The sequence below is a fragment of the Crocuta crocuta genome, unplaced genomic scaffold, assembly GCF_008692635.1.
Source record: "Crocuta crocuta isolate KB4526 unplaced genomic scaffold, BGI_CrCroc_1.0 scaffold433, whole genome shotgun sequence".
Classification (NCBI taxonomy): domain Eukaryota; kingdom Metazoa; phylum Chordata; class Mammalia; order Carnivora; family Hyaenidae; genus Crocuta; species Crocuta crocuta.
In genome coordinates this window covers 674436-818255 of record NW_027530001.1, presented here as the reverse complement: position 1 = coordinate 818255, position 143820 = coordinate 674436, and the positions used below count along the sequence as shown (strand labels likewise).

Here is a 143820-nt window from a genome sequence, read left to right as displayed (position 1 = left end):
TAATCAATACTTGAAACTCCTCACTCCTTGTTTTTACCTAATTATTTTACTATTAATTATTATCTCTGCCCCTGAGGTCATTTATGTCCATCCATATGGTGAACATACTCTAAAAGGGGGCACTTCTAGGCGTGTGTCCCCAACTCTGAACTCAGGAACATGACATTAGGCGTTTGTCAGCCATCGTGGGAGTATTTACACTACAGAAATTAACAAATGCTACAAATCAGGGTTCATTTTGTTTTTTAAAGAGAACTAGTTGTTAAACATTCACTAGCGCATCACTGCTTTGTCCTTCCCAGCCATAGCTAAGAATGGGTACCACTGCCCCACCCAAAGCTCTCAGGTTCCCTCGCTTCTATCATGTCCCCACCACAGAGGGGCAAAGCTTAATAAAGAGGTTAAATGGGTACTGTGCATATTACGATAGGAGGAAAGTAACATATTTCTCTTAAGCCTCATATCATTAATACATATTTAGTTATGAGAACTCACCGTACCTGCGACTGAATCTTTAGTGCTGGCCCTAGTTTTAATCCCAGAGTACTTCGAAGATGCTCCTCTGTGAGTAATGGCAAGGTTTCTCCATCAATTGCGTGATCTTTAAACACCTTATTAAAAACAAAAGGTGTTAACTTTGTCTACATGTCTTTAAAAAAAATTTCTGTGTGAGGCAGCTGAGTGGCTCAGTCAGCTGAGCATCCGACTCTTGATTTCAGCTCAGGTCATGATCTCACAGTGGTGGGATTAAGCCCCGTGTCAGGCTCCATGCTGAGCAAGGAACCTGCTTAAGATTCTCTTTCTCTACCTTTGCTCCTCTCCCTGCCCCCCTTTTCTTTCATAAATAAATAAGTAAATAAAATTAAAAATTCTTCTTTTCTTTTTAAAAAGTAATCTCTATACCCAATGTGGGGCTCAGACTCATGACTCTCAGATCAAGAGTTGCATGCTCTTTCCACTGAGTCAGCCCGGCGCCCCCCAAATTCTTTTTTTAGGTTTGTTTATTTATTTTGAGAGAGAGAGAGAGAGAATGAATGCAAGCAGAGGAGGGACAGAAAGAGAGAATCCCAAGCCGGATCTGCACAGAGAGTGTGCAGCTCTTCACGGGGCTCAAATTCACTAATGTGAGGTCATGACCTGAACCAAAATCAAGACTCAGTCACTTGGGCACCTGGGTGGCTCAGTCAGTTAAGCATCTGACTCCTGATTTCGGCTCAGGTCATGATCTCACGGCATGTGGATTAGAGCCGTGCATTTGGCTCTGTGCTGACAGGGCAGATACTGCTTAGAATTCTCTCTCTCCCTCTCTCTGCCCCTTCCCTGCTCACACACACACTCTGAATCGGTCACTTAACTGACTGAGGCACCCCCAAAATTCTTGTTTTATACATAGGTATTTTAGTTTGGGAGGAACCATTAAGACTGCTTGAGGATGACACAAAATGTGATAAAGTTTCTTCTTTTAGTTACTTTCTCTTCTGCGCTCCAGAAGCACATCTGTGCTCTTTAACTACTCTTGGAGTACATTGTAATTCTGTTTGTGGAACTCAGTTCCAACNTGGGGCATGTCTTGTTTACCAGTATCCCAGTGCTGTGGCTGGGACATAGTAGATGTGCAATAAATGTTGCTGGGCTAGCCAATGAATGGACAAATGGACTGAGTAAAGTGTTGTGGGTGGAAACCAGGGGAGACAAATTTTCCCTCTCACACTGACAGGCGCAGTGCGTCTGTCCACTTGCATGAATGGCAAGGGGAGGAGAGGAAATGCAGGTGAGGGCTATCATGCTTGGCCTTTCCAGGGGCCCTATCTGTTCTGACTGTATAGTGGGTGCCACCTTTCTTCTGGAAACTAGGAAGGCCGCTGGTGGACAAAGATTCCAGGCAGATAAGGAGATGAATCAAAAATCTGGGCAGATTCGGTAGTACTGTGATTTTATGATCTCCAGCTTCAGTCTGCCCGGCGATCCTCTATTTACTGATGAGCTTTCTCTTTTTTCTATTTTCAAGCTTTCTTCACACTCTTCAAACTTAAAACCTTACAGAATCCTCCCTCATTTTCAGCAGATCACATAACTTCCTAATAAGAAAAGAAAAGAGAAAAGAAAAAAAGAAAAGGGAAGGAAAGAAAGGGAAGGGAAGGGAAGAAACCAATAGATAAGAACTTCCTCTAATTCTTCCCAGCGACCTAAAAACTTATATTTTCTCCCTTGGTCCTGATATGGTGGAAGAGGGTCTCTCACTGTTTGCAGACAACCTCTCCATGGGTAGTGTGTGTCCTTACCCCACCTCAGCTTCACTCAGTAGCTAATCCACTCTCTCAGCGTCAGTCTCCCCTGTTGGGCTGGCTCCTTTCCGTTGGCACTTACCCAAGTCTCCGTCACTAAGCAAACAATAATAAGGCACCTACACAAATGCCTTCTCACTCCGTCTCTAGATACAGCCCCATACCTCTCATCGCCTTCACACGCCAGTTTCTCAAGAGTTTTGAACCTCCCTGCCTCAATACTCTTACTGCCCCATCATTCCGCAGTCTTGAGGACTCTGACTTCTACCCTCACTAGTCCACTACACCTGCTTGCCTCTGGGTCCCCGGTGACTCTGCTGTTGCCAAGTGCATGGATGTTTCTGGTGTTCCTGGCTGCATTTGACATTGTTGACCACTTTTTCATAAAAAAGGCTCTTTCCTGGCCTTTGCGAGACTCTCCCTCCTGGGTACTCTGTGCCTTTCCTTCTCAGTCACTTCCGGGGCTATCATTTCTTTATCCATTTTTATGTGTTAGGGTGCCTTACGCTTCTGCCTCAGGTCCTTTTTGGTCTTCATCTCAGTCTCTCTCTCCCTGCTTCAGTGAGTATCTCTTTCCGCTGAAGGCTCCCTAATGTATATATTAAACTTAGAAGCGAATCACGCCAATTCTGACTTTTCGATAGTGTTCTTATCTACCCGCTCCACTGGTGCTTCCCCACCAGTCTTGCGGCCTTCAACCTGTTTTCACACGAACCACCTGAGTGACTTTTCTGAAATGTAAAGCTCAGCATGCCACTCAGGCTTAAAGCCTTCACTGCCTACGGGATAAAGCCACAGTCCCTCCCTGGGTCTCCACAGCTCTTTTGACCTGGCCCCTTCCCCTCCTCCAGCCTCCTGTCTTGCCATTCTCCCCTGTCCCACTTGGTTCTGGTCTTCTCTGTGCCACTGCAACTACTTTCAAAATCCCAACTGTGCTAAATTCTTTCTGGTTCCTGGTCTTCACTTGGGAATTTCTCCTTTGCCTCGCTTCCACCTCCCCTCCCCCCTCAGCTAGTAAACTCACTGACAGATGCCTTTCCCTTCAGGAAGCCGCGTGGCCCTCCTGTGTGTTCCCACCAAGCTGTGTACCTGCTCTCTCCTAACATCTCCACAGTGATGTGGAGTTCCTTACTAGTGTCCCTCTTCGAGACTTTGAGCTCAGAGACAAGGGGAACCATATTTGTTTGTTTCCACTATTTTGGAGGCCATGCCTCAGGACGAGTGAAAAGTCAAGTCTTTTGAAGAAGCTTCTGTACTAGGAAATTTGTGTTCTAATAGATTTTAGTTATTTATAAACTGTGTTTACTAAGTAATTATTTTGTTTCCTACTTTAATTAAGGAAATTATAGAATGGCTACTATGAATTAACTTATCTTTTTTTAAAATGTTTATTTGAGAGAGAGAGAGAGAGAGAGAGAGAGACAGAGCATGAGCAGGGGAGGAGGAGAGAGAGAGGGAGACACAGAATCTGATGCAGGCTCCAGGCTCTGAGCTGTCAGCACAGAGCTGGATGAGGGGCTCAAACTCACGAACCTGGAGATCATGACCTGAGTCAAAGTCAGACGCTTAACCGACTGAGCCACCCAGATGCCCCTGAATTAACTTATCTTAGGCCAAAGTGAAAAAGTTGACACTTTGGGTTAGGCTTGTAGCCTTATCTTGGGGAAACATATGATTTCTCTTCAAGTTTCTTGAAGTATCAGGAATAACTTAAAGATCCCTTTTACCACCTTTCACAGCACATAAGGGCCCGGGTAGCCTTGACTGTAAACCATATGGCCCAATATCTTCAGTGCACAGTAATTATGGTGGAAAGAGCTAGACTTGTAGTCACATACACATTTATCAAGCACTCACTCTCTTAGCTGCTGTGATGCTAAGTTTTACTCAGCTGCAACATAGGGTTAATATATTCTTCATAGAATTTATATACATTAAATTTAAAAGATAATTTAAATGATGTGCCTGGTACAGTGCCTGGTATATAGTCCATGCTCAGCAAAAAGTAGGTATTGTTATAATAATGAGACAACCCTTGTATAAAAGGTTAAGTGAGTTGCCAAGAAGCTGAGGCTGCCAGGTAGAGAACTTATAAAATAAAAGGTGTCTCACTCTGATCCAGGATTTTCTCTGCTTAATCCTGCTGCCATTCAGAAAAAGGGGTGCTGGTGAAAATGGTTAGATATATTAATGGTGGGAAGTTTGGGCCCATTTCTCTTTCCTTTGTAGTGACTATTCCAGTGAGCAATGAAGGGATGTATTTTCTTTTCTTTTTTTTTGAAATTTTTAGATGTTTACTTATTTTTGAGAGAGAGAGACAGAGACAGAGTACAAGCAAGGGCAGAGAGAGAGATGGAGACACAGAATCTGAAGCAGGCTCCAGGCTCTGAGCTGTCAGCACAGAGCCCCATGTGGGCCTGGAACTCACAAACTGTGAGATCATGACCTGAGCCGAAGTTGGGTGCTTACCCGAATGAGCCACCCAGGCGCCCCAGGATACATTTTCAAACAGAGGCCGGTTGACAGCCAGGGCCTGACTTGCATGAAGACCCAACCCTCAGCCCTGGCGGATGAACCTGGGCCCGAGGAAAAGTTGCAGGATATGCGGGTGTCGCTCACATGTCCCTCCCACCTCATTGTCAAGACAGCAGTTTAAGCCAGGCACCATATAAACATACACTTAATTGTAGTAATTTCAGTTCTTTTTAGACAGACAATATTTTATCTGGTGAGTTCTTTGAATGAGACATTTACTTAGAACAAACAAGTTGTGTCACAGGGTCTCCAGGATGTCCCTGAACAACTAAGTGACCAACTCTCTCTCTCTCTCTCTCTTTCAAAGAATTCATTTGCATTTGAGTTTTAGTTGTGCTTCTTTTTTTTCTGGGTTTCTTTTTATACCTACAGGAGACAGGTGGTAGGAGGTTGCTGAGCGGCCACCAAAGGCAGAGATGAGAAAGAAGAGGACAGGGTGGGGGTGGGGAACACGGTCAGTGTGACCCTGACTGGTCCCAGGCTGTGACATACTAGACAGGGTGCCAGTGACAGCTGAGCCCAAGTCGAGCTGTGCTGCTTCTGGGCTAGTTGCACTCAGTTGCACCCAGGGTGATTCTCTCCGTTTCTGTACAAGAATACTGTCCGTGAGCTTGGCTGCGGCGTGCCCAGCAGGGTAGTGCTCTTCTTGCGGTTGATTTCACCAGCAATCGCTGGGAGGGAATAGACTAATGAGGACACAAGAGCAGAACTTGATCCTAACCACATTTGAGAAACACCTAGAAATAACTGTTCCATTTCTTGGGGTGGGGAAAGGAGCGCCGACATCCTGTTGGTGAGAGATAATGAGTCAGCAAGGTGTGGGGCATTCCTGTTTATGTGACTTCTGTGTACCCCCGAGAGGCCATTTGGGATGATAAAGTATGAAATGCATGTAGCATCATTTATTACAAGAGCGGTTATCATCAGTGGCCCTTCCATGCCTGGAGATCTCTGGCTGATGAAGACTAATGAGAGTCAAACAGATTCGGTCCACCAGAAGCCAGCAATCACATGTTCATTGCTTATTTGACTGTTGCTTATTTCGGACAGTTATCAAAGTTTGGTAACTGCTGTACCGGTGGTTGATGGCAGCACTTGATAGGTGGAATACATAAATTTAAAAAGGGATATCCCCATGGTTAATGACTAATAATAAAATAATAAGGTTAGACTCATTGAATGGGAGAGAATAGGACACAAATTTTTTATCATGTAAAAAGACAAAGTGGATTTGCCACCCACCCCACCATACAATTTGCCCGATAAGTAACCTGAGTTTCTGTGGTCTTGAGAAGCCTCAGATAGCATGGGGAAATTAACGCTCATCGAGGACTTATAAGGTGCTAAGCCCTCTTTACTGCTTACAACAATCCATCGAGAATGTATTATATAATTATCCCCATTTTACAGATGAAAAACTGCGCACTAAGAAGACAAGCCATTTAGTCCTAGGTCACATGTCCAGAAAACGGAAAAGCCAGGATTTGAATTTGTACTTTCTGGTTTCATAAGCCATCCTCTTAACTACTACTCTATCCACCTTTCTGTGAGTCCCATAAACAGAACAAAAAAATAAAAAGAAGAATTAACAGCATTACACTGAAGGAAAAAAATGATCACAAAACCAAGATCTGAAAAAGCTATTTCTAACATCAGTTAATTATGTTAAATTATAATGTCCTTTCTTTGCATTTTTTCCCTTTAACATATAAACCAAAGACAATGACACCAGATTTAGTAAGCAAATTGCAGCTTAAAGTTATGTTATTAAAATCACTTGAAGAAATAAACTTTCAGTATGAAAATGTAGCACTGACATAAACTTCAAAAACTGGCCAACCCATCATTTTTGTCACCAGTTTTCCCATATGAGTAAAACTAGTCTTCTTTCCAACTGTCCTGATGGTTCATTGTGATTCAAAAAATAGTACTTTATCCGCCAGATTGAGTTATATGTGTGTATTCACTTTTGTATATTACCTCTATATTATATAGAATTTAAAAATAGTTAATTCCTTATTTTTCAGATCGATAGGCTTGTTATTCTTTTTAGAATAAAGAATATATTTCTATTACCTATTATGAGTAGCCTAAAACTTCTGGTACAGAAGTATGTGCCCCCCACTGTCTGCTATATGCAAGAGTAGGGAATGTACTCATCATTTCTCACTACTTTTGGATGTTTGGCCTCTGAGTCTCCTAATTTTGGGTAAATTTGCCAATCTCCCACGAGTCTCGATGGAACAGAAACTAATGCCAGACATTGGCTTTCCCAGCCTCCCCTGCAGATGGGGTGTGGGGACATGACCCAAGATTTAGCAATCAGAGGCGCCTGTCCCAGGTCAGCTGATGACATACCAAAGGGTAGATTATTAGCAGTCTTCTCTGAGAAAAAAATGCAATTTGGCAGGACTGTTTTGAAGGAAATATATTTCAAAATGCCTTATTTTTATGAAAACACTGGAATGTTCACTTACCTGAGCATAATCTGAGCAACCTGGAAGGCCACTTATGAAGTTGTGCACATCATTCACGGTCCACTTCTGAATATCTTCATCCAAAGACAGATTTCCCCGAATTGTAACCAGTGGGTATGCTCCTTTAAAAATGGAAAGGAAGTTATTTTGTGTTATATAATTTCCAGGGAAAAGGGGGAAACTCAGAGCATGGTTTTATGTATACAGCTACATTGATTTCCGTATATTCTATTACCACAGAGGTCCCTTTATATATATACATCTATGTGTAAGGCATTTTCGGAAAAGTTTAGCAGTCTCCTTTCTTTCCTTCCTCTAAAGGATCTTCAATGACAGCATTACTGTAAATACACAAAGAAGTTCCAGACTGCTCCATTTTCTCTCAGATTCTAATAGGCATGCACTGCGGATTTCATTCTCCAGATGAACACTGTCACACTCTCTGACGTTACATGACTTCTCATGCTCTCTAGGTGACACGAGAATGGAGGCACGTACTCATCAGAATGGCAAATAAACACGTCGTGAGGGAAACAGTTGGTTTGGTGACTAGATTACAACCGTCTCCCCCAAATCTCTGTGTTTTAAAATATGTTTAATCAAAAAAAAGTTCTAGAAACTATTCAGTGTGTGTTTGGGAGGATAGTGTGTTAATGTTTTTAGGTCATAAGGTATCCTAACAGTAATGGGCACTGAAAGTTAATGCTTTTGTTTAACTGTTCTATTGTTTCCTGCACTTAAATACAGGGGAGATAGAATTCATACTTTTAAGCAAGAAGTCCCTCTGATTTGTACTGAAGGAGTGAACAGCAAAGTGAATCAAAATTTTAATTTAAAATTCTGGTAGGTTTCCCCATCCTTCCTCATCCTTGCCTTCCTAGCTTTGGCTGAGAATTCTCTATACAACAATATATAAATAGGGACAAGTTTCACCAATATGGCTTATTGGAACGAACATAATAAAGGGACTTCATGAAGACATAGCCCTACATAGGATTAAGAAAAAGAAGAGTCAGGGGCGCCTGGGTGGTTCGGTCATTTAAGCGAACGACTTCGGCTCAGGTCATGATCCCTCGGTTAGTGGGTTTGAGCCCTGTGTTGGGTTCTGTTCTGACAGCTCAGAGCCTGGAGCCTGCTTCTGATTCTGTGTTTCCTTCTCCCTCTGCCCCTCCTCCACTCGTGCTCTGTCTCTCTCTGTCTCAAAACTAAATAAACTATTAAAAAAAAGAAAAAGAAGAATAAAAGGAAACAGGATGGGAATAGTATATTACGTAATAACTTAAGGACGGGGTGACCTGTGGCCCATTAGAATCTACCATTGGCCCCGGACACCCACCTGGCAGAGACGGTTGAGGAATTGGAGGGCAAACGCCATTCTTTTCACCACAGGCTGCAAAGCCTTGCTCTGAAGTCTTCTCCTTTGCACCATCCCAGGCCTTTGCTTCTAGGGGAGCACTATGAGCTCCCCGAGGTTTCTTATGGGTGGACTCGAGCTCCCCACAGGTGTTGCCAAGAGCTGGCTTTTCACTGGTTTCGCTTGACTTCTGATTGTTGAGAGCTTCGGTTTCTGGTTCTTTTGCAAATTCATCCTCTTCGTAGGGAATCACACGAGACTGGCCTAAGATTTTTTCTTCTACTTGACTTTTAGAGCTCTCCGTATCACTGTCTAGAACTTTCTGATTCCCAGTACCTCTCCTGAGACGACGACATTTCTGGCCCCAGCTCTCTAGAAGATGTGGACCAGTTGCCACTAGCGTGGGGTTTCCCTGAAGGTTTCTCGGGGTGCTCCTGTGGAAATGCAGGTCACTGGCAGGGAGCATCCTGCCATGGTAGCTGGCTGGGCCAGGTGGGATACTGGAGCCACAGAGGAACGGTATCCCTCGCCCTGCTAGTCCCTTGGGATTCACTTTTTCTACTCTCCTTTGCTGGTAAATGGCATGCATTTCCATGTCCATCCTAAAACCAACACAATATATTGTATACATTCCAAGGAAACTGATAGAAATATAATCTTAATGGTTCTCTGCATTCCCTGAGATGAAACCTGTGCCTTTCCTGAGACTTCACACTACTTATCGGAAGGTTGTTGGGTGGAAACACAAATTCCCCTAAAAATTCACTGGGAAGGAAAGTTTAGAAAAAGACCTGAGGATGAAAGGTTTGGTCAAATCCCACAGTGGAAGCCCAAATCTCGTCTTTAAAGCATTACCTCTAATATATCTGGCAAATTTTGCAGGAATGGGAATAACATAGCACAGGATAGTTTCTTGCCGGGAATTAATCCTCAAAGAAACAAAAGTTCTGGGAAGAGGTTTCTAAACCCCAAAGTGTAATCTTAGTGGGACTCAAGGAAGGCAAGAGATCAATGCAAGTCTCAACTGTTACAAATGAATGCAACTTGCTGGTGGTTTTGCTACTTTATTTTTATTATTGGTTATTACCTGGACCCATTAGGGTTCAGTGATGAGAAAACTGAGTCTGAAGCCTTCTTGTACCCCAGGGCCATGCCCTAGTCATTACTGCTGTCTTTTCCTTCTCCTAGTTGGTACAGCTGAAGGCCACTTTGGGGGCCACTGACTTGGGGCTTGTCTGGGTTTTGCTCATAGAGTCTGAAATGGGGTTGGTAAGCTTGGCTCCTATATTTGGGCAGAATCAAAGTCTTTTAAAACAAAAGTGCCAATATGAATTTCAGAGGAATCACAACTAGGCATTTTAATTGTGAGACATTGTTAAACTACTACGATCCACAGACGTAGCTTCACTACGTAATTTCTAATCTTACTTTTATCTTTAACTAAAATACATGTTTGTATATATTTATTTTTGTAATATTCCTAAAATGCTTTTTGTATGTAATCATATATATATAAACATATATATAATATAATATGAATATAATTAGAGCTTGTATATGTATATAACACAATAAACAAATATAATGAATGAATATATATAAAAAGTATCTCTATATCTATCTATTTATCTCTCTATCTATCTCCTATCTACCTATCTATCTATCTATCCATCTAAAACCAATGAACAGAAGAGTGAATAGAAAATAAATAAAACAACATTATTATGTTACCTGGCAGTATGCTGCCTTTGAATCATTTCATTCCTTCTGGCCATTGCCTTTATGGATTCAGGTGGTAAAATGCCCCAACCTTAAAAAAGAAAACCACCATCCCATCCCAGAAACAAATTAACAATGTCCATTTAAAGATAATAAAAATAAAATACATGATTTAAAACAGCATCCACAAAAACCCACCAGTAGAGCACAATGTTAGAAACAGTATCAGATAATTGCTGTTCAGCATTTTGGAGCCACTTTGGTGATGGAGTGATAAACACTAGATACTTTTATTTTTCTTTAAGTATGGATCTCATGATTGGTGGCATTTTCCTGCCATACTTCAAAAGCAAAAAAAAAAAAAATGAACTGTGGATCTCTTGATTTCTAGTTTTTAAAGCAAAAATTGATAACTTTTTTCCTTTCCCTTCTTTTTTTTCTGCTACAAGAGAAATCAGCTGACCTTTTAAAATAAAGTAACTAAGTGCCTCTTGTGCACCAAAATCCCTGGACATAAATGCAATGATTTCATGAATAAAATAGAAAGGTTTCTATATGGACTTTTTGGTATCTGAGGAAGACACTTTTTCCAAAATATTTTCAATGAAGTTGGGTAGAAATTACATTCTTTGTGTCAGTCTTCTTTTTTAAAAAATTTTTTATGTTTTTATTTATTATTGAGACAGAGAGAAACAGAGCATGACTGGGAGAGGAGCAGAAAGAGAGAGGGAGACACAGAATCCAAGCAAGCTCCAGGCTCTGAGCTGTCAGCACGGAACCCGAAGCAGGGCTCGAACCCATGAACTGCAAGATCATGACCTGAGCCAAAGTTGGATGCTTAACCGACTGAGCCACCCAGGCGCCCCTTTTTGTGTCAGTCTTCTAACGTGCCTTGAAATAACAGCAGCATTAGAGAATTCAAGGCTCTATTCTTGCCTGGTAACTTTATGCTGTATTGATTTCTTTTCTTTCTCTGTTTTCCTAATGCACTTAGAATCTATACCAATACTTTTAAACCATCTATGGTAAAGGACCATTTTTTTTCTTTTAAAATTTCCACCCATCATGGACCAATACGTTTTTAAGAATACAATAAAACACACTTTTATAAAATTGAAATGAAAACAAGGACAAATACAAGTATAATGTAAAAAATGATCAGATTAATGGACATAGAATTACCCTGTCATATGGCTGCAAAAGTTTCTCTATTTACGCATTTATTTGCACAGCTTCTTCACAGACCAGCACAGGTCTACAGAACATACTTTAACAACAAGAGACACTCAAGTTGTACTTATTTTATGTCATTTTGTTCACTGATAGTTTTCCATGTGAAAATCCGTTTCCCTAAAATGGGGGCCAGTAGCATGAGAGCTAGAACTGCTTCTTGTAAACGCTTTGTATTAAGCTAGAAGAGCTCATTTAACTCCTATTAATAACTCATCTTAAAATAAATAATGCTCTATCTTTTTTTAGGGAGATTATCATTTGTAAAATTCAGAGATTGATGAGGTGACATCTAAAATCCTCCTAACACTAAAGCTTCAGATATTTTTTATAATTCAGTGGCTTCAAAATATTCTTCTCTAGAGAGCCAGCATGCATGGAACTATCAACCCACGAGGTACTGACTGTAAAAGGATGCAGAGAAAGTTCTCATGAGAGGTCCAGTATAGAAAGCACAATTTTAATTACCTGGATTTTAGGAGCCTCTGAAATCTGGAGTCCCCACAAACCTATTCCAAGTTTCTTTCTCTTTCCCAAATAGATGACATCAAACTTAATGCTAGTCCAGCTGTAATAGCCCACTCTCTACCTAATATCCAGATTTTGAAATGGATTTGTGTCTTTGTTTCTATTTTGCTAACTTACTTAGTAGCTCAGTTTCTGTAGGCCTGAGCCCCTACTTTGCCCTTGTTTACTCTCCTACATATCAGTCTTGAGGCAGGAGACCAGATCTATGCCCCTGAGACAGGTGGTTAACTTGCTTGCTTGTATCCAAATATTGGCAGCTTCCAGATTCTTTATCACTAAGACGGGTTCTCTGAGTCAGCAATGCAACTATTAACTGGTCTATTTATGTGTTGCCTGTAACCATGGGCTATAGATTTGTTGGGTTCTTGATGCCAGATGGGGTTTTCATCCAGGATTAGCCTTTGGGACAGTCTTCCTGCTCCTTGGAACACTCTAGTGGGTGTGTCCAGTTTCATATCTGGCCCTGACTTCTATGCCCGATCCCTTTGCACTGGATCCAGGCACAACATGCTCAAATCCAGGCAGGCTGGTGTCTCCACTGGCCCTGGCACAATCATATTTCTTCTTGTGCCAAGCTTTTCACTCCTATTTGTTCTTATCTATTGAGAGCTGTTGGAATTAGAGAGCAGAGACAAACAGAAACTCACGAATACAGTTTTGGGCAGAGAAGATACATCAATTTGATCTTCTATATCATGAGGAAAGTCTCTCTTCTTAATCTCTCTTGAGCTTCCACCAGTCATGTTTTCACTGATAACCTTCTACTGAAACTGCTCTTATCAAGATCGCCGATGAGCTCCACTCTGCTAAATCTGATCATATATTCTTAGATTTCATCTACTTCATCTATGAGTGGCGTACTTGACACAGATGTTCCCTCTTGTCTTTAAAACTTCTTCCCTCGCCCTCAAGGCCACCAGGCCCTCCTGGCTCTCCTCCTACTTTACTGTTTTCTCCTCCTGTTTCTCCCTTTTTGTTCCTTTTCATCTTCTGGACCTTGTTGATGTGTCCTAGATATCATCCTTTTAACCTCTATCAACACACATTCCATAGATGATTTCATTTAGTCTCATCTATGCTGATGATTTTCAAAATTATATGTCCAAGCTGTCTCCAGAAGTCCTCTCTGCACTTTAGCTGCCTTCCTGACATCTCCCACTGATCATCTGTTAGGTACCTCAAACATAACAGGAGCAAAACTGAGCCCATGACATCTCTCCTGCCCCAAGAACTCTGTTCCTCTCACACTCCTCTGCAACAGTGAACAGCAACTTTATCTCTCCTTTGCTCGGACCAAAATTTTGCTGTCCTCCTTAAGATCACTCTCTCACACAGCTCATATCTAAACAGTGAAAAAATCTGTTATTTCTATCTTCAAAAAAATTACAGAATCCAACCACATGTTACTATGGAACCGTCACCACCCAGGACCAACCCATCATTATCTTTTGGCTATTCTAATAGCCCATTAACTCCCATCAGTTTATCCTCAGAGCTTTGATTCTACCAATTTGTCTCGAACGCAGAAGTCAGAGTGATCCTAGTAAAATGTAAGTCAGACCACATCACTCCTTTGCTCAAATTCCTGAAAATCTTCCCCTCCTACTCAGAATAAGAGGCAAGCCTCCACTCTGACCTATCAGGCCATAGATAAACAGCCCCAAACCTCTTTAACTCTCAAATCTCATCTCCTCATGACCCCATTAGTTTCTCACGTGTAAGATAAGACAGACTGCAATACTGCAACTTTTCATGGTATTCCTCAGTAAATTGACGGTTGGAGGCATTAAGCAACTTACACTTGGTCACAGAGTGGTGGAATCATGACTGAAACCTAGGTAGCAAGTGCAGAACTTATAAGCACACCTGCCATACAGCTCTGCCAAAACTTAGCAGTAAATTTGATGGCATGATGGTGAATTAATGCAGCCATCCAGTTCACAGTGGCTCCACAGACCAGAGCCATTTATCGCTCATACCTGAGTAGACGCGATTGGATAGCATGTTCGGCATATTTGCGTTTGGTAGAACAGAGGATCCAAATTGAGAAGGAACGCAAAACTGTCTTGGGTCAGCAGAAGCTAGAGTGGAAGACAATAAATCTCTAGGGGGAGAAAGATATAAAATAGATAAAATGAGGATGGAACTGTACAAATTTTCCATTGCATAGGCAGTGAGATTTTCTAATTGCCAGATGAAATTCTATCATCTCTCCCCAAAATAAGGTGCAAAAATCCTGCAACCTCTGTTGGTTTCAGTAGAAATGTTGTAAGAAAGACCTACTAAGGAAGGATTGACCTAGCTGACAACACAACAGAAACATCAAGAAAAAAATGTTTTAGAAATGTTTGGAAAAAAATCTAATCAAATCAATACTGCTCTCTGATTTCGCATGACCAACATACTGTTCTGACCACAGCATTCTTTTCTCGTGTAATGGACATACTTTGCCTTGGGTTTTGCCATCTGGGATCAGTGTTTGACTATGTAAGTGGACAGTTTATCAACTTCAATGGTCTTAAGAAGTCAAAATTTATTGTTCGCACTCCACAAGCAACAATAAATAAGGGATATTACTTTCTACTCAGAATCTCAAAATATTCTAATGAGGGGAAAATAAGAAACTGCCAGAATGTACAACCTAAGTCCTGATAATGTCATTTTTATTAAAAGAAAGAATTGTTCTATCATGGGAAAACCAGGGTACTTTACTGTTACTGAGTGTGTTGTGTTCCTCCCAAATTCATGGGTTGAAGCCTGAACCCCCACTGTGACTATATTTGGAGATAATGCTTTTCAGGGGGTATGTAAGGTTAAATGTGGCCATAACAGGGGAGCCCTAATCTGATAGGACTGGTGTCCTTGTGAGAGGAAGAGAAAGAGGAAGCAGGATTGCATGCACAGAGAAAAAAGCCAGGTGAGGGCACAGCGAGAAGGCAACTGTCTGCAAGCCAAGGAGAGGAAGCCTCATCACAAATCACTCCTGCTGACACCATGATCTGTGGCTTTTCAGCCTCCAGAACTAAGAGAAATGAAATTCCCTTGTTTAATCCATGCAGTCTGTGGTATTTTGCTAGGGTAGCCCTTGCAGAATACATCAGTGTCTATGTCTGCATGATGCCTGTCCCATAGTAAGTGCTTGTTAGCTATGTGTTGAGGGTGTCAAGCAGGTCTCAGATGGGAAATGATGGGCAATGTGTTGAAGGTGTGGCCAGCAGAGCATCTTGGTGTGAATTAGTGCACCACAGTTCACGGAAGAGACATTAGACAAGAAAACAACACTGAAGACACCATCATTTGAAAAGTTAATGATCATCCATTTTCCCCTTCAACCAGAATGGTATATTGGAAAGAAATACCTATCCACCGTTGGAGGTTCAAATGGTGACGGGACCAGTGGCATTCTCTGCTGTCCTGGTGCTGTCAATAAAGGGTGCATGGCCATCATTGGATTTATCATCAATATCTCTCGCCACTGATGGAGTTCTAAAAAGAATCAGATAAATATGTAAACATATAAGGCTACCCTTTTAGTGAACTATTTGAATTTTTCTTGAACACAATGAATACCTTTTGTATTTTCCCGGCACCTGGGGAGACTAATTATACCAAGCTTTCAGTTACACAAAAACCCCTTCATTGCAGGCACCTAGATACAACTGCAGAACTTAGTGATTTATCAGTTTGTCCTTGGAATTCGTTGATGAGTTCACAGAAAATACCATACCATATTACAAGTAATAATAAAATTAAACCAGCCTTGCAAGATTCCAGAAATACCAGCCTCCTTTCTTACAACTTATTTTGATTTTTATATTTCCAGAGGTACAAATGTATATATTTCCCATACGTTCAATCTTTAGAAAAATCTTCCTTTTTAATTCTTAAGATTAAAACAGAAAAGGGGGAAATCTTAATGGCTAAAAACATATCTAGCTAGAGTAGATACAGTCTAGGACTGTGTTTAATTAGAACAAGTGAGCAAGTTATATCCAAATGTACATAAACATAGGACTCATAACTTTATCTGAAGAACCTAGTGACCAGTAAAAGGGACCATTGTTAAAAGGATAATGTTTTGTTTTACATCTTCTTATTAATTATTAATGTCCTTTGAATAATCTTAAATATTAAACAAGTACTAGTCAAACAGATTATTTTAGCTTCTCCTTCATCCTCAATTGTCACTTAAAAAATTCACAATACTTACAGGATTTTTAAAAATATTTTATTTTATTTCATTTATTTTGAGAGAAAGAGAGAGAGAGAGAATCCCAAGCAGGGATGAAGTGGGGCTACGTCCCACAAACTGTGAGATCATTACCTGAGCCAAAATCAAGAGTCAGATACTTAACTGCCAGAACCACCCAGGCACCCAGATACCTACAACTGTGTTTTTTAAAAAAGGAAACTAGGAGGGACACTGGTGGCTCAGTCGGTTAAGCATCTGACTTCAATTCAGGTCATGATCTTGGGGCTTCCCCCATCAGGCTCTGCATTGCCCGTGCCGAGCCTGCTTGGGATTCTCTCTCTCTTCCTCTCTCTCTACCCCTCCACTACTTGTGTGAGCTCTCTCTCAAAATAAATAAACTTGAAAAATAAGGAAATTAGGAAGAAAGTATTCTTCTTTTCAAAGTAATGATCTTTCTTTTTTCCTTTCTTGTATGTATATATGATTTAATTGTTAAAAGTTAGTACATTCATATGGATCAAAAACTAAAAATACGATGGTATTTAAATAAGCAATCACTTCTTTAGCTTCTTTTTCTGACTGAAACTTAATAATCAAGTCCACAGCTCACCTAACATTGGCTTTGCCATTCGTATATGTAAAACATGTCTTTATGTTGATTTATTTTCACTGTATTTCTGTGAGGTCAGTATAGCCTCCTCTCGGATAGTGGCCTCAGAGACTCTAGTGACCGACCAGTCAGGATTAAAATAAAAATATCTGCCAGGTGCCTGCCAGCCGCGGTAAGAATGCCAACAAAGAGGGGCGCCTGGGTGGCTTAGTCGGTTAAGCGTCCGACTTTCGCTTAGGTCATGATCTCACGGTTCGTGGGTTCGAGCCCCGCGTCGGGCTCTGTGCTGACTGCCAGCTCAGAGCCTGGAGCCTGTTTCAGTCTGTGACTCCCTCTCTCTCTGACCCTTCCCTGCTCACGCTGTTTCTCTCTCTCTCTCTCCTAGAAATAAATAAAAAAAATATTAAAAAAAAAAAAAAAAGAATGCCAACAAAGAACACAGGCTGAGTATATGTCAGACATGGGCTTGCAATTCTGCAAGGACACTGTGGTGCCTTGACATCTCGGGCCCTCCGCGTGAGATCGGCTGCACAACCCCTTCCTCCCCCTAGTCCATTACACAACCGAACAAACAATGTGGGGCACAACTGAGTGTTACTGAACCTTCATTTGTGTCATAAAATGACCATCTCTGGCAGAAGTCTGAACTTACCCACGAATGAGATAGGACCTTTAAAATCACAAACTACAGTGTGTATCTTGCGTTTTATGTGATGCTGGAGACGAACAGGAGGAAGGAGGAGGAAAAAGAAGGAGGAAAGGGAGAGGTGTGGCGTCCCTCCAGAGCAAGGATTGCCTGCATGTTGGACCACCCCTCTTCCTCACACATGTCACCTGAGGGAAATGCCATACAAATGAGTCACCAAAAACAGATGAGACTGTCTTAGTTTGACATTCCCCCTACGAAGGCCTAAGACAAGACCTTGCGGGCAGCTAGTGGTCCCTAGAGCTCACATGAGGGAGGGGGAGTGACATCAGGAAGGGAAAAGCCGATAAAGGGAGAGTTAATGTGTGGATTACTACTGTGGGCACCGGGGGCTCACCCCTGCTGGGGACCCTGTAAGACACCTCGTGGAACACACCCCAGGATTTGTTGCAATGAAAGCCAGAGAGCTGGGTAAATAGCCACTGGATTGTGCCTGATCTAGATGTGATGAGCTCCTGTCCTATGATGTGGGAGGGAGACTTCAGACTGAGAAGCTGAGAGGGACCGGTGCTTGAGATGGGGAAGGATCCCCACAGTTGAAGGTGAACTCGGAAGGGGGCCACGGGGATATGGAGCAGAGCAGCATGGTGTCTAGTGCTGTTGAGGCAATGTGATTACCTTCTAATGTCATTCCAGGAGACAGCTCGCACAAATGCCTGTCTTCTGGAGTACCAGGTTCACCAGGCAGAGGAATACTTCTACGAGCTTCTGTAGGGTCCATCGTCTGCAACAACACAGAAGGATTTTTTTTTTTCACTGTTAGTCATGCATTTAGTGAAGTAAGCAGGGAACTCAAGGCTATCAGGTTAACAGAGATGAAGAAATGAGGCATCAAAGACAAGTCTCATCTAATTCAAATCTGATTTAAAGCCCTTCTTGGTAACAAAACTATTCTGGACCCTACGGTTCCTGGGTCTTGCTTTTTTTCCTTTTTGCAATACCAAGGAGATTGAATGTGACCTATAAAATTTTGTTACACATCTGATATAGTAGTTTATTAGTTTTTAATCAACCCTCCAAGTTTGTCCCTAAAATGAAAGCTTATTTCCAAGGTCTAGAGAAGTATCTCTATGTATGCCATGAAGGTCCCCAGGAAGGAGGAGTCCATGACATCTGCCGCATCTCAGTGTTATGGTCTGGGCTCCACTTGGCTTCCCTAGTTTCTTTCCATCCTCATACTTGTATGCAAGTGCTTTTTAACTTACCACCATCATATCGATTGGTGCCCACATTTTCTTTTAAAAATATGATTGCCTAGTGCTATAGACTGAATTTTTATGCCATCTCCTATTCATATGTTGAAACCTAATCCCCCATGGGATGGTATTAGGATGGAAATCTTTGGGAGGTGATTATATTATGAGGTAGACCCCTCATGAATGGGATTAGTGCCCACAGAAAAGAGACACTAGAGAGGGGCACCTGGTTTAGGCTCAGGTCATGAACTCATGGTTCACGGGTTCGAGCCCCATGTTGGGCTCTGTGCTAATGGTGCAGAGCCTGCTTGGGATTCTCTTTCTCTCCCTCTCTCTGCCCCTCCCCTGCTCTCTCTCTCAAAATAAATAAATAAACTTTAGAAAAATAAAAAAAGAAAGAAAAGAGATACCAAAGAGCCCCCTAGCCCCTTCTGCCTTGTGAGGGCAGAGCAAGAAAGTGGTCATTTGTGAACCAGGAAGCAGGTCTTCACTGGACCGCATCTCTTGAAGCTGCTGGGGCTTTCACCTCGGACTCTGCCTCCAGAATTATAAGAAATACATGTCTGCATTTATAAGCCACCCAGACTACCGTGTTCTGTTATAGGAACCTGAATGGACCAAGACATCTTTTTTATGTTCCGTTGTTTTATTTTGAATGCCCCAAATTTTTATATAGTCTATTTTTTAATAGACTTTATTTTTAGTGCAGTTTTAGGTTCACAGCAAAATTGAGTAGACAGTACAGAGAGTTCCCATATAACTCCCCCGCCCCCACATGTGGAGCTTCCTCACTGTTAATATCTGGCACCAGAGTGGTACATTTGTGAATGTGGTACACCAGGGAACCTATACTGACACATCACTATCACCCAAAGTGCACAGTTTACCTTCGTGCTCACTCTTAGTGTGGTACATTCCATGCGTTTTGAGAAACATAAAATGCCATGCATCTACCACTATAGTCACACAGAACAGTTTCATGGCTCTAAATCAAATTATATTTCAAAGCAAAGACTATCAGGAGACTTCCAAGGAAGCATTCTGAGGTTAGCCAGATCTTTACCTTCATCAGCAAGGTAGATCCCTGAGCTCCAAATCTAGGTTTCTATAAACTCATCATTTGGGGAAACATAGGATCAACGCGTGAGTCTTTAAATACCAATATTCACATTTTCAGGGCATCCTCTTTTATTTTAGAAACACCTAGACAAATGAAGTGAACCAAGGGCACTTTGGCATGGCGAATGAAATGCTCTTGAGTCGAAATGCAGGCTGGGATATCCATTTTAGACACAGGGAGTCTGGTAATCCCAAGTGCGGAGTGTACCGGTGCTTCGGTTTGCATTCAGGGTGGATTTCTCTGACCCAGAGCTCTAATCCTGGATGCCCAGCACTTTAGGAGGATGAGGATTCCTTAATCTCTATCTTCAGACTCTTACCCTCAACAAACCCCTCCAGGCAGCACACAGACGATTTAGCTAGTGCTAATTCTGTCTCAACTGATTAGGGCAGTAGTAGTAAGACATGAACTTCATGAACTAAAGCCCTTGCCAAATCAGCAGATTTTTACTGAATGGTTGCCTGGTGCATAGTAGACAGGTGTCAGTTTGATCCCATTTCAGTCTCTCATTGGCTATACTGTGACCAGTTATTAAAGTCGGTGCAATTTGAGTTTGGCCAAGCCTGAATTTGAGCAATTACTTATAGAATATTTGTTGCATGTATGATGCATGAATTCTTGGATTGTACTCATTGAAATAAATGAGTTTTCAAAGAACCTCTGTATTTGAAAGTTTTTACATCCTAAGTGTAGGTCAGTAGAATTAAATATTTCTACAATCTTGAAAAAAAATAAATATAATTTCTTAAAACTAGTGGGATATATTTACAGAGATATTTTGTGTAAGGTATAAACAATCCTTAGTAGCTTCACACATTCACTATTCTAGGTGTCTTACATTAATCTGGATTTTGAAAAGCATGTTAGTGTTAAAGCATAATTCACACTTCTCTAAGTATATTTTTGGTTTTTAAAAATAATAAATGTCCTTTAAAAAAATAGGCAGTTAAGCGGCCAACTCTAGCTCAGGTCATGAGCTCATGGTTGGTGAGTTTGAGCCCCACATTTGGCTGTCTGCTCTCAGCACAGTGCCTGCTCTGGATTCTCTGTCTGCCCCCCTCCCCCCTCCCCTGCTTGCACTCTTTCTCTCTCTCCCTCTCTTCCTCTCTCTCTCTCTCTCAAAAATAAATAAAAACATTAAAAAGATACAAAGGCCAATATGTTGTCCAATAGCATTTCCTTATCAACACCCCTAGCAGAAAAATGATGGCTTCACTCATATGAGGCCTTTAAGATACAAAACAGATGAATATAACGGAAGGGAAGTAAAAATTATATAAAAACAGGGAGGGGGACAATAAATAAGAGACTCTTAAATATGGAGAACAAACAGAGGGTTACTGGAGGGGTTGTGGGAGGGGGGAGGGACTGAATGGGTAAGGGGCATTAAGGAATCTACTCCTGAAATCATTGTTGCACTATATGCTAACTAACTTGGATATAAATTTTAAAAAAATAAATTAAATTAAAAAGAAAAAATTCACGGTGAGACGAGAGATCGTGCTAATTTCTCACAGTTATAGTTAGAAATGTGAAAAGTCTACTTTTGTATCCAATAATAAAAAAGTTTAAAAAGTAATTACATAAAATAATGTGTAAAATGTAAATAATTGTACCAATATTCAAAATACATAGTTTCCTGAGATTACAAGGTGATTCTAAAATTATCCAGGCCCTTATTTCAAGTGGAAGAAACAATTACACTTAAAGTATCTTTACCCCAATGGCATCAAGGCCATTTATGACAGAATGAAAGACATTGTTTCTTAAAATCCGAGCGGCTCATGTCTCCTTCAGCCCCATCCCACCTCTTCCGCGAGGCTTCTGCCCATTCCTGAGGATTTCATCCTTGCAGGTGGTCAGGCTCCGACTTTTTGCTCTTGCCATTCCCGGTCTGCCCGACAGCCCACCTCCTATAGCGGTTCCCTCCTCACTGCTCGACATGGACTCCACACGCTCATCCATTTCCCTAGGTATCCACAAAAAAGCACTGGCACAAGGTAACGTGTGTGAAGCCAACTTGGCTGAGAACTGGCCAATCAGACGTTGGGGGTAGGGGAGAGGGGAAAATGTCAAAAAACAATGTAAAATTGAACATTAAACTTCTCCATTGTGAAACATCCCTATGGGGAATTTTGACATTTCAAGTCCAGCCTTCTTGTTCTTTTCCTTGACCTTCTCTCCCAACAACTGCAAAACATTCCTCCCACCTCGTTTTTGCAGAGAGCCTCTGCACCCCTTTCCCAACTCTGCTCTGAGCCTCTCCTCAGTGGGCCTTTGACTCTGGGTCTCTGCATATTCCCTCCCTTCCCAAGCCTTGCCAAGGATAGGGAAGAAACTTAGAGGGTTCTTTTCTCCTGGGTTGAATTATGTCACTAACAGCCCACTTTGGAGGTCAGCTAGACTTAATTTTTGTTTTAAATAACAGCAAGCATATACAGGCACAGTAGAAATGAAATGAGAGATCACTGTAGGAGTGAGCATTACTGTCCACAAAGGCAGTTAGCTCTGAAGCACTCGGCAGTGGCCCTACAACACATTTCCCTTTTACTAAAGGCATACACTTTAGCTCTGTTCTACATGCATTGTGTCACAATGCGTACCCTGGGAAGTGTCGGTGAAGACAGATGGTGCGTTCTTCCCTTGCCTCTCATTTCTTTTCATTCTGGAAGCTCATTGTCATTACAGCCACACCCATGCTTCCTCGAGATGTAAAGTTCTAGACACGTTTGCAAATACTGTAATGAAAATGACTGAACCTTTTTATCACTAAGCAAGTAGAAATTATGTAATATCTTCACTACTTGAATTCAATGTAACTTATGCGCTACTATAATTTGAATAAATTACATTCACTGTCTCCAGATTGTGAAGCAAAACCTATTATATATAAATTTGTATGTAGACCAAAGTGAAATCTAGCGCTACCCGTATCACTGAACTGAATTTTATTTTATTTCATTATTTTTAAAATTTTTAATATTTATTTATTTTTTGAGAGACACAGAGACAGAGTGTGAGTGGAGGAGGGGCAGAGAGAGAGAGAGAGAGAGAGGGAAACACAGAATCTGAAGCAGGCTCCAGGCTCTGAGCTGTTGGAGCAGAGCCCGATGATGTGGGGCTTGAACCCATGAAATGGGAGATCATGACCTGAGCTGAAGTTGGATGCTTACCTGACTGAGCCACCCTAGTGCCCCTGAATTTTAGATATTTTAGTTAGATTGTTATAAAGAATGAGTTAAGAAATAATTAACATAGTTCTTTTTTTATGATTATCATTGATTATTCCTCAATGTTTTTTTCTGAAAGTTTCTACTCTGACATTTCATAGTCCATACATCATAATACTTTTGAGAATATAGTTATCTGCAGCGGTAAAAGGCCATTAGAAGAATAATGCATACTAAATGTATAGGAGCACCATACAGGCACATACTTAATCTATTTGAAGATGATAAAACACTTGATAAATTTATATACAGCTTTGAGCTGACTTTATTTTAAATAAACTTCCTGTTGCTTTTACTTAAAATAAAACTAAGGTGTAACAGATAGTATTTATTTATTTGACATGAGCAGTATATCATTAAGTAACTCTTCAATAGTTTCGGCCAAATAAGAATTTATTAGCTAACATATTGTTAGCAATAAGGGAGCCAATAAAATGTATAGGTAAACCTAAGGCTTTTCTTTATAAAAATTCAGTTTCCAAAGTCTAATGTGTTTTATTTTTGTAATGTACCCAGTGACTTTGGCAAGAATGCTGTTGATGTTATTTGTACAAGATGATTTCCATACTTCCACATTGTGCACTCGATCCATATAGAACTGCATCCCTTTTAAGAAAAAAGCATCCATTTATTTTACATGTGCAAACATTCTACCAAAAGTAACTAGCCTGAGTTTGGACTCATTAAGGTGTAAATATATATACTTACATCCTCTCTGAAGTCTTCCTGGTTTTGACATTGCTCGTGGAAGAACCATCCACAGAGTTTCTTTCAATTGTGGAAGCTTCTCCAGCCGCAGATTTAAAAGCACATCTGACAACTGTTTCAGAAACCGTCTTAATTAATTCACCTTGCCTTAAATACGAATTCAACTAAGTTGATTAGTCCTATTTCATGGCAGAAACGTTGCCCTCTGATATCCTCTACAGATAGGCGAAAAGACGCTAAGCCCCTGGAAAGTGCACTGCAGTGTACGTAAACCTGTCTCAGAGTTTAGCCTTTAGTTTAATCCTTCCTTAGCCTCTAAGATGCTTTGTGGGCATTCACTTAATGCTGCTCTTCAAGTTGACACAAAAGGAAAATACTAGGAGAATAAGTAATAAGCTTTCTTTGGTGGGAATATGACCTATTTCATATTTCCAACAGGTTTTGAGTGGGAAAATTCCTTTGCAAGTAGGAAAAAAAACTAAGTTCTTCTTCACAGAACTGCAACATTAAACAAAAGATGGCAGTCTATTTAAAGAAGAAGCTTCTAGAATTGACAGGGGAAAGCCTTTCATAGTCTGTGTGAGAGCTGCAATCTATATGAAAGAGAAAATACGGAATTTTGAAAATGTGATCTGTTTTATTTACTAGTGAAACATTTGTAGCCTTGAAAAACAGCCTCAATAATTTGTATTCCCAATAATTTGCTAGTGGAAAGTACAAAATAAAAATTCAATACAACAAATTAAAGTTGAGTTACAAGTAATTCTTTAGGCTTCCTGTTTGAAGATAACTTCTTTCTCGACACACGTTTTTATCATTGGCTATTGAGGTCATTAAAAAACATACCATATGGGATGTATTGATTTCACTCTGGGGTTATTTTTCATGAAACAGTGGTCAGCAGCAGGGATTTAATGGCTACAGACCCAATCACGCCCCAGGCCCACTATGTGTGACCTCTACAACCTGGCCAAGTTCTTGAACTTCTCTGAGCCTCAGTTACCTGTCGCATGGTCTCATAGAGATTTTCTGAGACATGAAGGCAACATGTAGACAAAGTATTTGAACAGTTTCCACCCAGTGCTAGGTATTTTGTTAGATAACTACATCATGTAGAGTCCTCTGTTCAAAAGCTATGGGCAAAATTTTTCTCAGCAAAATTGGGCTTTTCCCTGAGAAATCCACCCAAAACAAAATCTTATTTAGTTAGTGAATTTCTTTCCTTGCATTGGCTAGTAGGAAGCTCAGGGCCAAATTTGTGGCTTGCCTCTAGGCATGCATTTTTAAACTAGAAATATGGGGCACCTGGGTGGCTCAGTTGGTTAAGCATCTGACTTCAGCTCAGGTCATGATCTCAGAGTTTGTGGGTTCGAGCCCCACATCAGGCTCTGTGCTGAACGCTTGCTCAGAGCCTGGAGACTGCTTCAGGTTCTGGGTCTCCTTCTCTCTTTGCCTCTCCTCCGCTCGTCCCCTGTCTCTCAAAAATAAATAAATGTAAAAAATTAAATTAAATTTAAAAAATAAATTTACATTTAAAAAATAAATAAAACTAGAAATATTCTATGGCTTCATCTCAGTTTTCCTAATGCTATTTTCCTTTTGTCTTGATTACTTAACTGTCTCTTTGTATTGTATATGTATTGAAGTCTCTGCCAATAAATAATAGATGCGTATGGATTTTCATCACTCTGTTAGGCCTCAAATTAGAAGAGCCTGTGTCTCAAAGGCTTGCTGAAATATAGCTGCACACTGCTTTCATCAAGCCACATCCTAAAGGAGAAAATTCAGTTTCTGGCCAGCCCATAAGCATCCATCTGACAGTGTAACAGCAGTACTCATTCCAATATAGAGCTACCATTTATAGTCCCGTTCTCTGGAAATACGATCAGCGTCCCGGGAGGGTTCCGGAATGACACGGTTTCCCCTGGATGCATGCCTGTACCGCACTAGCAGCTGTTACTCTGTTTACTCCTAACACCAGCTCCTGCTACGTTGAGGAAGGAAGGAAGATGAGGAGCTCTGACAGGTGGAATGTGGGGAGGAGGAGAAACAGCGGCTTCTGGAGAGTCTGGGGCCCTCATGGGAAGCAGGAGAGAGGAGGTAGAAGCGTCTGGCATCCAGGCAGCGCACACCAGGGGCAGGCCCTCTGCGAGCACTGACCACAGAGGAGAGGAAGAAGGAGCGCTGGCGGGGCCCCAGGGTTTGGGGAACGGCTGGAAGGAGTTCCACAGGCAGAGGAACAGGTGAGGAGGAGGCCAGTAATGGTCTTGCAGGTTCTCTGCCAAGCAGTCACGACTATGGTAAATTCGCACTTCCCGCACGAAGAAAAGCCTCTTTATTTTCTTGCAGTTGGTCTAGTCTCTTTCAAAAGTCCTGCTCTCTCAATAAGAGGTGAGGCACTATGTCTAGTCCAATCTGGTAAATTCAAAGCCACCCAACAATGTAAACAGACAGTGTTTCTCGGGTAATTTAGTCCCTTCCAAGACTAAATTGCCTCCTTTGGGTCATTGTCCTATCTCCTTTTCCTCCTGGAGACGTTGCACGAGCTGGGAGCGGGCAGTGTCCTAGCGGGGGAAGGGATCCCAGAGAGTGTCAAGGGACCAACCAGGTCGTGGCCTCTGTCTCTCCCGCTGGCCTCCCGTGCGGACGTCTTGGTGTGGTCTGCTGGCCAGGAGGCCCTACCTGCGCACTCAGCACCTGACCCAGCAGAGCCTCTGAGCTTTGGCTGTCCATCCTCTGGCTTAGGTGATCCTCCCTGGAAGCCCTTGACCACAGAGTTATCTTTGCCCTGGGACTGGTGACCTACTCCAGCAAGCTTCCCGGAGTCTCTGCTACTTTATATCACCCAGGGGGAGGCAGGAACTTCTAGGTCCACTCTTCCACACTGCTCAGGGTGACTCAGGAAAGCTAACTCTGGTCGCTGGCATCATAGTGTAGGCCACCTTCTTCCTTACTGGCTCATGTGCAACTGTGAATGGGGTCCCCAGTGCTCGCTCTTGATATGCTAACCAACGGGGATGCTCTGGAATTAGGCTATCCGTTCTCTCTCCACAAACTCTAGTTTTAAGGACAAATGTCTCGGGGCGCCTGGGTGGCTTAGTCGGTTAAGCGTCCGACTTTCGCTCAGGTCATGATCTCGCGGTTCGTGGGTTCGAGCCCCGCGTCGGGCTCTGTGCTGACTGCCAGCTCAGAGCCTGGAGCCTGTTTCAGAGTCTGAGACTCTCTCTCTCTCTGACCCTCCCCTGCTCACGCTGTCTCTCTCTCTCTCCTAGAAATAAATAAAACATTAAAAAAAAAAAAGGACAAATGTCTCAACTAAGCAGGGAATAAAAGACTGTGTGGGTCTCAAAACCAGTCGCCCCAGGTTCCCATGGCTCTGTTTCTGAGCCATCTTAAGAAGTGGCTGCTACCTTTCTATCATCACATCTTTGCATGATCTCCATCTATTAAAAACAAAGATGTTAGCTTTCAAACTTTGTTGATTCCTAAAGTTCTTACTGACTTACCATCTAAATGTAGAAAGGATACACTAAAATATAAAGATTGCTTTAGAACTATTTTTTTATCATTTGTTTTGATACTGACGCACTTCTGACCCACCATGCACACAAAATTATTTTCTTCTACAGCAATGACAGCTCTTGCTCTGGGAGATAAGAAAGGTGTATGTAATTGTATATGAAAGTATAGAAATGGAGTGTAATGGACTTTTATTCTAAAGACATGTTTTCCATGTAAACAAAAGACTTCCAGAGAAAGAATAGGAAAGATTCCTTCTTCAACTGTCCTTCCCTTTCCTTGCCCAGAATGTAGATGGTGATTATTGCATGATCTAAGGAAATTGTGAAAATTGAGATCTCTAGCTTAATGAGATTGTGATTCATTTCTTAAAAATATAGTAGCACAGGGGCGCCTGGGTGGCTTAGTAGGTTAAGCATCCGACTTTTGCTTGGGTCATGATCTCGCGGTTCGTGGGTTCGAGCCCCGCGTCGGGCTCTGTGCTGACTGCCAGCTCGGAGCCTGGAGCCTGTTTCAGTCTGTGACTCCCTCTCTCTCTGACCCTCCCCTGCTCACGCTGTCTCTCTCTCTCTCTCTCCTAGAAATAAATAAAAAATATTAAAAAAAAAAATATGGTAGCACAGGGGCGCCTGGGTGGCTCAGTCGCTTAATCATACAACTCTTTATCTCCGCTTAGGTTATGGTCTCACAGCTCATGAGTTCCAGTCCTGTGTCGGGCTCAGTGCTGTCAGCACATAGCCTGCTTGGGATTTTGTTTTTCCCTCTCTCGCTGCCCCTCCTCTCCTCATGTGTTCTGTCTCTCTGTCTCTCTCAAAGTAAATAAATAAACTTTAAAAAATACAGTAGCATTAAATAAATTCTTCTGAAATTATGTGCTATTTTTCAATGCTTCATAATTTAGTTGCTTAAAAATTAACAGAAGACTGTATTTGGTTAAGCCTTGTATGAATAAAAATATTTGCTTCTGTAGATAAGTGAGCTGAAAACAGCAAACATACTTTACACCAACTTGCACATATTGAAGACTATGAAATGTATTACTAATATAATGGCAATTCCATTCTTGCTCGTGTATTTTTATAAATGGACAACAATTTGGAAATTGTAAGATAAGATAATCAACAGAGCTTTTCATTTCTTCAGATACTGGTTTTAATTCCATTTTCCTTCATTTTTATCAATTTTTAAATTTCCTTAATAACCCCATTCAAAAATAATTATTAAGATTTAGAAGGCCATGAACCCTGAAAAGAAAAAATGATATTAAAATTATTTTCTGCATGGCAGTGTGCTTTAAAAAAGATAATTTGATCTTAAATAATGCTCTTTAAAAATTGTTCTATTTATTTCTGAGAGACAGAGAGAGAGAGAGAGGGACAGTGTGAGCAGGGGAGAGTCAGAGACAGAGGGAGACAGAATCTGAAACAGGTTCCAGGCTCTGAGCTAGCTGTCAGCACAGAGCCCAATGCAGGGCTCAAACCCACAATCCACGAGATCATGACCTGAGCTGAAGTCGGATGCCCAACCAACTGAGCCACCCAGGCGCCCCAAATAATGCTTTTTTAATGGCCATTAAAAGTCAAGCACCAGGAGAACTATATGCCAAAGACACAATTCTTGCTTCTAGCATGTGTGTGCCCCTCCCCTCTTTTTGTAAAAGACTCTTGTTTCTGTTGCATGATTCCTGGCTCCTCCCTGTTCACTACAGATATAGCATAAGAACTAAGTTCAAAAAATAATTGGCAAGGCGTAGAAAAAAAGAGTAGACTAGCAAACAGAAAGAGATGACATTTTATCTTCAAGTAGGAAAATTAATTTGAAAGGGTCATTAAAACAATTGTACTTATAAACTGGTTTTTGGTAGCCGTATGTTTTCCTTTAGTACCACGATTATAGGATTAAAAACTCTTCTAGGGAATTTGGATCTAGACTACTTGGCCATGTCCCAAAACTTCTGGAACTGAACACTGTTGTTACATGGGTATTAGTTATCATGGAATTTGATCTCAGAGCAATTGTTTGTATTTCTCTAAATAATAAAAATATTCCCCACAAAAGATGATCATGGAAAATGGCCCTACAGCTGCCATGCTCTATGGCTTTATAAAATACTGAGCTCCTTTGCTGAGTGTCATTATGATTCATGAGTAACACGTTTTTACTGCCATTAGAACACTTGCAGAATTAAGCTAGAATTACCTCAGTTGACTGCTGTTAGCCAAAGCTCCAGTGTTCAGTGCCAAGAATAAATCCTTGTAATAATAGACCTCAACAGTCGTACAAAGCAGGCTTTTAAAGATTGGTTTCTGGAAACTAAATATTATTTGCTGTGACAAAGAGCCTATCATTCGTAGTTATTTAGCCCTGACTAGTTAAATGGACAGATTTCTTTTTAACAATGTAAAAATGTTTACAGAAGTAGCATAATAACACCGGTGATATATTTTTTCTTTACTTAAGGTCTTCTTTTTGGTAAAGCATCTCTGTAGTTTTATAAATATTATCCTGTGCGCACCTAACACACATAGTTTTTTAAGAATGCAATAATAGCATTCGATCCAATCCTCAAAAGGTACAATAATGCAAAAACTGCATTTCACACGCATTGATGAAATCAGAAGTGGCCCCTCATTCCTCCAGCTTGGTGCTCTGACCACTGGAATGAGCCACATCGTATTGCAAAGCAATCTTGGGCATCCATATTTTGTATCTAAACAATGAGTCGCTCTTATATGAGTGCCACAGGGCATGACATATCTTTTTTTTGTGTGTGTGGTAAAATACATATAATGTAAAGTTTATCATCTTAACCATTTTTTAATTAAAAATTAGTTTAATGTTTTAAACTAATTTAAACTAAGAGAGAGTGTGTGTGTGTGCATGAGCAAGGGAGAGTCAGAGAGAGAGAGAGAGAGAGAGAGAATCCCAAGCAGGCTCTGTCCGTCAGTGCCAGGCTTGAACTCACAAACCACAAAATCATGACCTGAGCCAATGAACCACGCAGTTGCCCTTCATCTTAACCATTTTTAAGCATACAGTTCAGTAGCAAATTCATTCACATTGTAGTACAAACCAATTGCCGGAACTCTTTCCATCTTGCAAAACTGAAGCTCTGTACCCATTAAATAACTGCCCCTTCTCCCCAGGTCCTCGCAACCTCCTCTCTAATTTTTGTTTCCATGATTTTGACTATTCTGGGGACCACATATAAGTGGAATCATTACAGTATTTGTTTTGTGACAGGATTATTTCGCTTAGTATAATGTCGTCAAGTTTAATTTCCTCCCTTTTTAAGACTGAATAAAATCCCATTGTATGTGTATACCATCTTTTAAAAATTCATTTAGGGGTGCCTGGGTGGCTCAGTCGATTGGGCCTCCAACTTTGGCTCAGGTCATGATCTTACCGATTGATCCTGAGAGCTCCACCTCAGGCCGGCTGCTGTCAGCTTGTTGGCACAGAGCCCACTTTGGACCCTCTCTGCCTGTCCCCTGCTTATGCTCTCTCTCAAAAACTAAATAAAATATTTTTAAAAATTCATGTGTCCATTTGGATTGCTTCTACCCCTTGTCTATTATGAATAATGCTACCATGAAAATGGGTGTGCAAATATCTCTTTAAGACCCTGCTTTCAATTGAGTATATCCACGGAAATGGAATGTCTGGATCATACATAATTCTATTTTTAAATTTTTGAGGGACTACTCTATAGTTTTCCACAGCAGCTACACTATTTTAGATTCCCACCAGCAATACACAAGGATTCCGATTTCTCCACGTCCTTGCCAGTACTTGTTATTTCTGTTTTGTGTGTGGAGGGAGGTGTGAGTGTTTTACAATAGTGATCCTACTGGATGTGAAGTGGTATCTGATTGTAGTTTGATTGCATTTCTCTTGTGATTAGTGGTGTTGAACATTTTTTTCATGTGCTTGTTGGCCATTTGTTCGTTTTCTTGGGAGAAATGTCTGTTCAAGACCCTCGCCCATATTTTTAATTGTTTATTTTTACAATGTTCTCACCACCACCTCCAAAAAAGGTAAGTATGCGGATGATGGATAGTTAATTAACATGATGGGGAGAATACCTGCATAGCAGGTGTGAATATCAAATCATCGCATCGTACACTTAAAGATATCATTTTGTCCATTCTACCTCTATAAAAATTTATAAATATTAGAAGAATAATTCCTCAATTTTTTTGTGCTGTTCTTGAACTAATGGCTTAGAGACAGGACATCTGGATTATTAACCTTTTCTCTACCACCTTCTTAAGTCTACAATCAACAAAACAATATATCAATCTCCAATTCATCATGGCAGATCTCAAGCCACCCCCATCTCTCAAGAGACACACAGCAGGACATGGTTGTATGTTGTTTCCATCATTCTGGTAAGTAGATGTCAATAACCTCAGAAACATAGAAAATAGTAAAACATGTTAAAATGATTAGGAAGTGATAAGCTTTGTATTATGTTTATTTTTAAGATAATGGATTCAATGGTTAGTCTACATACTTCAACATTTAATAATGGCTATGTTTAACAATCAACTTGCAAAATTCTTAAAAATTTTGTAATCAGCTCTTGTGAGTTGTTCTAAGCTGGCCCAGCGCAACACTGCTTAGACTATTTCTGCCCTGAAATGTCTACACTTCCTTCCACCACCACCCCCAAATTTTGCTTGGGTTCCCCAAATAGTGTATAACTTTGGCCTTTCCTTGATACCTTTTATTTTTTTATTTAAAAACTTTTTTTTACATTTATTTATTTTTGAAAGACAGAGACAGAAGATGAATGGGGACGGGGCAGAGAGAGGGAGACATAGAATCGGAAGCAGGCCCCAGGCTCTGAGCTGTCAGCACAGAGCCCAATGCAGGGCTCAAACCCAGTAAGTGTGAGATCATGACCTGGGACCGAAGTCGGACGCTTAACCGACTGAGCCACCCAGGCACCCCACCTTGAAACCTTTAAGACTCCACCGATTGCTATTCAAAGTCCTTCTAAATCTGGCCCCTGTACACTTCATCATAATGTTTCCACACCTCGTAGATGGGCCCTGCTCCCTCTCCATTTTTCTGGAAATTCTTCCTTTCTCATCCAAGTTCAGCCCTTCAGGGACCAGCTCTGATTCCATAGACTGTACAAAACCCTCCCTGGGTACCTTGGTAATTTCTCTTATTGCTTTATTACACTGACAGCTTCTACCATATTTAGAACTATTATTGAACTATTAATGAACTATTATTATTAATGAACTTAATGAACTATTATTTCGCACTGACATTATTTTGCTTCACATGTCGTTCTTCATTTTCCAACTAGATGTATTACAAATGTCTAACATTTCCAATTAGAATGTCAGGGAAAGACTAGTGTTTCATACTGCTTGAGTACCCTCCGCATATGTATTTATACATTCAAAACTATTTGTTGAGCTTCCACTATGTATCAAGGGCTGTGGCAGACATTAGGGATAAATTTGCAAATGTCTTTGTAAAGGAACAAGAGATAAATTTATCTTTGCTAACCTCAATGAAAAAGCACACACTAGGGGCGCCTGGGTACCCCAGTCAGTTAGATGGCCGACTTTGGCTCAGGTCATGATCTCACAGTCCATGAGTTTGAAGCCTGTATCAGGCTCTGTGCTGACAGCTTAGAGCCTCAAGCCTGCTTTGGATTCTGTGTCTTCCTTTCTCTCTGCACCTCCCCCACTCTCTCTCTCAAAAATAAATAAACATTAAAAATTTTAAAAGAAAGCACACACTAAACATTAAAAACAATTAAATTAAGTTCTGGGTAAAGTATATAAACAGAACCACGAAATTTTAGAGCTAGCAGGGATCTCAGACCAGGCATGCACACGGGGGACAATGATATCTCCACAGAGACTTTGTGGGACCATGTTGAAAGTTTTGGGTTGTTCAGTTGTTTTGAGCATTTATGGGTTTTATGGGTGCTTCTGGGGATAGGGGACATCCTGAAGTGTGTGGACAGTTCCATTCAACAAGGAACTATATTACCTCACACATAATTTTTAAGTGTTTCACTGGGAATTCATGAAGATAAATTACAATGAACAAACCTTAGAAACAAAACTCCACTTTACATGAAACAAAGCTTTCTCTTGTGTGGTTTTTGAAATACACTGAGTTTTCCAGGTGTTCAACTAAGTTGAGAAAAAATTGTTCTCTTCTGTACCAAATTTTACTGAGAGTTGTTCATAATTACCAAAAGAAAAAAGAAAAACACTTCATGAACAACAATGCCATTTATGCTGTTCAAGTCACCAAAGCAATACTTCATATCATTCTGCAGTCTTCGTCCTTATATATCTATCTGTATAAAATCTCATAATATACTAATATGTACAGTATACTAATTTAGTCCTGATTTCATAACAGCAGAATTTTTTTAAAAAATATTTTATTTTGAGGAATACCTACACACAAGGTGAGGCTCGAACTCACAACTTAGAGTCACATGCTCTACCCACCGGGCCAGTCAGATGCCCCCAAAATGTCAGGTATTTTTCAAAGTTAAAAATATTCCATTGAATACAAATAACAACATATTATTATATTAAATACAATTTAAATATATTTATGTATAATCAATTAAAGTATTAAGTAAAGTAATATAACACATAAAAATTAAACATTTTTAGTATAAGCAGATTCAAGCAGCTGACTTTTCATAAGTCTTACAGATTAGTTGTGCTGGAGTATTTACATATTAAAATACATATGACTTTTAAAACATTTTTAATGTTTATTTTTGAGGAAGAAAGAGAGAGTGTGAGCTGGGGAGTGGCAGAGAGAGAGGGAGACACAGAATCTGAAGCAGGCTCTAGGCACTGAGCTGTCAGCACAGAGCTCGATGCAGGGCTCAAACTGAGTAACCGTGAGATCACAACCTGAGCTGAAGCTGGACACTAACCAACTGAACCACCCAGGCACCCAGGAAGACTTTTTTTAGGATTACATTCCTTGCTTTTTTCCTTCATATTACGGTTACGACATTTTATTGATTTTTGGCAGTGTGTGAGCAGGTTATATTATCTATAAATTCTGCAAATTCTGCTTCAGGATGTTATGGGGGTGTTCCAGAATGTTTGTTATGAGAAGGGGGTTTTGGGTCTGATGAGGGCAAGGACTAGGCTGACCTGAAATCACCATGAATATTTTTCTCTTTGCTACGAACCTTGCTTCATTGTTGGGGGGGTTTGCTTGCCCCCTTGCTTCCTCAAGCACGTTTGTGTGTTTGGGGCGGGTCGATGTTCTCATGACTCTGGGAGCATTAGCACACCTGAGGGCCAGTAGTAACATGTGTGATGCAAAAGAGGCTGGAATCATGGTGACTGCCAAGTACAATGCAAATATTCGGCAACTGAAGGGAGAACTTGCCTTACGTGTTTCCTACAGTGTAATTTTATTTTATTTTACTCTATCTTTTTAGTATTTATTTATTTATTTTTGAGAGAGAGAGAAAGAGTGTGAGCAGAGGAGGAGAGAGGAGAGACACAGAATCTGAAGCAGGCTCCAGGCTCTGAGCTGAAGACACAGAGCCTGATGTGGGGCTTAAACTCATGAGCCCTGAGATCATGCCCTGAGCCAAAGTCGGAAACTTAACCAACTGACCCTCCCAGGTGCCTCCCTACAGTGTAATTTTAAAGATGCGCATAAGGACGGTATCTGGAAAAGCTAATAATGACAAAATGAAATAATGTGACTGGTGTTGGGTGTAGTTCTCAAAACTGGGGTTCAAACCCCAGGGGAATCAAGCTAAACTGGAGGTTTTATTCTTTAATAAATGTTTATTTATTTTGAATGAGAGAGCAGGAGCCAGGGATGGGCGGGGGGAGCGGGGAAGGAAGAATCCTAAGCAGGCTTCGTACAGTCAGCACAGAGCCCTACCAGAGTCTCCATCTCATGATCCTGGGATCGTGAGCTAAACCAAGAGTCACTTAGCTGAGTGAGCGGCCACACACCCCCAGATAGGACGTTTAAAAACTCATCACCTGGGGCGCCTGGGTGGCTCAGTGGGTTGAGCGTCCCACTTCGGCTCAGGTCATGATCTCACTGCTTGTGGGTTCGAGCCCCGCGTCCGGCTCTGTGCTGACAACTCAGAGCTTGGAACCTGCTTTGGATTCTGTGTCTCCCCTGCTCTCTGCCCCTCGCATGCTCATGCTCTGTCTCTCTCTGGTTCTCAATAATAAATAAACGTTAACAACAGCAAATTAAAAACCCATCACCTAAAGGAAAGGCCTAAAGAACCTTGTAGTTTTAAGTCAAGGTGTAGAAAACTTCAAAGGAAGATGAAATGCTTGGAGAATGTATCTGGAAGTGCTGAGGAGAAACAGCCTGGCGCTTGCTATTCCCCCATACTTCCCCGCCCTCCCCCCAACTCACGCTTAGTCCCCATTTCACCAAAGTACTGTTTTGTTTTCATTTATTTGACTGTGTCCCTCTCTTAGATCTCCGGTCAAAAGTGCAGCAGAGATTCACACAAAAAAATGGATAATCAGATGTCCCCAATTTTTACCTAAACAAAATCACCCTTAATGTAACAGGGATGGATCCTGACCAGATGCACGTGTGCCTCGGCACCATAAACAAGCTGCGCCTGGTCACTCTGCTGATTCCCCATGAGGCATGATTCCCAGAGAGGTCACTGAGGCAGTCCGGAACCTGCCAGGCGGCCAGGACCAGTCGGTCAAGAAGAGAAGTCAACTGCAAATATGAGCAGCTGTCGGTATGTCAAGTCATTTTCTAGATAAATTATGTTTTTAAAAACATAATTTAGAAAAAATAATTTTTCCCTTTTGTTTCTAAAGGTTAATGCATCACTTTTTCCTGTTGTTAGTTTTTCTTTCTGTTCATCTACTGATGCCCTTCTAAAGACCCATTAAGAGAAACAAGGGTGAGATCTTATCTTTTCCACCTATTAGTGTAAACATTGAGTTGATGTCCCTACCCCTGTCTGAAACCATGGCAACAGCCTTCCCACCGCACCTACAGCTGAAGTTTCCCCCTCCTCACTCAAGAGAAGGCTGCCTTTTAGAGAGAACTTCAGATTCATGCCTTTTGGGACACAGTTCCTATTTTGTGCATGTTTATTTTCTTTGGTGAGATTGATGAGCTAGCCGCATTCTACTGAGTTGTCAAAGGCGTGGAGAGAGGGAGATTATGAAATACAGCATTGGAAGATGCCCCTCTCCCTTACAAAATACAAAAGAAGCCGGGCGGTTGTGCCCTGGCCTTTGGGAGAAACGTGCCAGCTGACCTCGAGGTACTGACTAGAGTTTACAGAGAGGAAATACTTTATCCATAAATGCAGGTGGCCCAGGCTACGATGAGCTATTTTGGGGTGATAGTAGGGTTTGTGGGGTCCAGAGCCGACAGCCAGGAAAGAATCCTTGAAGACGTCTTTGGCACAAAAAGGTGATTTACTGAAGTGCGAGGATAGGACCCGTGGGCAGAAAGAGCTGCCCTCGGACCATGAGGAGAGGCTGGTTTTACACTATGGAGTTGGGGGAGGTAAAGTCCGGGGAAGTTTCCAGTGAGATTTTCCTATGCTAAAGAAGTCCCAGGATACTGGGGGCCTCGCCATTGTCAAGCTAAGGTTTTTCCCTCCAGCAAAGCATTAGCGTTGAGACGGTGGGAGTTCCTGGAGAAACATTTCACTCTGCCAGCCTCAAGTATTTGTCAATGGGCTGCGGGTTATGAGGAAATTTATTCTATCTGCTATTTCCTTCTGCCTTTGTTTCCCACACCACTATGGAGGGGGTGATGGAGACTTAGGTCCTGCAGGACTATGATCTCCATCTGTTAACCATTTGTTTCCCCCTTTCCTTTGTTCTTGGGCAGCCACGCCTACCCCACCTGGGGGTGGGGGTGGGGGTGGGGGCGTGTTTGCAGCCAGTCAGCTTGACTTACACTCCCTCATCAGCTATAAGGAGTCATGCCTGTTCCTTCAGCAGAAGAGAGCCTTCAACACAGAGAACATCTTGGACTTCACACAACAATAATGCTGACAGCAAACATTTATGGAGTCCTTACTCTGTATCAAGCCCTATGCCATGCACTTCTCACACATTGTCTCACGTTTTCATCACAACAAACCTATGAGACAGGTACTATTGTGACTTTCATTTTGTAAACGAGAATGCTGAGGCACAGATATAGGTAGGTTCCCACTGCCAGAGACAATTGGGATTTGAACCCACATTTGTCTGGCTCCACAGGCTTCTCACCCTCACACACNCCCCCCGCCCCCCGCTCCCCCCAGGGCTGTGTCATTGAACTCTCTGGGCCTTTTCTTGGTTTCCCGCTCCTGGGCCTGTCTCCCCAGGCTATTAACTTTTTGTTTTTCTTGCAGTTGAGGGTTCTGCATACAATGATTATTATTGTCTGTGCCCTGGAGTATAGCTGTCCACTCTCAGAAAACACAAGGGAAGTACATGTTTCTTAAAGTTCTGTGCTAATGATGCTTGGCACTCTTTAACTAAGGGAACGTGAGTCCACAGCTGTCATCTTTCTAGCTCTAATTTTGGAAGCTCTGTAGTTAAGAATGCAGCCAATCTCATTGAAAGTCTACATATATAAAAGGATAAGGCTTTCCTTTGCTTGCTTGCTCGCTCTGGGCAGAGACTACAAACAGCAAGGGGGATAGTTATAGAAGATGTAATCACAGTGAGAGCTAGCTGGGTCAGTGGTTTGTACATTGGCCATGGGAAACCTGGTGTATCATGGCAGGTTTCCAGGGCTCCTGTTGCATGAAAACCTGTTACAGAACCAGGCTGGACCACTGGCAGAAAAACCAAGTGGGACTTGGAAATCTTGGTGGATCGGAGTTTTATTTTACACCAGCGGGCTCAGAGGTGATTCTTCTCCAGAGATCTGAGTCCCGAGCACAAGCATGGGGGACAACTTATCATCTGTTACTTCCGTATTCTGCATTAGTAGTAATTTGGGGCATATGCCAAGCAGGGCAGGAAGAAGAATCTGGAAGAGGAGTCTCTAAGCTAGGGACTAGGACTTATGTTAGTCCCGTCGGCCATCTTATGGTGTTTAACTTTATTTATTTTCCCAACATTACCCCCTTGAATGCCTTTTTTTAAAAAACCTTTTTTAGTAGGCATCCCCCTTTAGCTCTAGGGGTTGGTACCCTTGGAGGCTAAGATGCGTGTTGCAGTTTCATAAGCAACGGTGTTTTCATTGAAGCATACCAGAGTGTTTAGGATAGAGGGGCTGATGGTCACAAGTAAATTACGGAAAGAAGGAGTCCTACCAGGGCAGGGAATCAGGATGTCCCGTTTGTGGGGCAGCTTCTATTAGTCCAATAGTAAAGAGCAAGATCAGGGTTATGACACTGATAAGGGGCAAGGGTTGGCAGAGTTGCATCTAAGCCCCCAGACTTGGTCCACACACTGATTCCTCAAGCTTCTGTGATGCACAGGCCAGGCAGCTTCTGGGGTATGGCTAAAGATCTCAGGGACTGGCATCTTTTTGAGGGTCAGTTTAAGTGGGTTGACCGGATCTGAGTCACTTCGCCAGGTTGAGGGTTCTTCGGAGTTGGCCTTCTTAGCTCTGGAGTGATGGACCCATGGGGTGAAACCTGAAACTCTGAGGGCTGTAGTTGTTAGAATAACGGTATGAGGCCCAGTCCACTGTGGTTTCAAGGGGTTCCTCCTTTCCATCTTTGACCCATACAGAGTCTCCTGGCAAAACAGGATGGATGGGGGCCCCTAAGGAAATTGGGGCCCTATCTATGGCATATCTTTATAATTTATTTAGGACTGTTCCCAAGATCTGAAGCTGTTCTCTTATTCCCTTATCCCCTATTTGATGTAGGTTCTCAGGGAGGCTCCTTAGACATGGCGGGGGGGGCTCCCATATTAGTTCAAAAGGGGAGAAGCCTTGAGTTCCTGGTGTGTAATGGACACACAGGCGGACCAGGGGCAACAGGTCCGGCCATGGAAGGTCTGTTTCCTGACAGAAATTGGCTAAGTATCCTTTGAGGGTGTGATTCATCTACTCTACTTTTCCTGAGCTTTGAGGCTCGTTAGTAGTCCAAGTGATGTTCAGGGAGTTGGTTAAAGTTTGTATAATGTCCGCCATGAACACAAGCCGATTATTGCTGTGGATTGTGGCTGGTAAGCTGAACCGGGGACAGTTTCTTTCAGGAGGACTTTAGCTTCCTCCCGGCTCTGTTCTGTCCTGGTTGGGAAGGCTTTAACCCATTTAGAGTATGTACAGACTATAACTAAGAGGCATCTAAATCCTCAGCTTGGCTGGACATCTATTGCTGGAGACCCGCTCCAGCTGGTTCAGGGTCCCTGAAGGATGGACGGTGTAGGCGAGAGAGAGAGTGGGAGAGCCATGAGAATCTTTCTGATCACCAGGCAGGCATCTCTGCACTGTCAGTTTTGGCGTTTTTATTTATAGGTCAAACGATAACATGGCATCAGGAAAAGGAATTTTTACAATGGAAAACTCTTTGTGATAAGATGCTTTGAAAAGTGTACAAAAACAGGTTTTTCAGAAGTATTTTTGCAGAATTACCCCAATCATAGTGAGGTTGAGTAAATCTTACAACTAAGGAGATAACAGGGTGTTCTTACTGAAAAACAGGATGAGATACATATTTGTTCTAAGTGAATAACGCTAGGATTAGGACATAGGCTAAGTTGTATATTGACAGGCTAGGAGTCATTTTGTCTGGCTCGCAAGAGGACAAAAGTTTTTGAACTGGTTGATAAGTTGTTTGTGGAAACTTTTTTGACTTGATGCTGAATGTGTAAACACCATGGAGGCCCTAAATGTATTAGCCTTTGTTTTTGGGTTATGTTTTAGTTACTCTTATCTATCCTCATCCCAGCTGTCTGTGTGAGGGAGAGGGTTTGTGGAAAGTAGGCCTTAGGGAAGGGACTGCTATACACCACCAGTTAGAAAAGGTATAAGTATTAACTTAAGTTCCACCCTTATCTGTTCCTGAACTCTAAATTAGGCTCTTTGTCTTGCGGCCAGGCTCAGTTGTAACTCTTGTGTTCTTAACCCCCTTCGTTATCTAAGTCTTAGATCTACAAGGCCCACAGGAAGAGCCTTTTGACAATCATCCACAGTGCTTTCATCTAAAATCTCTTTTGAAGAGGCAGGAATATGCTTTTCCTCATGAGGTATCTGTGGGAGGAATATCGGTCTGATTTGGAATATTGTGAGGCCTGGTCAATACAGCAGGCTCAATTCCAACATGAGTCAGTAGTAGCAGGAGATACCAGTTTCGCTTCTCATGGCAGGAGCTGTGCAAACACTGCCATTTCCTTGCTGTGACTGTCATCCAGCGAGGTCTGTGTGGCTCCCAGCAATCTATGAAGTCTAACCCACCTTTCAGGTGCCCCCTGTATGACGTATGGGGGACTTTAACATTTAGTTATTGTCCCAGGGTGAGTTTATCTGCCTCCTTAATGAGTAGAACTGTGGTCACTAGTGCCCTAAGCACAGTGGCCATCCTGCCACCACTGGGTCCAGCCTCTTTGACAGGTATGCTGCTGGTTTGACAATGGTCTTCATGAGAACCCTGAGGACAACCTTTTCCTTCTCATACACAAAGAGATTAAAAGGCTTTTCTATATTTGAGAGGCCAAGGGCTGGTGCCTGCCCCCAGGGTGGCCTTTATCTCTAGGAAGGCGGCTTCAGCCTCCTCTGTCCAGACAGGGGATTCTCAATCCGGCCCTACCAAGAGATTATAGAGGGGTCTTGGTATTGCTGAGAATCTGGGAATCTAGATTCGGCAGAATCCTGCCCCCAGAAATCCTCATAGCCCCAACTTAGTTTGGCACTGGGGTAGGGACGTGATGACCTTCTTTCTCTCCGGCCCTAGTGCTCTTTTTCCTTGGGTGAGGAGGGGCAGATCTGTGCCTTTTTCCATGAGACCCGATACCCTGGTCTAATAGGAGTTAGAGGAGGGCCCTCGTACAGTTCTCTAGGGTATCGCTGGCAAGGAGGAAGCCATCTACATACTGGAGAAAGGTGCAGCGTGTGGCCTTCCTTGGAAAGCCGGTGAGGTCTCTGACCAGTGTCTCTCCAAAGAGAGTAGGCAAGTTTTTAAATCCCTGTGGGAGGCATGTCCAAGTCAGTTGCTTCTGATGCCCTGTGTCTGGTACAGTCCATTAGAACGCAAACAAGGGTTGGCTCTGGGGGGGCAAGCAGAGACAGAAGAAGGCATCCTTTAAGTCTAGGCTGGTAAACCAGCTGGCAAAGCCTGGGATCTGGCTGGGGAGGGTGTACAGGTTCGGGACCACTGGGTACAAGGAGACAGTCACTTAACTGGTTGGTACCCTCCTCCTGGCTTCCTGCCTGGAAGAGTGGGGTGTTCCAAGGTGATTGGCATTCCAGCAGAATGCCTGCTTCTTGGATGCCTGCCCTTGCCTCTTGCGAGAGGGAGTACTGCTGCTGTCTCTGGGGTTGAGCCCCTGGGATTAACTCTACAATGACTGGGGCCCAGTTGCGGGCAAGTCTCAGTGGAGGGGAGGGTTGTCCTCAACCCATACAGTGGGGAGGTGGCCACTCGGTTGGGCCTGGGCACAGAATGGCCTCCATTCTTTATTAATTGGAGGCTGGTGCATCCTGTTGCCCCAAAGGTTACTTGGGCCCCCCAGCTTTGAGGGTATATCCTGGCTGAGGAGAGGGATAGGTCACTCAGGTACGTGCAGAAACTCATACCACACCGTGTGGCCCCCGAGTTCACATAAAAGTCATAGTTTAGCCCCTTACTTTTATTTTCTCCGTGGGCTCATGGGGGCCAAGAAAAAGTGAGCCTGGTCCCCTTCAATCTGAATCTATTCCTGCTAGGCCTAGGAGGTCTTTTTTGCAGGGTTCTTGTGCGTGTCGGCTGGGTTTCTGGGACTTTCTCCACTTGAGACATTTATTCTTTTCATGTCCTTTCTCCTTGCAATAGGCTCATTGACCCCTTGCTAAGGAGGTTCTGGGCCTCCCCCCTTTTGGCGACTGGAACTTCCCTGTCCTTTTGTCATGGCTCTCTTGTGCCTCCGGGTAAAAGGGGCTGTAAGTCTCACGTAGCAATCCCCGGGGAATTCCCCTTGCTGCTGGGCATATTCATGGGCTTCTTAGCCCCTGCTTGGGACCCCCCCCCCCCCCAGGAGAGGCTCTTGATACCAACTGATGTGGTACCAGTGCCTGGCCGAGGGTGCAATCTGGCCACTGGTCCAGGGGAGCGATGATCTGCCAAGTCTGGGGTTGGGTGGGGGAGACAAAAGGTGGTGGAGTATCAGGAACTGGAGGGGTCATATGGCAGGGGCAAGACTGGTTCTTCCTCCGGATCACCGGTGAGAATTTGTCAAAGTGAGGGCTTCTGTTGACTTTTCTTGGGCCACTTTGTCGAGGTGACTAAGACCTTAGCCTGTCCATGTTTGTTGCAGGTAAATTGTACCCAAGGGGGAAGGGTTTGGGCCGTCTCTAACCAGGAGTCAATATATAGGACCTGATCAGGGTAATCTGGGTCTCTGGTGACAATATGCCAGATGCGGCAGACCATTGGGACACCTGAGATTCCCTCTGAGGGTCATTTTACACCAAAAGTGGGCTCTTCTAACTCACATAGGGTCCTTAACTTGCCAGGGGTTATCATCTTAATTCCATAGTTTCCTGAAAACCCCTTCTTTGCTCTGTCCCGACCACATAACGTTCCCGTGAGACAGAGTTGCAAAGACAAAGGGGTAGGGGTGTCCCCTCTAATGAGGAGACCAGTCAGATGCCCGTCTGGCCATGTCCAAAGGAACTTAGGTGACACTTAGCCGTAGCGGTCTCAGGTTTGTGACTTACAATCAGAAACTATTCTGATGCCGCCATAGACTGTATGCCGTTCACCACAGAATCACAGACGGGCCAACTCAGACTCTGTGGACTTTTGGGAACCTTAAGGATGCCCACCTGTAGAACAACAGAATCATACTCGGCAGGCAAGCCAGACCAAGTCGCACATTCACACTCACGTACACACCAGAAGTTATTACATTCCTTCCCACAGAATTTCTACCAGTGAGACCACTGAGGTTTCTGGGGAATGATCAGGTCCCCCTTCCACCACTATGGGTGGGCTGACAGAATTGGGGTCCCATACCTTGGAGACCTCTGAAGTCTCTGGGTAGTGATCAGGTTGTCCTTACACCACTCTGGGTGGGGCGGACTAGATTGGGGCCCCGGCCTTACCAGTTCCAACGTCGAGTCCAGGTCCTCACCTGCTAATTCTCCTCTCGAGTCCAGCAGGAATGGTGGAGAGGGGCAGGCCCGAGGCAACTGAGCTGGAGACTACTGAAAATCAGGCAGGTGTGGCTTCTCACTTGCGATTCCTCATTCCGTCACTGCCTCTCAGTTTTCCCAAACTGGTGGCAACAATGGACCGGCGTGGTTGGGTTTCTCAGCCAGGAAACTAAATATGTTACAGAACCAGGCTGGATTGCTGGTGGAAAAACCAAGCGGCATTCAGAGATCTTGGGTCAGAGTTTTATTTTACACCAGAGGGCTCAGAGTAGATCCTTCCCCAGAGATCTGATACCAGAGCACAAGCATGGAGGACATTTATCTTCTATTACTTCTGCATTCCACATTAGTAGTAATTTGGCATGCATGGCAAGAAGGGCAGGAAGAAGAACCCAGAAGATGAGCCTCTAAGCTAAGGACTGGAGCCTATGTTAGTCCTGTCGGCCATCTTATGGTGCATAGCTTTACTTATTTTCCCAACAAACACTTCAGGGTCTTGGAAAAATTGGGCAGTGAATTTTGAGAAGATATAAACTAGAACAGTAAGACGAGGAATCTCAAAGATGTGATGAAGTCTGCCCTCAATTAAGAGGGACATGGGTACCGTGAAAAGCAGAGCATGTACCATGTCTTAAATGAGGGAATGAAAACTGGACCCTAAAGGAAAGTTCAACGTCAACAGGAGAGAAGTACTCCATCTGTCTACATTTCTCTAGACCTGGAAAATATACCCCAAGTTCCTCCAAAAGGAGCAGGCTACCTTTCAAAGAGAGCTCAAAGAATAGACTAGCCAGTAGAAGGCCAGGCCACGGGAAGTTAGGCCGAGAAAGTAGGTTGCTGGTAGGGAAGAAACTCTTCATCAGCTTTAGGGATCATTGCAGTCAAAGAAGAGGGAATGGAGGACCATATTCCAGTGATAGGGAAGTAACCACCACCAAGAGCCCGAACAGGCAACATTTACCACAGCCATAGTGAGAAAGAGCAAGACTGGGAAGACAGTGGAGCCAAAAGGGAAAGGAGAGCTGGGGTCTGGTAGCCCAGTGACTTCCTTGGAAAACTCAGTCCAAGATAGTGCAGGTATCTTCCAGGACAGGGAGGCCTGGAAAGATATGGGCCTCCTGGTGTTATGGGTTGAATTGTGCCACTCCAAAGTTTATATGTTGGATTCTAACCCCTCAGGACCTCAGAATGTGACCTGACATGGAGACGGGGTCTTTACAGAAGTATTTAAGTTAAAGTGAGGTCATTGGAATGGGCTCTAATCTAATGACTGGTGTCTTTATAAGATGAGAATTTTGGATACAGACACACAGGGAGAAAGGCATGTGAACCTAACGGCAGAAATCAGAATGATGCTTCTACAAGCCAACATATTATAAGGATTGTGAGCAGGGGCACCTGGCTGGCTCAGTCGGCTGAGCATCCAACTCTTGATTTCAGTTCAGGTGATGAAACCATTGTCGCGAGATCAAGCCCTGTGTTGGGCCCTAGGCTGAGTGTGAAACCTGCTTAAGATTCTCTTTCTCTCCCTTTGCCCACCCCCCCCAAAAAAAACTAAAACTAAAACTAAAAAATGATTGGGAGCAAACCATCTCAAGCTAGGGGAAAGGCATGGAACTGATTTTTTCTCATACTCCTAGAAGGAAACAGCCCTGCTGACACCTTGATCTTGGACTTCAGCCTCTAGAACTATGAGACTAAAAATTTTTGTTGTTTAAACCACCCAGTTGTGAGCATCCATAGGGAACTAACATGCCCAGTGAAGCCCTCAGAGCACAGTATTGAAACATTTTAGTTACAACATCAGGAACCAAAGGGGTGGCAGATCACCCTTCTCACAATAAACTTATGCCTTTTAAATTGTGTTCTCTACACATGGCCGTGTTCTGGTGAATGACTAGAATGACCTCTCTCCTGTGGTATAAGTGTAAATCCTTTAAAATACTATATGTACAGGGGCGCCTGGGTGGCGTAGTCGGTTAAGCGTCCGACTTTCACTTGGGTCATGATCTCGCGGTTCGTGGGTTCGAGCCCCGCATTGGGCTCTGTGCTGACAGCCAGCTCAGAGCCTGGAGCCTGTTTCAGTCTGTGACTCCCTCTCTCTCTCTGACCCTCCCCTGCTCACACTGCCTCTCTCTCTCTCTCCTAGAAATAAAAAAATTAAAAAAATTAAAAAAAATTAAAAATACTATATGTACAAATATTCATTCAAAGAATACTTATAGGAAACTACATGCCCAGCAACCTTGCAAATTTTAAAACATGACAAATGAAATTAGGTTAAACACTCATTCATCTCCTTTTAAAAATATTTTTTAATATATATCTTTCATGTTTATTTACTTTTGAGAGAGAGAGAAAGAGAGACCGTGTAGGGGACGAACAGAGAGAGAGGGAGACAGAATCTGACGATGAACCGTAAGACACTTACCTGACTGAGCCACCCTGGAGCCCCTCCTTTTAAAAATATTTAAATGAATAGATTTATTGAAACCCATCTTCAACACTGCTACCCTGGCCAGTTCTCCGGAAGTAAGGTGGGGTGGAAAGGAGAACTGACTTAGCACATCTGGGTATGCAACAAGGTGTCATTTATTTCAACAACACTTTATGGTTCCTGTACGAAATATTTACTTGAATGCACTAAATGCTACAGGATTTCCCTTTGTAGAGTGGAAATGCCATATGGAACGATAATCATGGCCTCCTTTGCTCGGCTTCTCCTTAGACGTGAGATTAGAGCAGAGATTCATAGGTTCATTTAAACTAATTTTGTTGAATTCCTCTAGAGCATTTGAAATTCTTGTTTCTGAGGAACATTTTCTCTTCTCCGGCATGTAGTCTAGGAATACAGAGGAGGATGTTGGTTGGACATAGCCTTAAAAAAACAACAACAACCTCTCATTATGGATAATTTCAAACAAACACTAAAGGAGATGGACAAGACCAGTAAGCCTGAACATACCAATTATGTAGCTACAACAATTACAGACTCCTGCCTGCTCTTGTTTCATTTAGCCTCCCGCGTCTCTGTCCCCACACTGGATTATATCAAAACCAATGCCAGCTATAATTTCATTTTATCCACAAATATTGCAGTATACATCTCTAAGAAAGAGAGACCCTTAAAAAATGATCATGAAGCCACGACCCCACCTAGAACATCAGCAATTCTAAGCATCATCTATTGCAGTTCAGGTTGAAGTTTCCTTGATTGTCTCATAGCTTTGTTTTGTTTTGTTTTTTAAGTTGGTTTGTTTGAGAATCCAAAACAACATCTCTGTTGCTGCATTTGATTCTCTTCTCCCTTCTTTTTCCTTGAAATATATTTAAGAAAACAGGTTGTCTTTTCTGGTTTTGCTTATTGCATTCTCTTGGTGTTGTTAACATGTCCCCGGGGCCTTCATGTTTCCTAAATATTAGATTTAGATGCTTGATCTGATTTAGGTTTGCTATTTTGGAAAGACCACTTTGTTTAAAGATGGTGTTGGATTTTCCATCAGGAGGTACAACCTGTTCAGTTCTCCCCTGTGATGTTAGTGACTATTGAGAGCCATAATCTGGATTTTATTTCATTTGAGATTTGCCAAATGATGACATTCTAATTCTATTATTCCTTGAGTGTGAGGTTACAGCTCACACAGGAAAGACAAGTTTAATGCTTGATTCATTTTAGAATAATTGGTTTACTAATATCTTTCAATGGTGACCAGTGAGTTTATTTTCTTCTTCTCCTTCTTCTTCCTCTCCTCCTCCTTATTATTATTATTTTAAATTTAAAGCCAAGTTAGTTAACATAAGTGTAATAATTTTTCAGGAATAGAATTTAGTGATCCATGTGGTGCCTGAGTGGCTCAATCAGTTAAGCATCTGACTATGGCCCGGATCATGATCTCACAGTTTGTGGGCATGAGCCCGGCATTGCACTCTGTGCTGACAGCTCAGAGCCTGGAGCCTGCTTCAGATTCTGTGTCTGCCTCTCTCTTTGCCTCTCCCCTGCTAGTGCTCTGTCTCTCTCTGTCACTCAAAAATAAGTAAACATTTTTAAAAAATTTTTTAAAAAGAATTTAGTGATTCATCACTTCCATATAACACCCAGTGCTCATCCCAACAAGTGTCTTCTTTAATGCCTCTTGCCTGTTTAGCCCATACCCCCACCCATACCCCTCTAGCAAATCTCAGTTTGTTCTCTGTATTTAAGAGTCTATTATGGGACACCTGGGTGGCTCAGTTGGTTAAGCATCTGACTTTGGCTCAGGTCATGATCTCATTGTTCATAAGTTTGAGTCCCCTGTCTGCCTCTGCTGACAGCTAGCTTAGAGCCTAGAGCCTGCTTCAAATTCTGTCTCCCTCTCTTTCTGTCCCTCCCCTGTTCTGTCTGTTTGTCACTCTCTCTCTTGAAAATAAATAAAATATTTTTTAAAATTTAAAAAAAGAGTCTATCATGGTTTGTCTCCCTCTTTGTTTTTATATTATTTTTGCTTCCCTTCCCTTATATTCATGTTTTGTTTCTTATATTCCACATATGAGTGAAATCGTATCTTATTTGTCTTTTTCTGACTGACTTATTTCACATAGCATAATACACTCTAGCTCTATCCACATTGTTGTAAGTGGCAACCTTTCATTCTTTTTGATTGCCAAGTAACATTCCATTGTTTATGTATACACCACACCTTCTCTATCCATTCATCAGTCATGGACATTTGGGCTCTTTCCATACTCTGGCTTTTGTTGATAGTGCTACTGTAAACATTGGGTGTTCAAATATAGTTCAAATATAGTTCAAAGGTGTGCCCCTTTGAAACAGCACACCTGTATCCTTTGGATAAATACCTAGTAGTGCAATTGCAGGGTCATAGGGTAGTTCTATTGTTAATTTTCTGAGGAAATTAACAATAATTTTAATTTTCTCCATACTGTTTTTCAGAGTGGCTGCATCAGTTTGCATTCCCACCAGCAATGCAAAAGTGTTCCTCTTTCTACTCATCCTCACCAACATCTGTTTCCTGAGTTGTTACTTTTAGCCGTTCTGACCAGTGTGAGGTGGTATCTCATTGTGGTTTTGATTTGTATTTCCCAGATGATGAGCGGTGTTGATCATTTTTTCATGTGTCTGTTAGCCATCTGAATGTCTTCTTTGGAAAATTGTCTATTCATGTCTTTTGCCCATTTCTTCACTGGATTATTCTTTGAGTGTAAAGTTTGATGTGTTCTTTATAGATTTTGGATACTAACCCTTTACCTGATAGAGTTTACTTTAAAAATATCAATACGGAGGGGCGCCTGGGTGGCTTAGTTGGTTAAGCGTCTGACTTTCGCTTAGGTCATGATCTCGCGGTTCGTGGGTTCGAGCCCTGCGTTGGGCTCTGTGCTGACTGCCAGCTCAGAGCCTGGAGCCTGTTTCAGAGTCTGTGACTCCTTCTGTCTCTGACCCTCCCCTGCTCACACTGTCTCTCTCTCTCTCCTAGAAATAAATAAAACATTAAAAAAAATTTTTTTTTTAAATATCAATATGGGGGCACCTGGGTGGCTCAGTCAGTGAAGCCTTCAACTCTTGATCTCCACTCAGGTCTTGATCTCAAGGTTGTGAGTCTGAGCCCCACTTTGGGCTCTGCACTGGGTGTGGAACCTACTTAAAAGAAAAAAAATATATTATTATGAACCTATGGCTTTTTAATTTATTTAATATGTTTTAATCCATTGTTGGCATTAACACTCAACTTGTCCCATCATTGGCTATTTGGAACTGTTCCAAATTGGTTCTTGAATCTTGGACATAACCTTTTTATCTGCTTTTGAGAAAAGGATACAGAGACCCTTACCAGAACTTTCACTGCTAGATTAGTGGTGTCTGGACTGTTTTGATTGTGAATTCCCATTACAAACTATTTTTGAGCATGAATCCCCTCTATGTGCTTATTTATAAATTATACACATGTACTATGGTTTAACATATTATGTACATAACAAAATACCTCCAAGTAGAAATTTTGGATGATCAGAAAAGCTGAAATGGACAATGTTTTAAAAATGAAGTCACTTAGAAGGTCACTAGATACAGGGTCCTAGCCAACACAACAGGGAAGCTGGGAGAGAAAGATACTCAGCAATGGCAGAGAGCTCCATCTCTGCCTGCCCAGGAGCCAGGAATCTTAAAAGAGACCAGGCTGCTGGCCTCCAGCACTGTGGCCTGGAGAGCTCAGCCCAGTTTCCTGCCAACAGCTTGGCCATGAGCGGGAATGAGATGCCAAAAGTGTCCTGGCACCCCACCAGACACTTTCACGGTCCAGCAATCTGGTGAGCAGGCCCGGTTGGGTAAATGCTCAGGAGAGGAGGCACGCAGGCTGGTTTCACAGTTACAGAATCAGAATCATGTCTGTTTTTTTCTCTAGGAAAGAAAAATCTGAAGTCACAAACGTTTGATTTCCTTTAAAAATGGAACCAGTTTTGGGGCACCCGGGTGGCTCAGTTAAGTGTCTGACTCTAGGTTTTGGCTCAGGTCATGATCTCACGGTTCATGAGTTCAAGCCCCCCATTGGGCTCTGTGCTGACAGCTCAGAGCCTGGGATCCTCTCTTTGCCCCTCCCTGCCTCTTTCTCTCTCTCACTCTCTCTCTCAAAATAAATAAATAGGCTTTTTTAAAAAATTAAAAATGGAACAAGCTTTAATTAAAAAGAATTTATAAAGCAAATAAGTACCTTTTCCTTGGCTTTCTATGCTGATGAAACCAAAGGATAAATATTTAGGACTCAGGCTCCACAGAAGTGACTTACTTAAGTAACCTAGTTGAGACAAACTCTCAAGTAAAGATTTTGCTCCATCATAGGTAGCAGATTCCCTCACCTGTATTTTCATGATGCTCAGTTTGAATTTGAGGACCCCTTACTACCAAACTGCTTTGATATCCACCTAAATGGAAAACCTTTGAGTTTGTCAATAACAACTCTGAAATGTGGTCAGAAAATTATGGAACGTCAGAAAGTAATGCAGGTGTTGGAAGTAACAATGGTTTATGCAAGGAAACTGTCCTTATCTCCTCCAAGTATATGAACATAAAATCAATTCCAAAGTTTCCAACAACCAAAAAAAGGCCATCTTTTGTTCTCTAAAACAACACCAAAAATCCCAGAACAGTCATTTGGCTTTTGAAGTGATGACTACTGTTCACTGATGCTCTTTTGTAAGAAGTTTCAAAGCAAATTTAAATAAAATTTTCTCTTCTGCCAGTTTCTAATCTAAACTTAAACATCGAATTTTGCTCGTAATTTGCAATTGTAGCGAAGAAGGTTAAGAGGAGGTGGACGTCAGAGAGTACCACAGTCCTTAAAAGGAAGTAGAAACTTCTAAATGGTTCATCATCTGAAGTCATTCCTGTGAGTTAAGGATTGCTGATCTTAGAAGAATATAAATATGCCCAGTAGCAGAACATTGTGTTGCTAACATTTTGTGTGTATGAGTTGTGTTTTTTCTACTGTTCGGCGGGACCCAGCCAGAGACACTGCAACTTGTGAATGACAGTCTTTTCTAGTAATGGAATATTCTTTCACCTACTGGCTTACTTTCTATTAGCACTTAAGCCCTGTTTCTGTAACCCCAACCACTCATCTTGAAAAATAAAATATGGCCAATTTTAAGATCTATACAAGAGATTTATCCTAAAAGTTGAGTTCACAAAATTAGAAGAAGAAAAAAGGCCCAAGCCGAAACCTTTATCACAACCACCTTCACCCTGGTCAGGGCTGGTAAACTCTTCAATCGTGTGGGGCTGATATCTCACTGCTTCATTTATCAAGTGCCTTGGGATCTTAATCACTTTCCTACAAATGCTCAGCACCACCAATTTCTCCAAAAAAGGAGACAAATAAATTACATTGTCATGGAGAAATCTTCCATTCCTTTTTTTTTAAATAATTTTTTAAATTTTATTTCTAGGAGACAGAGAGACAGCGTGGGCAGGGGAGGGTCAGAGAGAGAGGGAGATACAGACTCTGAAATAGGCTCCAGGCTCTGAGCTGGCAGTCAGCACAGAGCCCGACGCGGGGCGCGAACCCACGAACCGTGAGATCATGACCTAAGCGAAAGCTGGACGCTTAACCAACTAAGCCACCCAGGCGCCCCATCCATTCCTTTTGATTACCCAACTGGATTAAGTTCTTGGATTAAGTTCTTGGAGGCCTGGTGCAGGTGTTGAAAAGACAGCAGTGCTCTTTCTGTTATGTAAACAAGTAAAAACCTTTTCCAAACTATAAAATACTGGTAGGGAGTCTAGCAAAGGATTTCTATTCCTCATGGTGACTGCCTCCTTTTTTTTTTTTTTTTCAAATATCAAACATGAAACTTTTCAGAAAAGAAGTTTTTGAGAGCTTCTCTTTTGCTGATCAGCTCATGCCTGCCCTTCCCCTTTGCTGACCCAGTCCTGCAAATGTTCATCACAAAAAACAATTTTCTGCAAGAAGTTGGCTCAGTGCCAGGATTTCAGTTCCTCGGGAACAGGCTTACTGATTAATAAACACGTTTTTATTGAGCATTTGCTAATGTCCAGTACTGTGGTAAGTCCTACGGCGAACTCTAAGATCTACAAGTATGAAGATAGGGCTACATTCAAAGAGTTTATAGTCTAGTAGGGAAAGAGAACATGAACAAAATGAGGCAGCAACCAAATGTCGGTTGTTGGGCAATGTGGATCTGGAATTGAGGGTCTGAGAGGCACTTTGGAAACTAGTTGGATTTGTGGGTTGTTTTTTATTTTTATTACTTACATTTTATATTTTGAGTAAATAATATATTCCCAACATTCAAAATCCAAAAATCTTCCTTTCTCTCCTTCCCTTCAACTGCAACCTCCCTCCTCAAGGCAGCCAATGTTGATACCTTTTGCATATTTTTCAGAGATACTTTATGCCTATGTAAATAAGTATGATAAATAAATATGATTTCCTCTCTCTTTAGAGTTACAAATGGTAGCCACTCTGTGCCTTGAAACAGAGTGGTAGTATGGTAGAGTTATTATTTTTTTTAATGTTTATTTTGAGCGAGACAGAGACAGAGCATGAGTGAGGGAGGGGCAAAAAGAGGGAGACATAGAATCTGAAATAGGCTCCGAGCCTGATGCAGGGCTGGAACTCAGCATCTGTGAGATCATGACCTGAGCTGAAGTCAGCTGCTTAGCCAACTGAGCCGTCCAGGTGCCCCTTGTAATATGGTAGGGTTATTAAAAGCTGAGGCTCTGGAGTCTGTGTTCCAATCTTGGCTCTGCCAGTTTTTACCAGTGTGACCATGGGCGGAAGTCACTAAGGCTGTTTCCTGATCTCTAAAAGGGAGAGAAATAGGAGTACCTGCCTCTTACATTTATTGTGAGGATTAAATGAGATAATGGATATCCAATCCTTAGAACAGTGCCTGACATGTAGAAGCACTGTAATATGTTAGATATTACTACTTTCACTTAATATCATTTTTTAATAAAAAAAGTTTATTCATTTATTTTGAGAGAGAGAGTGAGCAGGGGAGACACAGAGAGCGCAAGGGAGAATACCAAGTAGACTCTGTGCTTTCAGTGTTGAGCCCGATGCGGGGCTCAAACCCACAAACCATGAGATCGTGACCTGAGCTGAAACCAAGAATTGGAAGCTTAACTGACTGAGCCACCCACTTAATATATCTTAGAATTTGTTCCATATCAGCACAAATAGAGGAATTTATTTATATATTTACAAATGCTTACTATTTCATTGAAGGGCATGCTATATTGTGCTTGGCCTTGTGCGATGAATAATGTTTAGAAAATTAGGAGACCAGTGTTATAGAAGCTTCAGGAGTTAGAGCAAAAGCTGTGGGCTATCACTACACATCTTTATTTGGCTAAAGTTTAAAAGACTAACCATACTGAGTGCTGGTAGGGATGTGCACAATTGGAACTCTCACACACTGCTGATGGGAAAATAAAGTAGTGGTATCATGCTGGAAAACAGTTTGGCAGTTTGACAATTTCTTATAAAGCTAAACACACATCTGCCATATGATTCAGCCATTGCACTGCTAAGTATTCACCCAAGAGAAATAAAACATATTCACACCACAACTTATACCCAAATGTACCCAGCAGTTTTATTTGTAATAGACAAAACCTGGAAACAACCCAGTGTCCATCAACAAGTGAATGAATGACCAAACTCTGGTAAATCTACACAATAGAATACTACTCAGCAATAAAAATGAGCAAACTAATGATAAATGCAACGTGGATAAATCTCAGAGTAATGTTGCAAAAGAATTGATACTATATGATTTCATTTATACTGCAGAAAATGCAAATTAAAGTAAACAGAAAGCAGCCTAGTGTTTGAGGCTACAAGTAGGAGAATGGGGAGTGAGTTAGAAAGGGGCACAAGGAGGGGCGCCTGGGTGGCTCAGTCGGTTGAGCATCTGACTTCAGGTCAGGTCATGATCTCACAGTTTGTGGGTTCGAGCCCCACATGAGGCTCTGTGCTGATGGCTCAGCCTGTTTCGGATTCTGTGTCTGCCTCTCTCTCTCTGCCCCTTCCCCACTTATTCTCTGTCTCTCAAAACTGAATAAATGCTAAAAAAAAAAAATTTTTTTTTAATTAAAAAAAGGGGCGCAAGGAAATTTGGGGAGGGGGGGATGATGCATATGTTAACTTATGGTGATAGTTTCACAGGTATATATATGTGTCAATGCTCATCAAGTTATGCACTTTAAATATGTGCAGTTTATTATGATAAAATAATAATAATTCCTCAACAGAATTAAGGAAGGAAAAAGAAAATATATGTATTCAAAACGAAAGGATTAAAGCACTCCTACTAAGCTAATAGAAAACTAAAATTTTTTGATTGTCCAAATTATAGTTGAGTATGCATGCAAATATAGCATAATACCAAAATAATCTAAAAGTCATTTGGAAGCGCCTGGGTGATTCAATCAGTTAAGTGTCCTTTGTCTCAGGTCATGATCTCATGGTTCATGAGTTCAGTCCCTGTGTCAGGCTCTGTGCTGACAGCTTAGGGCCTGGAGCCTGCTTCAGATTCTGTGTCTCCCTATCTCTGCCCTTCCCTGTTTGTTCTCTCTCCCTCTAAAAAATAAATAAGCATTAAAATATATTAAAAATCATTTGTATTTGCTTAGTGTGGAGCCTTCTTGGGATTCTTCTCTCTTTTTCCCTTGGCCCCCTCCACTGCTGTGCTTTCTCTCTCTAAAATAAAATTATTTAATTAAAAAATCATTTGCATTTAGTTCTTATTTTGTGCTTTTCCTTCCTTGCTCCCACAGCCAAACTAGGTATGTTTGTAGGGGAGGAAAAATCATTCCTTCTACCTTCTATGTATTTAGCTGGTAACAAAGATAGCTTAAAAAAATAGTTAGCATGTATATCTCATGTATGCATGGAAGAAACTCAGAAAAAGATAATCTAAATAAAAAAAGTGGCTTATGCAGCATCCTCAGCTCAGAACAATAAATGTGTGAAGAAATGACAGGACAAAGGAAAGCTGTGTTAGCCTTCCAAGGGTGACAAACTGAGGGAAGGAAGCTAGTGGAATTAGACTTGTTGGCAGATTCCTCTGGTGCTGTCTCTGGGCTGATGAGAGTCTAGTCATCGCCAGTAAAGGGCACTTGATATCCTGCCCGCTAGGCAGAAAAGGTGGAAGGTAGGGAGTTTTCTTGTTTTTGCTGCTGTTTAATTGCCCCCAGCTCACATAAGAGCTCACAGAGGCATATTTTGGGCTGACTCTAGTTTCCTCCATCTTCATTAGTAAGCTGAGGGATGTTTTTCTTTGAGTTGCTTTGATGAGCTGCTTAATATTTACTTACTGAAGGGGTGCCTGGGTGGTTCAGATGGTTAAGCGTCCAACTTCGGCTCAGGTCATTATCTCACAGTTCTTGGGTTCCAGCCCCACATTAGGCTCTGTGCTGACAGCTCGGATCCTGGAGCCTGCTTCTGATTCTGTGTCTCCCTCTCTTCCTGCCCCTCCCCTGCTCATGCTCTGTCATTCTCTCTCAAAAATAAATATAAAAAACTTTTTAAAAAATTTACTTATTGAATTAAGCTGGATTTTTCCCCCCTTAAGTAGTAGGTGGAAAAGAGTTTGATTGTTATGTATGTTGTATGCTTTTCAAGGTGGGACATGTGGAGAGGTGACCAATAAATGGCAGTAGCCATTGCTAATTCCCTTACACCAGCAATTCTCAGACTTTTTTTGGTCTCAGGGTCCATTTTGCCCTTAAAATGTATTGAGTGCCTCAAAAAACTTTTGTTTAAATGGTATGTATATCAATATTTACTATATTAGAAATTCAGCCGAGTTTTTTTTTTAAACGTTTTTAATTTATTTCTGAGAGACAGAGAGAGAGAGACAGCATGAGCAAGGGAGGGTCAGAGAGGGAAGAAGACACAGAATCCGAAACAGGCTCCAGGCTCTGAGTTGTCAGCACAGAGCCCGACGCGGGGCTCAAACTCACAAACTGTGAGATCATGACCTGAGCCGAAGTCGGACGCCCAACTGACTGAGCCACCCAGGTGCCCCTCAGCCAAGAGTTTTAAAAAATATTTATCAATTCATTTGAAAAATAATGAACCCTTTACTTGTCAGGGTAAGTAAGGTGTTTTTATGACCAATATCTTTTCAAAAAAAAAATTAGTGTGAAGAATAGCACTGTTTTCCATTTTTGCCAGTCTCTGTAGTGTCTGGCTTAAAAGAAGCCAGCTGGATTCTCCTATCGGCTTCTTGTTCCACCTGTCGTGATACCACACATCATATAATCTCTGGCAAACTCCACCGCACAGTCATGTGAGCCTGAGAGGGAAGCAGGCAACTAATCTCTCAGCCTTGTTATAAAAATTGCTTTCGCTTTAAGGACGTCAGTGGAAGGGGTTTTGCTGGCCCCAAATCTCTTCCTTGCGAGAGATGTGGAGCCCATGTAAGTCATAGCATACAGATAAACATCTATCCTGCTTTACAAGAGTACCTTTGAAAGAGAGTCCACAACTGTCCCAGCTTTACAAAATATTTACCAGATAAAGCATCTGGAGCCTCAGAAATGTTAGGCTGGAAAAAAATGGGTATGAGGCCAAAGACTATAAGGAACATTTGTATATATGTATATATATATACACACACACGTACACATTTAAAATTTGCCCCCCCCCCCAGCCTTAAAGAATGTATCCAATACTGTATTTTAAAAATCTTTATTATGGTGAGACTACTCTGAAATTTGACCCAGTAAATAAAGCCACTGGGGGTTTAGTAATCAAGGGAACAGTCCCCTGACCACATTTTTCTTGAATGGCAACAGAGTTTCCACTGTTTTCCTAGACAACAACAGTTAGTCATTAAGGGTTCTTTTAGGGCAAACCACGGTCTCCCAGTCATGCCCAAACCAGTGGATTAATTTAAAGTAATTATGTAGCAGAAACCCAGTATTGTGTTTAAATGATACTGCTCCTGGCCACAGAATGTGGGAATTGGTTGTGAGAGCACCTCCAGGAGAGGTCTAACTTCATCTAATGTATACACTACATAAAGCCTGTTTGAGGAAAAACAGCAAAAAAAAAAAAAAAATCAGTAGGTTTTAGTTGTGCATTGGTTCTTGAGGTTAATTGCATATTGTCTCAGTGAGAGGAAAAGGATAAAATATATTAAAAACGAGAGCAAAATCCTCATGGCAAAATCCCTCCTGTCCCACACTCTAGGAGTTCTCTCAGATCGTTTCTGTGTCCATTCAGTCGTATGTAATTTTACCCTGTTGGCGTAGTGCAGAAGGTATGTAATACCTCTCAGGTATCTAGAGAATGGGGAGCGGGGGGACAGAGGGTAAAGGAGCTTGCTTTCCAGATCTAGGACAAAGTAACAATATTCATTGCAAAAATCAAATAACTAAACATGTGCAAAACAAGCTACAAAAACATAAATTGTTTGATCAACAACAAACGTTTATTGAAGCCCCACTGTATGCTCTGCTGAGCTGTTATGGAAGTGTGCTGAACTGGGTAATGTGCAGCATGGATTTCAAGGCATGAGGCGCCCTCCGACTCTGGAGTTTAACACTCTGGTTGAAGAGATAAGTACTTAGGTAATATTAGATCAAATCAGAGGTGTGGCAGAGCATTTGAAGGGCTGAGGGATCCCGTCTGATATGGACTGAATGTTTGCATTCCCCCCCAGACTGGTATGTTGAAACCTAATCTCCAATGGGATGGGAGGTAGGGCCTTTGGAAGGTTATTAGGTCATGAGTGTGGAGCCCTCATGAATGGGCTTAGTGCCCTTTGAAAAATGACCCTATAAAGCTCCCTAGCCCCCTTTGCTCTGTGAGGGCACAATGAAAAAATGGCTTCCTGGGAACCAGGAAGCACATTCTCATCAGACACAGAATCTGCCTGCCAGCACCGTGATCTTGGACTTCCCAGCCTCTAGAACCATGAGAAATAAATTTCTGTGTATAAGCCACCCAGTCTCTGTGAGTCTGGAATTGCCCCAGAAAGCTTTACAGATATGGTGGGATGTGAATACTTAAGGTCTGGAAGAATATGGTCCATATGATATCATTAACACCAAAGTTATTTTTCCCCGATTTCCCGGGCTGACACTAGATTTATGGTTATATTAAATGTTTGAAGTACCTGGTATAAGCTTCTTTACTCTTTTCCAACCAAGATTTACAGAAAGAGAAAACCGGAAAACTTCCATTGTGAAAATTTTCTTTAAAATTTTTTTAATTTTTTTTTTTTTAATTTTTGAGAGAGAGACAGAGCATGAGCAGGGGAAGGGCAGAGAGAGAGAGAGGGAGACAGAGAATTGAAGCAGGCTCCAGGCTCTGAGCTGTCAGCACAGAGCCCAACGCGAGGCCTGAGTTTACGAACCGAGAGATCATGACCCAAGCCAAAGTTGGACGCTTAACCTCCATTGTGAAATTTTTCAATGAATTAAATGTAAACGACTCTAAAACATAAGGATTTTATTTCACTTAAAATAAACAAAGATCCCAGACCTAGGGGCAAATATGTGGCCCCATTTGCCATAGCAGGCATATTTGGGCAGAGAATGAATTTAGGGGGGATCATCTGAGCAGGGTCTTGGCATGGTTTTCTCTTTGCCCTATGTTGAGCCAATTGCTGTCAAGGACATTTTTTGTTATTGAGTCAATTGATGGTTGTTTCTATTTGTTTGATTACAAAATGTTCTCAGGAATAAAACTGGATATTATGGATTAGATGTTTCCCAGAAAAATGTAATGGAATCAATTCTGGTTTTGGTATCGTGTAGTGAAGAATCTATCCTTTACTCCAAAAAGAGGTCTGGCCTTTGTCCACAGCCTCCTGATAGGAGTGTCTTTGTCTGCCTGGGGGCCTGTGCCAGCCAGCGTCACAGTGTGTTACAGGTTGGAGAATTTGAGCCATGTGATAGAAATTGAACTCCCGAGGAGCTCAAACCTGAGATTACCTACTGGATGGGGCCCTAGTGAAGACTCTGGACAGCAACACTTGGGTAAACTTCCTTGGTTGGCAATACTGTGTATTCTCTCACACCAATGCCCAGAAAGTGACAGTGTTGTGAGTCCAGGGGGAGAGGACACGAGCTCTGCATTTTGTGCTTTCTTAATTTCTACCCTAGGTACTTCTTCCCTTGCCGGATTCCAATCTGTATACTTTCACTGTGTTACAGCAGAACCGTATCATAAGAGCTTCAATGAGTTCTGTGGGTTCTTCTGGCAAATTATCAAACCTAAGGGTCGTTTTCGGTACCCTTCAACTTGTAACTAGTGTCAGAAGTGATGGTGATCTCTTGTGCAGATTGTTCTAACATCTCAGTTGGCTAAACTCTCACCAGTGAAAAAGCACATTAGAATGTCTTGCACAGCTCCCTACAAGTTCAGCTTTAGATAGACTGCCTGAAGTCTATCCATCCTGGCCTATCCCCATAAAGTACAGGCTAGGATATTTCTTGCAATATTTTGGTCAGGAGTAATCACATTAAAATGATGATTAAGGGCAGTTTGGGAAAAGAGGACATGTACACACATAGAGATGTCCACTGAGCTTTTGGCTTTCAGCTCAGAGGAGGAGGTGAAGGTGCAGCTGTCCCCAGCTGTCCTGATTCTGGGTTCCTCCAACAGCAGCCACCTCCACTGTGCTGCCTAAGGGCAGCCCCAGTGACATCAAAGTCGTGTACCTGAGGTGCATCTGTGGGGAAATCGTGCCTTGTCTGAGCTTGTTGACCCCCTGGGTCTCCTAAAAAGTCTGGTGATGACATCACCAAGGCAACCGGTGATTGGAAGGGCCTGAGGATTACAGACCCTTCTGGCCATTCAGAACACACAGGCCCAGATTGAAGTGGCACCTTCTGCCTCTGCCCTGATTATCAAAGCCCTCAAGGAACCACCAAGAGACAGAAAGAAGCAGAAAAACATTAAGAACAGTGGAAATATCACTTTTGATGAGATTGTCAACAGTGCCCAACAGATGTGGCACTGATCTTTAACCAGAGAACTCTCTGGAACCATTACAGAGATCCTAGGGACTTCCCAGTCCATGGGCTGCAATTTCGATGGCCACCACCCTCATGACATCATAGATGATATCAACAGCGATGGAGTGGAATGCTCCACTAGTTAAGAACTACAAAGGAAAATATTTCAATAAAGGATCATATGACAACAACAGCAACAAGAAAGATATTCATTGAAGTATATTGTAAGAGTGAATAGAGAACTGATTATATAAATTATGATATCCCATAGAATGGATGCTATTTTTAAAATTAGATATATATGCACTGATATGAAAAGATTTCTAAAATATCTTATTAAATTATAAGAGCAAGGTGCAAAGAATTTGCTTTTTTTTTTTAACCTCAATAATCACCCCAGAAGCAGAGGTCCAAATGCTTTAATGAAGAAGTAAGTAAACAAGTTTAAAGAGTTTTCTTAGGGGGCGATGGGTCCTTACTTGGGTCCTCCTTATTTGAGGACCTGGAAGATGAAACAGGGGGAGGAAGAGCCATTCCAGAGTGTGTTAAAGAGAGCAATGGGGTTCACTCCCACTGGGGACCCCCTGAGGAAATGTGTAAGACACCTTCAGAATTGTCAGTGCCAGAGACAGAAGAGGGAAGCATGTGTCCACTGTGTGCCACCCTGCAAGTTCCCTGTTGGCTGAAGTTGGAAACCCCAGACTTGCACCCATAGAAAAATGTCTGGGCAGCTTCCTCCAGCATCTTTAAAGATGGGAGCAGAGGGGGTCCAGAGCAGAGAGGAGCCCTTGGGTCCAGCCAAGGCAGCGCTGTCAGGTTAGGTCTGCACGTGCCTGTTTGTCACAGCAATGACCAGTGTGGTTGTGAGCTGAAAGGAGGTCAGACACAACACAAAGATGTTTGACATGGCCTGGTATTTGGATATTCATCCCAGTGCTGGACTTCCTAGAAGACATAGAGTTTCTCAATTCTCAAGTGCAATTAGGACCTGAGGAAGACCCGATGTCAAGATGGAGATGACTGGGCAGGTTGGAGGCCACCACTGGGCTAGGTCTCCTGCTGTCAGTGTTTCTCCTTGCAGCTTTGGCAGCATCCTCTCTGCATCCAGTGATGGGAAATGCTCTCCCCCCATGGCTGTTGCTGATGATGCTCCTTTCTCTCCTCTCTCAGGCTCTCCCTAAGGAAACCCAGGCCTAGCAGGGAAACCCATACTCCACTTGCTGAGGCTGAGGCCTACACTCCAGCCCCCAAGCCCAGTTCCCGTTCCACATCCCCCAGAGACCCTGACTACACAACCACTCATGTGGAGCTTTCTTGCCTCTGAAATTCTTTTTATTGCCCCACCACTGAGTCTGTGCTTAAACATACATGGCCATAAGTTTAGGTACTATTTGGGGGTGGGGGGCGGATGTTACATCTTGTTTCCTCAGCGGGAGTTAGTCCCTTGAAGACAAGAGCCATAAATTGTATTTCTTTGTAACTCTCAATACCTGGTAAAGGAATTATAGGTAACAGATGTTCAGTAAGTGTGTGGCTGATTGTTGCTGCAGGCCCCATTCTGCAAAGCCCCAAGAACAGCTAATTTTTGAAGCAAATGAATGAAAGCCCCAGTATAGCCATAGCTCGTATATAACAAAGGGACTAAATCTGCTCGTCCTCATTAAGGCAATGAATAGATGACGAGCCAGCTTCGGTAAGCAAATCCTGCTAGTGACCTAAAGTTCATTTTCACAGGGGCATTTCTGGTAAAGCCCTGAGCTTAAGACTGCCAAGATATGAATGCGCATTAGCCAGTAGAGAACATAACAATAAAAGTGAAACAGGAAAAAAAATGTGCCTTAGAACAAAGAATGCAATGTGCTTGCTTTAGGAAGTAAAACTCAAGCCACTACTTATAGACTGATCAGCCCTTCTCTCTATCCCAGCCTTAACGTTTAAGTTAGGCTTTTGGATAAGGAGATGCCAGAGGCCAATATGTGCAGTGCCCCTCCCACTCCTGATCACCCTTGTGAATAGAGATGGCTTCGTGACTTGCTTTGGCCAATGAAATGTTCATGGAAGGGATGCATGTCACACCCAGGCAGAAGCACTTAGGAACCCGTGGCCAATTCTGCAAGCTATCTTCCCTTGCTACAAATACATCTTAGATAGAGATGCAGTGAAATTGAACCAGTAAGATGGAGTGCATTCACTCAAACTGAACTTATCGAGTACCAACCATGTGCGAAGAAGGCACTGATAGACACTGAGAATATGCTAGCACACAAGGTAAAGCCTCTGCTCTCATGGACTTTCCTGTCTGAGGGGCAGACATTTATTTTTAATGTCCACAAATGAGTATTTAATTCTGACTGTGACTTATTGCGAAGGGAGGTAGAGCATGTCAAGAGAGCACATAACATGAACGTTATGAGGTCTGAGATTTGATGGGAGGACTGATTTAAGAACAAGTAGGAGTTACCAGTTAAAGAATGCTCCAGGCTGGGGTCCTGAGCAGAGAAGGGCATAGCGAACTTGAAAAAGAAAAGGCCAGCATGGCTGGACAAGAGAGAGTGGGGGAATGGTTCACCAGGCTTGTAAAAGACATAGAAACCATACTGGATGGGGTCTTGTGGGCTTTGTTAGAGATTTCAAGAACTTATTCTAAATTTCCTTGGGTATTCTTGAAATAAACACTGGTCATGCATCACCCTTCTCAAAGTCTTTTCTTTACCCCAGCAGTCCTGGTAGAGTGGCAGGGAGTTCCTCCCGGTTGGGAGAGCCTGAAGCAAGTTGGGAGACTGAATAGGTACCTCCCGTCGTGAGATCATAAGTGACGTCTCCCAGTCCTTCAAAAGTTACCATGCCCTTCTGTCATCCCAGGTACCTGGCAGGCCTGCTCTGCAGAGACCAGCGTCGGCTCTGGCTAGAGTGCTAGAAAGGCGTTTGCTATAGGTATTAACTTGCTCATGAAATCACGGAGAAATGGATTCTCTGTTGTGTTTCCAGGAAGAACCTAAAGCCACCCACATAGCTGGGCCACCAAGAACGCTACTGCCCTGTCACAGTGTGGATGCCACCTGGTGAAACTGGAAGCAGCTGCCACAGCTGCTGGCTTGAAACCATACCATCAGGAAACTGGGCTTCACATGACCCGCCCCTCTCCCCAAGCACCTCGCTTGCAAAAATTCAAGGCTTGCACAAATACGAGGGATCAGCAGGACCTAGATTACATCCAGAACCTCGCTTCAGGGGAGGCTGGAAAACATCGTTTTAAGTTGTAGTCTCTGCAGTGTGGAAAAGTTGCTGGAAGAGAGTCAAAGGAGATTTTGAGCATGTAACACATGGTGCTTGTCACATTACAGCTCAGAGGAGCTGACATTAAACGAGAGCCCTGCTTCTGAAAACCTTCCACTTAAGAGATTGAAAGCCCTATACTTACCTAGTGCTGCACTTCTGGTTTTTCTCTTGTTTTTTCTCTACCAAGAATAAAACCACTATATTTCTCCACTTCTGCATTTAATTAAAGCCTGTACCCTTCTGTTTATCTGTTCCTTATGTTAGGAACATTAGAAACTGTAGGAAGACAAGTTCATCACAGGTGAGCTTGGTCAGAACTCAGCGCTGTGTTATGTGCATACAGGTGCTCAATATACAAATGTTGTTTGTCCCATTAAGTTCCTGCATAAGGCAGCTGCTGCAGACTGTTTTGGAAGGTTTTAAAGGGAGCATAGGAATGCATTTGGGATGAGCTACATTGAGCACCTAGCTTAAGGACCAGAGGAGGGTAGATGCTTCAAACCTCTGGTGGCCTCTCTTATTTTCTGTGACTATTGGACAGTGCTTTTACAGCTCTCTAACTCTCTTTGCATTTTCTTTACCTTAGGCTGCTTTTGTGATCAGGAGATGTCTAGAGAGACCTTTTATTCTCAGGATTTTGTGTGAGTTTTGATGTTTTCCTGGTGCTGGGCACAGGGGAATTGCCAGACTGGGGTCCAAAGTGGTTGTGCCATTTTATATTCCCACTAGCAGCATGTGAGGATTCTGAATTCTCCACATCTTTGTTCTTATCTAGCTTTTTGATTCTAACCATCTTACTGAACGTGAAGTAGTAGTATCTCATTGTAGTTTAAATTTGCGTTTCCCTGGTGACTGATGATGTTGAGTGTCTTTCCATGTGTTTATTGGTCATTTGTCTATTTTCCTTGGAAAAGGGTATATTCAGATCATTTGCCCGTTTGAAATGACTAATTGGGTTACTCTTTTTACTATTGAGTTGTAACAGTTCTTTATATGTTCTAGATACAAGTTTCTTATCAGACTCACAAATATTTCTGCCATTCTGTAGGTTGGTTTTTTGCTTTCTAGATAATGTCCATTAAATCTCAAAAGTTTTAAATTTTTATAAAGTCCAACTGATCTATTTTTTCCCCTTTGTTGTTTTTGTTACTTGTGTTTTTGGTATTATATCTAAGAATTGGCACAAAGATTTACTCCTATATTTCCTTCTAAGAGTTTTATAGTTTTACCTCTTACATTTTTTTAAAAAGATGTTTTTAAAGCAATCTCTACACCCAGTGTGGGGCTCAAACTTATAACCGTGAAATCAAGAATTGCATGCTATACTGACTGAGCCAGCCAGTACATTTTACATTTTCAGTCTTTGGTTTATTGAAGTTAATTTTTGTAATGATATGATATAAGGGTCCAATCTCATTCTTTTGTGTGTGGGTATGATTGTCCCAGCACTGTTTGTTGAAAGAACTTCTCTTTCCCCATTGAATAGTGTCAGCACCTTGTTGAAAATTAAGTGACCATAAATAGATGGGTCTATATCTGGACTCTCAGTTCTACTCCATTCATTGATATGTCTGTTCTTATGCCAGTCCCACAATATCTTGATTATTGTTACTTTGTAGTTAAGTTCTGAACAGGGGGAGCATGAACCTTCCAACACTGTTCTTCTTTTTCAAGATTGTTTTGGCTATTTTGGGTACTTTAGAGTTTCCATATGAATTTAAGGATCAGCTTATAAATTTCTACAAAGAAGCCAGCTGGGATTCTGATGGTGATTGCACTGCATCTGTGGGTCAGTTTGGGGAATACTGCCACCCTAACATATTAGGTCCTATGGTGCATGGATATGTAACATCTTTCCATTTATTCAGATTTTTTAAGTTGCTTTCAACAATGTTTTATAATTTTCAGAGTATAAGTTATACTTCTTTTGTTAAATTTGTTCTCAGGTGTTTTATTTTTTAGTACTTTTATAATGGAATTTTTCTCATAATTTCATTTTTGGATTTCTCATTGCTAAGTGTATAGAAATTCAGTTGATTTNGTGTTATGTGGAAACTAACTTGACAATAAACTATTTGTAAAAATAAAATAAAATAAAATAAAATAAATAGACACAGCGGAAAAAAAAAAGAAATTCAGTTGATTTTTGTATATTGATCCTACAATTTTGACAAAGTTGTTTAATACTAGTAGTTTCTAACTATTGCTGAAGTTTATTTTTTTAATGTTTCAGGTTTTTATTTAAATTCTATGTAGTTAACATATAGAGTAGTATTGGTTTCAGGAGTAGAATCCAGTGATTCATCACTTCCATATAACACCCAGTGCTCATCACAAGTGCCCTCCTTAATGCCCATCACCCATTTAGCCTGTCCCCATGCCCACTTCCCCTCTAGCAACCCTCAGTTTGTTCTCTATAGTTAAGAGTTGCTGCAGTTTAAAATTTACTTTCTATTTTACTTATTACTAGTTCATGCACAGATTCTGGAGGAGTTTCAAAACTCTCTCCAATATGGGGGAGGCAAACCATAAGAGACTCTTAAATACAGAGCACAAATGGAGGGTTGATGGGGAGGGATGGGGGACAGGGGAAAATGGGTGATGGGCATTGAAGGGGCCACTTGTTGGGATGAGCACTGGGTGTTGTATATAAGTGATGAACCATGGAAATCTACCCCCAAAACACTTTACATACTGTATGTTAGCCAATTTGACAATATATTATATTAAAAAATAATAAAATAAAATCAGAAGGAAAAAAATGCTAATTTAACTGTGTACTTTAAAAAATGTTTTTTATGTGAATTTCATTTCATTAAAAATGGTATTACTGAAAAGTAAAACAAACAAACAAACAGACAGACAAAAAACCCCACAAACCTCCCTCCCATATGGCAAGGTAAATAAAAAAATCATTCCCACCACAGTTTTCTTTTTTAACTGAAATATCCCTTTTAAAATCCTTTGTTTTTGACCACTAATGGACTGGTTGACCCTAAACCTGGTACCTGTCATTCTGGGATTTCCCTTTATAAATATCTTGGGATCTTTTTCCTTTCTAGATACCATGTTTTTCTTTATCTTGGCTAACTGCCTCATTTTCATGGAGCACAAAACCCACTAGCTTCCTGAGAAAGGATACATGAGGGGGAAATTTTTTTGGAACTTATTTGTTTGAAAAGCTCTATTCCTTACCTTCCACAAGACAATTTACTTGGGAGTGCAGAATTCTACATTGGAAATAAGTTCACTTAGAGTTTTGAAGATACTATTCTATAGTCTTCTAGCTTTTAAAGTTAATGCTAGAAAGTCCAGTGCCAGTTTGAGTCCTGATCTTCTTTATGGACCTAAGTTTTCTTCTATAGCAGCTTTTAGGGTCTTCTATTTGTCATTGTTTAGAAATTTCATGAGTAAGTATTTTAACACAGATGTTTTCTTCCTCATTCTTTTGGTAACTATTCAGGAGGTGATTTCAATGTAGAAACTCATACTTTCCAGTTCTGAGAAGTTTTCTTATACAGTTTCCTTGGGTTTTTGTGTTTTTTTTTTTCTGTATTTTTGGAGAGAATGGGCTATTACTGATCATTTTAATTTTAGCTACTTATTTTTAGTTTTTTTTCTATAACATAGAAACCGTACTCTGTGATACTATAGCTGCTATTTCTTTTTAAAAATTTTTTTAACATTTATTTATTTTTGAGAGATGAGACAGAGCATGAGCAGGGAAGGGTCAGAGAGAGAGAGAGGGATACACAGAATCTGAAGCAGGCTCCAGGCTCTGAGCTGTCAGCACAGGGCCTGACATGGGGCTTGAACCCATGAAATGTGAGATCATGACCTGAGCTGAAGTTGGACGCTTAACCAACTGAGCCACCCCAGCACCCTATAGTTGCTAGTTCTTTTTAATATGTTTTATAATTTAATATTCAGAATATCAGAGCACACAATAATTAAATACTTGGTCTCCCTTAATCATATCAGTTATTCTTATACATATTCAATGATCAACATCAGTTAGTCCTTATGCTGATGTTACTTCAAGTACTTTTGTTGTCTAAAGATTATTCTTTAGATTAAGATTCCCCAGGAAGAGTTCATGGCAACAGTACTTCCTTAGTTCTTAAATGTTCATAAGAGTATGTCTGCAAAGTTCAGCTTGGCTAATTATATAATCTTTGGCTAATTACAGAATCCTTGCCTCATTTTCTTCCTTGAGTATTTTAAATATGTATTCCACTATCTGGGAAAAATAATAAACTATAGTTGAAAAGTCTGCTGACAGTCTGATTACTTTCTCTTACAAATGACTTGGTGTTTTTGCCTTTTTTAATGTTTATTTTTGAAGGAGAGACAGAGTGAGAACAGGGAAGGGGCAGCAAGAGAGGGAGACACAGAATCTGAAGGAAGCTCCAGGCTCTGAGCTGACAGCACAGAGCCCGACATGGGGCTCAAACTCACGAACTATGAGATCATGACCTGAGCCGAAGTCAGATGCTCAACCAACTGAGCCACCCAGGTGCCCCTCTTTCTTTCTTTTTAAAACTCATTTGTTTTACTCAAGTATCTCTTGGTGTTATCTATTCCAGGTAGATTTTTCTAGCTATGCTGTGTGCCATTTAAATATGCCATTTAAGTCTTATTTTAGTTCAGAAATAGTTTCATGAATTAAAGGTTTTAGAATTTGCTTTGGATTTCTTATTCAGGGAATGCCCTTATACAGATGTTGGTTTGTTTTTGCCTATCATCTATTTATAGCTCTTACGTTCTAAATTTTTTACATTGTAAGACAGTTTTTAAATGTCTGAAAATTCTTTTATGCTCCTTCCTTCAAAGGGTAGAACCTAATTTCCCTTACCCTGAGTATGCTCTGGACTTAGTGACTCACTTCTAATGCATAGAATATGATGGAATGGATGGTGAGTAATTAGGTCCTCATTAGCCTCACAGCTTTCTCCTTGCTGTCAGTCATGAATCATGTACACCACAGGGTGTACCTTAGGAGAGGAGAGTAGGCCAGGATTGCTCTCCTAGCTCAAAGCCCTTTCTACTGTTATTATAAAGAGTTAATCAATATTGCCTTGTGCTTGGGATACCTGCATGGCTCAGTCCTTTGAGTGACTCTTGATTTTTGCTCTGTTCATTATCCCAGGGTCTCAGGATAGACCCCCACATAGACCCCTGTGTTGGGCTCCACGCTGAACATGAAGCACGCTTAAGATTTTCTTCTTTGCTTGGGTGCCTGGGTGGCTCAGTCAGTTTAGCTAATGACTTTGGCTCAGGTCATAATTTCATGGTTCTTGGGTTCGAGCCCCATGTTGGGCTCTGTGCTGACAGCTCAGAGCCTAAAGCCTGCTTTGGATTCTGTATCTCCCTCTCTCTCTGTGTCCCTCCTCCACTCAGGTGTGCTCTCTCTCTCTCTCTCTCGCTCTCTCTCTCTCTCTCTCTCCCCCAAAAATAAATAAACATTAAAAAATTAAAATTTAAAAAAAAGTTTTAAAGATACTCTCTTGCTCCATCTGCCTCTCTCCCCAACTTATGCACACACACACTCTCTCTGTCTCTAAAATTAAAAAATTTAAAAATATATTGCCTTGTGCTTGTTGAAACCGCCTTTTCTGCCTCCTCCTCCACTCTATCTGGGTCTTCTTTTGCCTTTTCCCACAATGTCTCGTGCTGCTCCATTTAGAATCTACCTCAGTAGACTCTCCTCTGAGAGACCTTGTCCTGCAAAGGAGATTCCGTTGGTTAGTGCTAAGACTTAATAGGGCCTAGACTGCCCCATACAACCTCACCTTTCCTTTGCCTTCCCCCTTAGCATTCCTTTCCAGTTCTGGCACTGCTCCCAGAGTAAGCTAAATTATCTTTCTATGGTGACTGGGGATAGTTAGATTTTGGGGTAAGTACCTTTGGCAGTTTTTTAAATGAGTTTGCTGGTGCTCAGTGTCACCAGAAGCCCCTTTGCCTGTTTTCTACTGCCTCCTGCCACTTGGTCATACCATGCGGCTCTTATTGCTGCTCTCCTTGTACTTGGGAATTTACAGGATACCTTATGGCTTTTATAGAAGATCATTGTTGCGCATCTGTGGTGGCGGTGGCTATTGTTAGAGGATAAAGTAGATGTAAAAATACACCGAGGCCGCCTGGGGGGCTCAGTCAGTTAAGTGTCCGACTTTGGCTAAGGTCGTGATGGGTTTGAGCCCTGCATCTGGCTCTGTGCCTGGAGTCTGCTTTGGATTCTCCGTCTCTCTCTCTCTCTCTGCCCCTCCCCCACTCATGCTCTGTCTCTCTCAAAAATAAACATTAAAAACAATAAAAAAAATTAAACATTTTTTTAAATTAAGGGCTTTTTGTAGAGTAGAAATAATATGTACTCATTGAAAACAATTAGGTAAACACTGATGAAAGGGTACCTGGGTGACTTAGTTAAGTGTCCCACTGTGGCTCAGGTCATGATCTCTCAGTTAGTAAGTTTGAGCCCACATGGGGCTCTGTACTGACAGCATGGAGCCTGCTCAGGATTCTCTCTCTCTCTCTCTCTCTCTCTCAAAAGTAAGTAAACATTAAAAAAAATTTTTAAAAAACACACCACTTTACTCTTGCACAGAAAGTATCACAGTTTTAATTTTTAGAAGTTCTGGTATCCGGATTTTCTCTTTCCTACATCTTCTGGTTCTTGGCTTATAGACCCTACATCAATGCTTAACTCTGTAAGTATAACAGTGATTTTTAAAATGATCTTTTATCCTCCCTACATTGTTCTTATTTTCTCTCAGCTCCCTTTTTGTCATTGTTTCTGCATCTCATTTTCCCATCAGTCTTCCCTCCACTATCTTGAGATCTTTGGCCCTCCAAACATATATAGAATTAGGCATTCTATCAGGAGCTCTGTGTATAGATGCAGGATTTCTCAGTCAGTGAGTTTCTTTATTATTGCTTGGCAGAGACAGATTCATGTAGTTGAAGGACCCTCAGCAGTCAGTTTCACTTTCCCCAGCTTGGTGTCCTCCCACACACCTCCAAGGGGTAGGGAAGAAGGAGATCAAGCGTAATTGCCAGTGTGTTCATACAAGAACTGAAGGAAGAGCAGACAGGGTGGCTCATGGTTCAATATAGCTCCTCCCATCTCTATCTAATAAGGCACTGAAAACATGACCAGTGTCTTCGAGTCCAGATCCTCTATGTTTCAGCTTGTCCTGAAAATAAACTTTCTATCTTTTGCCAAGGTGGAAAGGAGGGCATCTCTTGTCTGCGCTGGGGTGAGAAATAAAATTTAATTATTCAACTTCTCTTTTTTTTTAATGTTTTATTTATTTCTAGGAGAGAGAGAGAGAGAGAGAGACAGTGTGAGCAGGGGAGGGTCAGAGAGAGAGGGAGTCACAGACTGAAACAGGCTCCAGGCTCCGAGCTGGCAGTCAGCACAGAGCCCGACGTGGGGCTCGAACCCACGAACCGTGAGATCATGACCTAAGCGAAAGTCGGACGCTTAACCAACTAAGCTACCCAGGGGCCCCTAATTATTCAACTTCTTATAAATCGAGGTGCCTGGCTGGCTCAGTTGATAGAGGACGTGACTCTTGATCTCAGGGTCGTAAGTTTGAGCCCAATGTTGGGTGTAGAGATTACTTAAAAATAAAATCTTAAAAAAAAATAAAACTTCTGACAGATTTTTGACTACTCACTCTGTTTTGAGCCCCATCCATACTTACTTCTTCCTTCATTTACCTAGTATAATTACTGGTTCATTTATGAAGCCTTTGGGGATTCTGAAATTTTTAACATTTGTTTTCCAACTCTTACAGACACTTACCTTTAAAGTCAGTTAAATTCTTTCTTATGTTCTCTAGATTCCAACATTTTGTTGGCATCTACCCAGTTCTCCTTATCCTTAGAGATTTGTGAAGTGGTGTTTTAAAAATCTCTAGATTGTTATTTAAATGGAGCTCAAAAGTGGAAGCAAATACATGTTTACCTCTGCCATCCTTTTAATAAATTCCTTTTCTGCTTAAATTAAGAATAGTTGTATTAATGATAATGCTAGAAATACACTTAAAATAATGTATTTTCTAGAGAAGGGTTCTGAATAGTCCATGCATGCCACCTATTAGGTTTTTTTTTTAATTATGTAAGATTTTTACTTTATATTCATTAAAACCTACTTAGGCATATGTAGGCACAGATTTTAGAAAATCATATCACACTTGTATATACAGAAGGAAAATAAAAGCAGAAATTAAGGTATTTCTAAAAGTTCCTTATATTTAATGTCCTAGTCCTCTGAATCATATATATACATAATTTTTAATTGTGGTAAAAAAAAAACCCACATAACATAAAATATGCTATCTTAACCCTTTATTTTGAAGATTTCATTTTTAAGTAATCTCTACACCCAACATGGGTCTCAAACCCACAACCCCGAGGTCAAGAGTTGCATATTTTGCCGACTGAGCCAGTCAACTGCTCCCCATCTTAACCATTTTTAAGTGTGCAGTTCAGTAGTTCTAAATATATTCACATTGTTATTCATGAACTTTTCATTTTGTAAAACTGAAACTCTGTAACCATTAAACAACTCCCCATTTCCCTCTTCTCCCCGCCCCTGGCAACCACCATTCTATTTTCTGTTTCGATGAATTTGACTGCTTAGATACCTCACATAAGTGTCTTTTTGTGACTGGCTTATTAAGTTTCATTCACGTTGTAGCGTGTGTCAGACTTCCTTTTTAATGAAGTAAGTTTTGTGGAGAAAGAAAAATGCGTCTCCTTTTAACAAGCACTCTGAAAGTATGATTCACTCTGAAGTGCTGGATCAAAAATTTTAAATAAGTGTTAAGCCCAAACCTAAGGATGGAAAACAAAGAAAAGGCATTTCTCACTTCCCGCAAAATAAACAAAAACAGCTTAGAGAAATAACATGTCAAATATGTATTATCCTTGGGGTTTCATGACAAATAACCTTATCGACTGATAATATAGTAAATATCAAAAGAATAACTACTCAATTAATGTTAAGTTGAATTGAAATGTCAGCCCTCAGTTGCCCCAAAGGGCTCTTAAATAAGCGTGTCTGATCCCAGGAGAAGAGACAAAGCCCAGTTTTTAGCTGCTGCAGTCTGGTCGTTCTGCTGTGATCTGCCCATTTCCCAATTCCGTTTCCAGGTTTGCCTCCACAGAGTAAAGCCCAGCACAGGGACCAGGGGAGAATGGAAGGTCTGTGTAAGCCTGAGTTGGCATGCGAAGCCAGAGTACTTGTGCAAGTCTGTATGTAAAGGGATTTTCCCAGATACATTTTGGGGGAAAAAAAGACTTTTTCAGAACAAGCAGGGTAATGGACTACTTCCCACCGCATATTAAGAAGTGTGCAGATGCTTTCCACTTGGCACTCACACATCTGCCTTCCTTATACATGGTCTTTTCCTAACTCTCTGGCTTCCTCTTGCCTTTCTCTCCTCTCAGCCTTGCTGGTTCCCCCACTGAACTTCTGTTTCCCCTTCCATCCCCTGGAGTCCTGCGTCCTGCATCCTGTCTTGCCTCCTCTGGCCTCCTTCCCGTTCTGTCCTTGATGTACTTGTCCGTGGATGACCCAGGGAGGGCTCACAAGCTGGGTGGGGCTTCACTTGGGTAAATTACCACATCCTGGAGCACCATCTAGCAGTGTTTTCTTAAGACTTGGGAATTGAAGTCAGCACATTTAGGGAGTGAAAAAGTGAAACCATTCGGTGGGATGGCACTCCAGAGAGCGGCTCTGTAATAAATCTCCAAATGATGACATTGCATGAAAATGACCACGGAGGGGAGTCTTAGGTGGCGACCAGAGGACCAGCAAAAAGACCAGGGCCCATAAGGTGATGGCGGAATCAGGATGGGACCGCCAGGGCTGCTGGCTGTGGCTGGGTTCATTAGCCAGTGGTCTTTTGTTTCCCCACCTGACCCTCGGAAGTGTGGTCAGCTGTGGGGCCGGGGGGTGTGCAAATGTCTGGTTCCACTGCTGTCTGTTCCTGGGTAAACCTGGGCTGCACCCTGTTCTAGTTTGAAAAGAAAATGTAAAAAGAACAAGATGCCCAATTTTGACTTCTAAAATAGTGCTCCCGGTGTATAGAATATTCCATCTTCCTGGCACGGAGGTGGGCCCTCCAAGGTCATTTTTAGAAGCCCCTCTGCAAAATGCTCCTTGAGTCATTCTTGAACATAGTATTGCAGAAAAGACCTATCTTACAGGGAAGCAGCCACAAACGTTGTGATTTCAAGAATACCCGGTAGGCCCTCTCCCAAGAACGGGATTTAAATTTCGTTAACAAAATCTAGAATTCCACTGACCGTTTTATCCTCAGTTTAAGTATTTAACCCTCCCTTAGAATGAAAGCAAATCTCAGGAGGGGACAATAGATCGACCCCTATGAATCTTTAACCTTAAATCACACTCCTCAACTCCATTCCCTACATCTTTTGCTCCAGGTAAACCAGAATTCACTGCTGGAGCCAACCAGAGGCTTTTTCAGACCTTCATGCCTGTAGACTTTTGACTCTCATTTTTCTACTTGAGACCCTTTTCCCACTCTTCTCTTGTTTAGCTAACTCTCCAGTCTTCAAAACCCCAGGCAGTGTCACTCCCAAAGGCAAGCACAGCCCAGCTGAGCCTTCCCTGCCTCCTCAGGTCTCTCTTCCCTGACAGCTCTTACCCCGGTGGGCTCTTTGGCTTACAGACTTATCTTCCCATGAGGTTAAGCCTTCATCAAAGAAATGAACTATACCTTGTTCATCATTGAACCTCCCATCTAGAATAGTATCTGGCCCAGAGTAGGTTCTGTTTATGGAGTGAATGAAGTTTTTACTGGGGGTGGCAGTGCAGGGCTGGAGTGGAAGAAGGGAAGATGCCAGAAGAAGATGCATCAGAGGAGGCTGCTGAGGGGATGCTGGGCTCACTGAAGGCCACCTCCTCTGGGTGACAGTTTTGCAAAGGGCGGGTTTAGAGGCATGCTAAATCCTCTTTTCCTACTGTCCCTCAGAAGGTAACTGTAATTGCTGAAATTTCAAATGCATTGACACATTTGATGCATTTGCCAAAGTGGTGTTTAACAACCTGTATCTCACACAATAAAATAGGGCAAAGTTAAAAACCCAAGTTTGCTTTAGATTTGTATCTGCCACCATCTGTTGGTTCCCGGATCCTGGCTTACATCACTCTTATTTTTACATTAAACATTACCAGTAATAAAAACAAAGAAAAAGGGGGAAATAAAAGCTCATGTAAGGAAATTCTGATTTCACACAGGCTTGACAGAGTCTTTTTCTTCTCAGTAATCCCAGAAACTGAAAACAACAGGAAGATGTCTTATTGAGAAAGACCCCTTTCAACTTGACCATGAGTCAAATAAGGAAGAAAAATTCCTCAGATGGAGGAACTAAACCGCGGACTTCATTTATCAACATATGCTTCAGGAGCTCAAAACTCGGGCCTCCCAAAGCTGAAAGCGGAAAAAAGAGCAATGACCTTGAAGCTGCTGATTTCCAGCCCAGCGACGACACACAGAAAACAGAAAACATCTTAGATACTGGTAAACTTCTGACTGCTGTTACTTCTTTATTTTTTAGAATAATGCTTTCCCCTAAAGACATCATATGGGTTAAACTAAACTTAATATGAGTCTCTTCTAAGCTTTTACTATGTTACTCAAATGCTTTAAATACTTTGCTAATTTGACTTTTAAACTATCAACATTTAAATTACTTTACATGTAACACTACAAGAAGCTATAGAGAAAAACACCTTGTTTCCTTTCATTCTGATACAAATAATCATTTGTTCAAGCCTCTCTTTAGTCTTTTGTTCATATACATGCATTTGTGGTCACCCAACCAGTCGATAAACATTGATTGAGTACTTAGTGTATACCAGCCATTGTTGTAAGCATTAGAATGCAGCCACATAAAATAGGACCTTACACACACAAGGAACCAGAGGCAGACATAATTTCAGTGTGACAAATGATACAAAGAAACAAAAGCAGGCTAAGAAGACTGAGAATGGCAGATGGGGTACTACTTTAGATGGGGTTGCAGGGAAAGAGTCTCTGATTTGGTGGCATCTGAACAGAGATCTGAATAAAGTAAGCCAAGTAGAATGAATGAATAAAGCCCAGTCACGTAGATGTGTGCAGGAATAGCTTCCCAGGCAAAGGCGGCTATAAGTGCGAAGGTCTAGGGACTGAGCCTGGAGTACTTGAGAGCAAGCCCAAGGTCAGGGATGCTGAAGCAGGATTAGAGGAGAGAGGACAAGAGTAATAGGACAGTCACCCCAGTAGCCGGGGGCCAGAATGGGCATCTTTTGCAGTTATAATAGCGCAAATCCCTCTTGCGCTTACATGGAGCTGTGATCCTCCTTCTGGAACATATTCTTATATTGTTCAATCCCCATGTTGCTGCATGATGTTTATATGCCTAATTTCAACAGCTGCAGGACATTACATTCAGTACATGTGCCATAATTACTGAAGTTATTTTTTGCCCTTTAGTGAATATTTTTGTCTTTCTCTCTTGCCTCTTCCATACTTCATTGTATTTCAGCCTTTTTTTTAGTACAAATTCTTAAAACAGAGATTACAAATTCAAGGGTTATGAAAATAAATATTGCCCAATGTCTCCTTAAAGCTATGTGTCATGTAACATGCCATTACTATATTATCTATTAGATTAAATGTATTTTTAAACACTTTAATCTTTTAACATAAACATACACAAAAGTAGAGAGAATAGTATAAGAATGCCCCCATGATCACTTCCCTCTAACAATGATCAACTCACGGCCAATCTTGTTTCATTTATACCTACCCTCATTTCTGTCATATTATTTGCATTAAATACCAAAAGTAATATCATTTTTGGGCAACTCAGTTGGTTGAGCATCCATCCAACTTTTGATTTTGGCTCAGGTCATGATCCCAGGTCATGGGATCAAGCTCTGTGTTGGGCTCCCTACTGACCATGGAGCCTGCTTAAGATTCTCTCTCCCTCTGCCCCTGTAACCTGCTCTTGCGTCTCTCTCTCTCTCTCTCTCTGAATTAAAATATATATATATATATAATTTTATTTTTTTATGTTTATTTATATTAGAGAGAGAGAGGGTACATGAGCAGGGAGGGGCGGAGGGAGACACAGAGACAGAGACAGAATCTAAAGCAGGCTCCAGGCTCTGAGCTGTCATCACAGAGCCTGATGTGAGGCTTGAACCCACAAATTGAGATCATGACTCAAGCGGAAGTCAGAAGCTCAACCAACTGAGCCACCCAGGTGCCCCTATATCATTTTATTTGAAAGTAGATTAAGTATATTTTAACTCCATTTTAGAAATAGGAAATTAAAGTCTACTTTAAAAAAAGAGACGACCGCTATCAGAAAACTGTTGATATTTGTTCTAAAGTGTGAATTGGAGCTCTAGGAACATGGTTAATGAATACCTAAAACCATGATTAACAGTGTAAGGCCAGGCAGCCGGTTTTCCCAGCTGGCCAGCACTGGCCACTCCAGCCATGCACAGCTTCTCTATTTCCACATCTCCCAAAATTCAGTGGCTCCTGGAGTCATGGTAACTCTGCCCCCAAAATGGTTCTTGGATCTGGTTCCTCATCTCCATTGCTGTTCTGGCTCTCATTGGGTTTTGCCTGGACCACTGGAGCAGCTTCCTAACTGGCTTCTCTGCTTCTGTGCTTGCTCTCTTGCCAACCTGTCCTCCATAGTGCCACTGGGTCCTCTTTCTAAATCACAGATATGATGGATTTCACCTGCTTAAAGTCCTTCACTGAGTCTCTCTTGCCTTGAGGAGGAAGTCTACAATCCCAAACATGGTCTTCAAGGTGTTTGTGATCAGATGGGTCTCTCTTCATGACCTCTGCCTTCCCCCAACTTCATGTTCATCATCTACTCCTGACATTCAGATTCACTTGCTGTTTCCTGAGCTGGCCACATTCTTACAAAGGGGTGCCCTGTCCCTACAAAGACCTTCTCTTGTGTCACCATCTTTCTTGCACACCTCCCCCCACTTATCCCTCCCTCATATCCACCCACCTTAGGGTGCGTTCATGTGCCCCTTTCTCTTGAAAGCTTGCCAAGACCTGCCCATGGGAGCTGAGGTGCTTATTGTCACTACCGTGTGCTCATGCACCCTCTGCCCACCTCCACCATTGCCCTTCTCCTCTGTATTATGAGCATGGCTTTCTTGTCTGCCTGGGTTTTTTTTTTTTAATGTTTATTTATTTTGAGAGAGAGGGCGGGTGAGTGAGCATGAGAGATGCAAAAAGAAGGAGAGAGAGAGAATCTCAAGCACGTTCCATGCTGTCAGCACAGAGCCCAATGTGGGGCTCAAACCCACGAACCATGAGATCATGACCTGAGCTGAAGCCAAAAGTCAGACGCTTAAGCAAGTAAACCGTCCAGGCACCTCTGCCTCTGCCTTTTCCATTGGACAGGTAGCTCATTGAAAATAGGAACTTGTTCCCTGCACAGCAACACCCATGTTACAAACATATAATAATGTTTTATGAAACCATTGGGATTCATGGTTGTTTATGACCAAGAAACCAACACTGACAGATATAAGTTGGAAAAGAACGTAATGTGAAGATACCACTTAGCTCACAGAATCGCACGGAGAGCAAGGGCTTGTCTCATTGGCAAAGCAGCCAGGAAAAGGCCCCGAATCACTCCAGAGAACCATTCAGGTGTGATAACTTTGTGTTCTTCATGGGGCTCCAGTGAAGCCAACTGGTAGCAGCTCTGACTGAACTGCTTATATCTTGAGCTGTGACATAAGCTATCCTTTGAAGAAAGGGTTTTATGTATAAAAAAAGAAAGAAATATATGGTCTGAAGGTTCATGTCCATGGATCTCATAAATTAGTACTCATGTTTATACTTGGGCATTTGATAAAAATTTATCATATTGATTTATTTTGGTAATTAAGGAGCTTTAAAGCTAATAGTCATTCATTCATTCAATTATTTGTTCATTCAACAAGTATTTATAACATACCTCTCACATGAAAGGCACTACAGAGTCCCATCTCCCTGGGAAGCCCTAGGAAATGTAAGTCACCAAGCTCCTGAGAAATGAACCAGGAGGGAATTAGAGTCTCTGTTTGTATAGATGAGTCAACCAAAGCTCAGAGAAGTTAAGTTTCTTGCTCACCTGCAGGACCCATGATTTGAACCAGATCTTCCACTTCTGTTGTCTTACACTTGCCCTTCAGATCCACCATTACAGAAGGTCCAAGCAGGATATAGTCTGAGAAGAGATTCCTGAATCTGTCAATTGGTAGGTCACTTTGGGTGACCTTTGAGATACAATTCATTTGAATAGGGGAATGTGGCCACCAGAACATAGGGGTTAATTGATAAATGTGGTGAAGTGGGACCAGCAAGTATAAACCACACTATCCAAACATTTGATAGTGAAGGAAATGATTACCAGAACAGTGGCTTGAGAAGAAAAAGACTTGTGAGGAGGCTAGAACTTGAGCATGATGGTAGGTTGAGACTGTGGAGATAAAAAGTTTAGAAACAAAAGAGAAAAAGCCTAAGGTATCATGCAGAGAAATATTTTAACATAAAAATTTATTTATTTGTTAAAGTTTTTTTTAATGTTTATTTATTTTTTAGAGCAAGAGTGAGAGAGAGAGGGAGACACAGAAACTGAAGCAGGCTTCAGACTCTGAGCTGTCAACACAGCTTGATGTGGGGCTTGAATCCACAAACCATGAGATCATGACCTGATCCAAAGTCAGACACTTAACCAACTGAGCCATCCAGGCACCCCCTTCACACAAAAATCTAAATACACACACACACACACACACACACACACACACACACACACAAAATGGGTTCTAGAGCAAACTGTTCTGGGTTCAAATTCTGACTGCTACTTACTAATTAATAGTCTATGTATCAGGTTCCAAATCTATGAAACAGTGTGATTGTAACTCCTTGCATTAAGTTTAACATAATGTCCTGTACTTACTGGCATGCAAGAATTAGGCCCTCCCCATCCTCCATTCCCAACTCCCTTCTGCTCTACTCAAAATTCAGGTTGCCACTTAAAATACATGCAATATTTGGAGCATACTTTTACTAAGCCATGATTCCTTGTTTACTTGAAGTCTAAATTTAATTGGAAAGTCTGTTTTTTGTTTTTCCTAAATCTGTCAACCATACCCCAAATAAGATACATCGTATCCAATACACCCTGATGCAAATGGAAGGCCTGTATGAAGAGATAAAATGGTGGATGGTGCTGCCTCCTACTGCCAGAATGTGGCAACATCAATCATCCCTGAAAAGATGCACACACACCCTATAGGTGTTTGCTCAAAAATAGCGATCTATGCATTCAGTGCAATCCCAGTCAAAATTGTACCGGCGTTCTTCTCAAAGCTAGAATAAACAATTCTAAAATTTGTGTGGAATCACAAAAGACCTTGAATAGCCAAAGTAATATTGAAGAAACCCAAAATGGAGGCATCACAATCCCGGACTTTAGTCTCTACTACAAAGCTGTAGTCCTCAAGAAAGTATGGTATTGGCACAAAAACAGACACATAGACCAATGGAATAGAATAGAAAACCCAGAACGGTACCCACAAATGTACGGCCAACTAATCTTTGACAAAGCAGGAAAGAGTATCCAATGGAATAAAGACAGTCTTTTTAGCAAATGGTGCTGGGAAAACTGGACAGCCAACATGCAGAACAATGAAACTAAACCCCTTTCTTACATACACAAAAATAAACTCAAAATGGATGAAAGACAGGAATTTGAGACAGGAAACCATCAAAATCCTAGAGGAGAAAACAGGCAACAATCTCTTTGACCTCGGCCACAGCAACTTCTTATTCGACACGTCTCCAAGGCAAGGGAAATAAAAGCAAAAATGAACTATTGGGACCTTGTCAAGATAAAAAGCTTTTGCACAGCAAAGGAAACAATCAACAAAACTAAAAGGCAACTGATGGAATGAGAAAAGATATTTGCAAATGACATATCAGATAAAGGGTTAGTATCCAAAATCTATGAATAACTTACCAAACCCAACACCCGAAAAACAAATAATCCAGTGAAGAAATGGGCAGAAGACATGAATAGACACTTTTCCAAAGAAGACATCCAGATGGCCAGAAGAAACATGAAAAGATGCTCAATATCACTCATCATCAGGGAAATACAAATTAAAACCACACTGAGATACCACCTCACACTAGTCAGAGTGGCTAAAATGAACAACTCAGGAAACTACAGATGCTGGTGAGGATGTGGAGAAACGGGAACCCTCTTGCACTGCTGGTGGGAATATAAACTGGTGCAATCACTCTGGAAAACAGTGTGGAGGTTCCTCAAGAAATTAACTATAGAACTATGACCTATAGTAGCACTGCTAGGAATTTATCCAATCAGGATTGCTGATTCATAGGGGCACATGTACCCCAATGTTTATAGCAGCACTTTTTTTCCTTTAGAAAGGACCTTGTTAGTAGAGAATGGCTGATCCTCAGAGATGGCCTGGTGTCAACCCATTCCTTGTTCTTTCTTTTTAATTTTTTTTAACTTTTAAGTTTATTTTTGAGAGACAGAGCATAAACGGGGGAGGAGTAGAGAAAGAGTGAGACACAGAATCTGAAGCAGGCTCCAGGCTCTGAGCTGTCAGCACAGAGCCTGACCTGGGGCTTGAATCCACAAACTGTGAGATCATGACCCAAGCTGAAGTCCAATGCTTAACCGACTGAGCCACCCAGGCACCCCTAGCAGCACTTTCAACAACAACCAAATTATGAAAAGAGCCTAATGACCATCAACTGATGAATGGATAAAGATGTGGTTTGCATATACAATGGAATACTACTTGGCAATGAGAAAGAATGAAATCATGTCATTTGCATGGGGCGCCTGGGTGGCTTAGTCGGTTAAGCGTCCGACTTTCGCTTAGGTCACGATCTCGCGGTTCGTGGGTTCGAGCCCCGCATCGGGCTCTGTGCTAACTGCCAGCTCAGAGCCTGGAGCCTGTTTCAGTCTGTGACTCCCTCTCTCTCTGACCCTCCCCTGCTCACGCTGTCTCTCTCTCTCTCTCTCCTAGAAGTAAATAAAACATTAAAAAAAAATTAAAAACGAAATCATGTCATTTGCAGCAACGTGGATGGAACTGGAAGGTATTATGCTGAGTGAAATAAGTCAGGCAGAGAAAGACAGATACCAAATATTTTCATTCATATGTGGAACTTGAGAAACTTAACAGAAGACCATGGGGTAAGGGAAGGGGAAAAAACAATTACAAACAGAGAGGGAGTGAGACAAACCATAAAAGACTCTTAAATACAGACAACAAACTGAAGGTGGATGGGGGCAGGTGGGGGAGAGCAGAAAATGGGTGATGGGCACTGAGGAGGGCACTTGTTGGGATGAGCACTGGGTGTTGTATGTAAGTGATGAACCACGGGAATCTACCCCAAAAACCAAGAGCATGTTTTACACACTGTATGTTAGCCAATTTGACAATAAATTATAATTAAAAAAAAAAGATAGCAAGCTGCGAGACACACTGTGGAGGAGAGAGCGTTCTTATCATTCTCCTAATATTTAAATCTAAATTGATTACTACTGAAGTCCTACTATTAATTTTTACTGGTACTAATATAGTATTTCTTTTTAGCTATGTGGTTTTATACTTTGTCAGGGTTAGTAGAATATTACTGCACATTTAGAACTTGTGCTTTCGTATTGGATTCCAGTATACTCTTTTATACGTTTTATTTTTTTAATTTTAATTTTATTTTTTTAAAACATTTTTCTAACATTTATTCATTTTTGAGAGACAGAGTGTGAGTGGGGGAGGGGCAGAGAGAGAGGGAGACACAGAATGTGAAGCAGTCTCCAGGCTCTGAGCTGTCAGCACAGAGCCCAACACGAGGCTCAAACTCACAAACTGTTGAGATCACGACCTGAGTTGAAATTGGACGCTTGACCAACTGAGCCACCCGGTGCCCCTCTTTTATATGTTTTAAATTGTACATTTTCATTTATAAAATCTCTAAAAAGTCACTGTTGGTACATGCATATTCATTTTCCCTTATGAAAGGATAATGTATTTTGTATGCACCTCAAACTCTGGCCCATGGAGTAGGTGCAGCATTCATACATAAGTGTTCGATAAATGTAAAGCTCTTAGGGGCGCCCGGGTGGCTCAGTTGGTTGAGCATCTGACTTCAGCTCAGGTCATGATCTCATGGTTCGTAGGATCAAGCCCTGTGTCAGGCTCTGTGCTGACAACATGGAGCCTGCTTTGGATTCTCTGTCTCCCTGTCTCTGCCCCTCCGCTGTTCACACTCTCTCTCAAAAATAAACATTAAAAAAATGAAAAAGTAAAGTTTTTATTAGTTTAGTGTTATCATGTTAGCATGGTGTTAGTGCAGAGGAACTTGGTGAGGGTGTTTGTCTAGTAACACAAAGGACAAATGAGGCTTCCTGAATGTGTTCTGTGGCAGGAGTTGAGCAAAGCTCTCCCAGGCACCACTCTGTCTGCGTCTGCCAGTGGAATGGTCTAGGAAATGAGCAGCAATTGTTTGATTTGCTCCCTGTAGACAATCGAAGCCCAGTGTCAGTGATTGCCATGCTTTGCCTTCTTTACATGTTTGGTCAAATACCTGCGTTCCCCACCCGGAGCATTCGCCAGGGACCTCTGTGTGTCCCTCAGCCGTGCTCGTCTTCAGCACTGTGCTAATAAGTTTACCACTCTGCCCAGGGAGACCACACTGTCTCCTGTAAGCCAAGAAACCTAGGTCAGGCCCAGAAAGAACAGCCAACGCATCCCTCAGTCTCCTTTGTAAGAAAAGAGTCACGAGAGTGATCACTGTCCAGCACCCAGAGGCAGGACAGCAGTTAAGTTGTGTCCCCCGTTAAGTGCTTCCCCTTCTGAGTTGAGGTTTCTCAAAGGACCAGCTCAGGTTGTGGCTAGGCTGTTGACTTGTCTTATTGTGATCGCCATGCAGCTTTAATACTATCTGTCATTAACAGCAAGTTCTTCTTTACCCTGATAATGTAGCTAAGCCTCCCACTTCAGAAATGGAGTTGGGATCCAGGATGGAGGAAAATGAGCAGTTCCTGCAGAAGCTGGGCAGAAAGGCTGTCAACAAGTGTCTAGATCTGAATAACTGCAAATTAACGACCGAGGACGTGATGGAAGTGGGTGGGTATACAGCTGACTTCGCACAGAGGGACACAGGGCCTTCAGGGACAGATGAGCAGGCAAAACACACCCATCACTCACCTGACCACCAGAGGTCTGCAGGGTGACCCCACAGGACTCAGGAATAGTAGTGGCACCGCTGTTCAAAACAACAACAAAAAGCAAGTTAATTGATCCTTCCTCAAGCTACAAAGATTTGAGCCAAGTTTTGGAGGAAGGCTCATTTGTCTGTTTTTCCTGAGTAATTTTACTTCCATACTGATTGCTTCTTTCTCCCTGAAAAACATTTGTCTTACACACGATCTAAACTCATGCAGCTCATCCATAGAGCCGAGCCCCACTGAGCCTGTAAAGGGCTGTTGTGTTCAGTGATCTGTGGAATGAGAGTGTAACCATCACATATCACACAGAAGCAGGAGTCCGGTTATGAAGACCCCCCCTTCCTCACACAACCACTGCCACGTTTCTTTTCTCTTTTTCCCAGATACCTTGAGTCAAATCTTTCATCAAATTAGACATGTCTCCCAACACGGAGGTGTCAAAACAATTGAATTTTGAGTGAGGGGTCCTTGACTATTTTAATTAAAACCCATGTCATTATATTTTGGACAACTCTCGTTAAATGGTTTTTTTTTTAAGTTTGTTTATTTTTGAGAGAGAGAGAGAGACAGAGTGGGAGAGGGAGAGGGAGAGAGAGACACACACAAAATCCAAAGCAGGCTCCAAGCTATCAGTACAGAGTTTTTTAAATGGAGCTCGAGCCCATGAATCGCAAGATCGTGACCTGAGCCTAACTCAGCTGCTCAACCTAGTGAGCCATCCAGGTGCCCCTTTGGACGACTCTCTTAAGAGAGAACCTGACTGCACCTGTGTTTCCAGATGCCTGTGCGTTAGAGTCACTAGCAGAGCTGGTGCAAATGTAGGCACTTGAGTTCAGCCCAAACCCGCTGACCTTAAATCTCTGAGCATGGGGCCCCAGCAATCTGGCTCTTAATTGTTTTTCCTTAATGTGTTCAATAGACTTACGCTTTATAAAGCGTAAGGATTCTGAAGAACAAGTTGAAAGGCCTCAGCTACTTTGAAAGATAGTAACAAACCGAAGGCAAAAGCAAATTTCACTCCTAAGCATGGCCTCAGAAGTTTGGAAGGTCTGGAGTTACTGTGCCTGTAGCTCTAAGAGCTCAGCTTGCTGCTTCTGATGGCTGCTCCTTAACCTTCAAGACATATTTAAAAGCAGACAAGCAAAGATACCTTATGCCTTCTAGGCTGGCATCTCCACTCTCTCGGGTCTTGTCACTTCAGGAGATAAAGATGGCCTCTGAGAATCTTTTTCACAGACAGTAACTTCACTTTTAATGAGCGATGGCAGCTACTCAGAGAAGATTCTGGTCAGGCTTTGTGCTTGTCTAAACCTCCACATGCTGGTCCATTTAAATGTAATGGGAACTTTTGTTCTCCCATCCAAGTACTAACCAGGCCCGACCCTGCTTAGCTTCCAAGATCGGACGATGGGGCGCGTTCAGGGTGGTATGGCCGTAGACTGTAATGGGAACTTTTTTTTTTTTTGAGAGAGAGAGATAGAGACAGCATGAGCAGGGGAGGATCAGAGAGAGAGGGAGGCACAGAATCCGAAACAGGCTCCAGGCTCCGAGCTGGCAGTCAGCACAGAGCCCGATGCGGGGCCCGAACCCACGAACCGCGAGATCATGACCCGAGCCGAAGTCGGAGGCTCAACCGACTGAGCCCCCCAGGTGCCCCTGTAATGGGAACTTTTGAAGGTTGTGATGCCCAGGCAGTGATGATCACAAAGGAACGGTAACTAGTACCCTCAATCTCAGCAATCCTGGCCAACAGTGCAGTCCTCTGCTTTCAGCCTGAGGATCCAATAGGATGAAGGGGTGAGGGAGGTCAGGGTGCCCTGCAAAAATTGAAAGGACTAGTGTACATATTACAATGACAATGATAGTAACAGTAGCATTACTATTTCTGCCACAATAAGGGAGTTCCTATGAAATCTTAGGAAGATACCACATTTCAGAGTGCATATATTTGGCAGAAATAGAAAATGTTCTAGGAAATAGGGACTATCACAATCTCTCCAGTTGCATGGCCGAGGGACCCATGCTTTGCTGAAGTCAGCATGTCCACCCCGCCCTCTTCTCTTACAGTGCAATAGGCACTGGGTCCTATGTACCACCAATCACACTTTACATATGCAAATCTGTATTTTCTCTTGTTCTCTTCCAGTTGCTTTGTTGCCTCTTCTCCCAGACTTGGAAAAACTGGATATTTCCTGGAATGATCTTATAGGCGGAACACTCCATTCAGTCACCCAGCAAATGCACCTCGTCAACAAGTTAAAAATCCTGAGGCTGGGAAGTTGCAGACTTACCACTGATGACGTTCGAGCACTGGGTATGATGAATGCTTCACTGCTAGCAGCTTTGAAGCATCAAGAGCAAGCGATATCTGGGGCACAGCCCCTCAGGTGCACGTGGATGAGAGCATAAGGTCGATGAAATGTCATTCTGGGCACTTGTATAACTTCTGAAAAGCTAAGTAGCCTGTACCTAGCATTGTGCTAAGCCCCAGGATAGAGAAAGGAACAAGGTTGGCCAGGTTTTCATGGAATTTAAATGGAGATAATTGTCAAATTTGCTTACTCTCTGTTACTCGCTTATAAAATTGAGGAACTTGGGTAGATAATAATCAAGTTCTTTTCCAATTTGAAAACAATCTCTTCTATTTTTCCACTCCCATTTAAAAAAATTGGTCAAAACAAGATTTTAAAACTAAAAGCAATGGTTTAAATAGAACTAGAACCTCGTTAGTTAATTACTGAACATAGAATAACATTGAATGTAGGATAAAATTTGTCATCTTACCCAACTGTTTACTAACATGCTTGGTGATTTCAGATGCCATCAACATTTTAAAACATTCTTTTGGTCTGAAGTTTCTTACTACAATGATGTATTTTGATCATTTACATCTCTGCAAAGATTTCTGTAAAGACAACACAATTTGTTTCAAATGTCTTCTCTCTGATCCCTCTGTGGAAAATTGAGGTCAGTTGATGCCTTCTGGCCTACCTTTCCTGTAGTTGAGAAAAAACATCATCCATCTTAGAGCTGGCCAGGTCCTAGTGCAAATCCTATCCCCACTTCTAACTAGCTCTGTGACCACAGACAAATTATTTAACCTTCCTCAGCCTCAGCTTTCTTATCTCTGAAATGGGGTTGATATCTACCTCAAAAAACTATTGTTGAGGATTAACTAATTTCTGTAAAGCACTGACTACATGCCAAGCACATAGTAGGTACTCAATAAGGGATAGTTCCTTCTTTTGCTCTTCCCTCATCCAAAACTAACTTCAGTGGTTTTCCATGATCGATTTAGCCCACTGCTTAGCAGCTGGTTATTGTGTAGCAGAGTTGCAAATTCAACTCACTGCCACTCAGGCATGAAAAGAAAATGTTGTTTCTTTATTTTCTGTGATGAGTCTAATCTTTGTTATGATCTTTCAGCCTTAAGAAACCAGGAAATGGAATTTCTGCCCTGGGAAGCTTACCGGGTTCAGGAGAGAGTCTGCATCTTTGTTGCTGTGACGTTTTGTGCCTCACTCCCTCTCTCAGACTCCTCTCTGGAAGGGCTATTGCATCCTCTCCCATCAGAAAGGGCCTTCCTTAACCTTGATGGCAGATGGGCCACCAAGAGAATAGATAGTTTACTGATAAAAGACCATAAGTCAGGAGGCATTCCACCACTATTACATCGGTTGCAGTTGCTTAGTGCAGGATGATAGGTGGGTGGCTGTCCAGTCCCATGTGCACTGCACACAGCTAATCAGTTATGTGGTCTCTCTCTCTCTCTCCCTGATCCGAGGGAATGCTTCAGGGCTGTCAAAAGCCACCCCAGCTGACTGGCGATGACACACAAAATGATTCCTGTGCTGGGAGAACATACATTGTAACATGAGGCTCCTGCACCCCTGCAACCTCACTCAGTACACTGAATAGCCCATGGTAGAAGTCCAAGCCCATAGGTAGACAGTGGAGGAGAGGCTTCCGGACACAAGGGACTTTCCAGCACTCTTAACTGGTGTTGAGATTGACTCTGTACATTGAGAAAGTGCATTTTCATATATGCGCCTCTGTTCTACCAAGGCCGTGGAAATCATTCCTAAAGCTGACTTCCCTGTTCCCTTCCCTATTCTCTCCCAGCCTCTGTTATGGCCCTTGGATGCTTTTCTATGTGAAAGGGTTTCATAAATGTGAAGTTCCACCCCTTTCTCACTGCATCCTCCTCCATCCGCCAGGGCTGCATGGCTGTTATGAGCAGCTAGCACCTTATGCTTTATTACTAGTTCTCTGCAGTGCTCGGTTCCGTTGTGTGTGATATTCTTGATGTCAGGGTCACCTTCACCCCTGTGGCGGCCACTGCCCTGTTTTGTCTCACTTCTTCCTCTGGCCCAGCTTCCCAGCAATGCTGGCCCCAGACAGGGTGGATGAAAGTAGTTGGAACAGTACAAATATTTATTACCACAAAACAACTCAGTGAAACCATCCTACTGATAGATGCAGATTTTTAAAAAAATTTTAATGTTTATTTGTTTTTGTGACAGAGAGCATGAGCTGGGGAGGGGGCAGAGAAAGAGGGAGACACAGAATCTAAAGCAGGCTGCAGGCTTTGAGCTGTCAGAGCAGAGCCCAGTGCAGGGCTCGAATTCACAAACTGTGAGATCATGACCTGAGCCGATGTTGGATGCTTAACTGACTGGGCCATCCACGTGCCCCCGAGGTTATTTGTTTTGATTTTTCTATGATTTTTGTACACAGACATGGCTTCTGAACTTTGGAGAGATTAGAATTGCTGTGCCTATAAATACAGAAGTGCTCACTGCTGGGAGTGGGCAGGAGCTGGGTCATTGTCTTCACTCTGTTCCTTGGCACCTGGCACCTAACTGATCCCTGGCCTGGCCATTATTATTTGTAAAGAATGGTTGTACTGATTTTGAGATGGATTTCCTGCTCTATGGACTAACAATCAATCCAGTCTTTGGGCTCTTTGGTGACAGGAGAAGCACTGGACGCAATACCTGAGCTGGAAGAGCTGAACTTGTCTTGGAACAGTAAAGTGGGAGGGAACTTGCCTCTGATCCTCCAGAAGGTCCAAGAAGGGAGCAAGATACAAATGCTTGAGCTTGTGGATTGCAACCTCACATCAGAAGACGGGGCATTTGTGGGTGAGTGGGATTTGGACATGTCCTTCCCAGAAAATAAATGTGAAGATGCCCACGATCAGACAGCCTGAGGGTCAAAGTGGGCTGTGTTTTCTCTTACCCTGAATTGGAACAGTGGCGCACTGTACCCCCAGGTCACATGAAGGCCTCCCTTGGTTGCCCCAACAGTCACTCCCTGCATTTTTACTGAGCTGCTCTTCTCGTTTCAATTTGCTTCGCTCTAGGTCAGTTGCTACCCATGATGCAAAATCTTGAAGTACTTGATCTTTCCATTAACAGAAACATTGGTGGCAGTCTACATAGTATTGCTCAGGGATTAAAAAGTACTTCGAATCTGAAAGTGCTGAAGTTACATTCATGTGGACTATCGCAAAAGAGCATCAGAATATTGGGTGAGTTAGTAATCAATGACTGAGGTTTTTACATACATATGCAATTTGAATTTATAATAGCTGTTAGGACATTCAACAAAATTTGCACAGTGGTTAGTTTGGGGAATAAGATGATAGGTAATTTAAATCTTCCCTGCTTTATTATTTTCTAGGTCTTTGATGATAAGCATATACTTGCATGATTATGAAAATAACTTTTTAAAATGGCTGCCTCTGAAAAGGCCAGGATATTTTGGGTTTGAGATAGACATGGGGCAAAATAAAAGTTATATGCTACTAAAGCTCTCCATTTTTCTCTTACTTTTGAAAAATGTCAGCATTATTTTATGCTCAGAGTTGGTACTGATAAAAAGAACAGCACTAGTCACATCCGTAGTTAAAACTTATTCCCCTATAGAGGCGCCTGGGTGGCTCAGTCGGTTAACCATCTGACTTCAGGTCAGGTCATGATCTCGCAGTTAGTGGATTCGAGCCCCGCATCAGGTTCTGTGCTGACAACTCAGAGCCTAGAGCCTGCTTTCAATTCTGTGTCTCCCTCTCTCTCTGCCCCTCTCCTGCTCATACTCTGTCTCTCAAAAAAAATGAATAAACATTAAAAAAAAAACAAAAGCAAACAAACAAAAACACCTTATTCCCTATATAAGTATCCACATTAAGGGAGATCATGAAATGAAATTGTGTTTTTCTGTTCAACTTACTGAGCCTGTAGTATCCTTCTCATGGCAGTTTGCCTAAGTCTAGAATTCTCTGAAATGCCAATGCTCCAGTGTAGGAGGAGGAGAACCATTAGTTGCAGAATTTGGCCAAAGCCATTGGCACACATTGCAGATCGTGGGTGGTGTGTGTTAGAAGCCACTGTCAAGTCCAAAGGTGGCCAGATGGTAGGAAGTCTAACGTTAGTCCTCCACCTCATCTTTTCTCAGCCCAGTGTATTTTCTCTGTCTCCCTCTATGCACCTGCCTTCCACCTTGTAATTTGTCAGAATGGGATTTTTTACTTCCTTTGTAGATGTTGCTTTTAGGCACTTGTGTGACCTGAGGAAATTAGACCTTTCCTGCAACAGGGAGCTGGGTGGAGGTTTTGAAGACTCATCAGCTCAGTTGGCCGTACTGGAGCATCTAAAAGTCCTGGATCTTCATCAGTGCTCGCTGACAGCAGATGACGTGGTGTCACTGAGTAAGTGTGAACCGCAGAGCCGAGGAAGGACTTTTGGAACCTCAGTATATGTTTGGAAACTTGTCAAATTCGAGGTATCCCCTTAAACTTACAGTTTATGAAGTTACTGAAAGAGTCAAATCACGAAAGTTCTGTGAATGCCCTCAATATAGTATCTGGCATGTATCAAGTGCCCAGGAAGTATTAGCAAACCTAGATTCCTAAACACGTTTGTAAATGATGGATGTAGCACTTGAAGGAGAAAATTTTGAATATATGTTGCTGTTTAGAAATGAATCTGTGAGTCATAAAGTTTATTTCAAACAGGGATGAAGAGAGAGAGCCAAACAAAGGGCGTTGAGGCTTTCTCACAAGTGAAGCCAAGCCCCTTAGAGATGAAGTTATAGAAGTCAGTGGGGTGGTGTATAATGGGTGTAACATTATAACTTTAGGTGCCTAAACTCACTTTCCACCGTAGACACAATCCTGTAATTACCACACATAATGTATAAATGTAGCTTCCCATAACAAACAGTGTAAGTGCAGCCTTGCCATTAAGAGTTGTAGTCCATCTGTGGCCACAGTAAACCTTGAAAATACCTCCAGGGTCGGACCACAGCTCACCACCTAGACCTCTACTACCCTGGTTCAGGCCACTGTCATCTCAGGCGTGGGTTATTGCAAGTCCAAATGGTCTCCCGGTTCCTCCTCTATCGTTGTGATCTCATTCTCTACCCTTCCCCTCCTTGACTCTCCCCAACTACTCGCGTGTGCTGACCTCTGTCCCTGGGGCTTTCTTCCTGGCTCCTTCTCCAGATCACAGGCCCCTCCTGTGTAGGGAGCACCATCAGCACCTCCCCTTTGCTCAGGCACAGGGACTTGTTGAGTATAACTGATTGAAAGAATGAACCCATGAAGAGCAAGACTAAATAGAATTTTTTAGTTGTTTGTAGTACAATTGGGGAAGGAAAAGAGTTAAATAGGTTCTTAGGTCTGACATCTATGTTTTAGACCTGTTAAATCACACTTGATTTTTTTATTTTTATTTTATTTATTTATTTATTTTTATGTCTTTATTTTATTTTGAGAGAGAGAGACAGAGAGTGAGCAGGGGAGGGGCAGAGAGAGAGACACAGAATCTGAAGCAGGCTCCAGGCTCTGAGCTGTCAGCACAGAGCCTGACGTGGGCCTCGAACCCATGGACTGTAAGATCATGACCTGAGCCGAAGTTGGACCCTTAACCAACTGAACCACCCAGGTGCCCCAAGACCTGCTAAATTACATTTTATGCCTCAATTTGAAAAACAGAGGAGTCCAAGCCTTTCATTAAAGGTTTTAAAGTAACAATCTGTTTCTGGGCTCCAAGTGGAGCCTCATGGGGTATCTCCATCCCCTTTACTCCTGGAGGAGACACTCCTGGATTATCAATGCACCAGATCCCAAGGAATGAGCTTCCCTTGGTACAACTGAGTAACATGAATATCACCTCTCATCGTGTTACTCAGAGGAAGTTTACAGGGCTAGAGGACCTCCATTGTTGCCACTAGTATGTAACAGGGGATGGATTAGCCTCTCTTACTACGTTCGCAGCCAACAACATGGGTGAACGGCCCTGGAAAGCTAATGATTATTTAATAACTGTAGCAAATTGCATTCCCCTACTGCCTAATTTTGAAAAGATGGAAATGAAAACACATCCTGTGTATATCTTATGGTATTAATAATTCCCCATTCTTCTTTCTGATTGTTCCAGACAGCTCCAAAGAAATGGAATTACAGATCATTTTAGCCAGTCATCTAGCTGTATGGAGCACTGTGCCAGGGGCGAAGGGAAATTCACAGTCAAGGAGCTTGCGTCTGGCAGGGACAGGAATAAACCAACTACATGGTGAAGAGCAGAGTGCTGTGGGGGTTGAAAGAGGAAGAAACAGTTACATCTGTTGGGATCTCATGTGCCTGTCTTCCTTTCCTTCTCTTCCGCCTTTCTCCCATCCTCCATCCCTCCTCCCACAGATGTGTGTGTGCCTCCAGTGTTTTAGACTCTAATACACACTCTGGGGGTGAAGCCAGCCCTACATACAGACCTCACTGTCATAGACTCTGGGTCTAAAGTCCTCTCTTGTCTAGCAAGAGAGTGGGACACAGGATTGAAAATAGGAGAGAGATAGTTAATGTCTAGGGAAAGACAAGAGCCCCGAATAAGGGTCCTTGCCCCATATTTATCAAGATCAGAATCTTATAAGTGTGATAGCATGCACAAAGAGACAAAGGAACTGTGAGCATTAACCTGGGGACGTGAGAGGAAAAGGGGGTGTTGATATACAGTGTTTGGGGTTTGGGTCAGTATAAAACAAAATCCTGGTGCCGGGCAGATGGTTGTTAACAGCAGATAGGAGGTGCCCTGTTTACCTTAGCTAGCCTAGAGGAGAAGGCAGACAGGGGACATACCCCCAAGGTTGACAAGGCACCTTTTCTTTGGTTAACCATCTTCACTCATCTTCACTCTGGGCTGCTTTGCCTGCAGTGCATCAGTCTATAGTCCAATTTACTTGTTTTGCCTACCTTGGCCCTTTTCTTCTCTGCTATAGTACTAAACGGAGGGGCACTTTTGCTCTGCATGCCTAATCCTGCTTACCTCATACACCTTTGTTTTGGGAGCCTTTGTGCCTGTTCCTATTTTGTGCCTCCCTGTCTATTTTGGGGGTTCTCCACCCCCCTATTCTTGGGGTGCCTTTGCACCATCCTGTTCTCAGGTGCCAAATTTGTTTACCCAAACTTGGACATGAGCATCCTATGGCTTTGTATTTTTTTATGCTTTGTTAACCCATCGGTGTAAGCCCGAGGGATCCCAAAGCTTATTCCCCACACCTCACAGAAACAAAAATAAATAGGGTGATGCGATAGTGACCAAGGGGTATGTGGCCGAGGTGGCCCCGGAAGGCTCTCCGGGGTGACCCAGACCCACAGAGATGCCAGGATGCTGCATTTCCCACACAATGGGAAGAGCAAGGCCAATGGCTTGCAAGCATGAAAAGGAGCAGAAAGATAGTGAAGCAGGAGTAACTCCTGGCACAGCAGGGTCCTCAGGACCCCACGCCAGTGCTGTCACCAACAGACATCGTCCTGACTGCTTGCTTTCTTTGCCTTCCTAGTACTTATTACTTTATTCTGAGAAAAGAATGATGACACTGAACGTTAATTGAGCTGTTAATATGCGCCAGGCCATGTACCAAGTACTTTAAATATATTCAGTTGTTTTATCTTTCCAATGACTCCATGAAGTACTATTGTTCTTCTCATTTTTGAGAAAACCAAGGTTCAGAGAAGTTAAGTAGCTTTCCTGAAGTCACACAGTTCTTTATCAGCAAAGGCAAGATTAGAACCCAGTTCCATCGCCAAAGTCTTTGGTCTTAACTTCTAGCCTGAAGAGAGGCTTGGAAGCAGAAAAGCCCAAGCTGCACACCGGAAAGCGTGGCTGATGTGCGTGTGTGTGAGGGTGTGTAAAGGAGGGAGACTGTGAGACCCAAATACCCAGAAGATGCTTTGGGAGATGGTGCCTAAAACATGTCACTGCTGACATTTTAACAGCCCAGGTAATCCCTTTACTCTCGAGTCTTCAAGAGTTGGATTTATCCGCCAACAAAAAGATGGGTGGCTCTTCTGAAAACCTACTCAGCAGGCTCCGGTTTTTGCCAGCTCTGAAGTCCTTACTCCTCAACAACTGTGCTTTGCAGAGTGAGACGTTTACTACCCTCGGTAAGAGAAATCCCCAGACCCCTACAGACACGTGCAGTAACACATGAGAACACATATTCCCCTCATCGGAATTTCCTGCCAAGTCTCGGCCATAGGCAAGCTTATGAAGTACTAATTTGTCTTCTTTTCAGGAAACATGCTCCCTTAAAAGTGGCCTTCTGAAGGCCACATGAATGATTCTGGCATTTGCAAATCTGACATTTAAAATCTAGACTGTACGTAGCCAACTCTGGAGCTCCATATTCATGGTAACTTGTCATTTCACTGAGGTGCCAATATACACTGAATTGCTTGGAGTCTTATGGGAAAAGTGAGGCAGTTGCTAGTACGTGAACCTAGCTGACTGCCCAGCATCTACTTCCCAGCACGATTTGTTTGTTGTCTTCTCTAGGAATCTGGGCCTTCTTGAAGGTCATGGATACAGCCCAGCCTAGATCAAGGGTCTAGAGAATCTAGAATTTCTGCCTTTTGGGGGGCAAGACCATCATCTTCAAGTAGAGGGAGATATTCTGAGGCAGAGGCACTTGGCATCATTTTACTAAATTTGCCACCCAAGGAGAGGACTTTGGGCACACACTGCTCTATGTGCTGACAGCATGGAGCCCCCTTAGGATTCTTTCTCTCCATCTCTGCCCCTCCCTGGCTCACACTTTCTCATGTGTGCTCTTAAAAATAAATAAAAATAAACTAAAAAAAAAAGAAGTAAATTGGATCTTATGACTACCCAGTTTAAACAGCCTCAATGGTGCCTGCATCACCTCTGGCAAAATCCACATTCCTTCATGGACTCTAACAGACGCAGGTGATCTCGGCTTCTCTCCGCTTGCTCCCTGAACCAGCTTCAGTTGACTTCCTTCATTTCCTTCCTGTCACTGAGTTGTCCTTTGTCTCCAGGCCTTTCTGTTTTCTGGATGGAATGCCCCCACACCCCAATCTTTCCTGGGGAGCTCTGACTTCAGGTTTTAGCATCAATGCTCCCTGTTAATATAGCATCTCTGATCTAAATTAGGAGCCCTGTATCTTTTTTATAGCCTTTATCAGAATTTGAAGTTACATATTTATTTGTGTGTTTTTCTCAATGTGCACATTTCCCCCAGTTTATAACCTCCTTGAGGGCAGAGATGACACTTATCCTTGACTATATATGCTAACCACATTTTAGGTATTTCTGATATCTGCTAAGCAAGTAAAAGTAACTTCTCAAAGGGGTCTGTAATCCCCCAAATGGTAAGGTAAACACACACACACACACACACACACACACGCCATTGCTCAGACTATTGTTCAGTTAGGAAAGAGCCACAAAAAATAAACTTAGGGACAACATGATTTTTGTCAAAAAATTTTTTTACTGTTTATTTTTTGAGAGAGAGAGAGAACACATGTGTGCAGGAATGGGGCAGAGAGAGAGGGAGAAAGAGGATCCAATGCAGGCTCTGGGCTGAGAGCACAAAGCCTGATGAACGTTGAGATCATGACCTGAGCCAAAGTCAGATGCTTAACCAACTGTGCCACCCAGGCGCCCCCATGATGTTTTATAAGTATACTTTCTAGTTGGAAAAAGTTGTATATATTATTTAAGGAAAATTTTGGTTTTAATTTTGTGTCTTCTGCCATCAGAGGATAATAGCTCTTTCCAATTATTGCTGCATAATGAATCATAATCAAATAGATATTGCACTAAATTATATCGATTTGCATTAAGAAGTAAGCATATAGTTCTCCACCTTATTTTTACAAGAAACAGTTCCATTTCTTATTGATAGGTCTCAGTATCAAGCAAGTGGTAGGTATTTTCTTTTTAGACATTATAAAAGGATATAAATATTTGCCCCTTGGACACCTGTTATTCTTTAGAAAGAAGACTGGAATTAAAGCATAATTAACTATATCTAGGCAATAAGTTGTTTCAGTTAAATTCAACCTTAGGGGCAACTGAGAATTGAGCAGAACCTCTTTTAATCTCCTTTAAACATCTCTCCAAAATATACTAGTTCCCTTCCTTGTCCCTGTCACTGCAAGTAGGTAGACACAAACACATTCTGGCATTTCAGAGTCCTGAGGAGACTTGGCCCCTCTCTGAACTTTAGCGACGACTGTACGAGGGAATATGTAAAACTGTGCTTATGGGAATCCCGACTAGCTTTCCATAACATTTGCCTCTTTCTCCCTCCTGGATGTGAACTGAAAGATAAAAATCCCAGTCAATAGTGAATTCCATTTCATTGAGTTTTACTTTTCTAAAGTTTCCAACATTTCTCCCAAATAAAAATAGACAACATAAGTGGGGGTCATGAATTTCTGGCAAGAGAAAACAGTCTCCCCAACTGTCTTAACTTTAGTTCTATTAATGTGTTGCCCTAGTTTGCTCAGTTTCAAAGAGGGAAGCCTAAGTGATTGCTCTTCTTACTATTATCAATTTTAGCTGAAGCCTCCGCTCACCTTCCTGCTCTAGAAGTATTCGACCTTTCTTGGAATAAGTGTGTTGGTGGCAACCTGAAGCTGCTTCTGGAATCACTGAAGTTCTCAGAGTCCCTTCAAGTGCTGAGACTGAGCAGCTGTTCCCTGGTGACAGAGGACGTGGCTCTCCTGGGTTCGTATCTACTGGTCCCAAAGCAGTGCCTGCACGGGGCTCTCAGTGTGCCCATCTGCAAGTGGAAGGAAGGTAGGGAGGGCAGCCAGACCTGTGGCTGAGCCCTCTGTGAAGCTTCCCTTCTCTCTGACACCTGCTTAGGAGAGATCTGGTGAAAACGAATAAGGGCAATTCAAAGGCCAGGAAGACAGCGGTGGGCATTTCACAAAGTGGGTGATGGGCATAGATGTGGTAATGGGTCATTCCAGCCTCTGCTCTCCATCTTCCCCATACCAGGACAGTCTTGGTGTTCTTTAGCCAGCTCAGTGTTGCTCAAATTTCAATTACCGACAGTCTGCCTTCACAAAGTTTTCCCTGTCTGCCTTGTACCGGCACTGTTACTTAACTTTTTCTTTATATTAACTCTTGAACTTAAATGCTTTTATTTAAACAGGACACTAAGGGGTGTCTGGGTGGTTCAGTCAGTTAAGATCAGACTCTTGATCTCAGCTCAGGTCATGATATCATGGTTTGTGAGATCAAGCCCCTTGTCAGGTTCTGTACTGACAGCGTGGAGCCTGTTTGGGATTCTCTCTTCCTCTCTCTCTGCCCCTCCCTGCCTCAAAAACAAAACAAAACAAAAACAGGAAACTGATCATCACTATAACTGAAATACAGGTATCACTTCTCATATATAGACATTGTTAGACTGTTGCCAGTTGAAAGCTTTGAACAGAGGTTAATTCTTTGTTTAAAAAGGTGGGGGTAGGGAGAGAGCTTTAGAGGCATGTTAGTATCAATCTGACACTTTCTCCATGCCAATCTAGAAAGATGGAAAGAGAATTGAATATAGAGTAACTTTTGCACTGTGGGATTCAGAGTCTATAATATCTTTCCCACATGTCCCCTAAAATTGCCTCTGTATGTCCACTTCCCATTGGGAGACAATGAACTTGAGGGTACATCCGTGTCTCTCATCTGCCCTCATCCCCACGCTTCCATCACTATGCAACCTCCAGCTGCCAGATCTGCCAGGTCTCTGAAGCAATGAGCACCCCTACAAAAACATTTTAGTTAATAACAAGTATTACTGTGTGTGGTTAGCCATTGCCACTTTTATATTGCTTTGATTATTTTAACAAACATCCTTTAAGAATTTCTTAATCACTTTTAATCACTTATTTTTCTTTTATAAATAATAGCACTTTCTCAGAGTAAACTACATAAGTATTTCCATAATCTATGATCCTATTACCCAGATTTAAAATATATATAATAAATATAATTTATTTATATTTATAAATATATATAACATATATATATAATAAATATATATGTGAAATGTCATAATTAGGATACTCACATGATTGGAAAATTCAAACAGTTCAGGAAAGTTAAAACAATGTCTGGGATTTAAAATGTCTGGATTTTAAAATACAGTAATATGATCATCTCAAAAACCATATAATCATCTCAGTGTATACAGAAAAAGCATTTGACAAGATTCAACATCTATTCGGGGCGCCTGGGTGGCTCAGTCGGTTGAGCATCCGACTTCAGCTCAGGTCATGATCTCACGGTTCATGGGTTCGAGCCCCACGTCGGGCTCTGTGCTGACAGCTAGCTCGGAGCCTGGAGCCTGCTTCAGGTTCTGTGTCTCCCTCTCTCTCTGACCCTGCCCTGCTCACGTTGTCTCCCTCTCTCTCAGAAATAAATAAAAACGTTAAAAAAAAAAAAAGATTCAACATCTATTCATGATAAAAAGAACTCTCAACAAAGTGAGATTAGAGGGAACACACCTCAACATAATAAAAGCCACATATGCCAGACCTACAGCTAACATTATATTTTCGCCTCGATGGGGAAGAACTGAGAGCTTTCTCCTAAGGTCAGGCACAAGGCAAGGATGTTCACTCTTACCACTCTTATTCAACACAGTACTGGAAGTCCTAACCACAGCAGCCAGACAAGAAAAAGAAATAAAATTTCTTTCTAAGAAAGAAAAAAGCATCCAAATTGGTAAGGAAGAAGTAAAACTTCCACTATTTGCAGATGACATAATAATATATCTAGGAAACCCTAAAGTTCCACCAAAAACTATTAGAACTGATAAATGAATTTGGTAAAGTTTCAGTATTCAAAATCAATATACAGAATTCCATTGCATTTCTATACACTAATAATGAAGCAGCAGAAAGAGAAATTTAAGAAAATAATCCTAATTACAGTTGCACCAAAAATAATAAAATACCTGGGAAAAAACTTAGTGAAGGAGGTGAAAGACCTGTACTCTGAAAACTGTAGAACATTGATGCAAGAAATTGGAGGGGCGCCTGGGTGGCTCAGTTGGTTAAGCATCCGACTTCGGCTCAGGTCATGATCTCACGGTTCGTGGGTTCGAGCCCTGTGTTGGGCTCTGTGCTGACAGCCAGCTCAGAGCCTTGATCCTGTTTCAGATTCTGTGTTTCCCTCTCCCTCTGACCCTCCCCTGCTCACGCTATCTCTCTCTCTCTCTCAGAAATAAATAAAACATTAAAAAATAAAATAAAATAAAGTGGCAGACAGCTTTTAAAAAAGAAAAAAGAAAAAAAAAAGAAATTGGAGATGACCCAAACAAACGGAAAGATATTCCATCCTCATGGGCTGGGAGAACAAATATTGTTAAAATGTCCATAGCTACCCAAAGCAATCTACAGATTTAATGCAATCCCTATCATAATACCAACACCATTTTTTTACAGAACTAAAATGTATATGGAACCCCCAAAAGACCTTGAATAGTCAAAGCAATCTTGAAAAAGAACAAAATTAGAGGTATCACAAGCCTAGATTTCAAGTTGTAGTAATGTAAACAGTATGGTACTGGATCAAAAATAGACATGTCAATCAACAGAACAGAACGAAGACCCCAAAAATAAATCTATGCTTATATGATCAAGTAATCTATGGCAAAGGAGGCAAGAATATACAATGTTGGGCAGAGACGGTGTCTTCAATAAATGGTATAAGGATAACTGGACAGCTACCTGCAAAAGAATGAAACTGAGCCACTTTCTTACACCATGCACAAAAACTCAAAATGGATTAGAGACCTAAATGTGAGAAACTATAGGAGCCTTGGAAGAAAATGTAGGCAGTGATCTTGACATTGGCCTTAGCATCATTTTTCTAGATATAACTCCTAAGGCAAGGGAAACAAAAGCAAAATTAAATTATTGTTTAACTGCATCAAAATAAAAAGCTTTTGCACAATCAAGGAAACCACCAAAAACATGAAAAGGCAACTTACTGAATGGGAGGAGATATCTGCAAATGATATATTCAATAAGGCGTTAGTATCCAAAATATATAAAAACTTATACAATTCAACACCAAAAATCCCAAATAATCCAATTAGTAATGGGCAGAAGAGCTGAAGAGAGATGTTCCCAAAGAAGACATACAGATGGCCAGCAGACACATGAAAAGATGCTCAACATCACTCATCATTGGAGAAATACAAATGAAAACCACAATGAGGGAACACCTGGCTGGCTCAGTCAGTGGAGCATGGTGACTCTTGATCTCAGGGTTGTATGTCTGAGCCCCACAATGGGTGTAGACATTACTTTTTTAAAAACTCCTAAAAAAAAAAAAAAAAAAGACACAACGAAGTATCACGTTACACCTGTCAGAATGGCTAAAATCAAAAAGTCAACAAGCCTTGGAGAAGATGTGGAGAAAAAGGAATGCACTGTTCATGGCAGTGTAAACTGGTGCAGCTACTGTGGAAAACTGTATGGAGGTTCCTCAAAAAACTAAAAATAGAATATCATATGATCCAGTAATCCTACTACTGGGTATTTACCCAAAAGAAACAAAAGCTCTAATTTGAAAAGATATATGCACCCTTATGTTTATTGTAGCATTATTTACAATAGCAAAGGTATGGAAGCAACTCAAGTGTCCACAGATAGATAAATAGATAAAGAGTGATATGTACATATACATATATTTTTGAGTCATAAAAAAAGAATGAGGTCTTTTTATTAAAGATGCACACAAACCTACACCTCCCTCTCTCTTTCTTAAGTAAGCTCTATGCCCAACATGGGGCTTGAACTCATGACCCCAAGGTTGAGTCACATGCTGTGCAGAATGAGCCAGCCAGGTGCCCCAAGAATGAGATCTTGCCATTTGTGACAACATAGTTGGACCTAGAGGGTATAATGCTAAGTGAAATAAGTCAGAGAAAGAGGTATGCCTCTACTAAAAATAAAAAAAGTAGGGGCGCCTGGGTGGCTTAGTCGGTTAAGCGTCCGACTTTCGCTTGGGTCATGATCTCGCAGTTCGTGGGTTCGAGCCCCGCGTCAGGCTCTGTGCTGACTGCCAGCTCAGAGCCTGGAGCCTGTTTCAGCCTGTGACTCCCNCTCTCCTAAAAATAAATAAAACATTAAAAAAAAAAAATAAATAAATAAATAAAATAAAAATAAAAAAAGTAGAGGGATGGGAAGTAGGTGAAACAAGACTGATGCAATGAAGTAACCATTGAAGCTGAATGATGGGGACACAGGAGTTCACCTTCCTGTCTACTTTTTGTACCTTTGAAAATTTCCACAGCAGAAAATATTTCAATAGGAAAAGCATGCACGTTGTCTTTAATACTTAGGTCTTGAGAATATGGTGAGTCATGTTGTAGAGAAAGGAAGAGACCACATGGACATGGCCACCTAGGAATGGAGGGCAGCTGTTAAGTCTATGGAATGCTGAGCTTTCAAATGCACAGTGGAACCAAACCGTTGGAAAGATGGAAGGGATGAGGATGGAGCGTCCTGCTTGTTCTGGAAGCCAGGACACGTGAAGAATGACTGAAAGACCTGGGCACACATTGAGTCCTAAAGCGGGAGAAGTTGACGGGATGAGACTCTTGTCAGACATGGAGGGCTGGTGTGAGGAAGGAGCTGAGCTGTCCAGCAGGCTGTGGGGGCAAGCGGTGAAAGCCACTGGAAGGCAGAAAAGGGCCTGGAGGAAGGGCTTTCTCCTGCTGACAGCCACCTCACTCTCTTGGGACAACTTGAAAGGAAGCTTCAGGCAGGAGGAGGCTGATCTCCAGCAGAGGAGCCGTGAAAGAGAGTTCTCTCTGATCATTGATCTGGAGGTTTAATGAGGAGATATCTAAGGTCCCTGCCCGCTCGAGATCCTGTACTACTCATCTGCTCTCTCTAATCCACCCCTGCTTTCGGCTGGCAAGGGAAGCACACGCTGTTTGCTTTGGGTAGCTCTCCTGTCTCCCCTTTCAAGTGTTATCATCTTTTCATTGCTTCATCACTATTATTTATTAAGTGCCATTTTAGGTAGTACTGTGATAAATGCTCTTCAGAGGAAAAATTGTCCTGTGTATTAGAGGTCCCTAAGGGGAATTAGAAATTACCCAGGTGTATTTTGCACATGGAAAGTGCTCAGTGAAATACTTGCTGAATGAAGAATGACTGAATGAGCTGTGAACAATTAAACAGTATTAAACAGCAAGAAGGCTATTTACAAATGGTCCTCAGCTAAAGCCAATGAGCCATCACTCCTCAGGGACAGCTAGGACTCTAGCTCAGCCAAGAGCAGGAACTTGCCAAAAAAGATATTCTTTGGGTTGGGATCTAGAACGAGAAAAAGAACAATTTTCAAGCTGTTCATGGGATGCACAGAGAATAAATTCAGTATTATTTATTCAGGGTACTATTCAGGTACCCTGAATAAAGCTGCTAGCTAATAACAAATCATTATGAATCACCAATTACTAATCTTGGAGCTACTGTGTTACTGGAAGGGGCAAAGAGCCACAGTAGAAAGTATTCTTGTATTTTAGTATTTAGTGTGATCTCATTTTTCAGCATCACTAATACAGACGGGTCATCTGGCCAAGCTGCAGAAGCTTATCCTGAGCTATAATGACAGCATCTGTGATGCAGGATGGGCCATCTTCTGCCAAAATGTGTGGTTCCTCAAAGAGTTAACTGAGCTGGATATCAGCCTTCGGCCATCAACTGCTCGGGACTGCGGACAATGGTTTAGACACTTGTTATGTGCTGTCACCAAACTTCCCAAGATCACGGAGATAGGAATGAAAAGGTGGATCCTCCCTGCTACACAGGAGGAAGAACTAGAACATTTTTGCCAGGATCACAGACACAGCATTCACTTTGACCTTGGTGAATTTCAGGAAGCTGATTTCCCAAGGCTTAACTAAGCTATAAACCATTATCTGGAGGAGGAAAAGAACATGAATGAATCCCAGTGTGATCAAAGGAGTATCAACTTCTAGGCTGTTTAGTGGGATTGATGTTATGAAAGCTTTGTAAATATGTATATAGTAATCTAATATGAGCATGTCTTTATTCTCATTTAGGATAACATTTTCCCCTGGAGTTTCATTTATTTTGGGTATATAGTTCACTTACTACTTAGAAGGCCTGCCAAAGATGTTTAGCTTCTGGTAACATATTTACTTTTTTTCTTGCTCTGGAGTTTTCTCCCTCTTCTTTTCCTGCATGATAAATGTTCTAAGTATAAGGGCGTGTAAGTGTATGTGTGAATGTGTGTATGAGCGTGAGTATGAAATCCAATGTGAAAAGCACTAGCTATGTAATAGTTTCATGTTATCATTATTATATGTATCTTAATGTAAACTACTTGCATTTTTATCAGGAAGTGTGTCCTTCTGTGGTTTATTATTTTGTGTTCTGGTGCTTTTTATCTCAGATATAAGCCATGAACACTAATAATGGTCACTGTCATAAACCTTAGTAAAAAGTGGTCAAAAAATAAAAAACCCAGCATCAAAAACATGTCTTGTTAAAATTTTTATTGTTAAAAGTATTATTATATTATTATATTAGCTCTGGACATTTTTGGCTTTTTTTTTTTGCTACATAAAACCTATTTAGTTCATCAAAGTTTTTGTTTTGCTCTAAGTGGTGTTTGAAATTTGGGGATACCTTTTGCAGGAGCTTGGAACTCCCTGCACAGCAGAAGTGTATGTTTGCTGACACATTTCTATTCTCTTTTTTTTTTTATTTATTTCTGGGAAAGAGAGAGAGACACACAGCGTGAGCAGGGGAGGGTCAGAGAGAGAGGGAGACACAGACTCCGAAACAGGCTCCAGTCTCCGAGCCGGCAGTCAGCACAGAGCCCGACACGGGGCTCGAACCCACGAACCACGAGATCATGACCTAAGCGAAAGTCGGAAGCTTAACCGACTAAGCCACCCAGGTGCCCCAACACATTTCTATTCTCATACACTCTAATCAATTATGTTTTGCTTCCCTGTTGCCACACTAATAATTTGTGTTGCAATTATTGCTTGAAAGACATGTAGAATTTTTAATCAATATTACTCCAAAAGAAAGCCATCAGGATGAGAAGCTAAGTGGTGTAAATGGGGATGTTTTAGGTAACTGTGGTATTCTTCATTCTCTGGGCATCCGCATGAATTCTATGAGCACCTATGCTCCTGGGTTTATGTGAACACATGTAAAACCTGTGAATTAGCCAGAACCTGGAAACAATATCCTTTAGTCGGTGAATGGTTAAACAAGCCATCATACTAGCTGGTACTACTCAGCAATAAAGTGATACATCAGCAATGCGGATGGACTTAAGAGTTCTGCTGAATGAAATAGCCAATCCAGTTATAGGACATTCTTGAAGTAACAAACTTATAGAGATGGAGAAAAGGTTAGGTATCAAAAGAGGGTAGGTCATAGGTGTGACTAAAAGGAAAAACACAAAGGAGACTTGTGGTGATGGTCACACGAACTCCATGTGACAAAACCGTGTTGAACTACACATCACACACACACACAGAGCACATACAACAGAAAGAATCTGAATAAGCTCAGTTGATGGTACCAATATAAATTTTCTGGTTTTGTTATTAGAGTTATATGAGATGTCAACACTGAGGGAGGGTGAAGGGGGCACAGACCTTCCTGTCCATTTCTTTGGAACTTCCTGTGAGTCTCTATTTCAAAATTAAAAGTTGTAGGGATGCTTGGCTGTCTCAGTCAGAAAAGCATACAACTCTTGACCTTGGGGTCATGAGTTTGAGTCCCAAGTTGGGTGAAAAAATTAAATAAATAAACTTTTTAAAAAAGTTGTAAAGTAGAGGGTAGTATAATGAACCTCCATTTGCTGATCACATGCGTCTACAATTATCAACTTATGGCCAATTTTATTTCATTTGGATCCCCCACACTTACCTCTCCCTGATACTATTCTGCCACAATTCCCAGGCATCACATTATTTCATCCATAAATATTTCAATAAAGTGAGAATTTTTATTTTTATACATAACCATAATTCTATGAATAATTTCAGTGTGGTAGGTATCTAATTCCTAGATATTTTGCTTCTTAATCCATCAGGGAACATTACCTCAATTCATCATGGAATTATTTCTTATTTTTCTTTACGGCTTTTCCTTTTCCATTTTTTTTCCCTTTCTTATCTTTTGGAGAAGTCTTTCCTTTCTTTAGTAATTTTAGTTCTTCATATTTCCCCAATCCTTTCCGGACCATTACTCCATGCCACCATGCCTGAATCTGAAAACAAGATAAACCCAAACAACATCAGCTGGTATCACTCTGGACTGGGGATGGTGATCTCTTTGTTCTGGATATGTAATTCTAAAGATGTGGAGAAAGGAATGTTGTTAGAACTCTACCTTATTTTCTCAGTCATCTTGGCTGAGAAATGTAAAAAAAAAAAAAAAAGAAAGAAAGAAAAAAGAAAAATTCAGTGCTTTTATGTCCCAGGCACTGTTTTAGACATTTAGGAAACAGCAGTTAAAAGCTAATGTCCCTGGGGCATGTGAGTGGCTCAGTTGGTTAAGCATCTGACTTCGGCTCAGGTCATGATCTCACGGTTCATGGATTGGAGCCCCGTGTCAAGCTTCTCACTGGGTGGAGCCTGCTAGGGATTCTTTCTCTCCCTCTCTCTCTGCCCCTCCCCTGTTTGTTCCTCTCTCTCTCTCTCTCTCTCTCTCTCTCAATAAATAAATAAAAACTTAAAAAGAAAAAAAGCTAATGTCCCTGATCTCACATTGCAGCAAGAAAAGACGATAAACACAGGATAGATGGTAATAAGCACTACGGAGACAACAGAGCACAGGAAGGGGAGATCAGGAGGCTTATATTTGTCTTCCCTCTGTCACTGGATTGCTGAGCTTCTACCTACAGGCAGCCCTCACTCGTTCTGAGATGCTATGCCCTCCCACCTACTCAGAAAGATCCCTCCCCACTTCTCTCAGAAAAAAATCTCAAGTCTTTACAAGGCCCTATCCAGTCTGCCTCCTCCCTCTCGACCTCACTGTCTCTTAACTACTCCCCCACCTCTCTCACTGTGCTCCAGCTGTGCGGGCCTCCCCACTGTCAGACACGCCTGGCACAACCCCAGCTCACAGCCTTTGCGCCTGCTGCTTCCTCTGCCTGGAACACTCTTCCCAATATTCAGGTGGCTTACCCTCCAGCTCTTCAAGTAGTTACTCACTTGTCGTGGCTGTAGACAGAACTGTGCCCCCTCATCCCCTGCTCTTATGTTAAAGGCCCTAACCCCTGAAGTGAATGTATTTGGAGATGGGCCCTTGATAATTAGGCTTAGATGAGGTCATGAGGGTGGGGTCTTCATGATAAGATTAGTGCCCTTCTAAGAGACACCGGGAAACTCACTCTGTCTGTCATGTGAGGGCACAGCAAGAAGATAGCCACATACAAGGCAGAATGAGAGTTCTCAACAGACACCGGCCACGCCAACACCCTAATCCTGGACTTCCAGCCTCTAGAACTGTGAGAAAATGTCTGTTGTTCAAGCCACCCAGTCAATGGTATATTGTTATAGTAACTCGAGCTGACTAAGCCAGTCATTTTTCCAATGATGCCTACCCTGACCATCCTATTTAAATTGAACCCCCCTCAACCCAAGCAACACACACACACGATTTCTGGCAGTCTCAGTTCCCCTTAGCCTGAACTTTTTTCCAATGCCACTCATCACTTTCTAACAGACTATATAATTTTATGTTTCATATTTCATGTCTTTATTTCCATCACACTAGACTTTAAGCAATAAGAGGACAGAAAAAATCTGTTTTGTTCACTGATGTACTTCCAGTGCCTAGAGCAGTGCCTGGCACGTAGCAAAAGTTCAATAAGTATTTGCTGAATGAGTGAACAAATGAGTGAATGAAGTGGGTGAGCTATGCTGTTTTATGTAAGGTGGGTCACAGGTAGGTATGAAGAGATGTGAGCAGGGACTGAACTAAGTGAGGGCTGGAGTCTTGTCCGTGTCTGGGGGAAGCATCTCTGAGCAGAGAGAGGAGCAAGCTTGGGCCTTGGGAAAACCCCAAGGATCCATTTGTGATGTGAAAATGGGACAGATGAGCCGGGAAGTGACAGCAGCAGCATATCCGGTCAGGTGGGGATTTTCCCGGGGAACAGTATCGCCCTCTAGTGGCAGTCTACACGTTTACAGGGCTTTCTGTTATCTCCAGGATTAGCAGTCTTCAGTTGTGTAACAGGTACCCTGGTCTGCTGAGAATTTTCCAGGGGGTGCAGGCTTGGATAATCTGGAGGCAATCCATTTCCATAGCTTCAACTTGCACGCGCACCCCTTCCTACAATGTATCTGCCTCGGAACACAACTGCTGTTCTCCATTCCCACCTCTGCCTTCACAACTGCCACCTGAAAATGACTAGGGTGTGTTGCTCTAGACACCACAAAAAAGAGATAATACAAAGCAATAGTACTGAAAAAAAACAAAACAAATGAACAAACAACATAAAACAAACTCTTAAATACAGAGAACAGTGGGGGCATGAGTGGACTGGGTGAAGGGGTTAAGAGGTACAAACTTCCAGTTGTAAAGTAAGTAAGTCATGGAGATGGAAAGTACAGCACCAGGAATATAGTCAATAATATTGTAATCACATTGGATGGTGACCGGTGGTGACTGTGTGGTGAGCACTGCACAGAGTCATCAGATCAATACATGATGCACCTGAAACTAATATAGAATTGTGTGTTGATTATATTTCAATAATAAAAGACTAGGAGTATTGATGTTGGCTCTAGGGACTAGGTAACCAATTATTTTGTAAAACAGGTAGTTCGTAGCTCTTTGCCTTCAAGAAAATTGGAAGAAGATCAGTTGATTTGCTAGCTAAGAGCCTGTTACCTGATTTTTTGGGATATAAATCTGGAAGAAGTTCAGAGATGTGTGAAGCATTACTATTTGAAACAAAATAATATGGACCAAAAAAAAGCTTCTTCCATTCTTGTCAAGTTAGCTATGTAAACAAGATTCATTTATAAAATGAAAAATGGGAATAGAACTGATGTCGACCCCTCTCATTCTAGCAATAAGTAACGTTTATGTAGGGATATATAAACTATATGGAAAAGTCTCATCTGTGTATGTATTTCTTCCCCCAAATCCTATAAGTCAAATAATTTTCCACCAAAATTTTTAATGGATTTTATACTTTTTTGGTCAGTTTTATACTACTAATGACTCAATCCAAGACATTAGAAAACTTATGGCCACAGAAAAAAACGTTAATTTTAGAACTTTATTTGTATATTTGTGTTGCCTGAAAGGATGAAAGGTCATCTATAAATGACTTAAAATTATATATATATATATGACATTAACATCAATTCTTAGGGGAAAGTGAAATAGACATACATGTTCAAGAAGAAAATGGATATAAAATTTCTGCCTAAAAAAAAAAAGCTTCCCTCAGGTGTTTTGTAAATTAATGTGACTGACATATCAAATCATAAGAGTATTTAGATTCTACTGGGTACATTTAAGATACTGATTTAAGAGCTCTATATTAAGATGTTAGTATTTAAAACTCACTGGCAAGTAAATCCTATGCAATAATTTAAACTTACTGGCAAAAAAATTAAATATCACTTTTATTATTTTTAAATAACTTTTAATGTCTATTTATTTTTGAAAGAGAGAGACAGCAAGCAGGAGAGGGGCAGAGAGAGAGGGAGACATAGAATCTGAAGCAGGTTCCAGGCTCTGAGCTGTCAGCACAGAGCCTGACACGGGGCTCGAACCCACAAGCTGTGAGCTATTGACCTGGGCCAGAGCTGGACACTTAACCAACCAAGCCTTCTAGGCTCCCCTAAATATAAATTTTAAAATGTGCAAGAGGGTACATGGCTTTTCACAATATTTTTAGGAAGTATCCATAAAGTATTCTTTTCATTCTTCCAGTGTAGCCATTCCTGAGAATATACATATTAAAATAAATAAATCACTGTCCTTTTTTCTTTATGTTTGAGCATTATTTTCATTTATTAAAATTACGTTGGGGCACCTGGGTGGCTGAGTCGGTTAAGCATCTGACTCTTGGTTTTGGCTCAGGTCACAGTCTCACAGTTGGAAAGTTCAAGCCCTACATCAGGCTCTGCACTGACAGTGCAGAGGCTGCTTGGGATTCTCTATGTCTCTCTCTCTCAAAATAGATAAACATTTTTAAAAAAATATGTGGGTTTGGTAGGTTATAGTATCTGAGTTTAATTTCAGAAGAGGAAAGAAAGTATCAGATAATATTTATCGCAGAAGAGAGGGTGTTAGGTTTGATACAGTTAAGGGGCATTGACAGTGGAGACCAGAGACTGACTCTTGTTCTGGGTAAAAAGGAAAATCATAGATTTCAGCAGAGCAGCGATAAGATCTCACCTCTGGTTTAACAGCACTGGTCTGACTGCTAAGTGGAAGGTATACGGTAGGGTACTAGTTGGAGGACTAAGGTGGCCGTCAGGTTGTGGGGCAATGGGGGCTTGATCGGTTGAATAAAGCATACTGAATACTGACTGAAGCGGACACTGGCCTGTCTGGGGGCATCCTAGGTCTCCATGGGCGAGGTGGGCAAGGAGGAGATGACAAGGTTCTTTGCTTTCCCTCCTTTTTAAAGGGCCTGCGATCCTAGTTAATGGCAGAGAAGAACTCTGATCTCTATACCCCTGTTCCACTGATACTTTCACTTCTGATTTTTAAGCCTTACTTAGTGACTTTGAAGCCTTTCAAGCCTTTGAATAGTTCAAGAGTTTTAGACCGTTGGGGGTATTTGAAGTTTTGATTCCTTTCACCTGTTTGTTGTCCTCTTATCTCACAAAGACACAAAGAACAAAAATGCTAAGTTGGTGTTCCAAGTTTCCCTTGCTTAATTCTGAGGATATAAAGGAAATGAGTCTCTACTCTCGGTGAGGAAAAGGTATAGATGCGTAAAGAGCAGCCCCAGAATGGTCGGTAAGATGTTTAACATTAACCCCTCTCCAAAGCAACCGCGAATGTGCTATCCAGAATTTTTGCTGATTTTACCTTTGTTGCCATTATATTCATCTTTCTTTTTGTCTTCAAGTATTCCCAGATGGCCTGGGTGCCTTCAGCACACACTTCTCCTGGGGGGTCTTCCATAGGATTGTTCATCAGTGTCAACACCTTTAGGTTAATCAAGCTATCCAAATTCTCTGGAAGACAGGTGATCAAGTTGTCCTCAAGCAGTAATTCTTTCAAAGCTGAAACAGTTTTTTTTAATGATAAATTTATCTTTTTATTTTAATTTTTTTAAAAATATTTTTATTTATTTCTAGGAGAGAGAGAGAGAGGCAGCGTGAGCAGGGGAGGGTCAGAGAGAGAGGGAGACAGAGACTCTGAAATAGGCTCCAGGCTCTGAGCTGGCACTCAGCACAGAGCCCGACGCGGGGCTCGAACCCACGAACCGCGAGATCATGACCTAAGCGAAAGTCGGACGCTTAACCGACTAAGCCACCCAGGCGCCCCATTTTAATGATAAATTTATCTTAAGAACAAGCAAAATTAAACTGTACATTCTTTAGTCCGCTTACTCTGAAATGTTTGTTTCCTGCTGTGTCATGTCACAAAAGACACATTTAATAAGGCAAACCAAGTTCTCTTCCTTATAACAGCTCAGAGTTGTTAGAGCCAGTGTATATAAGTATGAGAGACAGAACAGTAGTACACACTAAAAAAAAGTTGATAATGTTTCATTCCTCCAGGGGCCAAGGGCAGGATCAAGGTGTGTGGTTGGAAGCATTACTAAGGAACACTGTAAGCCCGTCCTCAACTCCAACCTTTGAATGTCTTGGGGAGTAGGCAACAGATCCCACTCATCTTTATTCATCCTCTTTTCACGAAAGAAAAATAGTCATAGTTTGAAAACTATCTGTAAACCTGAAGATTCAGCATGCTATGGCCAAAACCATTTGTATTTGGCCCCACTAGAAGCTCAGGAAAAGGTTGTTTTAACCTTTTGGATGGATGAACTGATGCATGTACAAATAAAGAATGGGTTAGCTTAGTGTAAAATGTTTGGGTGTTTAAGTATGAATCATATAGGAGTTTTCATGCCAATCATACAGCTCCAAAAGTCCTCCCTTGGTGATGTCATCACTCTGGGTCAACCTTTTCCTTTTATTCAAATGACTTAGTGACCTAGGGCAAATCTACTGCAGAACCCCAACTCAAATTCTGGCATGTAGTAGGTACTCAGTAAATTATTGTTGGTGGTGTAATGACTATCTGGATGAATGCTTATTTTCTCAGCAGTTGCTATTTACTCTATTTGATTTACAATAAACAGCCTTATTGTAAGACTTACGGCCTTTGTGAGGTTCTTAGAGGTACTCATCAGGCATCTGGCTTTCCTTATCTCACTAGTGAGGCCTGCAAGGAGGCACTAGGGTAGGGCCAAGCTCTCTGATGTTGAGATTGGTCTTTAGTAAATCAAGGAAATGGGAAATGCTGGCCTCACATTCTACTAGACTGAGGATCTACTAAGATTCCTCACCTTGTGCTTGGCAAATGGAATCTGGAAGTTGCTTAAGCAGGTTGTGGCGGCAGTCAAGAATTTCCAGGTGAGGCATGGATCCCAAAGATGTGGGCAGGTACTCCAGATGATTGTTCTCTATATACAGCTCTTTAAGAGTCTGAAAAACATGGCAGTAGACCATAATGATCCTTACATCGATAAAAAGAATTATAATAACCAGAATCGTTGATGAATTTCCATGCTTTTTCAATGGGGATTCTATGCATTAGGTAAAGGGGAGAACATACTTAAAGAACCAACATCCAAACATAAAACTATTTTTGGGTAAAACCATTGGACATGGTTCCCATCTAGGCAGGGAAAAGAAAACATGGGAATCTTACATTTGTTTCACAAGAACTTTATGGAGAAATAATTTTGATAATGTTAGTATCTATATCATTTGTGCGCTTTCAAAAGCTAATTTTCTGTAGCAGTTGCTACAGAACTGAAATTGCCTCAAGTATCCATCCATCTAACACTGCCCAAGTGGAAGAAGTCAAAATGTGTAGATCATGAGTTAACTGTTTTCAAATTTGCTGGGCAAAAACCTAATGTTTGCATGTCACCCTACGATTTCAGAGAGTGTGGCGTGGCATGGCATGGCAAGGAGCAAGATGAGAAGAGTTTTGAACAGAGGGCAAAAGAATGGAGACTCAGGAAGAAGACTTCTATGCCCCAAGTGAGAGGTACCTATGCTATACATGCAGTTGCTCAGTTCCACGACTGGGGGGTGGGGCCGTGTGGAGGCCCACACCTACTTTAGCATTAGTAAGAGTGCAGTACCACCGACTGACATGGAAAAAAGTGTCAGTTCTTTAACTCTGCATACATAAGACACAGTGGTAGGGCTCCTTTGACTGAAGTTATCTTGTTGCTCTGTTAGGATTTAGCACAGGGCTGTGGACCCATCTCCACAGGAAACTGGGGCAACATTAAAGAACCCTGATTTGCCTGCCATCACGCAGGAAGGGAGGTCATGTTGACCCCTCCAAAAATGTGGGCTCCTAGCCACGGGCACTTCAAAATACTACCATTTTCAGGGGCCTCCTACAAAAGCTAGAAATTAAATGGAAAGCTGGGGCGGGGGGCCTCAATTTCTGCAAATGAAACATGCCAGTCTGTACAGTGAAAAGGAGTATGGCGCAGCACAGCCAATGGCAAACACAACAAAACGTTCTTTGAGTATGGATCCAGGGGCTCGGGAAAACAGCGGAAGCTGCAGAGTGGAATAATGACTGCTTGTTAGGGGGTTGGAAATCTAGTCTGGGTGATTCCACATGCAGCCTGTGGGGGCACCCTGTGTGTTCTCAGCATCAGCCAACTTAAGGAATCAGTGGGCATGTACTTCTTTGCCTAATCATTTGGGGACACTTACCTGTAGTTTACTAATGTCTTCTGGCATATAGGTGAGCTTGGCTCCCTGGTCTTGCCCAAGGTATAATTTCTCTAAAGACTCTAAAGAAAGGATTTCTTCTGGAAATGAAGCAAATCGATTTCCTGTTAATCCAAGCATCTTCAGTTTCGAAAGGGAGCCAAATCCTGGAGGTAGCTAGAAGTATTCCAAAAAGAGGAGTTTCAGGTCAAGATTATTGTTAACATTAAGAAAATAAATTGGGCTTTTAGTTTTGAGGCAAATTGATAAACATCAAGTAGAGCAATTTAGCAATTCCTACTGATGAAAAGTTTGCACACATTTTTGCATATAGAGTATTTATACTTGTAGATCTAACGTCTGGAGTTCTTTTTCCCTGAGCCTCTCTGTTTTTCACTTTCATGCATTGCTTTAAACTGAAGCAATTTTAAACCTACTTCATTGCAAATTTTTGAACGGCAGGGTAACAAATGCTTGACACTACTGAAAAAGTACTAAAGTTATTGGTGTGATATTGCAACTATAATATCAACAAGTTCAGTTATTGGAACCGATCAATTTAGTAACATGACCTCTCACCCTGAAAGGCTTTTTAGCTCAGCAATTTAGAAACTTCAGGTGAAATCTCAGCTGGAAGCAAACAATGAAGACTCTTCTGATTTTATCTGGTCATATTCTGCCTTCCTGTGAATCCCAAGGTTTACAGGCCCTTTACAGGTATTAGGTAGGCGTTTCAGAGACTCTCAGACTGTCAGGGCTGGAAGGCTTTAGAAAGGTTCTTTTTTAAAAAAAAATATTTTTAAATGTTTTTATTTCTGAGAGAGAGAGAGAGAGAGAGAGAGAGAGACAATGTGAACAGGGGAGGGTCAGAGAGAGAGACACACAGAATCCGAAGCAGGTTCCAGGCTCTGAGCTAGCTGTCAGCACTGAGCCCAACTCAGAGCTCAAACCCACAAACCATGAGATCATGACCTGAGCTGAAGTCGGACACTCAACCGACTGAGCCACCCAGGCGCCCCAGGCCTTAGAATGGTTCTAATCCTTTAATAGGATGGTAGACTATATTCCACAGCTAGCCATCCAGCACACATTTAACCACCACCTCCTGGAATGAAAAGCTCATTACTTGGATGGAGACCTCTAATCACCAGATTTCCTTCAAGTCAAAGTCTCTTATGTTCACTTACTTTCCTCTTTCTGGCACTCTGGAACCACACTGAAAAATCTCATTCTTAAAATATGGGACGGTCTCCCCATTGATTGTGTCACAGAGACACCTATTTTCTTGTAGAAAAAAAGAGCCCAGCTATGTATCTCAAGAGCTTCTTAACTCACTTTGAGCCACTTTCCTTTATCTGGCCTTACTCCTAATGGGGAAATTGTTTCCCATAGTTCCTTGTCTTAGCCCTGGCTTCTCCCCAACCCATTCCTCAATCCACCACTCTCTTCGTCATGAGAATGGTTACAGTTCAGCTCAGCCCGACCCCTCGATAGATGGGTGGGAGAGATAAATCAAATCGGAGAATAGGTCAAAAGAAAGCCCCCTAGAGGGATAACATAAAAGTAAGTCTCACACACCTGCAATCTTATGTATTTTTCCCTTTATTGGGTAGAGGGAAGGCCAATTTTCTTTAAAATGCTATAAAATATTTATAGTTTTATTTATCCATTTGCTTATTTTTCTAAGTCTGTCTCCGGAAAAGCTGCTGTTTGCTGTTTACGCTTTCCTTCTTGGCTATTTCAATATTCTTCATTAGGCACTTAGATCCCTTTAATACAAAGAATCCAAAATAATGGAAGAATGTTTTTCAATCTAACCCCTTCATTATAACCTAGTAATTTCACATTGCTGTTCAGTTAACTCACAGGTTTAGCTTTTCTTTTTCAAAGCATATTGAATGTTTAAAGATTTTTTTTTCAGGATATTCAAGATCCAATAATTAATCCCATCACAGTCACATTAAAGTACAGTGGAAGTAAATCTGGATGCCCAGAAATCCTACAGAGTGCCAAATGAGGACAATTATTACTGATGCTCTCACTGAGCTATACTGATTCTAAGGTTGAGTTCTCGCCTAACAGAAATGTACCATACAAATAAAATCCATCTAGACACACACCAATAGCGACTTTTGCATCCACCTAGGCAAGAAAAAGCTACTGGCCAGGCTCCAGGAGCCAGAAACCCATCAGGAAAGTCTTTGGGGTGGGAGAGGTGAGGAGCTGCTGTAAAGGTCACGTATCACTATACAGACAAATGCCCTGGGAGGCTACTGGAGGGATTCGCGTAATAGGAAATGAGAAAAACAAACAAAAAAAATCAGAAATACCATCATAAGAGCTGGAGAATAACAGGCAATGGTACGTAGAGATTTTCACATTCAGTATAATAATATTGAACACGACCACATTTCAGTGCAGCTTGACAACTGGTAAACCTTGGAATTGGATGAGGCTTAGCTTTGTTAAGGAGCCATCTGTATGTGATTCCCTCCTCTATTCTGATCTCTTAAAGTGTTTCACAGGAAAGGATTAGGTATCATTCATGACTCAATAAGGAATTGAATCAATGTGTTATTTTTCCCAAGGACACTTTATATTTTAAGCCTCTCACTCCCAATGTGGAATGGCAGACTTTGTCTACCGTAAAAGGAATTTCTTACCTCAGTGGTGGAATAGGGATGGGCAAGGGGCCTGCGCTAAACCTCTAATATCCTCCAAAATGGGTTGCTGCGTAAGTAGAGATTAGGTCCAAGATTCTCTTCCTAAATCCTAAATTACCATCAAAATGGTTACTTCCTGAAAGGCAGTTTTAAAACTCTATAGCAACTAGGAAAAACAACAACCAATCCTCCCCCACCCAACAAAGTTCTAAATTACAAATTGAATAAGAGATTAAACAAAAACAAAAACACCCCCAACAAACCTTTAAGGCCCACAATTTACATAAGGTATGGTGAACACAGGAGACTGGTGTCCATGGCCAGGAAAAACAGACCTATTATTTGATCACAGTTGTTGATTTCCAGATCGCCTGATTTCTCCCTTTACACTTGTCTTTTGCTTTTCACAGAACTGTTCTTTTTAATTTTCAAATATTAAAACAAACACATGTGTACTCGCCACCCAAATCTTTTGTTAATAAACAAAATGAATGTGTGTCAACTCATAGTTGACTCTAGTCAAATAAAAATATTTTTAAAATAAAATCAAATACCACAATTAAAATTGAGCTCCCTGGGATCCTCTCCTCATTTCCTTGACTTTCTTTCTCTTCCCAGAGGCAGCCACTACTAAGAATTCAGTGAGTTTTTTTCTAGTTCATAATGTTTTAAAAATAAATGTTTATTCATTTTTGAGAGAGAGAGATGGGGACAGAGGGTCTGAAATGGGCTCTGCACGGACAGCAGAGAGGCCCATATGGGGCCCGAACTCGCAAACTGTGAGATCATGATCTGAGCCAAAGTCCACGCTCAACCAGGGGCCCCTCTAGTTCATATTATTATACTTTTGTTACATATATAAATATCCACAAAGTATGTGTTATGTGTGTGTATATATATGTAGTTTTGTGTGATTAAAACTTTACTAACGGTGTCAGGTTCTGCAATTTGGTGGTGGTGTTGTTTTTAACATTTATTTATTTTTGAGAGACAGAGCATGAGCAAGGAAGGGACAGAGAGAGAGGGAGACACAGAATCCGAAGCAGGCTCCAGGCTCTGAGCTGTCAGCACAGAGCCCAATGTGGGGCTCGAACCCATGGACCGCGAGATTGACCTGGGCCGAAGTCCGATGCTTAACCGACTGAGCCACCCAGGCGCCCCTGGTGTTCTCCTTTTTAATAAACATCACAATTTTAAGATCTGTCTACATTGGCACATATTGATCGCTCCAGTTTACATACATGTGTCATTTTTTACTTTTATGAATATAGCACAATCTATTTGCTCATAGCTCTACTGACACGGTCTCCCATATTTCATGACGGTCAACAGTGCAGTAATGAACGTTTTTGACCACGTCATCCTGCACACTTGGAGAGTTTCTTTAGGGACAAATCTGTTTTTGCAGTTCACAATGAGTGGAGGCCTAAGTTTGTGGGTGTCAGAAAGAAATCTGCTGTGTGAGGAAACCCTGTTAAGAGGTGCTCTTTGGTAAGAACATAGACTCTGGGGCCCAGCAGCTCTGGGTTGGAACTCTGCTCTGTCATGTAAAGGGGAGTGGCCTTGATGGGTTGGTTAAGCTCCCCGTGCCTCATTTTCCCCACGTATCACCGAGGAGAAGATCACCCACGTCCAAATGAGGGTCCAACGTCAACTCAGGGCACGAGAAGCCCTTGTGAGAGCACAGTGACAGCGGGGAAGGGAATCAGTACCTGGCATATTTCATTATCGTCCAGCGCCAGGATCTCCAGGTTCTTGAGCGCACAGATCTGCAGCGGACAGCATTCCAGATGGTTCTGGCTGAGATCCAGGAAGTGCAGGTTGACCAGCCGCCGGAAGGAGCGTCGCAGCGTCCACAGGCTGGTGTCGTGGAGGTAGAGCAGGTGCAGCGAGTGCCACTTGCAGATGAGGCGCGGCACCTTCTCCAGGGGGTTCCCGCTCAGCCCAATCTCCGTCATCCTCGACAGCTGGGCCAGGGTGTGCGGGAGAGAGCGGAAGTGGTTGTAGGACAAATCCAGCACGGACAGTTTGCTGCACTGGCACAGCGACTCGGGTAGGAGGCACAGGCTGTTACGAGCCACGTAGAACTTCTGCAGCCTCGTCAGGTTCCCAATCTCCTCCGGGATGGCAGTTAGTTTGTTGTCATCCAGGTCAACGATCTCCAGGTTGTAGAGGACACAGAGCGCGGGAGGGAAGACCTCAAATTGGTTTCGTTTCAGGTAGATCTCCCTCAGTTTGGTGTGGTTCACTGCTTCCTTGGGCAGCGATTTCAGGCGGTTTCCATCCAGTCCGAGCAGCTCGAGGTGGTGCAGGAGTTTGCAGAGGTCCACGGGGATCTCCGCCAGGTCCGTGCGGTAGAGGCGCAGCTCGCGCAGCCTCCGAATGCCGCTGAGGACCGGCAGGGACGAGGGCAGGAGCGGATTGTCACTCAGGTCCAGGCCCTCCAGGCCGCTCAGCCTGCCCAGCTCGGGGCACAGCTTTCTCAGCTTGTTCTTGTTCAGGTAGAGGATCCGGACTTTCTTTAAACGCTGAATACCCTGGGGGATTTCTTCAATCTGGTTGTTTTCCAAGTGCACTTCCTCTAAGTCTTCTAATTCTAAGATCTCTGGTGGAATGGTAGTCAAGCTCTGATTAGAAACATCCATGAAAAATATTCTAGTGGTGGCCCGTTGTGGATCAACTTTCTGATGCATTTTAACCGAATGTCCTTCTTTTATGATGTCATTTGACATGTTGATGGAAAGTGCGAATATTCAAAACCTGAAATAGTGTGAAACGAAAACAAAATCCGTTTACTCACCATGATACTTTCTGTCCTTAAGAGAGATAAAATTCAAGTTTAGTTGCTTGAATCGAGGGCTTGATGTTCTAACATAGCATGAAATGTAGGTTTTTGTGTTTTGTGTTGGGAGAAGAATTCAAGTATAGACTCCTCCTAACAGGTTGACTTATATGGGAAAAAAAAGATTGTCTAGATTCAGGTTTTAAAAAATCCCAATCTTGATTCTATTTGCAGGTAGATGGTAGAAGATTGCAAAAGATTGCTCTTACTATGAACACTGAGAAAACACTTGGAAAAAATAATATTTTAAAATATTACATTTTTTTCCTTGAAGCTACCATAGAATTGTGGACGCAAAGGAGTCTCAAAGAATTAATTCTAGAGAAGGACTCATCCTTTCCCTAAGTTAGTAGAGACCAGTGGGCACTTTCATGCCTGGTGGCATTTTCAATTTTGGGGAATGGAAGGCAGAGAAGCTAGCCTTCCATATGCCCAGGCACAGGAGCTTCCGAAATCAGGAGAAACCAGTAAAACTTTTAAAAGCCATATTTGAGAGGTGTCTGGGTGACTCCGTTGGTTAAGCGTCCAACTTTGGCTCAGGTCATGATCTCACAGTCCGTGAGTTTGAGGCCCATGTCAGGCTCTGTGCTGACAGCTCAGAGACTGGAGCCTGCTTCAAATTCTATGTCTCCCTCTCTTTCCACCCCTCCCCTGCTCATACTCCATCTGTCTCTCTCTCAAAAATAAATAAAACATTAAAAAAATTTTTTAAATAATAAAAACATAAAAGCCATGTATGAGCAGGATGGTAGATTAGCACAGAGGAGCCTCAAATGCAGAGCCACCTCTCCCCGAGTAGACTGGGGCTGACTCAGTGGCCTAGGAAAAGTTGTAGGCCATCTGGAAGAGCAGAGAGAGGTCCTGTCCCCTCATGCTTTTAGATCCCTAAGCCTGGCTGGGCAGGGGGCGCTAAATCCCTAAGCGGGACATTTGAAATTGCTGGGAATCTAAATGAACTACAGCTGCAACCCAGAGAGAAATTAAATGGAGAAATAAATCATGTGCATGGATTAGAATACTCAATGTTAAGATGTCAGCATTGCCCAAATTGATCTATAGTTTCAGTGCAACCTCAATCAAAATCTCAATAGGCTTTTTTTTCTTTTTCAGTAGAAGTTAGGAAGTTGATCCTAAAATTTGTATGAAAATGCAGAGAACCTAGAATTGCAAGACAATCTTGAATAATCACAAAATTGGCAGACTTGCACTACTGGATTTATAAATCTTGTAAATCTAAGATGTAAATATTGTGTTACAGAAGACTAAGTCGTTGTTCATTAGTACACACACACACACACACACACACAGAAGGAAGGCAGAGCAGACAATGATTGATAGCTAGGTTGATTTTAGCATCTCTGACTTGTCTTCTAGGATGAACACTTCCCTGCTGGAGCCTGGGGCCTCTCATCCACACAGAGGCCCCATCCCTAGATGGAGGGGATATGCTTTGAGCCCCACACTTAGTACTGCTGCACCTTGCAACACAACAGTATGTGGTTTAGATCCTCACTACTATATGCTAGCTTCCAAAAGAGCTCAGGGACAGAGTTGCTCTCAGTCATTTAAAGAAAAGACTTATCATTGATTGGATTATGCCTAGAATGAGCTGTCTCCAGTATTTGTCATTTGATCATTAAGTAGATTGATTTACTACTGTTCAGTCCTGCAGGAAAAGATTTCCAGTGTCCTAAATATAAACTACTGACAATACTGAAGGCTCCTAGACAATCCATAGTATACAGACTAAGGTGATGCTAGAAATGAAAATAGAGAACATTCAGACACTATGTGTGCCAAGTTTTTTTTTTTTTTAATTCTTTTATAATTTATTTTTGGGACAGAGAGAGACAGAGCATGAGCAGGGGAGGGGCAGAGAGAGAGGGAGACACAGAATCTGAAACAGGCTCCAGGCTCTGAGCTGCCAGCACAGAACCCCATGCGGGGCTCGAACTCAAGAACTGCGAGATCATGATCTGAGCCAAAGTTGGATGCTTATCTGACTGAGCCACTCAGGGGCCCCTGTGTGTGCTAAGTTTTACTCAATGCCTTTAATCCTCGCTAGAACCCTGAGAAGCAGACACCATTATGATCTCTGTTTTACAGATACAGATACTAAATAACTAAAAGGGCCTTTCTCAGAACATAGGAGGGAGCAGAGGTCGGAGGGTAGAATTTGTCTTAACCTCACCAAGGATATTTACATTATTTGTTTACAGGAAGCCTGGTTTTGATTAAAATCGGTCTTCGGTGTAAGCATTCGGGCTTGATTTTCTTTTGTGGCGCTTCAGGCAGAGTCATCTGGGGAAGATTCTTGCAGACCAGCCATCTGATTAGGGTTAACACAAGCGTGTCTGGGCTTCCAGACACCTTTTATAACTTATTTTTCCTAATATTCATCTTGCTAAGTGATAGGACCTGCCTAGAATGTCTGAATGTGTGTGTACATGTGTTATCTCGGTAGAATCATATAAGCCCACATGTATCTGGAACCAATTTGATGGCCTCTGAAAGCTATATATATTGTATATCCATTAGCAGGCTTAATAAAAGGAGGTTGTAAAGTCAGGATTTGCAACTGCTTGGCCAGTAATTCAGTCACAATAAATAAGAATGAAGAAGATTGATTCCTTATTTGGCTGTTTTCTTCATAGGATTTGCTACCTCAACATGGTCAAATTAACTTGATTCAAATCGATATTACTTTGGAATTTCTAAGTGTCATAACTGTTTTATCATTTCAGGGAGCCAGGGTTTAGTTAGTTTAATACTTAGCTCTTTTTTATTTAACTTTAATGCTTGAGAAAACCATTTAGGAAAATGATCAGCCCTCTCAAATTTACATCAAGTGTTGACACTTTTGTTTCCAAGTCTGATTACACCAGCTGGATAGATAACATTAGGATCCTGTGGTTAACATGACTTGGATGGCATAAATAACCATTTCTAGTTAAATTAGTTTCAAATTTTACTTAAAACACCTGGGAGATCTTCTCCTTGAATACAGACAAGCAAAAAGCCTCAATACACCTAGGACTGGAGAATCATGCAATGGTAATGGTAATCCTTTGCTTTGATAACAATTTCTGGAAACCACAAAATTCCATGAAAAATTTTTAAGTCTCTTCTCAAGTAATACTGAAATGAAGACTCATAAAATTCAGACTTGAGGGGAAAACTATTATCAGCAAGCAACTTGAGATTTTCAGCAGAGGCAAGGGATTTTCCACTCAGACAATAATAAAGGAAGATTCTGGATGTGATATTGTGATATATATTTAGTCTTTGTTCCCCGAGTTCCTGATATAAGAGCTTCTAAAACCTTTGGTATTTTCTGAGTGGTTGGAGAGGAGCGCCTTTTGTTATTCATAATAAGCCCCATTCAACCACACCTGAGTTCATACTATTGCCCTCTGGTTTGGCACTGGTTGATAGCTTCCTAATGGCAGCTGGTTGCCAGAGGAACCACCCACGTGATTAGAGGGGTGGAACTTTCAGTCCCAGCCCTTGACCTCAGGGGAGGGGAGAGGGGCTGGATGTTTAGTTAATCACCAATTGCCTGTGATTTAATCAATCATCCCTACATGATGGAGCCTCTATAAAAACCCTAAACGAGAGGTCACTGGAGAGCTTTTGGGTTGGTGCTGGGAGGGTAATATGCCCGAAGAAGGCATGGAAACTCTGTGCCCTTTCCCGATACCCTCTCTTCCTCACATGCATCTCTTCCATTTGGCTGTTCCTGAATGGTAGTTTTTAGAATACAGCGGTAATAGTAAGTAAAGTGTTTCCTTGAGTTCTGTAAACCATGAAAGTAAATTATTGAACTTGAGGGAACCCCTGATTGGTAGTCCGTTGGAACTTGTGACAACCTAGGACTTGGGCTGGCATCTGAAGTGGGAAGCAGTCTTGTGGGACGAAGCCTCACCCTGTAGGGTCTGTGCTAACTCTGGGTACAGTGTCAGAATTAAACTTTTCGACACCTACTTAGCGTTTCAAGGGAACTGGAGACTTGCTTCTTTGAAAAACCCACACAGTTGGTGTTAGAAGTGTCTTGTAATTAGAAACTTCACACTTAGTCCTTGGATACTGAGATGTAGGATGTTTTCTTAAGAGAAATAGAAGAAAAGTCTATAATCTGATAATGAGCTCTGAAAGGTTTGTAGGTGAAGCGCTCTACCAAGCACTGGGCTAGTAACCCTAACCTTTTGAAAGCCTCAGATCAGTCACTTAAAGGGTAAAAGAGGCCTTAGAGAAACATTCGTTTGCTGGAATTGTTAACTTGTGCTGCACCATATCAGCCCATTTCGCCATCATCACCAAATGATCGGTCTGAAATAGCTTCTCAGGATTTTTTGTCTTTAAATGGACTCACAATGGCACTTTACCCATTTTCCAAAATGTTTCTACCACACATATCACCGAACTATGGATCTAGTAATTCGGACATTTTTTTTTTCTTCTAGAATGTGTTTTTTCCTCAAACTACTGTCTTTCACAGTGAGCAAGAAATAGTTTGAGGCACTATTTACCACTAGTCCCTGATTTACTTTCTCATCTCCTCAGATAATATGAACGTAAACTTTTCTGACCACTTACCGCACTTTTATCTATGGGCCAAATCAGTTTTTCAATAAGAACACATTTTTCCACCTGCATATTCAGTATCTAAACAACATGTGTGCATGGTCAATAGCAGAAGTCGGCACTTCAGATACTCGCCAGAAAATTCAGCCAGGAATTTGTTCTGTTCTGACACTTGCTAGCGGCTCCTTTGAGCCTTCTGGTAGTTGGGAGAAAAGAGCTAATGGGCGTGTTAAATATTTTCCCAGATCCTTTGAGTTCTATCTCCATGTTAGCATGAAACAACTTACCTAGACCGTATTATCTGTTTCCTCAAGACAGGACTTTCTTAGGTCATAGTTAAACACCAATCTGTTGGCCTTTTAAATAGTTAAAAGAAACAATCATTTGAAAAATACTTCTGTAAAACTATAGTCAAGGATGTGTCTGATAAGTTACTTACATAAAGATACATTACTAAACCTTCCTACTATAAGGTGCCAGAGAAAGGTAAATGCTGCCTTTTATAGGGGCGCCTGGGTGGCTTAGTTGGTTAAGTGTCCAAGTTCAGTTCAGGGCATTATCTCACAGTTCGTGGGTTTGAGTCCTGTGTCCGGCTCTGGGCTGACAGGTCAGAGCCTGGAGCCTTCTGTGTCTCCCTCTCTCTGCCTCTCCCTGGCTTGTACTGTCTCTCTCAAAGAAACATTAAGAACAGTTTAATAAAAGAAAAATGGGGACTACATACTCTCATATATTTTCTTTGGTTCTGACTTCTAGAAAGCCGATATTCAAGTTAGACCTCCTGACACCTAAGCACCCAGTGAATCCACTTAAGTTTCCGTGAAGCTAACTCAGCAACATGTTTCCCCCACCTCTCTGCCCCTCAGTCAATGATTCTCAAGTGGAAGGTCTTTAAAATTACATCCCTCTTCCATCTGGAAATCATTGGGTTAATGACAAATGTACTAATGGAAATGAGTTGTACACGTGGTATTTTTTTGACCATCTTATTTGATATGCATTTTGACACGCAGGCTGTAGTTCTGTGCAAATACTGTTTTTTGTTTGTTTGCTAAGGTAGATAGAACAGTGCTTTAAGTGCTGTTCGGTGAAAAGCAGCTCTTCTTGTTTGTTCTGTTCCGAACTTGTTTATTAGTCTGATTGGCACTTCTTGCTCCTTTAAAAGTGAATCCCTCCCTTCCCCTAGAGCAGCTATTCATCCTTAACCTCTCCTTACTTTCCTCTACTTGACACCAAATACTTCGAGGGGGTGGGGATGGCGGATGCTGAATTGTGCCCACATTGATGCTTGAGTATTTCAAGCTACCTCTGTTGTTGGTAGAGCATGGGGTAGATGAAAACAGTATTTTCTATCCTGTTTAACCTGAAAGAATTCCAGTGACGCTCACAATCTGTGGGCTACACAGAGACCCCTGCCTTCTAGCACTTTCTTACTAGTGGAGTGCTCTTCTAGAATTGCCTAGTGGGGTAGCTTCAGGGAGAGAGGTCTGGGACACTGTTTTCCACCTCTGAACTGGGTTCATAAATGTCCTAGTTTCACCATGAGGGGCTTCCTTCTATCTTCCAGGCACGGAGCCTCTGGTTGATTCCAGGCTCCTTCAACTGCTTCCTCTGCGGTCTACGGTAACCCCAAACAGAGGACCGTTCCTTTCCTCCTTCCTCTTTTTCTCTCTCTCCCACCTCCAAGTACCAAATCCTGAGCATGTTCCCCTGTAACTCTTGCTGGGTTTTGTCCCCGTCTCCTCCTCTCACCGACCCCAGCCTCGGCTGCGGCCCCGTCTGCGGCTGCTTCAGCGGCTCCCCTAGGTCCTGTCAAATCCACCCTCCACCAGCTGCTTCCCGTCCGAGGGCTCCCAGCACCCTTCCCCTCTTATCAGCTGTGCTTCTCAGAGGATGCACAGGGCTCCGTGTGGGTCCCGCCCTTCCCCCACCTCCTCATCTGGGCAGCCCCAAGTGCCTGTGTGTCTCCAGCACCCACCAAGCAGTTCCGCCTGGGGCGGATTCACGGAGACCCGTCAGGAAGTCACCTCCCACGAAAAGCCCTCCCTGATCACCCCGCCCCAACACAAGACTGCTCTACATGCGTACCCCTTTAAGCTCCCTTAGCTCCAGGCCTTAGCTGTCCTGGTGCTACCGCGTGCGTCTGTACTCGGCCCCTGCAGGTATGTGCAGTTTGGGGAGGGGACTGTGTCATAATCGTCATTGTAGCCCCGGCCCCTAGCCTATCAGCCGCGTCCCCTAAACCTCAAGAACTTCTCCCTGCAAAGGAACCGGCGCCCCCTGTGTTTTTAACCCAGGCCAGGGTGACCCGGAGCCGGACGCAGTGAGCGAGGAGCCTCCATGGCGTTGACGGGCGCCGCCTGCCCAGTCAGGCCTCAGGGCCCGGGTGGGTAATGGATGCGCAGCTGGCTGGAGGTGGCCCTCGGGGTCCGGCAGTCACCCGAGCCCGGGTGCCGCCGGCGAGAGGCCGGGGCCTGGGCAGGCGCATGCGCGCGGTCGTCATGACAACTCCACCGCGGCCTTAGGGGTGAAAAGAAACATGCTGGGCGGCGGGAAGGTGGCGGCTGGGGCCGTGGCCGGGTCTCCGCCTCCGGCCCCCACTACAACCCCTACCACGTCCCGCGCCCCGGCCAACAGTAGCGGTAAGGAAGGGTGTCCCTTCGGCGCCTGCCTGGCCCAGATGGAGCGGGCGAGGGGCGCTAGCCCCGGCGGGGGCTTACTCGCAGCAGCCCATTCCTGCGAGCAGGCTGCCGGCCAGAGGCGGCTTGGCCGGAACTTGGGGGGCCTCCACATGTGGGTGGGAGGGGAGCCCCAAGTTCCGCCCCCTCCCTCCCCGCGAGGTGTGTAGATGTTCCTCTAGGGCCTTTTTTTGTGGAAGCTCCAGAAAGCAGGGCCTTAGGTGAGCAAGNGTTTATTTTGGAGAGAGAGCACACAAGCAGGGGAGGGGCGCAGAGAGAGAGAGAGAACACACGAACGAACAAGCAGGTGAGGGGCAGAGACAGGGAGATAGAATCCTAAACAGGCTTCAGACCTGTCAACACAGAGCCTGATGTGAGGCTTGAACTCATGAGCGCTGAGATCCTGACCTGAGCCAAGTTTTACCACCCAGACGCCCCTGGATGCTTGTTTTAAAGTGTTGTGTGCTTGTAGATATAGAACTGTGCTGGAAGCTTTACCTGTTCCTTACTGTATCGAGCTCTGCCTCTAGCATGAGGAAATTTAAGATGGGAGAATTTAAATAATTTGTTCAAAGTCACTCAGCTGATCCTGGGTAGGCACTTACTCTGACTCACTCCCAACATTTGGATTTCTTCAGTACTTGGCTGGTTCCAGTGTAGGAGGGCATCGGAGCCACCTCCAAAATGAGCCCCCCCACCCCCCATTTTTTTTCTAGAAATTTTATTTTATTATTATTATTTTTAATGTTTTATTTATTTCTAGGAGAGAGAGAGACAGCGTGAGCAGGGGAGGGTCAGAGAGAGAGGGAGTGACAGACTGAAACCGGCTCCAGGCTCTGAGCTGGCAGTCAGCACAGAGCCCGACGCGGGGCTCGAACCCACGAACCGCGAGATCATGACCTAAGCGAAAGTCGGACACTTAACCGACTAAGCCACCCAGGCGCCCCTTTTTCCAGAAATTTTAAAACGTTCTCCTAGGTGAAAAATATTTGGAATATAAGACTTTGGCATGGATGAAAAATAACATTTGGGTTAGACCTTGACATTTTCTTGTGTAATTGGTTATTCCTAGTCTTAGCTTTACAACTGGAACCCTGATTTATTATTTTCCCTGAATATGAATACAGGAAATGAATTATTGATGCCATAAAAATCCTGACATATAGTACTTAGGTGAATTTTAAATGAAAGATTGCATTACAGAAAAATATGCCAGAAACTTTTAAATACTTTATTTTATTAAAAATTTTTTAATGTTTTGTTTTTGAGAAAGAGAGAGAGACAGCATGATCAGGGGAGGGTCAGAGAGAGAGAGAGGGAGACACAGAATCTGAAGACAGGCTCCAGGCTCTGAGCCAGCTGTCAGCACAGAGCCCGACGCGGGGCTCAAACCAGGTAACCGTGAGATCATGACCTGGGCTGAAGTCGGTTGCTTAACCGACTGAGACACCCAGGTGCCCCTAGAAACTTTTAAATAGTTTAAATCCATGGTCAGGTAATAAGAATTTTTCATATAACTTTCTTTAGCTATATTCAGTGTGTAGTCTAGGATTCCTTCCTCCTTTCAGAGAAACAGGCGTTCTAAGTCTGACGCTTTTCTCCTGCATGTCCTGGGTGTGCTGCGGCCATCTGAGGGCAGGCACTGAGCCTCCGATTCTCAGGGAAGTCTTCCCTTTTTAAAACAAGGGTGGGGGCACCTGGGTGGCCCAGTTGGTTGAGGGTCTGACTTTGGCTCCGGTCATGATCTCATGGTTCTGGAGTTCGAGCCCAGTGTCAGGCTCTGGGCAGATGGCTCGGTGCCTGGAGCCTGCTTCAGACTCTGTGTCTCCCTCTCTGCCGCTCCCCCGTTCATGCTGTCTCTCTCTCTCTCTCAAAAATAAATAATCATTAAAATTAAAAACAAGCAAACAAGGAAGGTAGTAGCCAGAAGGGAGGAAACAAGCCCAGTGGGTACGCAGCTCCAACAAGACAATGTGTTTGAGATCTGTTTGCTATGTTTCCTGTCGAGAATGCTAAAGTAGCATTTTGCAGATTGAATTCCATGTGAACCATGGTCACATAAGTCTGGGAGATGGAGTATTTTTTTCTCCCTTCTCTCCAGGCTCAACAGTTTGAAGACTCTTTATGCTCCTGAGTGTTTTTAATGTCCAGCGAAGTATTACATAGATAGGAGTCTGTTTAGATTTGTTTAATGCAGCACTTTCAAAGCTTATCTGTCAACAAAATCTATTCTACTTAGAACATCTTTTTAAAAAATGCTTATTTTTGAGAGAGAGTACGCAGCGTGGGGGTCCAGAGAGAGGGGTATAGAGGATCCAAGCGGGCAATGCTCTGACAGCAGCAAGCCCTACATTGAGCTCGATCTCAAGAACCGTGAGATGACGACCTAAACCAAAGCCAGATGCTCAATTGACTGAGCCACCCAGGCATCCCAGAACATCTTTGATCATCTCATAAAAGATTACTATTCTAAAGAATACAATTTGGGAAATATTGTGCTAAATTATTATTTAAATACATGAAAACTTCCTAAAATAAGTGAAGGTTTTCTTAGGGACATCTAGACACAAGAGAGGAAATTCTGTTGACATTAAAAATTTTCAGAAAATGACACGGGAAAGCTCACAATATAATGTTAACTGGAAAGACCTAGAACTGTACTGAAAGATTCTAATTTTGTTTAAAAATGCGAATATGTACATATATGAGAAAAACAATAGGGAGGAAACACCCTCAGACCTCAGTTGTAATGGTTCTTTGGGTGCAGGATGGCCAATCAATGCTTATTTCTTTTTGATACTGAAATTTCTAAGTTGTCTGGAATAAGTGGGTTAATTTTTTTAAAAGCTTATTTTTAAAAAACTGTTGAAAGGTTTTTCTGCTTTCCCTTTTAATACAATGTTCCTCATCTTAAAAATCTTGTTTTGCAAATTTATTTAGCAAACTCTTGGGCTCATATAATGTAGAAATCTACTTAGCCAAAATCTCCACAAAGAACATTTGTTGAGATGCAGAGACTCAGAGAGGCTAGCTCCTGAAGACATTAAGTTGGCTGAGTAGTGAGATCTCTGAGCACAGGATTTTTTAAGAGACTTACACAAAAGATAGGACAGAAAACAAAGATACTGGTATGTGCTTCTAAGAAGAGTGTATATAACAAAGGAAAGAGTGGTATAACAAAGGAAAGCGATTTCAATTCCTGCTTTGTTCCAGTCTTCTTTATGGACTGAATAGAGCAAAATCAATCTTCAGAAGGAGAAAAAGGGGAGGGGGGCACCTGGGTGGCTCAGTCAGTTAAGCATCTGACTTCGGCTCAGGTCATGATCTCACGGTTCGTGGGTTTGAGCCCCATGTCGAGCTCTGTGCTGACAGTCTGCTTCGGATTCTGCATCTCCCTCTCTCTCTGTCCCTCCCCCACTCACCCTCTGTCTCTGTCTCTCAAAATAAAAATGTTAAAAAAAATTTTAGAGGAAAAGGGGGTGCATGGGTGGCTCAGTTGGTTAAGCAGCCGACTTCAGCTCAAGGTCATCATCTCACAGTTTGTGGATTTGAGCCCCATGTTGGGGTTGCTGCTGTCAGCACAGAACTGGCTTTGGATCTTCTCTCCCCCGGCTCTCTCTGTCCCTCCCCACTGGTTCTCTCTGTCTCAAAATAAATAAATAAATAAACATTTTAAAAAAATAGAGGAAATGGAAGGCAGGGTAAGTGAAGAGCTTCTATGAGCCAGGCCTCCACTTAGTGTTAGGAGGAACTGACAGCTATATTCAAAGATGCATCAACTTGCATGGTGTAGAGGGTGTCCAAGAAGCTTTGGGACATGGTGATTCTTCAGATCTTCTTAAAGTTTAGATTTTCCGGTAGAATTTCCTTTATTTGAAGTCATGATAAGAAAGTGTGAGTCACCCTAACCTAATGTGGCAGAATAGTAAGAGGCTTTGAAGTCAGTTTTTATACTCTGCCCTCATTAGCTGTATGATTTTGGACAGACTAATTTTTCTGAATATCCTTTTCCTCAGAGACCAAGTCTATTAGTTCCCCCTTTGTGTCACTTCCCAGTTAGTGTCTGCCTACCCTCAGTGGGTGCTTCTAGGGCTCTAGTTCTCCAAACGGCATTTTCATTCCTCTCTGTTTCTTCTATCCGCCTCACCCCACCCCCCGCCCCCACTTTATTCTTAATTCCATCTCCTTTTCTTCCTTAACCCTGACTCTATATACCTACACATTCANTTTGGGGGGGGGGGTGTAGGGGGAAAGGGAAAGGTCCTGGTATATAATTCAATATGTGAAGAGTAATTCTTTTTCAAAAGTTCCAGAAATTATGGGCAGTCTCCAGGAAGTTTATTATAATCTGTGTATGGAAAAGTCCAGGAAAATTAATTCTTTCGTATGGCATCTACTCCAGGAAGTGGATGAAGAAATTGAAAAGGGGTAAGGAAGCCAAATACTCAGTTACATAAGTAATATTCACTGATAATCATCTGTGTGAAAATCCTGGAATACTGAGTGATTTGTTTAAAGCCATTTGCAAATGCTTCTTAAAATAGACGTACTTTTTGATTTAGAGAAGTAGATGATGGACATTGTTAGTTTTGGAGGTAGTGGAGTATATAGGAAAGAACACCTGACCAGCAGCCTCCCAAGTCTAGGTTCCAGATTCCTGCTGACCTCCTGTGGGCTGGATTTATTTATGAAAGTTGGTGTTATCTGCCAAGTGGAGATACATTGTTTTGTGTGTGTGCGAGAGAAAAATTCTATAATAAAAAAGTGTCTGTAAAATCTGTAGACTATTCAGTCCTCAAGTTACTTGGTGAAAATCTATATTGTGATACATACTTGGTTCAGCAGATGCCACTCATGATGTTAGGATTTATACATGAGGGGAAAAGTTCTTTCTTTACTGGGTTTCTTATTTGTATTTTAACAGATTGGAAGGAATCACATTAAACATTGCTGGTAACAGTCGCTTAATGCCAGTAGAAAGAATAACAAGTGAAGATTTTTGGATTCTTTCCAGAATTTTAAAGAATAATCCATGTATTAATGGTATATGCCTCCTTAAGACTCGTTACCTCTTGCTTTTATTTTCCTGACTTGAATTATTCATTATAAGGAGTATCCACCTCTATTTATCCGTTTTCTTCAGGCTTGGATGTTAGATATAACCTCATAAGTGATGTTGGTGCATACTACGCTGCAAGACTGCTTCAGGTATTTTACTACAAAATGTTCTTAGTCCTTCTTGTTTTCTCTCAGGAGCCAGTTAAGAACTGGTCCTGGTCCTTTCTTTGGTGTGCAGGGTTCAAGTACCCCAGGCCCGCTAAGTTAACCCTTTATTGCTGATTTCACTTTGGAACTGCCCAAGCTGAAATGCTGCATTATGGTTGCATTTTATTTAAGAAATACAGCATGCAAAACAAACAAAACAAAACATGTGGTTCACCAATCAGAGTAGGTGTACTTTAAGAATAGGCCTTGTTTCAACCTCAGACGATTGGCAAATATGTATATATGTCTGTTTTTTCAGTTAAAATGTTTAAAGCGGCATATATCTTTTACTCATTACCTCTCTTAAATTGGCTTTTTAAGTTCCTACTTCCCCAATCTTAACTGCTAAATGTTGCTTCCATCAAGCATAAAAGTGATTTTAAAATCTTCATATCAATGAGATAGCACACAACATAAGGACAGAGTGAAGATTAAAAAAGAATATAAATAATTCTCAACAATTACAAAAATGCTGCAAAAATCATCAATGGTATGTTTACACTGAAACCACCTAGTCTCATGGCACACAAAATGACAGTTTTGTAAAATGTTCAGGGTCCTGACCTTGTGCTATATTTATAACCCTTGAAATACACTGAAAACCCACTTGTGTATTTTATCAGTAGACTACTGTTACCTAGAGATCCTGAGCCTTATTTTGCAAACTTGTACACTATCATTAAATACATAAAGCACATTCTTTGAATCATTGATCAAAAAAGAATATAGTCTTTTTCATTTATATTGCAATTATGTTTAAATGAGAATGGTGGAAAAAAAAATAAATGAGAATGGTGATTCCCTCCCCCCTCCACCCCCATGGTAGCTTCTTTTGCTGGATGTTCAGATTTTCTATGTTGCAAAGATTTTCTTTGGAGGTAAATACTTTTATTTAAATAAAGCAGCTCCTAGATTATTGATTTTTTTTCATAATAATTACATGTGTAATAGCTTCTTTTTTCTCCTTATTATAGAAACAACATAAACTCATTTATTTAAATCTTATGTTTAATGATATTGGGCCCAAAGGTGGAGAACTGATTGCTAAAGCATTACATGTAAGTATTTATATACCTTAAACCAACATTTTCTTTGGGAATTTTAACTTCTGATAGCTTGTAAACAACATAATCTAATGTTATTGTGAACTTACATTATTGTAGAAATGTATATTTTTATTGCACTTCAATTTATTAAAATGTAATGTGACCAGCACCTTTGAACTCATTTTTTAAAAAATGATTAATTTATTTTGAGAGAGAGAGAGAGAGAGAGAGAGGGTGCTAGATGGGGAGGAGCAGAGAGCCCCACCAACTGAGCCACCCAGGTACCCCTTGAATTCATGAAAAAGTTTTTTTTTATAAGTTTATTTATTTTGAGAGAGCAACTGAGCAGGGGAGGGGCAAAGAGGCCAGGGAGCGGGGGAGGAGGAGGGGAGAGAATCCCAAGCAGGCTGCCTACACACTGCCAGCACAGAGCCTGTTGTAGGGATTGAACCCACGAATTGTGAGATGATGACCTGAGCCAGAACCAAGAGTCAGACACTTAACTGACTGAGCCACCCAGGTGCCCCTAAGAATAAACAGCTTTAGTGAGGTATAATTCACATACATAAAAATTTACTTTTTTTCCATAAAAATGTACCTTTAAGGTGTTGTGCTCTGTGGGTTTTTGTATATTCAGAATTGTGCAACCATCACTGTCTGTTTTTAGAACATTTTCATTCCCTAAAGATGCCCCACACCCATTAGCAATCCTTCTCCATGCTTCTTTCACTCCCCAGCCCTTGGCAGACATTAGTCTATGTTCTGTCTATAGACTGCCTATTCTGGACATTTTATATAAATGGTCTTCTGTGGTTGACTTAATGCTGTCAAGGTTCATCTATACTGTAACATACTTCATTCCTTCTTATTGCCCAATAATATTCCATGGTTTGGGTATATCCTGTTTTGTTCATCTATCAGTTAACGGACATTTGAGTTTCCACTTTTTGTCTATAATAATCCTACTGTGAATATGCACATTTTTGTGTGCATAGGTTTTCAATTTTCCTTGTTCTTTGATCTTTGGTATATACCTAGATCATTTTGTAATGGTGTTCAACATCTTGAGAAACTGCCAAACTGTTTTCCAAAGTAGCTGTCCCTTTTTACAATTCCACCAGCAATGTAGGAGTGTTTTAATTTCTCTACATCCTCCTCAGCACTTGTTACTGTCTTGATTTTAGCCATCCTAGTGGATATGAAGAGTTTTTGTGGTTTTGATTTGCATTTCCCTCATAAATAATGATCAGCATCTTTTCATGTGCCATTCTTTGGAGAGATGTTCAATGCCTATTTTTAAATTGGTTTGTCTTTTTTAAATTGTAAGAGTTCTTTATATGTTCTGGATGTAAGTCCCTTATCAGATACATGATTTGCAAATGTTTTCTCTCATTCTGTAGGTTGGGTTGCCTTTTCACTTCCTTATGGTGTCCTTTGAAGCACAAAATTGTTTAATTTTGATAAAGGCCAATTTATTTTTTGTTGTGTTTTTGGTGTTATATCTAAGAAAACTTTGCCTAACTCAAAGTCATGAAGATTGACGCTTGCATATTCTTCTAACAGTTTTGTTTTAGCTCTTTTAGTTCTTTGATCCATTTTGAGTCAATTTTTGTATATGATGTGAGGGTCTCTTGCATGTGGATATTCAGTTGTCCCAGTACTATTGAAGACTGTGCTTCTCCCATTAATTTTCTTAATATCCTTGTCAAATATCGATTGATTATAAATGGTTTATTTCTCTACTCTTTATTTTATTCTATTAACCTATATGTTGATCCTTATGCCAGTCCCACAGTATCTTGATTACTGTAGTTTGTAGCCAGTTGTGAAGTCAAGAAGCATGTGTCCTTTTTGGTGTTTCAAGATGTGTTGGCTCTTCTGAGTCCCTTGCATTTCCATATGAAATTTAAGATCAGTTTATCAATTTCTGCAAGAAAAACAAGGATTTTGAGAAGAATTGCTTTCAATCTTTAGATCAATTTGGGGAGTATTGCCATCTTAATGATATTAAGTCTTTTGATCCATGAACATGGGGTGGATTTCCATTTTTTAGGTTTTTCATTTCCTTCAACAAGTCTTTGTTTTTAATGTGCAAGTCTTGCTTTTGCTAAATTTATTCCTAATGTTTTATTCTTTTTGATGCTCTTGTAAATGGAATAATTTTAATTTCAATATTGGATTGCTCATTGCTAGTGTGTAGAAATACAATTGATTTTTTTATACATATACACAATTGATCTCTTGCCCTGCAGTCTCACTGAACTCACTAGTTCTAACAGCTTTTTTGGTGGATTCCTTAGGATTTTCCAGAAGATCATGTTATATGCAGAGATGGTTTTACTTCTTTTCCAATCTGGATGCCTTTTCTTTTCCTTGCCTAATTGCTTGGTCTAGAATCTCCAGTACAATGTTAAATAGAAGTGTTAATTATGGACCTCCTTGCCTTCTTCCTATTCTTAAGGGGTTTGGATTAACTTTAAAAACTATTTGTACTTATGTCTTCTAATATTTACTCAATGGGATATTGAAATGTCTGTAGTTTTCTTTATGAAACAATTATCAAGAGTGGAATGAGAGGAGTTAAACTTGGCAAATGTCTGAGAGATTATATTCCTTTTAAAAGTGTTAACAGAGAATATGGAATGATTGCTTAATGGGTATAGTGTCTCCTTATGGGGAGGTAATAAAAACACTTTGGAACTAGCTATGTGATGGCTGTATAACACTGAATTTATTAAAAGCCAGTGAATTGTACACTTTAAAATGGTTAACTTTGGGTTACGTGAATTTCACCTCAAAAAAAAAAGGCATAATTTTCTTAGAAAACAAACATAGATTTCCCAATGAAAGGAAAACTTCTTAAAATCTGCTTCATTTACTGGATATTGTTTGGGCCTCTGCTACCTGGGAGTTCTCTCCACTAAAAAATTAAGCAAGATTTTTATCTGTTGTGAGTAGCTGAATTGTACCTGTAAGGGATATACCGTATTCTATCTCCATGAAAAATTGTTGAGTCTGCAAATAGTAATATAGTCTCTTAACTCATGTAATCAAATGAGATTTCTATGGAATAAAAATTTAATGAAGTTTTGCTTCTTTTCCTTTTCAGACGAATACAACTCTGAAATACCTAAGAATGACTGGAAACAAGATTGAAAATAAAGGTGGAATGTTTTTTGCTGCAATGCTACAAATTAATTCATCCTTAGAAAAATTAGATCTGGGTGACTGTGATCTGGTGAGTAAAATGGTTTTGAGGAAAAACTGCCTGGGTACTACACCATTTTCCCTGGAAACCAGAATAGGGAATTGTTAAAGACACCAGCTATGTGACAGTCTTATGAATGATTAAGCTTTTCCTTGATATCAGAGAAAGCTTTTGGTTTTGAGGTTTTTTGTTGTTGTTGTCTTGTGTTGTTTTGTTTTTTACTATTAGGCATAATAGTGCTGTTAATAAAACCAGATTGAAGTATACTATAGAGGAATACTTAGAATAAAATTTTTCCTAAGCTTCCATCTATAACCCTTCTTAACCTATATGGGATATTTTTGAGAAAAAAATTTTTTCTTAAACAAATACTACCTCATTAGAAAGCTTATATTCTAGTTGGGAAAACGTCAATAAAGAGAGAAGTGCTACAAAGATTGCCAAGTAGGAGGTAATCTGCAAGACAGGGTAGTTTCTAATATCTGAGGAGGTTAATACTTGGTCACAAAGGATGAGGAAACAACGCCTTGGAAGCATCCAGGGCACAACATTCCAGGTAGGGGTCCAGCACACACAGACTCTAAGATAGTGCTGCCCCAAGTGTCGTCAGGGTGGCATTACTAATACAGACGGTGACTTTAATACTCCTGTATTTATTTTTACAGGTGCTTTATTTATTTTGAGGAATTTACTTATTTTGAGGTTTTCCATTTACGGTAGTGATAGAGTTTTAAAATAAGGTGGAAAAAGTGAATTGATTTAATAATGGATAACAAATAGTAAAACTGATATTCAAATATGGCAAAAACTACGAGGCACATGAATAATGAAATACTGACTCCAGCAGGATTTAAGAACTCAGAAGCCAGAGCGGCTGGACAAGAGAGTTAAGAGTAGCTCCAAAGTGAAGGTGGAGCAGTCTGCAGAAGCCTGTCCAGCAATGTTGTATGGGTGTGGGTCCTAGCCAGGGGAGGAAGATGGGATTATGTTATAAATATATGTCATGGAAAGGCTCTGAGAAGTGACATGAGCTGATTGGGCCTTTAAAAAGATATCTCTGGTTTCTCTGTAGGGAAATTAGAGGGTGACAAGAGGAAGGCCACTGACCACTTAGGAAGTGACTACAGTAGTCCAGGTGGGCGAGAAGACTTGGGGGTGGGGTGGTGGCCTACAGATGGGCTAATTTGGGACCTCTCTTGGAGACAAGATCTCTTAAGACTTACTGATCAATTGGATGGGAGGGTGAGTGGACTGGTGGAGTGCGAGGAGGCTGTATGTTTCTGGCATAACAGCTGGGTGTGTTTGGTGGTGTCCATCACAGAAATGGGGGAGCATTAGGCCCTTCTAATAAGGTAAAGAGGGAGGCCTGTGGAAGCTGTGAAAAATGATTAGTAAACCAACACACACAATGAGGGTATGAGTATGCATAACACTTGCACAAGGGTGTTTGTTCTCAGTAGTGTAGAGCCCTACGCTAGCTGAAACCTGCATGTGTGTCTATGTATCTGAGGTCTGCAACACAGAACCTTGAGGACTTAGGAGAAAACCTGGAGGTGAACATCCCAAGGAAATGGATACTGAAACTTCAGAATTCCCTATCCTGTTATAGACAGACTTTAGGCCAGGAAGAACAGAACACAGTGACCATTCATTGCTGAATTTGACCATGCAAGGTTTACAAATGAAATACATTTATTTAACTGAATCCAGATTTCTGATTTTGAAATGGGTTATATATGTTGTCAGTTTCCTTAATGAATTTACTGTTTTTAGGGAATGCAAAGTGTGATAGCATTTGCTACAGTCCTAACTCAAAACCAAACAATTAAAGGAATAAACCTAAACCGACCTATACTGTATGGTGAACAGGTATGTATTCAGTGATGATAGCTAATATTACTACATGTAAATAAAATGAAGGTACTATTTACTGAAGGTTATGTCAAGGTTCGTGAATGCATTATATTTTTAGAATTAACTACATTTACAAACAAAAATTTATTTGAAGAAAAACTGAATTATGACTTTAGATATTTAAGCAGTAAATGTCATTTTTTATTTCTTGTAAACTCAGATTAACAGTGAGTAAACCTGTTGAGAGGCAAAGGAATTCAGAAAAAAACAAATGATTGTTTTATTTTTTTACTAAAAAAAAATTTGTTAATGTTTATTTCTGAGGTGGGGGGGGAGGATAGCACAAGCAGGGGAGGGGCAAGGAAAGAGGGAGACACAGAATTTGAAGCAGGCTCCAGGCTCTGAGCTGTTGGTACAGAGCCCCATGTGCGGCTTGAACCCACCAACTGTGAGATCATGACCTGAGCTAAAGTCAGATGCTTAACCAACTGAGCCACCCAGGTGCCCCCGAATGATTCAAGTTTTAAAGGCAGGATTATAAAAGCTCAGTGTGAAGTGTTTTGTTGTTTTATATTGGTATCACTAAACAAACCACTTTTGAAATTATGAGTAATGCAAATGTGAGTAACTAGCAGCCTGGGAAGCATGGACTTGATCTTATAGGTAAGTTACCTACTGGAGATAAGATGAATGAAAACATGGTTACCTACTGTCAAGGATTCTCCTTGTTCCTTTAACATCCTTTTAGGAGAAGTGGCAGAGAAGGTTTTCAGATTGAGGACGTGAGATTTGAAGGCTAAGTCAAAATTTTCTGGATGAAAGCCTCAAGGAAATAAGTATGTTAAACTATATGAAATCACATCAGACATGATTCCTCTTGTAAGTGTGTCAGGTGTTGTCATCATTCCCAAACCTGTTAATAATTATGAAAAGCCCAAAGGCCTTTCTCAGGTCCAAGCCCTTGCTCTCAGCCTGGTGCTTCTGAAAGCCAGTCAGCTAAACTCTAGCCTGCTTTCTATTCCTCTCCAAGGCAGCCACCACCCTCTCTCTCCCTGTGAGCACTAGTTTCTTCAGTGGCTGTGGAGTAAAATCCCCATGTGCTTCCTCATACTTCGCTCTTCCCACACATAAGCCTGCAAACCTGTTCCATTTAAGGAATCCCATTTCACTATCTGGGGAGCTTAGAAAGATACCGATGCCAGGTGTCATCTAGGCAAATTGTTAAACTCAGTAAAGGGTTTTTAGATCGATTCACTATTTCTGATTCTAGTTCCCTCCCTTAATAAGGGTAGTCCTTCAACTGAATTTCTTGACCTAAAAAAATGCAATTAAAGCATAAGACAAATATGTATCCTGTCCCATGCAGAGTAACACCTGACCCCGTAAGCGACTAGTGTGCATTCGTTAAAATCTAAACTATAGCTTCCCTTTGGGTGTATCTATTTCAGTGTTGGCAATAATTTAAATCAGATACAGGATTACAGAATATCGAACAATAGTAAATGCCTTGCTACAGAACACTTATTTGGGGTCAGGTACTTTTTTGTTAATTCTGTGACGGAAGCAGGAATTTTACTTTTTCTTGCAGAAAAGGAAACAGACTCGGCTAGATGAAATAATTTGCTCAAAGTCATACAACTAGTATAAAAGTCATACAGCTCGTATAATGCAAGTACTTGGACAGTTTTAAGGTTATTTTGAGAGCGAGAGTGTGTACAAGTAGGGAAGGGACAGAGAGAGAGGGAATCCCAAGCAGGCTCTGAGCTGTCAGCAGAGAGCCTGACACAGGGCTCAAACTCGACAAACTGTGAGATTATGACCTGAGCCGAAATCAGGAGTCAGATGCTTAACCAGCTGAGCCACCAGGTGCCCCTGGACAGTTTTATTATAAAGCTCATATACTTTTATTATAAAACTCATGTACTATCTACTATTGCCATGTGGACTCAGTTAACTTTTAAAGCTTTTCTCAAAGTAGTTTTTCTCAGTATTATGTAGAAGTACATAACTTGAGCACACAGTTATCCATGTTTGTATTCAGCATTTCCAGTGACTGTAAAACTTCTTATAAATACAGCAATCACGCAAGAGGACTTACCATAAAATACTCTGACCCATCATTTTAAGACATGCTTGGACTCTGTTAATCTAAAGTGCCTGGTAGGGGCACCTGGGTGGCTCAGTCGGTTCAGCATCGGACTTCGACTCAGGTCATGATCTCACGGTTCGTGGGTTTGAGCCCCGCGTCAGGCTCTGTGCAAACAGCTAGCTCAGAGCCTGGAGCCTGCTTCAGATTCTGTCTCCCCCTCTCTCTCTGACCCTGCCCTGCTCACAATATGTCTCTCTCTCTCTCCCTCAGAAATAAATTAAAAAAAAAAAAAAAAAGTCCCTGGTAGTCAAATCCTCATTGAGGCTTATATACCTTTTGCCTGGAAGCAGCTAGATTTTGGAATTAAAAATATGCCTTCCAGTGACTAGAAGAGTAAAACATATTTAGAAATTTGGGATGATTATAAAAGGGAAGAACTGGATATCATAGGATTAATGAGTCTTTTTTAAACAGAATCAACATTGGGAAATGTCTTTGTATTTTGTCTAAAGACTAGGAAGAGTAGAAATCAAGAGAAAAGTTCAGGAATGTAAAGAGGGTGTAAGAAAAATTTAGAGACTGAGAGGATGACAGTAAGGGAGCTTAATATGCTTAATACATCATGGGGCCAAATTTTTTTTTCCTTTCTGGAATGATTGTTTAGGATTATGGACTTTTTAAAACCAGCCTCTCTTATATCACTGTACCCTGCAAGTGCCTATTGCCGATTTTTAAAATGATAAAGTATCATATGTGGCAAAAATGAGTTTTATTAAAAGCCAAGCCAAAACAAATGAAAATTATAGACTAAGTCTTAACTGATATTTTTTTAAAAAGCTAATTTAAATAACTTAGCATATGTTTGGAATAAACATGTACAGCTTCAAATTGTATTTTAGAAAAAGAGTTTACCTATTCTTAGGAAGAGTCCACAGTTCATCTAGGCCACATGTTGAAAGAAAATCACTGCCTTGTTGCACTACACATGTGTAAGCATAACATGAAAAACTGTGGTATAAAACAGCTATGTGATGCACTGTATCTGAACAGAAGCCTACGCTACCTTGATGTCAGCTGGTAAGTGACAATCCATTAATCCAGTAGTCCTGGGAATAATCTATGTAAATATTTACAGTATATACAATACGTTGTTAGACAATAATACCAAAAGTCAGAAAATGCAAGCATTGTTGTCAACTTTTTATCCTAAGCCTTAGTATGTAGTTCATATATTCTATGTCCTACAATGTGGATGAGCAATTTAATCACGAGTGATCCAGAATGGAAGCAACATTTTATAGCAAATTTTCATTAACTTTTTGGGAAACTGATTAAAATCTTTTAGTAAACTAGAAAGTACCATTCTATATAACAATTCTGAAGCATGTTACTCTCTATAAGTAAAAGAAAAAAACTTCGTATTTCCAAATGTAACACATATTTTTCCTTTCCCAGCAACAAAATAAGTCGTGATGGAATGGTGTATTTGGCTGACGTACTGAAAAGCAATACTACCCTGGAAGTAATAGATCTTTCTTTTAACAGAATAGAAAATGCAGGAGCAAAGTATCTCAGTGAAACTCTTGCTTCATACAACAGGAGTCTTAAAGCGTTAGTATGCCTTTATGTTTAATCAAAATAACAAAAACTTAAACCTTTAAAATATTAACTTCAGGCCCTTTAACTCAAGATGCATGATGAAATATTAAAATAGTTTGACATATTAAACATCTCAACATCTTTTTCAAAAGTAATGTCTTTTTTTTTTTTTAATGTCTGTTTGTCTCTCTTTCAAAAATAGAGTGCAAGCTGGGTAGGGGTAGAGGGGGGAGACAGAATCTGAAGCAGGGTCCAGGGTCTGAGGTGTTAGCACAGAGGCCAACGCGGGGTTCGAACTCACGAACTGCAAGATCAGGACCTGAGCCAAAGTCAGGCAATTAACTGACTGAGCCACCCATATGCCCCCAAAAGTAATGAATTGATTCTAGTTATGATCGCTTAAGATTGAGAAAATTCTTACTGCAGATAGTATTTATCCTGAATTCTACAGAAAAATTACAATCATTCAGTATGACCAAGACTGAAAAAATAATGAAAGAAAATACTAACTTGGATGACTTAATCCTGAAGGTTGTATTTGTAATCCACTCCAAACATTTACTGAATGATCTAAAAGACTATTGACTTTTAAAAGTAGGTAGCTATACTAGGTACATGAAGCATCTAATTAGAGAACTGTTTCTTGGATTCTAGGATTACATTAGATGCTTAAGAATAATGCTAAGATTTTATACAATAAAATGCAATAGGGGCACCTGGGTGGCTCAGTAGGTTAAGCGACCAATTTGGGCTCAGGTCACGATCTCACACTTCATGAGTTTGAGCCCTGCATCGAACTCTCTGCTGTCAGTGCAGAGCCCACTTCGGATCCTCTGTCTTCCTCTCTCTTAAAATCGCAAACTTAAAAAGAAATGTAATAAATGTTGTTGGCTAACTTATGCATCTTCTTTGTGGATTTACTGGTTTCCAGGGTTGTTCTGGTTTCTCCCTAGGTTGTCAGTAGTCAGCAACAACATAGAGGGAGAAGGACTTGTTGCACTTTCACAGTCCATGAAAACAAACCCCACACTCTCGAATGTCTACATTTGGGGAAACAAATTTGATGAGGCTACATGTGTGGTAAGTTGTTTTTTTTCCCCCTTCATTGAAGGCTTTTTCTGGGGTCTTCTCTATAACATCAGACATTTACAGGTGGCCTTAGAAATGATTATAACATATTGGGCACCTGGGTGGCTCAGTCAGTTAAGCATCCGACTTCAGCTCAAGTCATGATGTCACGGTTAGGGAGTTCAAGCCCCTTGCTGGACTCTGTGCTGACAGCCTGGAGCCTGATTTGGATTCTGTGTCTCCCTCTCTCTACAGCCCCCTCATGCCTTGTCTCTCAAACATTAAAAACAAACAAACCAAAAAAAAAAAAACTTCAAAATCTTTAAAAACAAAAAAATTTTGCAAGATTATAATTTTATTGTGAAATTAAGTGAAAAATCTATGTGGAAAATATTAAAATTCAGTAATTTACTCAGAACATTTTAAACTGAAATTAGTACAGTTAATTTGATATAGAAATTTGTTTACTATAAAATGAATAGCCTATTTTATTAATGATAGTTCTTTTCTTAAAAATCATAGGCATATTCAGACTTAATTCAAATGGGCCGTCTAAAACCAGACAATACAGATGTGGAGCCATTTGTGGTGGATGGACATGTGTATCTTGCAGAAGTCTCCAACGGCCTTAAAAAGCATTATTACTGGACACCAACTTACAGACAAGCTTGCAGTCACTCATCTAATGCAGGTTCTATTCTTGTACCAGTAGGTCCAGATCTATGAAAAACAAGCTCTACAATAATTTTCACATACTTGCCTTATGTTAGTATTTTATGGCCTACATTCTTCATTCATAAATTACTTCTTGAATGTTAACTTTTTGAAATGTGTAAAAGATATGACTATATTAAACTTTAGCTGTCCATTGTGGAAAAACTGAGTGATAAAATTTTTTAGAAAAAATTGTATAGGAAAACAAAGATGGCGGAGTCGGAGAACCCGGAATTCACCTCATCCCCCAACATACCAAGGCAACTGCTCCCTGTGCTACAACTCACTGCAAACACCCTGAAACCCCTGGTGATTTACAGGCAAGGAGGGGAAGGGACATCATAGGCAAGGAGAAGCGACCTCACAATGGACACTAATAGTCCTGGGGACTTGCACTGGGAAGACCAGTCTCCACAACGTCTAGCTTTGAACATCAGTGGGGCTTAACTCCAGGAGAGCTGGAGGGGCGTAAGAAACCAAGGCTCCACCCTTGAAAAGTCAACACACTAATAACTAAAAAGCAGTTGAAAAGTACCTGGGGTATATGTGAGGGAGATTTATTGCCTTGTGTGAGGATGTGTACAGGAGGGGCAAGAGCTTTCTCCAGGAAAGAGTACTGGTGGGTGCCAGTCTTCTTGCGCTTTCCCAGCCTAGACAGCCAAACATGTATGGAAGCCAGTTCTGATGTTCGCAATCTACCTTCCCAGCACAGTGCGCCCTGCCCTCTCCAACCTGGCCACCTTGGCAGAGCAACTCTTGCTCTGGAGAGGAGGGAGCGAGCCCTACCCATCAGTGTGTCTGCAGCAGTCACCAAGGCTCACTGCAGACAGCTGGGCTATGGGCCAACCCTACCTACCAGCAAACCCACAGCTGCAGCAACCGGGTCTCAGAGCCAGCCGCAGAGGAAGCAAGCCCTACTCATCAGTAAGCCCGCAGCAGGCAAAGAAGATCACTGCAGACAGGCTGTCTACATGCAGAGGCTGAAGCAGGGCTTATTATCACCACTAGAGGATGGTCACTATAGTCAGCTGGGTGGAGGGCTAGCATCAACCCCAGCACGCTGGCATCAGTCACAGATCAACCACAACAGGTTCGGTGACCAGTGAGGACTGTGCTACAGGGAACCACAGGACCCCTTTTACACAAGGACACTACCTTC

At 41.7% G+C, this 143820-nt stretch overlaps 4 protein-coding genes across 10 annotated transcripts in view; 2 read left to right on the top strand and 2 right to left on the bottom strand.

The window, feature by feature from the left end:
- The window catches only part of SAMD7 (sterile alpha motif domain containing 7), a 21157-nt gene extending 2800 nt beyond the window's left edge, over positions 1-18357 (bottom strand). Inside the window, exons 1-7 of the mRNA XM_077763625.1 lie at positions 18255-18357; positions 15488-15614; positions 14108-14232; positions 10383-10461; positions 8634-9253; positions 7298-7419; positions 501-611 (exon numbers count right to left, since the gene is read on the bottom strand). Coding sequence (XP_077619751.1) covers positions 501-611; positions 7298-7419; positions 8634-9253; positions 10383-10461; positions 14108-14232; positions 15488-15614; positions 18255-18357 — 1287 coding nt within the window. The remainder of the gene's footprint in view (positions 1-500; positions 612-7297; positions 7420-8633; positions 9254-10382; positions 10462-14107; positions 14233-15487; positions 15615-18254) is intronic.
- A 56463-nt stretch (positions 18358-74820) lies between these two features.
- On the top strand, positions 74821-103019 carry LRRC31 (leucine rich repeat containing 31). Its single transcript, XM_077763623.1, has 9 exons — positions 74821-75013; positions 83539-83682; positions 85930-86097; positions 88760-88927; positions 89149-89316; positions 90325-90492; positions 94060-94227; positions 96653-96820; positions 102664-103019. The coding sequence occupies exons 1-9, from the start codon at positions 74821-74823 to the stop codon at positions 103017-103019; spliced, it is 1701 nt and encodes a 566-aa protein (XP_077619749.1).
- Positions 97815-125296, bottom strand: LRRIQ4 (leucine rich repeats and IQ motif containing 4). Of its 5 annotated transcripts, none has more exons than XM_077763620.1 (8): positions 125229-125296; positions 123431-123499; positions 117430-118477; positions 113058-113231; positions 111659-111797; positions 110170-110366; positions 105207-105373; positions 97815-97856 (listed from the first exon to the last, which is right to left on the bottom strand). In XM_077763620.1, exons 3-7 carry the CDS (start codon positions 118447-118449, stop codon positions 105224-105226), a joined length of 1680 nt encoding a protein of 559 aa, XP_077619746.1. In that variant the 5' UTR covers positions 118450-118477; positions 123431-123499; positions 125229-125296; the 3' UTR covers positions 97815-97856; positions 105207-105223. The 5 variants fall into 5 exon arrangements, with proteins under 5 accessions (XP_077619746.1, XP_077619747.1, XP_077619744.1 ...); XM_077763621.1 differs by lacking the exon at positions 97815-97856 and adding an exon at positions 103292-103316; XM_077763618.1 differs by lacking the exon at positions 97815-97856 and having other exon boundaries at positions 105109-105373.
- Positions 125297-125601: 305 nt separating this feature from the next.
- Positions 125602-142820, top strand: LRRC34 (leucine rich repeat containing 34). 3 transcript variants are annotated; one of them, XM_077763643.1, is made up of 11 exons: positions 125602-125782; positions 130132-130246; positions 130743-130861; positions 130962-131026; positions 132058-132141; positions 135239-135367; positions 137111-137206; positions 140203-140357; positions 140736-140891; positions 141833-141959; positions 142470-142820. In XM_077763643.1, the coding sequence occupies exons 1-11, from the start codon at positions 125680-125682 to the stop codon at positions 142671-142673; spliced, it is 1353 nt and encodes a 450-aa protein (XP_077619769.1). In that variant the 5' UTR covers positions 125602-125679; the 3' UTR covers positions 142674-142820. The 3 variants fall into 3 exon arrangements, with proteins under 3 accessions (XP_077619769.1, XP_077619768.1, XP_077619770.1); XM_077763642.1 differs by having other exon boundaries at positions 130126-130246; XM_077763644.1 differs by lacking the exon at positions 130132-130246 and having other exon boundaries at positions 125723-125782.
- The last annotated feature ends 1000 nt before the right edge of the window (positions 142821-143820 follow it).

Bases quoted from the DNA above. Each gene is read 5' to 3' on its own strand.
- LRRC31 (XM_077763623.1), top strand. From the start codon at position 74,821: ATGAGTCAAATAAGGAAGAAAAATTCCTCAGATGGAGGAACTAAACCG. The intron at 86,098-88,759 runs GTATGATGAATG...CTTTGGTGACAG, and splicing joins TGATGACGTTCGAGCACTGG to GAGAAGCACTGGACGCAATA. The intron at 88,928-89,148 runs GTGAGTGGGATT...GCTTCGCTCTAG, and splicing joins AGAAGACGGGGCATTTGTGG to GTCAGTTGCTACCCATGATG.
- LRRIQ4 (XM_077763620.1), bottom strand. From the start codon at position 118,449: ATGTCAAATGACATCATAAAAGAAGGACATTCGGTTAAAATGCATCAG. The intron at 113,232-117,429 runs GTACTGATTCCC...GAATACTTCTAG, and splicing joins ACGATAATGAAATATGCCAG to CTACCTCCAGGATTTGGCTC. The intron at 110,367-111,658 runs GTGAGGAATCTT...AAACTGTTTCAG, and splicing joins TTCCATTTGCCAAGCACAAG to CTTTGAAAGAATTACTGCTT.
- LRRC34 (XM_077763642.1), top strand. From the start codon at position 125,680: ATGCTGGGCGGCGGGAAGGTGGCGGCTGGGGCCGTGGCCGGGTCTCCG. The intron at 131,027-132,057 runs GTATTTTACTAC...TCCTTATTATAG, and splicing joins ACGCTGCAAGACTGCTTCAG to AAACAACATAAACTCATTTA. The intron at 135,368-137,110 runs GTGAGTAAAATG...TACTGTTTTTAG, and splicing joins ATCTGGGTGACTGTGATCTG to GGAATGCAAAGTGTGATAGC.